Raw genomic sequence first — 144,179 nt, 5'->3', positions numbered from 1 at the left:
TACTCACCCGTGAGAGTCTCAAGGCACTAGTGGAAGGGCCTCATCTGAAGAGCCACATCTTTAGGTTCTTTCTGAAGATGGTGAGCAACGGTCTTTGTCTGAGGTGCAGAGGGAAGTTGTTACAGCTCTTCGCTGCAGTGAAGTTAAAAGATCGCCCTTCGGATGTAGTTTTGCGGATGTGTGGGACGGTGGCCAGGGCCATGTGGGCGGAGCAGGGGATTTGGCGGGTGTAGAAGGAGATGCGGTGGTTCAGGTAGGCTTGTCCTGCGTTGTGTGTGGCACACGTTGTGTTGTGTATGGTACACAAGTCACACATGTTAGGACAGGCAAAGCCAATGTGTGTGCCTTTGAATGGTGCAAAGCTCCAAAGTAATGCAACTCTGTGCAAAATGCAGTGTTGCATAACTGCTTTCAAAGGAGGGGCACCATGGCTGTTGTGTGTGTGTCCTCATGCAACTCCCATGGTCCATGAGGATTGCCATGTATCCGACACCAGGTAAACTGTGAAATGTGTCAAATTAATTGTTCTTCCCAGGTCATGTGTACCAATGAAAAATAACTTAAGACACTCAAGACACTCTTACAACCTACATGGGCTGAATTCCATGTCACACATACATAGACTATCAGGCCTCTGTGGGTTCATCCTGTGCAGGAAGGTGGCCCTCCTGCACAAAGTTAATCCCACATGAAATGCAGGCACACAAGCACCATTGTTGCAAGAGTACGCAGTCCATTATGTGCCTGTGCATGTTGAAAAGTCATGAATGTGCTATGTGGCCTAAAATTTGTCCAATACTGCTCTTTCCTAGTGATGCAGGGCAGTGCTGTTCAGTGACTTGCTGCACTGTACAGTGTCACATTTCCAAATATCTGAGCCCTTGTGTCATATGCACATAGTGGGCCAAACGCACTACAATGTGTACATAATGATGCCCCACTTTGGCATGCACTCACTAATCTGTCAGTGGCAGTGTCTACCGAATATCAGTGTCTAGTAATGTGTCTTCTCGCACTGTAAGAATGAATGGAACCACATCATCTGCACCAGGTAACAAATAGTAATTCAACCATGTGGTAGGCCAGAAAAACCAATATGAGGACCAAGCTAACACAATAGAGACATGTGAGATAAGTGTCTCGTCAATGGCATACCTACTCTCCGTATAAGTCAAGGCTCATCAGTTTCAGGGGGGTGAGATCAAGTATTTTGTAAATGAGTAAGTGTGTCACACATGCCAGTATACTTGTATGTTGATGAAAGTGTCAGGAGCAACTCAGGAAGAAGACGTTTGAAAGTATATATGCCATGCAATGTCAGTGTAGTCCCCCGACCTGGGTAAATGTCAATTCTGGATACTGGGTAACAATGTGACATCAACATAACAAAACACACATATGTCTCTGCCATACTGACAGTCCATGCACAGACATACATTTGGGTTTACAGCCATAATGACAGATGCAGCCAATTTGATGGCTCACCTCTTTTGTGGGGTACGTTTACCAAATGCAAAGCATTTGAATTCAGCAAAGTGAAAATCACAAAGTCTAACACAATGCTGGAAAACTTGGCATACATCAGTCACCAACATAGACTTTAATGAAACCTGGACAAGGCACCACAGTGTAATCAGGATACTAATTTCACCATTTATTTGGCACTGCAATGATGATAGAATCATCACATACAGGTATACAATCTCCAACAAGTTACAGTAAATCACATTTGTGTGAAGACCAATGTACTGTTTCCAGGTCTGTGGCAGACAGATATTTGTTACCACATCAGTGTGTCCTTCATAGAGATGACCACGTTACAATACCTATGTGTCAGTCCCAGTGCACCACAACTAATTGTCTGATAGAAAGCAGCAGCTGAAGACTGACAGCAAATCGTACAATTATTCAGGGAGCTTGTTTGGAATGCACCACAGATCCTCCCCAAAATAAAAGCTAAATTAAGTGAACAAATCAAAGGCTCTGTCATTGTCAGATAGTGCAGCAACAACATCAGTGGTTCCACAGGGACATATGTTTTTTTGAGTGTGGCACTGGCATAGCCTCCCTATAGATGACCAAAAGTGCAAAATTAAGATCCACTTTGCACATGCAAAAAGTGCACACCATCTACAGTGGCAATGGACCTCTCAAATGACCTATCACAGCAAGCTACTACCAAATATTATTGTCTGCATGAGGAAGTGTCAAAAGTATGAGGGCAAGCACATTTTTTGATATGACACAAACAACTGGAAGATAAATGCAGATAAGATCTGTAACAAATATTGTCAAATACTGGTAGAAATGTGTATGAGTCATTCAGTACACAAAAAAGATATGTACAGAAAGGTGGGTGTATCAGACACCATAATATTTTTTTTCCCATTTTAAGCTGGCCGAGGATATGACATGCATCCATGGGTTATGACCCATTTGGACATCCCCAGACAGAGGCTGAATGCCAGTACAACCAGTCACTGGGCAAGACCAAGGGTATTGTTGAGAGAATGTTTGGTGTACTGAAGCCTCACTTTACCTGCTTGGACATGTTAGGGGGAGATTGCTGTACTTACCCCCAAGATATGCAAAATAATACTGGTATGTTGCATCCTACATAGCATATGTGTAAGGACAAATGTCCAATGGGATGTGCCCCATGAGGAACAGGAAGCAATCAAGGAGTATGAGGATGAGGCCAAAGGAGAAATCAAACAAAAAATTGTGGATAGGCAGCGATACATCTACATTGTACAGAAACTTTTTTCATAAATGTTCTGTGTCAGGATGGACTAAATCTGAAATATGGACTGATTTCTGCAAAATGTAAACACATTAATATACACTATCCTTGTGTTTGCAAATTTATGTCACAGTCACTGTAAACATCACAACACTCACATCTTCTCATCTTGATTCATGCCCATACCACAGCCCTGGAGTACAATATCATGTAGAACAAAATATGGTTGCATATCAACATCATGTGCCAAATGCGTGTGCCTAGGCAAGACATACACAACTTAAATCTAGCAATGTGGAGCAGTGTGCATATTCTAAGAAGTGTGTGTGCTGCTACACCGTGTTCAGCTTAAGACCTGCTGCCATAGTCCAACGTGAATGTAGTATCAAACAGTGTGCGATGGCTGAGTGTGTGTCTTGCACTTCATGACTGTCATGCACTCACCTGGTCCAACCAGGGAGACAATACTGGAGCCAATGCTAGACCTCCTCTCCCTCTCTGCTCAGCACAGTATCAAGGAACACAAACTCCTTAGATCTCACAATGCCCCTGGAGGGAAGGGTTTTGGGACAAAATATGGAAAAGATAGAATTGTATAATTTGATCTGCTCTGTGGCTGTGCAACATGGTGTAAAAAGGCTTGTTGCTCCTGAGGCCTTCTGTGTTTGCAAGGTAGATGTGCACGAGACAAGAACCTCTGGAAGGCACAATACACTCGAAATGACAAGAGGAGGCAGCTACCTTTAGTACACTAACAACCGTCTACATACATTTGCAATGCATTAACGTCCCTGACACACAATTACATGCTTCTTCTGAAACACAGCATTTGAGCAGAATAACCAAGACCACAGATTGAAATATCTGAGACTCCCAAGGAAAAATCTGAAATACTGATTGGAGGTTCTGAACCTCCCAGGAATCTCTTGAAATACATATTTGACTTAATGGCACTCCCAAGGTTAAACTCATAACACAGATTTTGAAATGAGGCTTATAACATATTAAGAGCTCTGAAGTGCTTTCTCTTGGCACTACTGTTCATCAGAGACACACTGAGCCAAAGTCTTGGGTGCTTGCACAATTCTCAGTTCAAACACCAATGTAGCAAGAAGTCTCTAGAGCAGGAGCTGACAAGGTGCGTTGGGGGAAATCACATAGAGGGATGGGAGATGAGTCTATATTCTTGAGGTAACTGGTTATCAGTCCTGCTTACTACAACAGAAGACCTAATGTGCAATAATCTGATATCAAGTACTTAGCCATCTTTTTCCTCTTGTCAGAAGTTCTAAGAATATCTTGAGGCCTTGACTCAGAGAGTCACCGGGAAACTCTCAGTTCAAGCACCAGTGTAGCAAGAATTGTTTAGAGCAGGAACTGACAGGGTATGTGTGTGCAGGAGGAAATCACAGAGAGGGGTGGGAGATAAGTCTATAGGCTTGAGGAAGCTGATACTCAATCCTGCTTACTAATATAGAAAGATTAGTTGATATCAAGTACTTAGCCAAGTTCTTCCACTTGTCAGTAGTTCTAAGAAGATCTAGAGGCCTTTACACAGGGAATCGTAGCAGGAACTGGAGCAGCTTTACGGGAGGCAGAGACGAAGGAAGCATTGAGGGAGCTGAACCCAGGAGAATCACCATTCATCTTGGACTGCAGAAGACAACAGCCTTGCTCCGACCTGGCAGATTCTTCAGGTGAGTGGGATGGGTGAAACTTGTTCTGCAGGGAGCGTAGGCTAAACAAGAGACTCAGGTTTGGGGCCTGTATGTATACTAAGTTCGGGGTCCAACAGATGTAGCAGTTCACTTGGGTCACGTGGAGCACATGGCAGCCTGGAAGGTTCTCCTAAACTCCTGAAGAAAAAATATGTTAGTATACTTGCTTTGACCTATAAGGCTTATAGGAAGGGCAGGTTCAAACTGACGGTTGGAACCAATCAACCAGGAAATTAATGTATCTTTTAGGCTCAAACATGCACTAAGGAAAACAACTCCAAGACCCTATTAGTAGTTGGTGCAATGTACTCATATGTTCACGGTTCCTGGGGGACGCTTGCTGTGATTCAAGCTCAATGAAACCACAGGTTTTGGGGAACAATGATCATGAAACCATACGCACCATAGGGCACCAAAGGGGTAATACACCAGACTCAAGTGTAAAGGTATATGAAGTTTTGGGGAACATCAGGCATGGTACAGTGGCGCCCCATAACAAGGGTAACATGAGCCTTGTGTGCTAGGCCCACTACACAGAGGACACATGAGGGCATTATGATAATGACATTGATTTCTGTCTTACATATGTGGATCAGAGCATAGTCTACATGATGTCCTGTGAGTGGAAACAGAGTGGCATACAACAGCCATGGCCATATAGTGCAACACAGATGGACTCCCTATGCCACAGTTATGTTTTCAAGCACACAGCAAGAATTGTATGGTATCTAACATAACACTTTAAAATGCAGCCTCTTGACCAGTGTGGGTGCTGGTTTGGCTATCTAGGGTCAATGCAGGCACACTTGTCCCTTGAATCAAGGATGCAATTTATATATGCAGGAATGGATATGACCGTGATGGTGCATCTGAATGAAAACCTAAATATGCTGTTAGCCCTAGTGTTACATCTATTTGTTTTACTGTACACAAGACACAAATACATTTTAGTTAAAGATCAGATGTTAAGGTCTAACTACATGTAATATAACTCTGGTGAAGGTAAAGGTCACTGACGCATTGGAGGTTTGCCTGGTGTCATCTGTCAATAAATACACATTACCTTCAGATTTGAATGGCTACCCACATGCAAAGATCAAGGAACCCCTCTCTCGTGCAGAGTGATGCCTTGAAGGGATTTGCTATGTATAGTGGCACTCAGGATCCATCAGACTTGACTGGCCTACTCAAGTTGGTCTCAAGATGCTCAAACTATAGGCAAACTGATTTTGCAAAGACATTTTCTAAGGTGCATTGTGCTTGTGCCATACATATTGTTTCAGACACAATGCTCTGACCACAGTTATGTCTGTACCACAACTTTCCATGGTAGAAGTTGGCTAGTTTAGTGTGCTAATCGATGTCTGCCGAACAACCACAGATGTCTCATTGGCCTGACACCACACCTATCATAGCTATACAGCTACTCAGTAAGCAGGATGCCACATACATTGTAGAATGACTGAACCAAGCAGCCTCTGTGCTTCCCTGAGTGTGTATTGTTTTTTGTAATTTTGGGTAAGATTGGGAATGTGTCTGGAAGGGGATGCAATTTTTCGGAGCCCAAGTTGTGAGGGTTAAGATGGCTTATTGCTCACTACCTCCCTAGAATGCATGCAGGTAGTGGCAGGGTGAGCCATGGCTGCCCTGCATGTGACAAGAAAGACTGATTGGAGCAGATGTGCTGGTACCAGGAGCAAAAACGTCCAGGTTGCATGGACAACCCACCAGTTGAAGCACGGATGGGCAGACATCATCTCAAAGGAGGCTAATGGGAATGACTTCCTGAGCATGTACCTTCAGTCTGCATATTGTGATGTTCCTTTATCAGAATGCAAAACAGAAACATGGATTCTACTTTATTTGTATTTTTCTACAATAAACAACATGCAACTCATATAGCAGTATAAATATATATGAGGAGATGATGTAAAGTAAAGGAACATAGGGTCTCATTGATGTGGATTTGGTGAAGACCAGCACAGAAAAGAGCCTTGTTACGCCACCCGTTGCCTAAATGCAAGGGCAGGATACACCATATCCATCCAAAATGGTTTATTCCTATCCCTTCCCCCTGCACTGATGGCATTTCAGCAGACTAGCACTGTTAGAAATGGAGTTTGTGGTTGGCTAGGGTATGCACCTAAGCCAGGCAGATCCCATCATTCTAGTCAGGGCAAGTAAGTTACACGCGAAAGAAAACCCGTGCTTACCCCCAGTAGCTTGGCTCAGAGCAGTCAGTGTTCTCTCCAGAGGTCATGCATAAAGCATTGTGCAACACAATCACATCAGTGACACAATTACCACACCACAAAGGAGACTCTACAGAGGGTTAAATAAAAATATATATTGTATATTCCTATAAAACAGACCAAAAGGACAATACTCATCATTGCTGTCAGGGTACACACTGTTGTAATTCGAATGGTATTTATATAGCCCTTAATACCTCTGATGAGGCTTTGAAGTGCTTTTTGGCAAGTAGCACGCTACTGCGGAACTGAAAAGAATTAGTGATGAATTAGTATAGTGAAATATGAGTACAGTATTAGTTTTAGTGTAGGGAGATATGAGTTAATTTGAGGAGAGGACATGTGAGTCTGTTAGTTGTGTTGAATAGAGTAATGGAGGGATAGAGGAGGGAAGAATCCAAAAGTTTTAATTGGGAGATCATGGTAGTAAAATGGGGGTTGGGATGAGTCAAAGGAGAGATAAGGGAGGCTTTAGTCGGGTTGTTTGGGAGATCATAGTAGTAAACTGATGTTTGGGGTGAGCCAGGAGGAGTAGAGGAAGGAAGAGTCTAGAAAGGGTTATGCTGAAGATCATAGTTGTAGAATCGTTTTGGAATGAGTCAGAGAGTGGAAATAGAGGATAGATTAATAGAGGTATAGGGTGATGGTGAGACACAGTAAAGCTTTCGAGAGAGTAATATTTTTTCTCTTGTACAGTAGGATTAAAGTAGTAAATATATACATGTCTTATTACATAGTAAGTAAATATATGCGTAATATAATATATTGAAATTTAAAGTTGTGTCATGTAACCACAGACTTTCAAGAGTTGCAGTATTATTTATTTGTGTACTTTTATAACATTATTTTATCTTTCTTCAATATTTCAACAGTGAAGTGCTTGTAGATAGTATTTGCCTATTTTGAAAGGTAAAATCAAAACAGAGACTCATAAGCACCTACACCAACAACTTATATAGAAACTATTCAATGACCTATGAACATGTTAAGCGTAGAATAATATAAACATATATATAAACACCCACACATATATATATATATATATGTATATATATATATATATATATACACACACATATATGTATAATTATATATACATGTATATAACTATATATATATATATATATATATATATACACACACACACACATATATATATATACATTCAACCATAAGTAAATTATACATTTTGTTATTATTACTATTTGTAAAAAGAAATACACATATTTAGATATATACATATAATCAAATTATAAATGTTTACATACATAGGGATATGCAGTCTATTGCTGTTTGAGTATGGTGGTTATATAGAAAAAAGCCAACTCTTGAGTAGTCTTCTAAATATAAGATAGTTATCCGTGAATCTTATATTTGGGAATAATGAATCCCATAGTTTGCACCTTTGAACAAAGGATGTAGCACTTATTGTCTTTCTCTTGAATGGAGGTGTTTTGGGGGGGGGGGGCAGCCCATCTTGAGCAGAGGTTTCTTTGTTGAATGTATTTGGTGATTTTATTCCTGATGAAAAGTGTTCCTGTGCCACGTGCTGCTTTGTGGGTGATACAAAGCAGGTTGAATGTGGATGTTCTGGCAATCCATAACCAATGTAGGGCCCTCAAGGCAGGAGAGATGGGCTTGGGGCTTTAAATGTAGGAGTAGTTGGGAAGCCAAGTTCTGACTGCATTGTAGTTTTTTCATAATAGATAGAGATGATCAATGGTAGGGGCCATTCGGATAATCCAGTTTAGATACTACAAGAGAGGTAATAGCCTTTACCTTGTGTGGAAATCCTAGGTGGTGGATGTTGCGCTGCAGAGTTTTCATGGGTATGATCTTGATCTTGCTAATTAGTCCACTTGAGCATTTATTGTTAGCTTACAGTCCATGGTCATTCCAAGGTTCCTAACTTGGATTCTTTAGGCGGTGGTCCCTGATCGTCAGGCCAGGTGCATAGTTGGTCATAATTTTCCCAATTGCCACATGTGAATATTTCCGTTTTGGAAGAATTGAGTTTGAGATGGGTCCATGTCATCCACTGATCAACAGCTCTGAAACAACTAAAGATTTGTGAGTTTTCAATGTCTTTTAGGGCATTCCAGTTTCAGGAGTATTTGTGTCATCTCCACAGTTGTAGCATGTGAGTTAAAATTCATTGATGACTGCCAGTAATGACATCATGTAGATATTAAAAGGCATGGGTGAGATGATTGAGCCTTGAGGGACCACTGCTTTTGTGAACTAGGGTTTGGACAAGAAAAGGGGAGTAAGGATTACATTTGTTCTGTTTTGAAGGTAGGATGTGATCTAGTCGAGAGCAGTCTCCTCCATGCCTGTTTCGTAGAGTCTTTGTATTAGGGTGTCATGGTTAGATGTGGCAAAGGCAGCTGAGAAGTCAAAGAGAAGTAGTGCAGTAACTCCATTGTGGTCTATTGTGTTTTAAGATCATCTCAGATGTCAATGAGGGCAGATTCAGTGCCTCTTTCTGGGCGGAATCCAGTTTGGTAGTCTGAAAGTATGGAGTTATCTTCAATTAATTGTGACATCTGGGCCATGTGGTCCAGGTTTGTTTGCTTCAATGTTTTTGTGGGTCCAGGTTTGTTTTCTTTGTATGCATGCCATTTAAAAGTCTTCAGGAAAGATTCCTGTAGTTAAATAATTATTGATGATTCTTCTTATTGGTGTAGCAGCAGAGGTAGATAAAAGAAAGTTCTTGAAGATGTGTGGTGGACAAGGGTTGGAAGGGAAGCCCAAAGGCCTGCATGCTTTGACCATATCCATAAATTCACTTTGTGATATTTGTTTGAAGGAGTCTAGAGGCTGGGTTGGCTTACACTTGGAGAAGAGTTTTGGAAACGTGTTTCTCCTGGATGCATTCCTTTGTTTTACATAGGAGTCCAGTGTGTCTGCCTTGATTGTATAATGATTTGCCAGTTTGTCTGTGAATTCTTGAGTAATGGGATGAGTTCTTTCCATGCATTTAGGTTTTTGAAATTCATTAAGATTTTTTTGAAATTCTTTATTTGCAGATATAACATTTTTAATTCTGTCAGAGTAGTGCTTTTTTAGCATTTTTGATCAATAATTTGTATATTTTGTTTAGTTTGCATAGGCGATCTTTGTCTTGAATGTTGTTTATTTTGAGCCAGGTTAGTTGAAACCTTCTGACTTGTTGTTTTATCTTTTAAAGTTCTGTATTTCTCCAAGGTGTTTGCTTTCTTTGGTCCTGTTTTGATTTTCTGAGTGGGATTAGAATATCAAAGGCTTCCTATAGGCACTCATAATGTGTTTGAACAGAATTTATTTTGTCTAGACATTTCTTGGCTTTTATGTGTGTTTCTAAGTATACAAAACTGAATTTGTTCCATGGCCGATCGCTGGTTACAGTATATGTAAAGTGGTCTTGAATGTGTTGATTTGTGGTATTTATGTTGGAAAGTTACCAAATGGTGGTCTGACCATGTGACTGTTGTGATGCTTTAAACAGCAGTTAGGATGTATACAACGATGTGTATGCAAATGTGTACAATTTGATGTAGATTCAATCTGACTAGGCCAGTGATGATAGCTTTTGGATGGGACATATTGGGTGCATCAAACCAAATGTTTAAGTCCCCAGGAATGCATAGATTGGAATATAGTGTTATAAGGTTTGAAACTGTGACAAGAAATGTAGGAATGTTGCATTGGTAGGTGGCGGTCTGTAAAGGAGGAGGAAGTTACAGGGGGAAGTTGGTGTAGGGTTGCAACTCATGGTCTCACAGCCTTGGACAGAGTTGTCTGTTTTGCAAAGATTTATTGCTTGTTTGAATATAACAGCTGGTTCTCCTCGTATTTTGCTGATCTGGGTTTGTGTGATGGCTTGTAGGAACATCTTCATGCAACACTGGGGACATGTCATCTCCCAACCATGATTCACTTATAAAGAGTAAGTCAAGTTGCGTCTCAGTGAGTAGTTCGTAGATGTGGTGTTTGTTTTTAGAGTGTGATAAACCATTTATGAGTAAGCAGTTTAGAGATTGTGTTTTAGTGGTGGTGTGATTTTGTTTTGGAGAAGAGTGAGCAGTATATTTTGAACATGTAGCAGGTGTGTCATTTGTCTGGATATTAACTGTATAAGGGTAAAAATAGTATTGTTTTTCTATATTGTGTTCCTCGTCCAGCAGGCTTAGAAGGCATTTTGTTTGGTCTGTGTGTGCCTGTGGTGGAGATGGTGGTTGTGAGTGACATGGCGAGTTTTGCTCTTTTTGTAGAGTAGCCTTTTGTGTAATAGACATAGGGGGTCTTTACAACCCTGGCGGACGGTGTTAAAGGTGCGGTAATACCGCAAACAGGCCGGCAGAAAAAAAAAGGGAATTATGACCCTGGCGGAAACCGCCAACAAAGACAGCCACTTTAACACACCGCCCGCCACGGCGTTACAGACAAGCAGCGCGGCGGTCACCGCCAACAGACAGGCGGAAGACAATGTACCGCCCACACTATTACAACCCCCCAATACGCCACCTTTTCCGGGGCGGATTCACCGCAGATAAAAACACTGCGGAAACAGCTTTTGCTATGGGAAAACGCTCACCTGAACACATCCCACGAGGAACGAGGACACCATGGAGCCCGAACTCCAAATACTCCCTGCGCTTGTTTTTCTGCTCCTTTACGAACAACAGCTACGTAGGTACAGAAGATACCGGTGAGTAATGCACCTATGACACGGGGGAGGGAGGAGGCAAAAGTTAGGGGGACACCCACCAAACAACCCCACCCTCGCATATCACAACATACACACCAATGCATTATCAAAAATCACACTAACAACCCACAATCCCCCCGGAAGAATGAAAACACAAAGCCAAATTTGGGCAAACGTTGTAATGTACCAATATACATGTCATAAAAAAATATACAGATAAATATATCTCAAAATTACTCTTATTTACACATACAATCCGAGAAGTAGTGCAGATATGTACACAACAATGTCCGTGCACCAACAGTCCAAAAAGGCATGGGCGAGGCCCACAAGAAATACCTGACCAAAATCGGAGAGAACACTGCCGGGGCATCAGATGGAAATAAAACAGGCACCTCAGGGGGAATGGAAGGGGGGGCACCTCAGCCAGATGAATGCAAAGCCATATCCACGACGGGGCTCTATGCCCATTGATGTATCCTGGGGAGTGCAAAGCCACAGTCTCTCAAGTCTCTACAGTGGGTGGTTTGCCCACTGTGCCATCCTGGGGAGTGCAAAGCCACAGTCTCTCAAGTCTCTACAGTGGGTGGTTTGCCCACTGTGCCATCCTGGGGAGTGCAAAGCCACAGTCTCTCAAGTCTATACAGTGGGTGGGTTGCCCACTGTTCCATCCTGGGGAGTGCAAAGCTGGAGTCTCTCAAGTACATGCAGGTCTCCACTGGTTCTGGAGGGGGACCGGTGCCCAAACTGGATAAGTCTCCACGTGAAAGTACCTGTCCTGTCCCTGTCCCAGCTGCACATCTAATAAGGATGCCTGATGTGGCGGACTTTTCATTCCTACACGGTGTTTGCCCTGTTCAGCGGTGCTTTGCCATGGCGGTCTTTGCCCTGTTCAGCGGTGCTTTGCCATGGCGGTCTTTGCCCTGTTCAGCGGTGCTTTGCCATGGCGGTCTTTGCCCTGTTCAGCGGTGCTTTGCCATGGCGGTCTTTGCCCTGTTCAGCGGTGCTTTGCCATGGCGGTCTTTGCCCTGTTCAGCGGTCCTTTGCCATGGCGGTTCTGGACAGTTCAGCAGTGCTTTGCCATGGCGGTCTTTGCCCTGTTCAGCGGTGCTTTGCCATGGCGGTTCTGGACAGTTCAGCGGTGCTTTGCCATGGTGGTCTTTGCCCTGTTCAGCGGTGCTTCACTTTGCTGTCTTTGCCCTGTTCAGCGGTGCTTTGCCATGGCGGTCTTTGCCCTGTTCAGCGGTGCTTTGCCATGGCAGTCTTTGCCCTGTTCAGCGGTGCTTCACTTTGCTGTCTTTGCCCTGTTCAGCAGTGCTTTGACATGGCGGTTCTGATACGGACATTGGTGTGTGGCATGACGATCTCCACACTGGACATTGGTGTGTGGCATGACGATCTCCACACTGGACATTGGTGTGTGGCATGACGATCTCCACACTGGACATTGGTGTGTGGCATGACGAACTCCACACTGGACATTGGTGTGTGGCATGACGTTCCATCATTGCCCAGCGGGGCTGTGGCAACCTGGCCCCTCCTGGGCTGTGACTCTGGCGGTGGTCTCCTGACCAGTGACGATACTTGGGCCCTCCTGGGCTGTGACTCTGGCGGTGGTCTCTGGACCAGTGACGATACTTGGGCCCTCCTGGGCTGTGACTGTGGCGGTGGTTTCTGGACCAGTGACAATACTTTGGCCCTCCTGGGCTGTGACTCTGGGGGTGGTCTCTGGACCAGTGACGATACTTGGGCCCTCCTGGGCTGTGACTCTGGCGGTGGTCTCTGGACCAGTGACGATACTTGGGCCCTCCTGGGCTGTAACTCCTGCGGTGGTCTCCTGACCAGTGACGAAACTTGGGCCCTCCTGGGCTGTGACTCCGGCGGTGGTCTCTGGACCAGTGACGACGGTGCTGGCGGTTGTGTCTCGACCGCCGGACATGATGGCGCACTTCTCCGCCGTGACACTCACAACAGGCTGGGCAGACTTCCTCTGGACCTTCCCCACCTTTGTTGGAGTTACAGATGACTCACCAATCCCCTTCGATCCCATGTCACTTGTTGTCCCACCAGGGGTCTTAAGACGGTCCCGTCGTCCACTCTCCATTTTAAGAGTCTTTACAGGGGGTGGACTGCCAGTGCCTTGACTCCGGGTCCTACTGCCTGCCCTGGTGGACGGTGCACTCCAAAAGCATGGAACACGCACCACTGGTACTGGAGGCTTTTTGGCTGAGGCGCTACGACGGGACTGATGAATTGGAGGGGGGTGGGGGCAAAAAGGTCAATTTGACAGAGGGACAGTTTCTGACGAACACTGGGATGGGTAGCTGGAGGGGGTCTGGGAGTGGAGGAAGAGGAGGTGGTTGTAGGAGGTTTCACTTTAGCTGTTTTGGGTGCAGGTGCAGGTACTGGAGGCTGTTGTGAGGTGGATGGATGTTGGGTGAGTGATTGGCGGCGTTTGTGTACTTTGGGAGGGAGCGTCACAGACACACTGGGAGAGGACACAGGGGACGTGTTAATGGTAGTGGAGGTGGTGAGTGCAGGTGAGCGGCTTGTGGTGCTGGGTGTCGTGGTGCGAGTCCTAGTGCCTGTAGATGTGGTGCATGCAGGTGTGTGTGTAGACGACACTGGGAGGGAGGAGGGAGAAGAGGAGGAGGGGGACACAGTGGAGGCAGTGGATGTTGCTGTGTCTGTATGTGGGTGAGGCTTGCGTGAGTGCCTGTGGTGTGTGTGGTGCCTATGTTTGCCTGAGCTACTTGTGTGTGTTGACTTGTGTGCATGCTCATCTGTAGGTGTGCTTGGGATGGGCTGGGGTACAGGAGATTGGGTCTGGGTGGAGGAAGTTGGAGGGGGGAGGCTAGACACAGGGACAATGGCTGCCATCAGTGCTGAGGCCAGAGATTGCAGGGTTCGCTGAAGGACAGCCTGACCAGAATGAATGCCCTCCAGGAATGCATTACCGTGTTGCAACTCTTGTTCTACACCCTGGATGGCATTCACAATGGTAGACTACCCAACAGTGGGTGACCTGAGGAGGTCAATGGCCTCCTCACTGAGGGCAGGAGGGGTGACTGGGGCAGGGCCTGAGGTGCCTGGGGCGAAGGTGATGCCCACCCTCCTGGGTGAGTGGACACGGGGCGAAGGCTGAGGGGCTGCTGGCAGGGCGGTGCTGGTAGGGGGGGTGGCGGCTGTACCTGTAGAAGTGGGGCGCACAGATGGTGCCGCCACCACCACAGGGGAGCTCCCATCGGCGGACGAGTCTGTGTCGCTGGTTGTTGATCCGGTGGCCGACGTGAAGCGCCCCTCGCCCTCCGTCCCACTGGTGCATTCAGAGTCTGTGGTGTGGCCCTCCATGGCCATGTGGGATGCAGCTCCCTCGTGCTCCGGTGCCACTGTACCTCCGCCTGATGATGCTGATGTACAAAAGGACAGGGAGAGCAGGAAAAGGGGGGGAGACAGAAGAAAGAGAGTTTTAATGCATGGCATTCCGCTACCGTTGGCGGACAAGACAGACGCAGCAGCCCCCTGCATTACGCCTTGCTCCTGACCTCTGCACATGCAATTTCTGGGACATGGCCTACATGGCAATGGTGGAAATCTGCGCACATGGATGCCACACGGGCAACTATACCTCAATTTGGCACTCTGCTGAGGTGGGGTTGAGTGCCACATGGCCTACATTACGCAGGGGCCTTGCCTACCTAACTCGCCCTGGCCTAGGTACACCCACAGGCCTCCTCCACCACCCAGACCCCTCTAATGCACGCAAAGTCCGCAGAATGAGGTTGTACTCACCCCCTTGTGTCTGTTGTGATGTCCTCAAGCACCCATCCAACTCCGGGTAGGCCACTGCCAGGATCCGGAACATCAGCGGGGTCATGGTGTGACGGGCACCTCTCCCACGTTAGGAGGCCATCCCCAGCTGAGCCTCCGCTGTCTTCTTGCTGCAGCGGCGAATGTCCTCCCATCTCTTACGGCAGTGGGTGCCCCATCTCTGGTGGGCCCCCAGGGTCCGGACTTCCTTGGCGATGGCATGTCATTTGCCCCTCTTCTGGTGTGCGCTGACCTACATGACATGCACAAGGAAAGAGGAACAGTCATTACCAACTGCACTGTCAATGTGAGTGGCCCCCTCCCTACTCTGGCCATGTGGCCCATTCATTCCCGTGCATTAATGTTCTATGAACTCTGGCCCCTTCCTTCTTCCACCCAGCCCTCTCCACCCAGGCCTAGCCCATACAACGTGCTCCCTGTGTACTAACCTGTTGGTTTGGAGGACCGTAGAGTAGCGTGTACTGGGGGAGGACCCCATCCACAAGTTTCTCCAACTCCTGTGCAGTGAAGGCAGGGGCCCTTTCCCCAGACGCAGCAGCCATTGTCGCTTCCAGACCGAGGTCACAGCAGCACTAGCAGTGTAGGTCCTCTCCTGTCGAAGGTCAGGTATCTAGTGATTGAACAGATAGAAAATGGCGGTGAAGTCCGCGGCGGTGACGTCCACGGCGGGGCGCATCATCACCGCTAGCGCACCTGTTCATTGGCTCCTGGGACTCATAGGGTCCAATGTTAACCAATGCAGCATTGCGCCGCGGTCTACGACCGCCTACCGCGACGGTGTGCAACGCCAGCGCAGTTACCCCACAATCCCATTGTCCCAGTTTAGAGGTCAGGCAGCCGCCATTTCAGGGGCCCACATGGCTTCATTTACTACTGCGTCACACATACCTAGGCCTATACTCAACACACATATAGGAAGGGGTTTTGTCTGGTGTAGTCTTGTGTGTAACTGTGGGTACATACCTGGAGGAATAGTGACAGGTTCTTCGCTGTTGTCCTTCTTAGGCACCGTCAGCTGGGACATATGAGAAGATGGCAGAATCCTCCGGTGTACCCACCGTTGGTGGACCTGTTGACAATGGAAGAGAGACATGTTATCGTCACCTACCGGTTTGACCGTGCCACAATCCAGGAACTATGTACCCAGTTAAAGCCAGACCTGATGTCACCGATCCGCCATCCGACTGGAATCCCCCCTGACGTGCAGGTGCTGTCAGTGCTCCATTTCCTTGCAAGTGGGTCTTTTCAGACAACAGTGGCCATGGCATCAGGGATGTCCCAGCCTATGTTTTCCAACGTGTTGTCCAGAGTGTGGTCTGCCCTGCTGAAACACGTAAGGAGATACATCATTTTCCCTGAGGTGGAGGATTTGTCAACAGTGAAAGGTGACTTCTATGCCCTTGGACATATCCCGAACGTCATAGGTGCTATTGATGGGACCCATGTAGCTCTGGTCCCCACCCACAGGAGTGGACAGGTGTACAGGAACCGGAAGAATTATCATTCGATGAATGTCCAGATGGTCTGTTTGGCAGACCAGTACATCTCGCAGGTAAATGCAATGTTCCCTGGCTCAGTGCATGTCGCCTACATCCTGCGGAATAGCAGCATCCCTGATATGATGGGTCAACTCCAGAGGCACCGTGTATGGCTATTGAGGGACTCTGGTTACCCCAACCTTTCCTGTCTATTGACCCCAGTGAGGAATCCCAGGACCAGGGCAGAGGAACGGTACAATGAGGCCCATGGGTGGACTAGGAGGGTTATCGAATGCACCTTCGGCCTTCTTAAGGCCAGGTTCAGATGCCTCCATATGACAGGTGGATCCCTATTCTACTCACCGAAGAAGGTGTGCGACATCATCATCGCCTGCTCCATGCTCCATAATTTAGCATTGCGACGCCAGGTGCCTTTTCTGCAGGAGGATAATACAGATGACGGTGTTGTGGAAGCTGTGGAGCCTGTGGAGCGAGTGGACAGTGATGAGGATGAAGCTGAGGATGAAGAAAACGACAACAGGGAGTCAGTCATACAGCAATATTTCCAGTGACACACAGGTGAGAACATTTTCTGGTTTAACATTACATTAACTTTCACACGTCTACCTCTATCCTGTACCTCCATTTCACTCACTATTTGTTATTTGAGTTGTACCCTTCCATTTCAGTTTCACAGGTGTGGTTACCTACGTGTCAACTGCTTGTATCCTTGAAGGGCTTGTGATGTGTGACATTGGTATGTTAGCCTTACAATGGGTAACCCATTATGACACTGTAATTGATAATACAAAGTTCCAAATCATAGACTGACTCCAGATTTCTTTGGCTTTCAAGGGTGTTTATTTAAGTGATAAAAAAATCAAAGAAGGTTGTAAACTGGGGATGGGTGATGGTGGAGGAATGTCCATGGCAGACTCCAGTCTATTAGTCTCACAGGTGCACTGCCCATCTGGGCATTGGAAGTGGAGCTGGGGCAGTTCAAATCTGGACAGGGTGACAAAGTGGGACAGTGGGGGGACAATCAGGGTGGTCTTATTTCCTGGTGGGGGTCTTGCCATCTTGCTCTGTCCTGTTCCTGGATCTCAGGGCCTGCTTGCGTGGCGGTTGTCCGTCTGCAGGGGATGGGGTGCTGGTGGGTTGGTCCTGTGGCGGGGCGTCCTGTCCACTAGCGCCGGCAGAGGTGGTGGGCAGTTTGTCATCCTGGCTAGTGTCAGGGGCCCCTTGGAGTGCCACGGTGTCCCTCAAGGTCTTTTGAATGTCCGTCAGCACCCCTACGATGGTGCCCAGGGCGGAGCTGATGGTCCTGAGCTCCTCCCTGAACCCCAAATACAGTTCGTCCTGCAGACGCAGGGTCTCCTGCAACTTGTCCAGGGCCGTGGCCATCGTCTCCTGGGAGTGGTGGTATGCTCCCATGATGGAGGAGAGGGCCTCGTGGAGAGTTGGTTCCCTTGGCCTGTCCTTCCTCTGTCGCACAGCAGCCCTCCCAGTTCCCCGGTGTTCGTGTGCCTCCGTCCCCTGGACCGTGTGCCCACTACCACTGCCCCCAGGTCCCTGTTGTTGTTGGGGTGGTGGGTTAGCCTGGGTGCCCTGTAGTGGTGGACACACCGCTGATTGACCTGTCCTGGGTAGGGAGGTTTGGGCCTGCTGGGTGGGTGCCGTGCTGGTGTTACCAGAGGGTGGCAGCTCGGTGTTGGGCTGTGGCTGGGCAAGGGGAACCGTATTGTGTGCGCGTCTGAATTTCAGCAGATTCTGTGATGTGTGTCATAATAGCTGTGGCAGTCTACCGCGGCCGCGACGGTGTATTGGCGGTCTTCTGCACAGCGGTAAGCGCCTTATACCACCAATGTTGTAATGACCCCCATAGTATGCAGAATTGTGAAGAGTGGCATGTTGTTTCCTTTGTATCTGTTTAAGGTAGAAGGAGTATGGGTTAGGGGTGGTGGTGGAGCATGTGGATCATATTCTAAGACTCTGAATTGTGCAATGGATGAGAGGCGGGAAAATGAATGCTGCTATGTTCGAGTGTTTGTGGTAGATTTTAATGAAGACTGAAAATTTTGGAGTAAAGTTGGTTCAAGATTTGTATTTGTATAGTCATGAGTGTGGGACTGGGTGTTACAAAAAGCATTATCAAAGTGGTTTTGCAATGCTGGTTTGTGTGCCTTGTTTTGTTTCTGTGGAGTCTGTGAAGGATTTGTTTGTGAGTAACTGCTATTGAGTGGTATCTGAATAATATAGGAAGTGGTGATGTGTTTTGGAAAAGAGGCATGTAAGAGGGGATGGACAAGAGCTATGAGTGTTTGTGTTAGATTTGATACTTGGAAGAGATAATGTGTGTGGTGGATAAGAGTGTAAAGACTGTAGGGTTGCATGTAATCGGCAAAAAGACGAGGAGTGTTTTGGTGGATAGTGTGATGGAAGGCTGAGTATAGGCTTTGTGATGATAAAAAGGGTCTGTCAGGAGCAAGTGGAGGATAGAGGTGGTGTTTTGTATGAACAGGGAGTGTGTGTCATGGGTTTTGTAGTGATTGTTAAGACATTGAAATCTGTATGAGGTTTGTTTGTGGTGCATGAGTAGAATGCCTCTGCTGATATTCTGTGTCGATGTCAGAGGATGTAGAGGGGTTAAAGTGGTTGTTTGTAAATGGAAAATTGTGTGGCATCTCTGGCCCTAGGCCTGAATAGGCCTAAACAGACAACTACCCTTATACTCTCCTTCCTTAGTCTCAACGCCTAGGCTGAGATGCCCTGACACCAAGGCTTAAATAGCCCTATTGACCAATGGACCTCAGCCCTAACCCTAATCAATGAGAACCCTCGCCCTAAAACCTAGATCCAATGGGAGACCTGGCTGTTTTAACCAATCATAGCCCTAGCCCTAACAGCCAATCAAAACCAAAGCCCTAAGTCCAATAAGAACCAAAGCCCTACTAACCAATCAGAACCCTAGCCCTGATAGCTAATCAGAACTGTATACCCAAACCCTTAGTCAGTGGAAACCCTAGCCCTAGTTGCCAAGCAGAACCCTAGCCCTGATGACCAGTCACAACTCAAACCCCAAACCCTTAATACAATACTAGCCCTATCAACCAATCATAGCAGCAGATGCAACAACCAATGGAAGGGGCAAGTGACCAGGCTGTTGTGCCAGGGTGCAGGGAGGTGCTCCTCTTTTCAGAATCTCCTTGGACACAGACAGACCCAATCTACACTTCCTAGCTACCAGATTCTACTTTTTAGGAGAGGAACAATTTTGAAAGCATTGAAATACTGCTTTTCACACATTTAAACTAATCATTTTTTCAAGCCAAAAACGAGTGCTACATACACTTTCAAAGCACAGTTTAAACCACAGAGAAGATTAAGCAGTCTCCTAAACACCTAAACAAACTATGGTTAGCAACTGAGGTGTATTTTGCCTTTTTTAAACAGTGTATATTTACATTTTTTCAAACCTTTGCTGAACCTGAGTTCTTACTTGTTATCCGGAATGCTACAAGAATCAAAATGATATGCATCAAAGTATCAGGATGTAAAAATGCAGCCTTTGATTGGGGGAAGAAACATACATGCCTACATATCGCTGGCATTATCTAGTCCCCTTAGAGCATAGGGGACAGCTTACCTGCCCTCCTATTATATACTATAGGGTCTTTAAAATTTGGCTACCAACATGAACCAGAACTGCTGTCCATCTCATTCCAACACCGACATAGTTTCCATACCATCAGTAATTCCAAACTCACTTCTGCTCCAAGGCACATGACCATGACCTCCACTTGGCACTTCTCTCAATGGGAAATTTGATCTGCTCCCCTTTCTTTCTATAGGAGGAGGAGGGTCCCCAGTCTGTTTTCTTCAGTTCTTTCTTTCTCGCCTATTAACTTTCACATGTATTTAACTCATTCCATTTCAGAATGATTTCAATTAGCTCTTTAATTTTTAGGTTCATCCCTGAAGTTCTTATACAGGCTATCTCTTCCTCATTAATGCATACATGGTAACTTCTCTGTAAGGTTTGGTGTTGCTCAAGCCTATCTCATATTTTTGACCCAACTCAGATTGTTTGTAATAAACTTGTCTTGCACATGGGGTATAATCCTTACAGATGAATACAAGCTAATTTTCTCGCTAAGAGTCTAAACAAGCCATTTTAAGATTTCCGATAATCTTCTTGTCAAAATCTAATTTCAATTTAGCCATATCCATCAAGTTCTCTCTCACAAGTGACTGAATCATTCCCTCACTCAATTCATAAATCCCACTATCGTGTAAAGGAGAATTAAAAGCTTTCACTGTTACCCACTCATCTATTTCCATAGCACTGAAACTCCATGACAACTCAGGGATATTAGACATTTTCCTATCTCTATGGCTACCAATACTGGAATTTAAAGTGGCTCCCATACGGCTGTACCAGAAGTTAACATTCCCTGAAGTGTACCTACTGAACTGCATCCTGTATGATTCAAAGTCAAATCAGCACTTGCCACACATGGAGAGATGGTGTTTATTGGGACTAGAGGAAACAAATATCCTCATATCAGAGTTACAGCAATATTACCCGCAGTGCCTGCTGCACCGGGCACAGCCAAATTATACGTTGTCTTTACTGGGAAATCAGGTTTATACATGTGGACCACAGCATCAATGGTAACTGGCCCAGTAAGAGCATTGGTAGTGTTTGAGATAATAGAGTTAGCAGGAACACAAATTCCCAAATCTTGTCCCATCAGTTTGCAGTGGACATTCACCAGAGTAATCCCCACTGAGTCAGAATTCACATTTATTGAGGCAGTAGCTAATCCAAGTTTACAACCAGCATTAGTGTTATCTCCTCCCTCCGCTCGGGTCTCATTTTATGGAGTTGGACGTTCTAACAATAATGCATCTAAAAGGTTATCACCAGAATCACTCTCACTGATCTCACTCATATCATCTGCCTCTTTTTCACTTTCGTTCTTTTGCTTTCTTGTCCTTTATCTTTTCCTTCTCTCTATTTAATGCTTGACTTGTTAAGGCTGAATACAAGCCAAATAAATTTGTGGAGCCCTATACTTATCACCGTAAAATACCTGGGTTATCTTCAGGTGGTGCCTCTTCTCCCTCTCTGATAGGTACAGCTACCTCTTCTCTAAACAAATCCCTTCTGACCATAAGACAATAAGGGCCATATTTATACTTTTTGACGCAAAACTGCGCTAACGCAGTTTTGCGTCAAAACAATTAGCGGCGGCAAACGCCATTCTGAAGCGCCATGCGGGCGCCGTATTTAATCAATGACGTTAGCCGGCGTTAGCCGCCGGCGCTGCCTGGTGTGCGTGGAAAAAAACGACGTACAACAGGCAGCGCCGGCGTAGGGGGATATGGGGCTTGGGCGTAAAGAAATGGGGCAAGTCAGGTTGAGGCAAATTTTTCGCCTCAACCCGATTTGCAACATTTTTTTCGACTCCCAACCCCCATAGAAATGACTCCTGTCTTAGCAAAGACAGGAGTCATGCCCCCTTGCCCAATGGCCATGCCCAGGGGACTTCTGTCCCCTGGGCATGGTCAATGGGCATAGTGGCATGTAGGGGGGCACAAATCAGGCATAAGTGACATATGCCACAAAAAAAAAAAAAAAATTACTTACCTGAACTTACCTTACTGTCCCTGGGATGGGTCCCTCCAGCCTTGGGTGTCCTCCTGGGGTGGGCATGGGTGACAGGGGGTGTCCCTGGGGGCATGGGAGGGCACCTCTGGGCTCCTTCAGAGCCCACAGGTCCCTTAACGCCTGCCTTTTGCAGGCGCTAAAAAACGGCGCAAAAGTGGCCGTACGTCATTTTTTTTGACCCGCCCACTCCCGGGCGTGAATTTTGCCCGGGAGTGTAAATACGGCGCACATGACTCGGAGTCAATTTTTTAGACGTGAACGCCTACCTTGCATATCATTAACGCAAAGTAGGTGTCCACGCTAAAAAATGACGCAAACTCCATGGACTTTGGCGCTAGACGCGTCTAACGCCAGAGTATAAATATGGAGTTAGTTTTGCGTCGGAATTGCGTAAAAAAAAACAACGCAATTCCGGCGCAAACGGAGTATAAATATGCCCCTAAATTTTTCAATCAAACATCAATAATCACAGACAGAATTGTGTTCAGAACCAGAAAATAGCTCTTTGTCCACACTTCCCATTCAACAGTAACAATCAATCGCAGCTCGACCCTTTGTGTCATAAACAACCAATACCAATGCAGCATTACACCAACCAACCAATACCAGCATTGCACGCTGTGATGTCAACCTGGCTGCTTGCACCGACTCACCCTCCTTTACAATCTGCACACACATACTCTTCTCACATAACAAAATGCATTACAAATAACTTTTTTCTTCTCCACTGAAGAACTGACAGTATTCAGTCACAAAAGAGTCAAAGTAATCAAGTACTTTGAAAGAAACCTTGGCCTGTGGGGTATCATTCAGATTGGTACAGATTCACCCTGCATATCTGGGTACACTATACCAACCACACCTCATATTCATGCAAAGATAAATGTCCCAATCTCAATTGTGCTGTTGACAACATCTCATGACAAGCACCACCAAACTTAGCAGACCGCTACAATATAATATCTTCTTTAATACTATCCCAGGATCTAAGGTCACGTTGGACCTGGTAACAAATTCAACTTCTTTTACTAAACACCACATTCCTACAAAATTCAAATGTCTCCACAAAACATCATCCAAACTCCATAGGCGAAATATAAAGCATTGCAACCCTATTGATACTCACTCCTCTGCTGACATGACTTTCTGCTGAATCCCCGGAACTCCACTGAACTTCCAAAATCTTGACATGGGCACTAGGGTCTGGGCTCTAGGGAATAGCTAATTTAGAATAAGGGTTCTAGCTCACCTTACTTCAAGACCCAAACCATCCTCACTCTGCTATCATCTGATGACTCTCTGGGCCAATTACCTTACTTTTCTTCTTCCAACAGACCTTTTTGGTGCTTGAGTGGTAAAGGGGAGTTAAAGTCAGCCTTTTAAATCAAATAACAGTGTAAGCTATTTGGTCACACATTAAATCTTGAAGAAAGAGAATAAATCCAAAGGTTTATTACAAATTAAGGGCCAAATTGATGTAAATAAATCTCAAAAACATGCTATATAAGTACAGAATCACCAAAGGTGAAGTAAACCGATGAATAAAGTTAAATTGTGTACCCATAAGGCATACAATAATTTCAGTTGAGGCAATATAAAAGATGAGAAACAAAATCTAATGATCAGATAATACGTTGTGCTCTTCAGGCCCAATCATTGGAGAATCTAAGTTAATCTAAAATCCTAAACTAAACTAAAGGGAACTCCTAATTAAGTCTCAGGAAATAGAGGAAAGTGTCAGCATAACTAAAACCTCAGTAGAAGTTCTGATAGAGAGGTGCTGCATTTCATAATGCCATACAAAATAGTAAAGAGATGTCTGTACCCCTCAAGGGGATCCGACCTCATCTACCTAGATGAATACTAATTAAACCTAGAGAACCTTCAAGAGATCCATGTCATCAGAACCAGAATTTTACCATCTTCCTCGCACAGTTGAAATTGACAACTTACCTCAGGTTTCTCATCCCACAAATCAAACATCAGGACAACCTTGAATGTTTCTCGGTGTCTGTACACAAACAGGAGTGTTTTTTCCTCAGTTCATTAGTGCTTCTTGTCCTTGCCAAAGTTTCCTCCTGTACCCCTCTATCTTCAACACTTAATATGCCCTTTATTAACTTTAGACTTGCATGGACACATCTGCAAAGAAAGAATATTGCAACATGGGCAAAACTCCATGTTGAAGGATAAACACAAAAAATAATATTTTAGACCTTTGGTTATGCTAACTTAATAAGACATTCAATGCACATTTGAAAACAAGAATTATAAATGAAGTATGATTATATTCGCGGTTACATCATGATGCCTTATTAAGAACATATTGATATAAATGTACATAAGTACTTCAATTCGACATGTTAAAATTAAAATTCAACATTAGAACACATATATATAAACTATTAGTCTTCAGCTGTCAATATACCATACATAATATGACTTATTAGGTTTATACTGGTTCTGGTGAACCATACCACTATGTACCCAAAGGCATACCCTCTGAGGACCATGACTGCACATGCAGTGACAAAGGCCCTGTTGGGGATTTTTACCAGAGTGCGTTTCTCCAAAGAAATGGTGTCTCCCAGGGGCACCAACATTGTGTCTGCTTAAATGCAGTCAATGTGGAAGGAGTGGGGAATAACCTACAAGTTCTCCTCTCCTTACCATTCATCCCCCAATGGGCTTGTTGAGAGATTCAACAAGACTCTGAAGTGAAGGTCATGATTAGAGGCCTGCTTGAGGCCCTCAGGAAAAAGTGGGACATTCTCTTGCCATACCTTCCGTTTGCCTACAGGGAGGTACCACAGCAGGAAGTGGGCTTCACCCCCTTGGCCTTCTGTATGGACATTCTGTCAGAGGACCTCTACATTTTGTCCAAGAAGGGCGAGAGCAAGCTCCCAGGAAAGTTCCCCAGAATGTAGTGAGCTACAAGCTGGCCTTCAGAAGCCAAATTGCTAAATTGTGGAAGCAAACTTCAGATAACTTAGAAGCCAGCTAGGCTGTGATAAAATAGTGGCATGACCAAAATTCTACCACTGTGGAAATGCAGCATGGGGAGAAAGTGTGTGTTATGGAACCTGTGGAACCTAGGCCCGTATTTATACTTTTTGACGCTAAACTGCGCTAACGCAGTTTAGCGTCGAAAAATTTTGCGCCGGCTAACGTCATTCTGAAGCGCCATGCGGGCGCCGTATTTATTGAATGGCGTTAGCCGGCGCAGGCAGACCGGCGCTGCCTGGTGTGCGTGGAAAAAAAACACGTACACCAGGCAGCGCCGGCGTTGGGAAAAGTGGCGCTAGGGCGTCTTAAAAATGGTGCAAGTCAGGTTGACGCAAAAAATCGCCTCCACCCGATTTGCGCCATTTTTAACGACGCCCAGACGCCATTTACATGACTCCTGTCTTAGTAAAGACAGGAGTCATGCCCCCTTGCCCAATGGCCATGCCCAGGGGACTTATGTCCCCTGGGCATGGTCATTGGGCATAGTGGCATGTAGGGGGGCACAAATAAGGCCCCCCTATGCCACCCAAAAAGAAAAAAAAAAAAAAAATTATACTTACCTGAACTTACCTGAATGTCCCTGGGATGGGTCCCTCCATCCTTGGGTGTCCTCCTGGGGTGGGCAAGGGTGGCAGGGGGGGTCCCTGGGGGCAGGGGAGGGCACCTGTGGGCTCATTTTGAGCCCACAGGCCCCTTAACGCCTACCCTGACCCAGGCGTTAAAAAGTGGCGCAAATGCGGGGTTTTTTGACCCGACCACTCCCGGGCGTGATTTTTGCCCGGGAGTATAAATACGACGCATTTGCGTCGCCGTCATTTTTTTAGACGGGAACGCCTTCCTTGCATCTCATTAACGCAAGGAAGGCGTTCACGCAAAAAAATGACGCTATTTGCCCATACTTTGGCGCTAGATACGTCTTACGCCAAAGTATAAATATGGCGTTAGTTTTGCGCCGAATTTGCGTCGAAAAAAACGACGCTAATTCGGCGCAAACGGAGTATAAATATGCCCCCTAGTGTTGCCCAGGACCATTGGACTGGGCTCTATGAGGTGATTGAGTGGAAAGGGTGGCGCCACCTATCTGGATGGAGATCAAGGCCCCTAGGCAACACCACAGGCTGATGCATGCCATTTGCCTTATACCCCACCTTGAGAGATCTGAGCTCACCATGCTGTTGATGACAAGTGGAGAAGAGGATATGCAGAGTGAACCTCTTCCTGATCTCTTGGATTCCAAGGAGAAAGATGGGTCTTCGGAGAAAGTAATCATTTTCCCCAGTGTATCTCCTAAAAAGCAAAGAGACTGCTACCAAGTGTTAGGACAGTATTCTTCTCTGTTCTCCCTTATTTATTGGACTACCCACCGGTGTACCCATGATGTGGACAGCGGGGACAACCTCATTGTCAAGAATAAATCTTACAGGTTGTTGGATAAGGTGAGGGCCAGCATTAAGAGTGAAGTCTCCACAATGATGGAATTTGGGGTGATAGAATCCGCCAGTAGCCTCTGGTCTAGTCCTATTGTCCTGGTACCAAAAGCTGCCCCACCAGGCCCAACACATGAACTGAGGGTCTGTGCCTATTCTACTAAACTCAGTGACAAAGACAGATGTGAATTCCATCCTCAGGATTGATTGATAGTCTAGGGGCTGCCTAGTACTTAAGTAACTTTGATCTTTCATCCGGGCATTGGCAGATCCCCAGAACAGAAGAAGCTAAGGAGAGGTCAGCATTCTCCAATCCAGAGGGATACTATCAGTTCAGAATGATGCCCTTTGGTCTCAAGAACATCCCTGACACTTTACAGAGTTTGGTGAACTAGGTCCTTGCTGGTATGGAGACCTTCTCAGCTGCCTATCTGGATGTCATAGCTGTCTTCAGTAACAGATGAAAGGATCACCTTTTTCACCTCCAGGAAGTGCTTCCGACTCTGCAATAGGCGGCCTGACTATCAAGACCAGTAAGTGTCAGATACAAATGGGATCTGTGTTATGTTTGGGACACCTGGGGTCGTATAATGCAAATTACCCTGAGGGAACAACGAGTATTTGTGCCCACTTTGCGTGCCCCCGGGGCACTTCAGTTTTACAGACGAGGCCGCAGACCCTTGTGCGGCCCTTTCCGCGATACAGATAGTGCTGGCACACATATAGCTCCAGTACTTTCATTAGACGTTCCCTCATTTGCTTTGGGAGTGCCCCCATGCAAATGAGGGAATCTCTTTGCCTCTGTGCCCGTGCCATAATATAGATGAATGCACAAAGGCAAAGAAGCCATCAGGAGGTGCACTGACAGTGTGCCATTAAAAGGTGGCGCACTGTCAGTGTGCCCCCTGATGGCAGTCCTATGGACCCCCAGACATCCCCTTGCAGGTAGGTGCAGTCACTTACTGCTCCTACCTGCAAGGGAATCTCGCTCTCCTCTTCAAATACAGGCAGGTTGCCACCTACACAGTGAAAGATGGGGGCAGCTGCTTCAAAGCTGCTTTCTATTTCACTTGAATGAGCTGGCCCAGAGCAGCATAAGTTTGCAGCTACCCTGGGGCAGCACATTCAAACTAATATAGCAAATTCTCCTTGCTTGCATGGGTGCACTTTTTGAAAAGTGCACCCAGGTAAAACCAAGGAGAATGCACTGCATTGAATGCTACAGCTCCTGGTGGGCAGGGTAAAAATGCAGCCATTCCAGGTCAAGGTAGAAACTGTCATGGCCTGGGAGTCCCTCAAAACCCAGACTGAGGTCAGAGGATTCTTGGTCCTCCCTGGGTACTGCAGAACATTTGACAAGAGATATGCCGCCATTGTTGCCCCCTTGAGAGAGCTGATATGAGAAATAATTCAGAAATGTGATTTGGATAGATGCATGCCAAAAGAGATTTGACTCCCTTAAGCGGCCATGTGCAGAGCCTCGTGCCCAAGGCCCTGACTTCTCCAAGGAGTTTATCGTTCAAACAGACAGCTCAGAGCATGGCATACAGCCAGTTCTTTCATAACCTAATGAAGAGGGCCGGGACCAACCTGTAGCCTTCATCTCCAGGTGATTACTCCTCAGGAAACCAAGGTAGAGTGCTTCAGAAAGAAGGTCTGCGCACTGAAGAAACTGAGACATACCTGTTTGATATTCACTTTTTGATTTAGACTGTCCACAGACCCTCAGGTCGCTCATGAAAATAAGAGTGGGAGTCCAAAATTGTTAAGGTGGTCCATTTCCCTTCAGGATATGGACTTCAGGGTGGAATACAGACCAGGGGTAGACCACCCTAATGCTGATGGACTATGCAGGATTTTTCGCCTTGGTGATGATAACTCCCTAGATGTTGGGTGGCTTTCAGCTGGGGGGGCACGTTTTAGACTGTTAGCCTTAGGGTGACCTTCTTCCAAACCTTTTGCCTGCTTGCCTCACATTTTTGCTGATTCATTTTGCTGGCCTTAGGACTCTGAGCACTTTACCACTGCTAACCAGTGGTAGAGTACATGCGCCTCCCCTCTAAACATGGTAAAGTTGGTATATACACATTTGGCATATTTGATGTACTTATAAGTCTCTTATAAAGTGGTTTACCACATACCAGGGCCTGTAAATTAAATGCTACATGTGGGTCTGCAGCACTGATTGTGCCACTCACTTGGGTAGCCCTTCAAACATGTCTCAGGTCATTGCAGAGCCAGTGCGTGTAGTGTGACTGCCACTATGACTTGCCATTTAAAACATCTAGCCAAGCCTGAAACACCCCTTTTATTTCCTATAAGTCACCCATAAGGTATGCCCCAGGAAGCCAGTAGGGCGTGGTGCTAGGTACCTAAAAGGTACGACATGCACTTTTAAGTTTTGTATGTTCTGGTAATGAATAACTCCCATAGTAGTTTTTCACTACCGTAAGGCCTACTCCTTTCACACCTTAACATTGGGAATTCCTTAATACACTTTTATGTTGTAATTCCTGATTAGAAAGTAGTAACTGTGTCTTGTTTCATATCTTTGGAATGGTAGTTATAAATCCTCTTCACTGGTAAAGTCGGATTTAACATTACTATATATGAAATACCACTTTTAGAAAGTGGACATTTTTCTACTCTTGCAGCTCTGTATGCCTGCAACCTGCCTCTAACATGCGTCAGGGAAGGGTCACAGGTAGACTTTGTGCATTCCCTCTAGACAACCACAAACACAGGAAGGTTAGGTATGTCTGAATACTCATCTGCATTCTGATGGCTCTTCCAGGGCAGGAAGGGTGGGAGGGGGATGACACTTACACCTGAATAGACAGTGACTGTCCCCACATAAAACCCTGAATACCCCATACTGATAGTCTGGAGCCAGAGCTGAGGAAGAAAGGATCCTTGTGTACTTCAAAGACCCTTCAATGAAGTCACCTCTACTTCAAAGTTACTTTCAGAAATAAGTACTGGGTTTACAAGCCCACCAAATCAGTCACGTATGGACCCACAACTGTACTCTGTCAGAAAAATTGCATTGCTGCTTAAAGAACTCATCTGCTAGACTGTTGGACCTGGAAGGCCTGATTTTCTCTTGTGTTGCCCTGCTGGATTCTTAGTCTGCTGTAAGAGAGCTGTACTCTGCCCTGACATGTGATTCAAGGGCTTGCTGACTGGCCTCCAGTTGCTTGAGAGTCAAGAGTATCACATTCTCTACCCCTACTCCTGCGCCTGATGCACTGGAAGTGGACCCAGATACTTGCATCATGAAAATCAAGGCATCTCCTGTCTGTGTGTAGAAGAACTACTGCATCAGCCCAGGTGCTGGGGCAGAATCAGCACATTGCTCTCTGAACCACCACATCGCCCTGAGAGCCTGACACATCAGAACTGCTCATCACCACTATCGCAAGTCCAGGGCAATCAACGCATCCCTGAATTGAATGGAGAAACCTGGCACATCGCACATCAGAACCAATGCATCTTGGCTCCAGTGTTTGTCTTCGGAACCCATGCATCTCCTTCACTGCGTGGGACAGATCGACACATTGCCATACCTGCAAGGGCCCAATCTACGCATCTCACCACGCATCTCGCTGTTGCGACCAGGAAAGCTACTTTGTTCACTGGGCCTCTGTGGGTCCAGTAGCTGGCCTGCGCTCCATCATGGTCAGCCTGACCTATGTCTTTGCTCCAGTCAAGCTCAACCTAAAGTTACCCCTCAGTGCTATTTGTTTAAGCTCTAGTTTTACACTTAGGGCCTGATTACAACTTTGGAGGAGGTGTTAATCCATCCCAAAGGTGACTGTAAAGTGACGGATATACCACCAGCCGTATTACGAGTTCCATAGGATATAATGGACTCGTAATACGGCTGGCGGTATATCCGTCACTTTACCGACACTTTTGGGACGGATTAACACCTCCTCCAAAGTTGTAATCAGGCCCATAATCTTCTAAACTTCATATCTCAACTTATACTTTTGGGATTTTGTTGTTTTGGTATTGTTTTGTTCAGAATATAATAGTCTACTGTTCTAAGCCTGTCTTGAGTCTCTTGTGGTGTTTTCATTATGTTTCTGTGTGTGTGTGTGTGTTATGCAAATATTTTATATGTTTCCTCATTAGATGTTCTGTGCCAAGATACCAGAGGGTGATCACAGGTCATTTCTAGTGTGTATCTGATTTACCCTAGCTAGGATTGTGGTTTCTGCTTGTACTGGGTACATACTCTGACAACCAGAAACCCAATTTCTATTAGAACAGTACACCTAACCATTCGAAAGTCCAACACTTTCTCTAATGTGCTCAGGTTTGGATTGGAAACAGTAAATTATATCCCTACAAAAGTCCAACTCATTCCCCAATGTGGCTATCATTATACTGCAAATAATAAATATATTCCCCTTTAAAGTCCAATCGTTTCTACAATGTGGTTAAGTTTCAATTAGGAATAGATCATTTATCCACACCCAAGTCTAACACTTCTCCACTGTGGGGATGTTTGGAGTGGGAAAAGTAAATTTACCCCTTCCCCAAAGTACAACACTTTCCCCAATAAGGTTATTGTATATGTGCAGTGGGAATAGTATATCAAACCAATCTCTCAAAGTCCAACACTTTTCCTAATGTCTTTAATTGAGGGAGAATATTAAATATACCACCTTGCACCCCAAATGTGACACTTCCCCAAAGAGGTTACTTTAGAGTGAGTATAGTAAATATAACTCCCCCAAAGTCCAACACCTTCCCAATGAGATTATGTTTAGAGAAGTAATGGTAAAGTTAACCCCCAAGGTTTAAAACTTTCCTCAATGTAGGTAAGTTTGGAGTGGGGATTTTTAAGTATTCCCATGAAAATGCAACACTTTCCAAAATGTGGTTTGGTTTGGAGTGATAACATTAAATATAACCCCCGACTCAAGTCCAAAGCATACCCTAATGTAGATGAGTTTGGAGTGAAATAGTAAATCTAACCCTCACCATAGTCCAACACTTTCCCCAACTTAATTAAGTTTGGAGTAAGAATAGTAAATGCTTTCACCAATGTGGTTACATTTGAAGTGGAAGTAGTAAATCTACTCCCCAAAGTCTAATACTTTCCGTAATGTAATTAAATTTGGAGTGGGAACTGGCAATGTATCCTTGTGAAAATCTAATGCTTTTCCCAATGAAGTTAAGGTGGGAGTGGTAATAGTACATTTACTGCATACATTGTCCAACTCTTTCCCACTGTGGAAATGTTTGGGTGGGAATAGTAAATAAATCCCCAACAAAGGCAAACATGTTCCCCAATGTGTCACAGTTTTGAGTGGCAATAACCCCGCCGAAGTATACCACTTTCACCCTTGTGGTCCAATTGGGAGTTGGAAATAGTAACTGAATGCCCCTCCCATTCAAAATACAACACTTATTCTAATGTTATTCTGTTTGGAGTGGTAAAGGTAAATTACAGCCCGAGAGTCCAATTTTATCCACAGTGTGGCTAAGATTGGAGTGGGAATAGCAACTAGATTGGAGTGGGTATGGTAAATATTGCTCTTCCAAAGTTCAACATTTTCCTCAATGTGGTTACGTTTGAAGTGGGAATAGTCAATGTAACCTCCTGAAAGTCCAACCATTTCCACTAATATGGTTATTTTTGAAGCTGGAATAGTAAATGTAGCCTACACAAAGTCTAACTTTTTCCCTAATATGAGAAAGTGTACAGAATAGTAAACATTTGGAGTAAAATAGTTATGTTTCATTTAGAAATAACATTAACCTCAATTTTCAAATGTTTTACTTTTTTCAGTTTTAGGCATTTTGAAACATAAAGATTTATATTTCATCACATGTTCTGGGAGCTCTTTGTATTTCTCCAGAGATTCTCCTTGTTTTTAAGAGATTTCTGTAATTATATTTTTAGGTATACTTACTAGATGCCATGTGGGAACTTATGCACGATTCTCTTATGTCCTGGTAGATATTCCTATCTTGTGTTTCAGTGATGTTTGGAGGGGGGGTTGTGTTCCCTTAAAATGTCAACAATATTTTCTTTGGTGGTGGCTGTGCCATAGCAAGAACTGAAATAATATTCAGTGAATTCCCATGTGTCCTTTCACAAGTAGTGCTTTCTTTGCTATAGGAATATCCTTTTTGATTTGACTGCAGTTTTCCCTTTTGTGAATTGATGTATTATAGTTGTGAACTGCAGTTATTATGATGTATGTTACTTATATATCTAGTATCTGTTATTACGAATAATACCGCTATATTTTTACAACATGGTTTAAATTATGTACTTATTTCTTATTTTTTCTTGTATTTTGTGGTTTGTTGGTTCTGTGTTATTTGGAATGCTGTTCTTTTTTTTATTTTCCTTTTTTAGTTTTACTATTGAGAAAGAGAAATTTAATTATTGATATCAATATAATTATTAGTTATGTACATTTTTTATAGCTGTTATTAAGCTTAAAAAGATTTGTCAACTTAGTAGTTAGGTTTATTTTTTATTGTTTTATTATTTTACTTACATTTTGTTTTTTTCTTGTAATGCAAATTTGCAGAAGTTGTATGGCTTGTTTTTTTGGGAACTTTGGTCATATTTTTTGGAAGCCTTAGTACCTCTGTATTGGAGATACAGTATTAGATACTTTTTATTTATTGTTTGACTTCTGAAATAGTTTGGGTTTATATTAATTAATTGTAAGTTATCTTACAATATGGTGCAAACTTTGTAAATGTGTGTGCTTTATTTCTGGAGATTGTTACAGCCTTTCAAGTAGTAACCTCAGTTAGGCAGAGTGAGGTTTTCCAGTGGTACAGTGCACACTCCCTGAAACATAGTAAAATTGGTATAGACATAATTGGCAATTTTTATTTACTTATACGCCCATAATCTATTATACTGCCTGTACCAAGGGCCTGTAAATGAAGTGCTGTCAATGGGCGTCAGCACTCATTGTGACACAAACTAATGTAGTACTGCAAAGGATGTCTCAGGATTGCTACTACGGCCTGACTGCAGTTTTAAACTACCAATTCAACCTGCAAATTAAATATTTGGAAGGCCTAAGCCTTCTTTTTTAAATAGTTATAGGTAACCACTAAGGTGGCCCAAAGGCCCATGGTACAGGGTGTATGATATTGAAAAAGTAGGATGTTTACTTAAGTTATACATGTTCTGACAGTGAAAAGCTTCTAAAGTTGTTTTTCACTGTGTTAAGGCTATCTCTCATATAAACTAATACTGGGTTATCTCATTACATCTAATAAGAGATAGCTTCAGTTTGGAACACATATTGAAATGATTCTTCCACTCATTTGAATTGTAATTTAGAATCCTCTTTAATGGTAAAGTGACATTTTAGATTACTATTCTGCAAATACACTTTTAGAAAGTTGACATTTTTCTGCCTAAGCCAAATGTGCCTTTCTGCCACTGTCCAGTGTCACATAGCTGTGAATGTCTCTCCTCTATTCAGTGGTATATTTCTTCCAAACATCACGACAAAAGTACCTGGGTGTCCAGGGAGTTATACTCAGACTTCCTGAGCTTCAAAGGGTAGCCTGAGGTCTATGCTCACTACCTCCTGACTTCTGATGCTGCCTGCCACTGATAAATACAACTCACATCTAGGACTGCATGCCCTTTTGTAACTGAGGGCCTCATTATGAGTTTGGCTGTCGGACCTCTAGACCGTCATGTTGGTGGTCTCAAAAAGACCGGCATGTTGCCGGTTTTACAGACTGCCGTACTATGGGGATTACTGGCAGAACCACCAACTGCCAGCCAAAAAAGGCAGACTGACAGCTGCACGAGGGCCCCAAATAGGTGGTTCAAACTCCAGCCCTGACAGCACAGCCACCAACCACTGACTGTATTACAAGTCCAAAGTCACAGTGGCAAGCACCCATGGCACTCTGAACCACAGCGGTCTGCGGTCACCAAAGTAATACAAAAGTGCGCATTGGATGCATTTAAAAACAATACAGATGACATGCTTTGCCACACTGGACACACCTGCCAAATACACTATAATACACATCCCTCCACACACCACAAATCCTTTGCATTTACAAAGCAAAAAACTGAAGCCAGAGATAATAATTCAATACAGCAGCACAGATACTAGGCACCACCTTTTCCTCACCACCTATCACAACCAGCACACATTTGTGTGCAGTCACACTATTTTGTACTACCAGCCTTTAGTAAGTCACTGTCACCCTTATTTTTTTCCCCCATGGCACATAAATAAAAAATCCCTGTTTAATTGATGAAGGATGAAGAGTCATGGTGGATGAAATCATAAGAGTAGAGCTACAATTGTGAGGATCACAAGCCAGCACACTCCTCTTAGGAAAATGGAAATGTGTGACAGGATATTTGAAGGAGTGAATGCTGTAGGCACCACCCTGCACACAAAGGAGGACATTAGGAAGAGGCAGAACGACCTCAGGGGCAAGGTCTGTTCCCTAGCCTACAGGTGCCAGCTGCAAGCCAAGAAAACTAGCGCTGGCACTCCCACTCCTCTCTTATAACTTTATCTCTGTGAGGAGAAGGTCTTGGCCATCCTGCATCTTGAGGCCTTGACAGGAATACCTGGGGGAGTGGAGTCAGGTAAGTCACAACAATAAAAATGTCGCCAAATTGCCATGACATGCATGCTCACCTTTTGGCACTTTTACTGTCACTCCACTCACCAGCTCAGTGTCCACCTGTTCAAAGCCCGCTGTCTGGCATTTCACAATTGAAGAAGACTCACCTGGTAGGATAACACCTGTGTATAGTGTGGGTTACATGGACGAACATGACTACAACTCACAACAGGCACTATTCTACAACCTCAAATACCAAACCAGTGGTCACTTCTTCAAATACACTTTTTTCAAGTGTGTAGTACAGGGACAGACATGACTGCCAAGGCCAGGAGGCACTGTTACAGTTACTCCACTCAGCTAGCCCACTGTTCTCGCCCCCAAGGACCCTTCTTTGGTAACTCCCAATTGTAGTGTAGCCACCTGGGAGGATAACATTTGTCAAGTATATTTAGTACAGGGACTGATGACCCGATTGCCAAGGCTTGGAGACACTTTTACTGTTACTCCTCTCTGCCAACCAACTGTCCTCTTCTCCAAAGACCCTTGCTTGGTAACTCTCATTCGTAGAGTACCCACCCGGGAGGATAACATTTGTCAAGTGTGTGCAGTACAGGGACTGACATGACTGCCAAGGCTAGGAGGAACTTTTACTGTCACTCCACTCAGCCAGCCCACTGTCCAAAGTCCCTCATTTGGTAACTCCCAAATGTAGTGTACCCACTTAGGAGGATAACATTTGTCAAGTGTGTGTAGTGTATGGACTGACATGACTGCCAAGGCCAGGAGGCACTGTTACTGTTACTTCACTCAGCCAGACCACTGTCCAAAGTCCCTTGTTGGGTAACTCACACATGAAGTGTACTCATCTGGTAGGATAACATATGCATAGTATGTGTACTAGAGAAAGTGACATGACTGCAACTCCCGGCAGGCGCTGTTTCTGTAACTCCAAACACCAGGACAGTGATCCTTCCCTTCTCCAACTACCCAAGTTTATAAACTCTAAAAGGAAGTTTACCCACCTTGGAGGATACCAATTTTCAAGTGTTGGGAAGAAGAGAGAGTGCCATGACTGCAAAGCCCAATCAGCCCTCTTTCTATAACTCCAACCACCATCACAGTGTTTGCTTGCCCAAATACATCTGCCAGTGAACTCTCAATTGAAGTGTACTCACCAGGGGAGAGAACATGTTCAAGTGTGTGTACTAGAGAGAGGTACCTGACTGAAACTCTCAGCAGGCCCTGTATCTGTAACTCCAAACACCAGCACAGTGTTCTCTTGTCCAAAGACCACTGTTTGTCAATTTCAAAATTAAGTTTACTCACCTGGGGGATAACGTTTGGCAAGCACTGGAGAGTAGTGAGAGTGACAGGACTGCAACTCCCAGCAGGCCCTTTATCTGTAACTCCAAACACCAGCCCAGTGTTATCTTCTCTAAAGACCACTGTTTGTCAATTCACAAATGAAATTTACTCACTTGGGGGGGATAACATTTGTCAAGTATGGGGGGGTAGTGAGAGTGACATGACTGCAACTCGCAGGAGGCACTGTTCCTCAAAATCCAAACTCCAAATCAGTGTTCTCTCCTCACAAGACCCCTGTGTCTTAACTCTCTATTGAAGTGTGCTCACCTGATTGGAAACTATTTGTATAGTCTATGTAGTACAGGGAACTACAAGACTGCAATTCTGAGTAGGCTTTCTTACTGTCACTCCAACCACCAGTCCAATGTCCTCTTCTCCAAAGACTCATGGTTGGGAAATCACACATGAAGTGTACTCACCTGGGGGGATGACACTTAGCAAGCGTATGAATTAGAGGAAGTCAATATCACAAAATAAAACAATGGACAGTATGTTTAAACTTTCCAAACTCTCACCCCCAGTCACAGATCTGGGTTTAATCCATCATTAGTTTGCTTGCCACGTCACCTCAGTTTCGACCCATCTATATGCAAATCAGTCTTGACCCTGCTCTCTTTAGGAAGCAGTCAGCCCAAACTGCCAAGCCAGGTCCTCCCTGGACCGGAAACAAGCATCCTTGGACCGATTTCAGGGTATAATCATTCATCAGCCAGACTAGCTTTAATCCAGTGGCGCAGCAACCAAGGGATCCACATCTGGGCATACCCCAGCCACTTAGGGCGCACATGGCAATATCACAAATTAAAATGATGGACTGAGTGTTGAAACTTTTCAAACACTCACCCCCAGTCACAGATCTGGGTTTAATCCATTGTTATTTTGCTTGAGACGTCACCTCAGTTTGGACTGAACTATATCTAAATCAATCTTGACCGTGCTCCCTATGGGAGCAGTCCAGCCCGAACTGCCAAGCACGGGACCCAAATCTGGGCATACCTTAGCCCCACGTCTATGCCAAGGCATCAGTCCCTTCCCACTGTGCCACTGGATTCAAGCTAGCTTGGCTGATAAAGGATGATACCCTGAAACTGGTCCCAGGATGCTTGTTTCCGGTCCTGGGAGGACCTGGCCTGGCAGTTCGGGCTGGACTGTTTCCATGGCGAACAGGGTCAAGACTGATTTGCACATGGCTGGGTCCAAACTGGGATGGCATGGTGAGCAAATGAATGATGGATTAAACCCAAATCTATGACTGGGGGTGAGTGGTTGAAAAGTTTCACCACTCCATTCATTATCCTTTTGTGTTGCTAAAGTTTCTTCAAGTAGGAAGGGTATGCCCAGATGTGGGTCCCTTGCTCACTGTGCCACTGGATTCAAGCAAGCTTAGCTGATGAAGGGTGGTACCCTGAAACTAATCCCAGGATGCTTGTTTCCGGTCCAGGGAGGATTCGGCCTGGCAGTTCTGGCTGGACTGTTCCCATGGGGAACAGGGTCAAGACGGATTTGCACATGGCTGGGTCCAGGTTGGGGTGGCATGATGAGCAAAAGTACAATGGACTAAACCCAGATCTATGACCAGGAGTGAGTGGTTGAAAAGAGTTAGCACTCCATCCATCATTCTTTTCTGTTGCTAAAATTTCCCTAAGTGGGTAGGCTACTGGATTCAAGCTAGCTTGGCTGATGAAGTGTGATACCCTGAAACCAGTCCCAGGATGCTTGTTGCCGGTCCAGGGAGGACCTGGCCTGGCAGTTCGGGCTGGACTGTTCCCATGGGGAACAGGGTCAAGAATGATTTGCAGATGGCTGGGCCCAAACTGGGGTTGCATGGTGAGCAAAAGAACGATGGATTAAACCCAGATTTATGACTGTGGGAGAGTGGTTGAAATCCTTTTGTGTTGCTGAGTTAGAGGGTGTGACATTGCTGCCAAAGCCAGGAGGCTCTGTCTGACCAACTCCAAACTCAAGCCCAGTGTTCACTTGTCCATATACCCTTGTCTGTTAACTCACAATGAGAGTGTACTCCCTTGGGAGGATACAATTTGAACACTGTGTGTAGTACAGGAATTAGCATGACTGCAGCACCGAGGAGGGCCTGTCACTGTGACTCCAATCACCAACACAGTGTGCACTTGCTCCAATACAATCTGTTATTGATCTCTCAAATGAAGAGTGCTCACCCCGGAGGATAACATTTGTCTAATGTTGGGAAGTAGAGGGTGTGACCTGAATGCAAAGCCCAATAAGTGCTGTGTCACTAACTCCAATCACAAAAACAATTTTCAATTTCCCAAAGCCGTCTATTTATGAACTCTCAATTGTAGTCTACTCACCTGGGAGGATAACATTTGTCAAGTTTCGGTAAGTAGAGCGAGTGAGCTGAATGCAACTCCCAGGAGGCACTGTTCAAGTGACTCCAGATAGCAGAACAGTGGTCACTTGTTAACAAACCCTTGCCTGCTCACTCTCAAATGATGTTTACTCACCTGGGAGGGAACAAGATACAGATCAGGCCCAACTCAGAGATGTGTCTGGCCACCTGGTGCCATCTTGACCAGCTAACCCAAGATGAAACCATTGAGGACAGGAAGGACAGCTCACCCAGGATGCAACAAAAACGATCACCAAGGCCTCAAGATGCATCACCAGAATGGTATTGGCTGCAGACTCAATCACAACGCACTGGCCCCATGTACAACAAACTCCTGGGCCTGACTAAATCACAATCAACTAGGCCTCAAAATGGTCAAAGATGCACCCTGCCTAGTCATTTTTGCCTGTACTGGTGGAAAGATATAAATCTATGCCCCTTCTCCCAAGCGCTAATGAATTGCTAAATTGAGCAGCTGCTTGCCTTACATGGAATTGGCATGATTCACAAATGTCAGGTCAACAATAGCATGGGTACCTGTCACAATATGATGACATGCACATCAACTATGTACACGGGCTTTGCAAAATGTCACTGTAACCTTTTGGAGGTACATGGTACAATACAATCTGTAACAGTTTACCTTTCACATCAACAGTTCAAGCTGCCAATGGCCACATAGAGGCCACAGCTGAGACTGCCACTCCCCCCATGGATGAAGCCCTCAATAAAGAAGACACACCTGGATGTAGATGGTTCAGGCCCATCTGAACAACATGGTCAAACCCCGGCAATGAGTCTCACTGTGGCTACATCAACACCTCCCAGCCTGGTTGCCTCAACATCACAGACAGCCATTTGCCCCCGAACCTGTGTCCCCAGGACAGTGGCAACCATGTTGTATCCCCACCCAGTACAGGATCCTGAGTCACAACACAACACCTTGGACAATGATGTTCCTGGAACCAGTAGTAGGGATCACCAGAAGGCAAGGTCACAGGCCCGTAAGGGCAGGGTGCGTGGAAGGCATGTTGTGGGCCAGCGGGGTTAGGCCACTGGGAATGCTCCTGGCCAGGACACCATCGGCCTCGTCTTGGGGGGTCTATCAGGAGTCCCAAGGTGTGATGGGCCATGGACTTTCTAAACTATGGGAGTTCAAGCAGCTGCAGAGGGACATCCAGAGGGATATGCTTAAACAGTGGGAAGCCACCAATACCAACCTGGACTCTCTAACAGGGGTGTTGTGGGACATCAACAGTACCCTGAATGGGGATTGTCATCAACAATCTATCCCTTCCTTTGGCACAGCAACACCAGGCCCTTCATCTGTGCCAGCCACTGGAAGGGAGGCCATGTCAGGGGAAGAACCTGCCTTAGATACCCATGCCTCTGTAGAAGCAGATCACCCCCATGCAAATGGAGACATCTAGCAAAGAATCCAGGAGGTACAAATGGCAAGACACCCACCTGTACCAGCAAGTGACCTCTTGCTAAATGAACTCCTTTGTGTACCACATATTCACTCTGTTGGCTGTTCTTCAACAACCTTCCATATCCTATTGGTGAAGCACATTGGACTTTGGACTGACAATTGTGTGACATCCACTTCAATGATATCATCCACCATGACTGAACCCTTCATTGTTTTTTCAACCATACCCAAAATCACTTTTAAAGCACAATTTGGCAATAAATCTACCTTTGACAAAGTCATTGTCTGCTTGCTCTTATTCCACACTAAGCTATGTAAAGATGTAAACTATGTGAAGTAAATGAGCAAGACACAACATACTAATACAAAGAGGGGTATGTAACAAGTACAGTGTCCTGCTAAGGATTACTAGCAACACACACCAACAAATTGCTACAAGAGTCCGGACACACCAAACATTTTATTTCACTGTACAGCACATAGGCTGTCCATACGTCTGAACTGTCTGAGCCAAGAATGGCTGACTCATATTATGTCAAGGTAGATATCCCAAGGTACAGCGCCTTAGACCACAGAAGGAAGGGCCCTGTCAGACATTATCTTATAGAATAGGCAAGCAGAGATGTGATTGGTGTCATCAGCTTGAGCCTTACCACATTCCATTCCAAAGGAATCCATCACCACATAAACCAAGGGACAGACAGAGAGCAGTACAACAGTACCAGATCATAGGCCCACCATAGCCCAAAGACTATGCTTCTGGTGTTATTACACAAACATATGTCAGTGTTCTCGCACAGAAACTGTGGCATGCAATGATGAAACACATCCTTAGCTACATACAGGCCAAATAAGAACAGTGTTTAGCCTATGTGAAGGGTGAATGACTGGCTTGCACTTGATGACAACATATTTCATGCCCACATGATCACAGACATGATGCAATCGGCCGAGCACAGCGCAAAAAAACAAGTATTATGTGCACTTTAGACATTCCACCCAAACACTGTTCAAGCTGCCTTGACACTGGTCTCATACACCTAAAATCGGTGAGGTGCATTACATGGAACAATCCATGTCCAATTTGTATGTCAGAACAGCATCAGATACCTGCCAATGTAACAAGTCTGAAATGCCCTCCCACATGAGGATGTCATGGTGAAGGTACCTGGACAAAGACAATACAAGGAGTATAGGCTTGAAAACATACCTATTACACAAATCACACAGGAAGCATCTGGAAAGGAAATTACATTACAATGAGACTGACGCAAACAGAGTACCTACATCAAGGCTGGGGATATGTCAAAGGCTAACACTTCAAGCACCCTTTGGATTAATATTGCAGAGCATTAGCTCCCCAGTGTTTTGTTAAAAAGCTCTATCCCACACATTCTGAACATTCTGAACTAACAGTTCTTCGTACAGTCACAGACATTACATCACACGACATACACTCAAGGAAAGTAGATATTGGTGAGATCTTCTCGCAAGTTAGCTCCTTCCTCTTCACCACTGTCATCCTCATTTTACATTTCAGGAGGCTCACCCGGTGGCATTGCAGGTTCCCCCTTCTCTGGGATGTATGGGATGTTCCTCTGCAGGGCAATGTTGTGGAGCATGCAGCATGTCCAGTGATCTGATATACTTTTCCGGGTGAGTAGAGGACGGTTCCACAATTACTGTCCAGACACCTAAATCTTGCATTCAGGAGCCCAAAAACCAGCTCCACTGCCGGCCTCTTTCTTCCATGGGCTTCACTGAAGCAGACTTCCCCCAGCATAGTTGGAATCCTTAGTGGCGTCAACAACTAAAAATGGTTTGGATATGCAGAGTATCCTGTTAATTGATGGGACATATGTGCAACAATGAGTCCCTCTCATCAGAATTGTGGCACCAGACAATCTGCACACACAAACAGGACAGATGTGCCTTACCAACCAGCCAGACCTTCTTTGGGTACAGTCATGACATCAGCCGGGCGATAGTGCTATTCCACATAATGTGTGAATTATGGACTGAACCCAGATAACGGACACAGACCTGTGATATGTAGAAATCCGTCAAACAGACAACGTGGACATTTATGGAATGGAAGTTCTTTCTGCTGAGGTATAGTTGTACATTGACATGTGGTGTGGCCAAGCCAACATGTGTGCTATCAATGGCCCTCACCACATGTGGAAGGCATGCAAAACCATAAAAGTCAGTGTTCACATGGGCTAAATCCTCACGTCGGTGAAACTGTATTTAGCTGTCAGGGTGTTTCAACATTGCTGACAGGACATCCTTTAACACCAGACTGAACATAGGTTAGGCCACATCAGCTGACTGGGCCACTGTATGTTGGAAGGACCCTGTGGCTAGCAAGTGCAAAACTGACATGACTTGTACCATGGGTGGAATGCTGGTTGGAGTACTAGCTGGCACCCGATCTGGCTCCAACTATCAACATAAGTCCACTATTGTTCACCGATTCAGACAGTAAAGTAGGGTAATGTGGTGTTCTACCATGGTCTGTAGGTCTGGCAGTGGACGGTACACAGGTGGTTGTTGCATCCTCTCGCTCCCTGGGCACCTATAATTGACAAGAAACATGTTCTGACATTAGTCATTGTGTCCCCAGCTACATACATGATGTATGTCAATGATAACATGTGACAAGACAATTAAGAAGGGATGGACATGGAAAACAATACCCATCACAGCTGCTAATAACACAAGAGCCACATGTGACCCCCTTGGTTTGTCACACATATGTAGACATCATATATCTGGACCTAAATCAAAAATGTTCATCACAAATGCCCCTTGGAATGTGACTGGATGTCCTATCCGCAAAAATGACCTTTTACAGGGGCGGACTTTGCCCCACTATATATTGCCATCAGTGCCTTGCAATATACTACAATGGTGTTTGAATGTAAGACGTCCATGACAAGACAGGATAGGCATAATTTTGTGCTCAAAACAACATTTTCTAGGATTCCTCTCCTGATGAAGAGCATGCTCCCTGGAATACAGGTGGTGGACCAACACGACTCAGACTGTCCAAAGGTCCAGCTGTCCAACTTTGGTGGAGGTAAGAGCTTGCCTTCCCAGTTTGCGACAGTACCCCTGTGCACCATGTCATCTCCAGCTCCTTGGGCTTCTGTGCACTTCTTTCAAGAATCCTTCTGTGCACAGTGTAGCACAGGCCCCCAGCACTCTATCCTGTGATGCACAACTCGCTGAGTTGTTCTCCGGCGGCCTGGGACCTTCTTTTGTTGTGCTGCACCAACTAGAATTTGCATCTACTTTGTCCCCGTGTCCTGGGACTCCCGTGGATGCTACCTGGTCATCTGTGGGCTCTCTCCAGTGTTGGGAGTCCCTTTGCCTCCTCAGTCCATATTGAGGCCCCCAGGTCCCTCATGGGTCCTAGCAAAGCCATTTTGACGCAAACTGTGACCTTGCTTGAACCCAAGCTTTGTTGGACAAATCCAGCGACGAAAACAGCCTGCATCCAACATCTTGATGTGGGACATCTCCTGCACCATGCAGGACCCCGCAGCCATCTTCTTTGGTGCTCTTCTGCAGACTTCTTCTAATCGGAGAATCCTCTTTTGCACCTTCTTCTAGGTTGGCAGGGGCTCCTGTCCTTCCTGGAATCTTCTGCGACTTCTTGACTTGGTCTCCTCTCTTCATAGGTCTTCAGGTCCAGGAATACACCATTTGTTGCTTGTAGTCTTGTTTGGTTCTTGCAATAACTCTTAGCATGACTTGTAGTGTGTCCTGAGGAAACTTTCAGTACTTTACTCCTACTTTCCTGGACTCTGGGGTGTTTTTTTTTACTTACCTCTGGTGTTTCCTTACACTCCTCCCAGCACCCCTCTACACAATACACTTGCCTAGTGGGAAATTCATGATTCACATTCCACTTTCCTAGTATATGGTTTGTGTTGCCCCGAGGCCTTTTGCATTCTATTGTATTTTCTACTGTTTGCACTATTCTATGACAATTTACTTACCTGATTTTGGTCTCTAATGTATGTATTGTGTATATTACTTACCTCCAGAAGGAGTATTGTCTCTAAGATATTTTTGGCCTTCTGTCACTAAAATAAAGTACCTTTATTTTTGGTAACAGAGTATTGTCTTTTATTGTGTATAAGTACTGTGTAACTATAGTGGTATTGCAGGAGCTTTGAAAGTCTCCTAGTTCATCCTAAGTTTGTCTGTCACAGCTACCTCTAGACAGCCATAGCTGCTAGAACCCTGCCTACATTTCACTTATAAGGGATAACTGGACCTGGTATAAGGTGTAAGTACCTTAGGTACCCACTACAAACCAGGCCAGCCTCCTACAACAGCAGGAAGAAGTCATCATGGCGGTAGGCGGTTGCAAGCATGGTGGACAGAGCCATAGGTTGACATTGTTGCCAGTGGTGGTTTGCGGGCAAATAGCTGTGTCTGCCGGTGGTGATAACCTTGTTTGTGGCAGACGTGACTGCCATGTTCTGCAGATTCCCTCACTTGACTCCTGACAGTGTTGCCAGCAAGACCTCCAATATCGAGCTGCTGTGTACCATCTCTGGGAGCAATCTTGCCACATCCTGCAGGTGATAGGGCCCCAGCCTTCTCACCAGAGGAACTGGAGAGGCTGGTGACTGAAGTCCTACCCCTGTATCGACAGTTTTATGGTGAACCAAAGAAGCAGGTAGGTTCCTCATGTGCACATTTTTCTCTGTACTTCATCATCCTTTCCCTCCTGTAGAGTGTGCTAGAATGTGCCCATGTGTGCCAGATTGACATTTCATGTGCCTGTTATTGCAGTCTGTGTGGCATCAATGGGAGGGTCAATGTGCAGGTAATGGTGGCCAGTGTCATATGTTGAGTTAATTCACAATGTGGTGCCTGTGTTTTTTGTGTAACTAGATCCACCTTGTGTTGAATGCACATAACTAGGTGAGGTGACATTACTGACATCTCTTTCCTCATGAGTGCTGTATATGTGAGACAACATGTATGTGCATGGCAGCATGAGCTGAGTATGCATGTTGTATGTGTCAGTTGTGAGTAATGTGAGCTATGTGTATGTTGCCACAAAGATTTATAAACACATCTGCCCTTGCTACACTGTTGTATGTAAGACATGCCATCAAGCTCTCTGCCCTTCAGGTTGCCACACACACCACATGCCAATTAGCTGTTAGCGACATGATTTACTGTTTTGCATGGAAGTGATGGAAATGTAGTGCCATGCAAGTTCTGTCTGTTGAGTCTGCAGAGACCAGGGCCTGTCACATGTATCCCCCATGATGGATCCTAGTCAAGGCTGTGGTGATGTCACTGTGGCTATGCAACTGTGACACTGTGCCCACTCCCTGTACCCCAGAAGACCCTGTCATGTAACCAATATGAGGCTCTGGTGTGCTATGCTACCCAGAATTCTTCATTTCTTTGATCAGATTAGGATTGGGTACAGGGGTGAGTTCCTGATGTATTACACATGTGCACTTAGCATCATTGTCAATGTGTGTCTCTGACTCATGGCAGGACCCTTACTCCCACAGCCCTGTTGTCACACAGGTAATTTTTGTCCTGTGCAGGCTTATTGCGTAACTGACATTTCCACAGTACAAACACTGTGCTGATTCCTTGGAGACCATAAGTGACTCTGTAGCTTGGTCACATAACATAAAATGTACAATGAAGGCCTTTGTTTTTTTAATACCATCTCTGTAGGATGGACACATTCATCCAAAAGTGTGTTCTGTGGTACAGATACATAACCCAGAACCTCACACCCTGAAGTGGCATGAGTCTGCATTTGTCATTGTAAATGTCCACACATGAACAGGCTAGACACTTTCTGCATCCACCATACCAGTCTCTTCATTGTTAACTATGTGTCATTTTGAAGCTTGTACTCTGGCAGTAGCTTGTAGGGACTGTATGCAGAGGGTCATTCTCACAGAGTGTGAATGTGTCGGTTTATTCATGCCTTTGGAGATTAGCTTTCAGAAGCCAGAGAGGTGTGATGTGTCTCATAGTGGCTCACAGATCAGTCAAGTTGCTAGAGCTTGTCCAACATGATGTCAGTAAGCGTACTTAGTCATTGGAGGGCCTGAGGAGGGTGATGGGTTGTGCAACAGATTGGAAAATGTATGCCTGTAGTTATGTGCCTGCACTGATTGGCTTTTATGTGTCACACTTAGAGTGTATTGACAAATAAGAAAGTTTTAGCTTGATGTTACTGACATGTATATGACTCAATCATTTTGTGCTGAAACTTGTGAACATGATTTCTGGATTTGTCTTTTGCATCCATGTAGGTCAACGTCGATCAAAAGAAGTGGATATGCAGAGCTATCGCCAAGAAGGTGCGGACCCTACGGGTCAACAGCGGACAGAGCACCCACTGCAGAAAAAGGTGGGAGGACGTAAGATCATGGAGGCTCAGCTTGGGCTATCCTCCTCACATGAACCCTCTAATGGCCCGCATTCTGGCGGTGGCCTATCCGGACCATGATGGGCATTTGAGGGCAGAACAGCAGCCACAAGGGGGTGAGTACAGGGCATATTCCTGCCTGTCCCATTGCCAAGTGTTTGAATGAGGTTCTGACAGCTCCCCCTGACAATTAGAGATGAGCCATGTAGCACACAGTAGATGAGAGATTGTTTGTGTTAACATGGCATGTGTTGTATACTGTTGTGACTTGCCTATTGGACCTGGGACAAAACAGGGTAGAATTCTCAAACCTATTGCTCTGCAGGGACAACATATGGCTAGGAACATTGATCAATCATGTACTGTATGTTTTTGTAGTGTGTGGAATTTCTTTGCAACAAACCACTACTCCTCAGTGTTCCAGGTGATGAATCACTGTCCTCTTCCTTGTGTCTAGGTGAATGTGTATGTAGGCATCTGCCACCCAGAGGCCACTTTTCTTCAGAGTATGATGGGTGCTGATGCCTCACTGCAGTCTATAATGTGAGGGTGTCAAACATACATATGGCAGGGCTATCATTGTCCTTTGGATGCAGCTATAGATCACTACTTTCCCTTGGTAAGTGGGGAGTGTCCATTTATATGATTTGTGTGCCATCACTGTTGCCAACATTCCTTGTCCCTACATGTCAGCATATGTCCTTTTCTCTTTAGAAAATATTTGTAAGCTGCTGTTTCGTGCATGGCCAACTGTCTGTGGAATAGTACATTTGCAATGGAGATACATTTGATGTTATATCATATGCAGGAGTGTGTCACCATTGTTTATTGTCCGACGTTCTCTTATGAATTATAGCATGTAATTTAGCATTTACAACTGCAGTAGCAATAAGGGACATGAGAGGCAGGCCTGGAGTTAAGAGTCACAGTGTGAATATGTATGCCCTTGATGTGGCATCATGAGGAAAAGTGTACTGCACATGTGTAATGGGTAAGGTTTGAGCCATGACTGTTGGTATGCATCATGGAGTGACTTACAGCTATGTTTAAAACACATGTGTTTAGGTACAGGCATTCATCTGCCGACAGACATCTAGGTTTGCTTGAGCAAAATGGGGATAGTGGTGTAGCTTCCCATTGGGCAACCTGTTGAGGGCCTTCCACAAGTCCTTGCAGTTTCTGTGTCTCTCCTACATGCAAAGGACTAATGGCTTTTACTGAGGCATTCTGAGTATGTCATAGTAAAGGGTGCCAGACATTAGTGGTGATAACCCTGAGGCTTGCTGATTCATTGTGTTATGTATTTTGGGGACATCTCTCCCTGACATCTTGCATATAATGGCTATAGTGTTCATTTCCATGCCATTTGTGTGGCTTATCTGATCAACATCAATACTACCTTCTTGACTCTATTGGAACAAATGTCACCTTTGTGAAATGTACATTGTTCATATGTTTCCAGTGTGACATGAGTATTTCCATGTCACCTTATGCAGGAAATTATACTTTTGTCATCAACATAGCAGGATTTTGGACCATCATTTCTTATGGTAAGGTCATTATGTATGTGACAAATAGATGTGTGCATAACCTTATGTGGGATCTGTGGGAATACAGTTGGCATGGGCCTATTGTACAGCAATGGGTAACTGAGGTCTGCTCCATGGGGCAATGCTTTGTGGGTGATGAGGTCTCCTACTTGTTGACTGGTGATTGTGATTGCACAACTTCAGCCATGCAATTGTAGTTGTCTGAGATCCTATATTTCCTGTGGCCAACTGTTGACATTTTAGATGGCATGCATGTATATGGTACGGCACATGTATGGGCAACTTAGGAGAGTTTGTTTCGGGGGCCTACTTGATTTCATGGTAATGTTTGCTAACTAGAGCTAGTCAGCTGTTATCATTGATGTGTGATGACCCTATCCCTCTTTGTCTTTGCAGCATCTGCACTGGCAAGTGAAGGAGATGGGGCACAGATGAGTGGGGAAGCATCTGGCACCTGGTCTTGGTACCTTAGGTCAAGAAAAAACTGACACAGAGGGACCCAGTGGCCCGGTGGGCAAGGGGAGAGCTACGGGGGAGACGGGAACATCATTCTCAACATCATCAGATGCCACCTCCATTGGACACTCCCTTGTGATAGTGGACCCATTGGGGCATCCCCAGTACCATCCTTGTCTGCCACTTCCCCTTCTGTCATCGCCCTCCCTGTTCCTTCCCACCTAGTTGGCCGTACCCGCTCACCCAAGAGGGTGGGTGCCTCCTTCGCTACAGGCACCTCCGCTCCAGCCCCTGTTTCCCTTGCTGCCCTCAGTGAGGAGGTTATTGACCTCCTGAGAGGTATCTCTGTGGGTCAGTCAGCCATTGCGAATGCCGTCCAAGAATTGGCGACCCAACTCCAACAAACCAATGCATTCCTGGAAGGCATTCATAGCACAATGACTGGCCTACAGAGATCTTTTCAGGATCCGGCTGCCACACTGATGGTAGCCAGTCACCCCCCCCCACCTTCTGTTCACCCTCCAACTCCCTCTTCCCAATCCAAATCCCCCTTCCCCTATCTGCCCAGTGCACACAGACAGATCCTCATGCATCCATCTCAACACCAAATAAAAGCACACACAAACACAAGCACAACAAAACACACCGGCACGACCACATACAACATCCACCCACATACACAACCATGGTCACTACTTCCCTGGGCACCCCCAGAACCTCCAGCATTACACATACCACATCCACATACCCACAGGCACCACACCAAGAGTCATTGACATACTCATCACACCCACTATACTCAGAGTCACCATTCCAGCAGACCCGCAGACATCCACCACAAGCACCACACCTGCAGATACCACAACTTTAGACACACAGACATCCACCACATCCAGCCAACCCACAGTCACCACACGAACAGAAACACACATCCACTACTCCATCCTCCAGCACCTCCTCCTCCCATACCCCCAGGACACACAGATGTACTCACTCATCCCCCCAACAGACATACCTTCCATAAGCAAGCACCCATGACATCCACACTGACACAGCATACAACCACTCCCTCAAAATTCTGAGCCCCTCCTGTGTCACGAAAAACCTTTTTTTGTTAGACCTTGACCTTACCCCTGTTTCCTCCACCCAACCTAAGAGGCTCCAACCAAGCTCCCATCTTGTCCCTTCTACCTCCAAGGCCTACCCTGCCTCCATTGCAAGCAACCATACCTTTCCCCCCAAGAAGAAGCCCATACCTCCCAAGCATAAGACCACCCCTCAGAAGCCAAAGCCTAAACACCCCTACCAAATCAGACGCCTCAGATAATCCCTGAGGTGCCTACCTGCCCCCTTGATGTCTCTTCCTGTGGAGATTCCATGGCAGTTGGGAGTCAAGTTTAGGTACCCCACTGTGCTACCTTTGGACAATATTTATGGACTGGCCAATGGCCTTTTGACTTTACACTATTTATAGGGTAATAAACTCAACAGTATTTTGGGGGGTACTCATTTGTCCTGCAATTCCTTTTCTAGCTTAATGTTGTTCCTGAGTAACTTGTGTTGTACGTCTACAGTTGTGTGTTTAAGCCTGCTTGCTGATCCATTTGCTGCTGTTTGCAGTATCTGTCTTTGTGGGCAGTGCTAGTGTCCCCCAAGACAGGGGTATGTGTTGACTGTATGGATATATAGATGTAAATGCAATGGTGGTGTCATGGCATTGTGTGTTGTTTGTTATGGTGAGTATTTCATCTTGTGTTGTCCCGTGTTAGTATGTACGGTGTTTGACCTGTCCCCATGAAATGTCTTATGTATTCATCTGATGTGTGTCAGCTTGAAATTTGTTTGTGCAGACATGGAGTGTGTTCAGTTGTGCTAGCTTTTTTTGTATTAGACTGTGCATGTGTCCCTTGCAGCTACTTCATGTCGAGGTATGTCTGATGCAGTTGGAGATATATATGCTTTGATGGGTTGCACTTCGACATTGTGCAGATGGGTCATTTGGGTCTAGTAATGTTTGTCCCTGAGACACATGTAGGACCCTTTCCTGTGCACATGTTGTTTGAGGTGTGTGCAAAGTGATATGTGTCCCAGTGCAGCCTCCTTCCCAGAGTGTTACTGATACCCCATCCCAATTGTGCAGGTACTGTTAGTATAGTGCTCTTTATTTGTCTCCCTTTCTATTTTGCATGCCATTGTACTTTCATTGTGCTGTGATGCATGTGTCCATTGCAGGGTTGTTTACTGGGAGCGTTGTTTGTGTTCTATGACACAATGATACAAATGTGTATTGTATGTGATGACAGTCCCTGCCCTGTGTGGTATGTTAGTGAGTGAGTTGTATTTGTATATGTGATATTTGTGTGTTGTTGGTGATGTGTGAGAACGTTTTGTGTGTCCTTCACTGTGCCTGTGATGTGTTGCTGTGTGTTATTGTGTAGTATTGGTGTGCAGTGTGAGTGAGCTGCTCAAAGGGGGCATATTGTGACAGTGAATGTGTCCATCATCATGTACGATTTGGACTGTGTACAGGATGAGGCATGTACTTGATGCTGGGAGCATGACCCCCATTTGATGTGGATGACTGCGCTACAATCTGTTTTTAAGGTCGGTGATACAGGTAGGTGTGTATACTCCGATATCTGGAGGAACACCGCCGATGGTCATGGCGGTGGACGGCAGTAAGGCGCTGTTGCTGACAACAGCACGGCCACGCCAGCAAAACACTGCCGACCGTATCATGAGCAATGAGTGCCGTGGACTGCCACCTGCTGGAGGACCTCCTGCAAGCAGGTAAGTCGGGTTCTCCGACTGGAGAGGGGGTGGGGGGCTGTTGTGTGTATGTGAGGGAGGTGTGTGTGTATGTTTTGGGATGTGTGCATGCGTGTGTGAGTCGTGTTGGATGCATGTGTGAATGAGTGATGTGAGTGTTGTGTGTTGTGGATGCATGTGTGTGACGAGGTATGTTGTTGTGTGTTGTGGTGTGTGGGTATGTATGTGTGCATGCGTGGGTGGAGGTGGGTATGCTTGTGTGCATGTGTGTATATGGGTGCGCGTGTTGGTGTATATATGTGCGGGGGCAGGAGTGGGTGGGGGAGGATTCTGGGGAGGGGGTGGGGAGTGGGAGAGACCCCTATCAGTGCCAGGGAAGGGATTCCCTGGCACTGATAGTGCCTACCGCCATGGTTTTCGTGGCGGGACAGAAACCACGAAAACCATGGCGGTAGTCCGGGTTGTAATGCCGAGGGTGGGAATGTGAAGGCCGCCGGGCTGGAGACCAAAGTCTCCAGCCAAGCGGCTTTTACCACCCTGGGTCCAAATCCCATTTTTTTACCACTGGCCTGTTGGCGGTATTACCGCCGCTTTAACACCGACTGCCAGGGTTGTAGTGAGGGCCTTTGTGCCAAGAAGTGACTATTTGGGATGCTCATCAACACAAAACTCCAGCTAGAACCGTCCACATCGGCAATGACCCAGGTGTCTACTGCCAACATGAAGCTTCAGCAATGACCTGCTTTTCACGGCAACAACATCTTGTGGACGCCACCAATACAAAGCTCCAGCTGAGACTCCCCACATGGACATGAACTGTGAGAAGGTAAACTCTTCAATGGGACAAACCTAGACTCTCCATCTGACCCATGCTCCATTGTAGTCGGCCTGCTCTTGTGCCTTTGACCTGATACACCTCAACCAGATGCCCGAGAGTTTTCGTTTTTTTGGTGCTTATTTTTACCCAAATCTTTGGAAACCTATACATTCGGTTTTATTTATTGCATTTTTTCATTTTGGTGTCATTTTCTTTATTAAATTCTACTCTATTTTTCTAAATTGGTCAGGATATTTCTTTTGTTGTGTTTTCACTTTATCACTGTTTGAGTGCTGCATGACTACTTTATATATTGCGTCTATGTTCATTTAAGCCTGACTGCTTTTGTTCCAACCTACCAGAGGGATACGCATAGATTTATTTATTTTTGTGGTTCACCCAGACAAGAATTGTAGTTATTACTTGAGGGGCTCTCAACTCCCTTAACTAGTAACCCAATTTCTTAAAATATAAATATATATTTTTAATTATTTAGCAATATTTTGGTTGCCATTTATTTTGTTGACAATATTTTTGATTGTATGGTTTTGGTCATGTTTCTTTTGTTTTATTGTAATGATGATACTTAGCATTTCTCTGTTTTTGTTTTGGATATTTTAGTATTTTAGATATATTTTACAGCAAAAATGTTTGTAGTCAATACTTGCGTTTTTGTGTTCTATGTATAGGGGGGTGATATCTGTGTTCTCAAAGCTTTTCATTAATATTTTAGTATTTCAATATTATTTATGCTGAGTTTATGTCATAGAAGCACCAGATTTCTATAGCCTGTCCTCTACTAGTGACAATTAAGTAACTGCTATTCTGCAATCCATAAAGGCTGTTAATGTTCTAATGGTATTTCTCCGACCGGGCCTACTACAACATGTAGCAGCCTTACTTTACCTTTTACTTTTGTGGCTCTTTCTTGTTTCAGGGGGAGCTAGATAAAATGCAATTTAACCACTAATAAAAAGTAGTTACCTTCTTAAAGATTTATGAATTTGGTAATGGTATTACAACTTGCAATATCCAACAGTTATGCAATATCATACATTGGAAATGTAAAGGTAATCCCTGTCAGAACTTTCTAGTTCAGAATTGTGTCAACCTGGTCTTCATTTCGGCCTACCTGTCCTGCGTGATTTAACATCAATATGCCTATGAGTGTGGGACAACAATTGCTGGGTAGCTAATCAAACTTAATTTTAAAACGTTCTTGCTTGACTTGTTGGTGGCCTCTTGATATGGTAGACTAAGAAACTAGAACCATTTAAGAAGAGGCAAAGTTGTTTTTGTTATTTTCTCTGTAGTCAGGAATTTTGAATTTTCTGATGAAATTTAATGTAAGAATGGTCTATTCCTTTTTTGTAATTTTTCATGCATATATTGTCAAATATGTTTGAAATCATCCCCAATCCATATCCAACATCAATCATTCACGTTTGAATCTCTACAAATTAATACATTATGGTGACGCATTGCAGATTTCGCCGTTCATTAGGAATAGGGGTGAGAGAAGCTGTCAAATAGTTTTTTGTGAACTTCTCACAATTCTTGTCAATAATACAATTTGTGAAATTGTCTGCATAATAGTTTCACATTAAAGCAAAAATTCTCAAACTGCGTTCCAGTTTTTTTCAGGAATAAAATGTGTTAACGTTAATTCAGTTTCAAAGTTGACAGAAAACAGTCTTAAAGTTAACTCCGTAGTAAACGAAACATTCATTTCAGGTGACAATAGTACCCACAAATAAATGTGGATTGTTGAGGCATGCAAGTAGCCCAGTGATTAAGCATAAAATAACAACTCCACTAACCCGGTGGAGATAATAATCGGAATATCTGTGAGATTTTGCTCCCATAATGTAAACTTTGCAGACTGCTAATTAAGACATGAGGAGAAGTCGGTGACTAGATACTATTCCAAGCTGGCCTTAGGTCTTGGAATTAAACGTTGGAGCCATGTTTTGACTCATACATTTTGTCTTACTGCAGGGCCACAAACAATTGTGTAAAACAGCTGTGCCTAGATTAAAATCCAAAACCTGGGGTTTCCATTAGATTCTGAGCTGAAACTGATTCCATTCCCCAGATTAATTCCGGTAATTGTTCACATTTGTTCACATTCATCTCGAGGACCTGAAATGAACTGCACAATCCATCTTTTCTTAACATTGGGAAACGTAAGCAGTATTTTGATCACTCACGAACTCCCTACCCTTTCTATTAAAAAAATATGAAATATTTCTGAGCTTTCTTTAAGACCATTCTATCCATCAGTCTAAAATCATGACACTAAGGCCCATATTTATACTTTTTTAGCGCCGCATTTTCGTAATTTTTTTTTTTAACGCAAAACTGGCGCAAACTCACAAGATACGATTGGGCCATATTTATACTTTTTGACGCAAAACTGCACTAACGCAGTTTTGCGTCAAAAAAATTAGCGCCGGCTAACGCCATTCTGAAGCGCCATACGGGCGCCGTATTTAATCAATGACGTTAGCCGGCGTTAGCCGCCGGCGCTGCCTGGTGTGCGTGGAAAAAAACGACGTACACCAGGCAGCGCCGGCGTAGGGGGATATGGAGCTTGGGCGCCAAAAAATGGGGCAAGTCAGGCTGAGGCAAATTTTTCGCCTCAACCCGATTTGCGCCATTTTTTTTTACTCCCAACCCCCATAGAAATGACTCCTGTCTTAGCAAAGACAGGAGTCATGCCCCCTTGCCCAATGGCCATGCCCAGGGGACTTCTGTCCCCTGGGCATGGTCATTGGGCATAGTGGCATGTAGGGGGGCACAAATCAGGCCCCCCTATGCCACAAATTTTTTTTTTTTAAATACTTACCTGAACTTACCTTAATGTCCCTGGGATGGGTCCCTCCAGCCTTGGGTGTCCTCCTGGGGTGGGCAAGGGTGACAGGGGGGGTCCCTGGGGGCATGGGAGGGCACCTCTGGGCCCCTTCTGAGCCCACAGGTCCCTTAACGCCTGCCTTGTCCAGGCGCTAAAAAACGGTGCAAAAGCGGCCGTACGTCATTTTTTTTGACCCGCCCCCTCCCGGGCGTGAATTTTGGCCAGGAGTGTAAATACGGCGCACATGCCTCAGAGTCAATTTTTTAGACGGGAACGCCTACCTTGCATCTCATTAACGCAAAGTAGGTGTCCACGCTAAAAAATGACGCAAACTCCATGGACTTTGGCGCTAGACGAGTCTAACGCCAAAGTATAAATATGGAGTTAGTTTTGCGTCGGAATTGCGTAAAAAAAACCGACGTAATTCCGGCGCAAACAGAGTATAAATATGCCCTGATTGTATTTTGTGTTTGCATCGCATTTGCGTAAAAAAAATTACGCAAATGCGACGCTAAAAAAAGTATAAACATGGCCCTTAATTTTAAAGAAATTCTTCTGCTAAACCCCCTTTCATTCGTGTACTTTTTTGTTTCAAAATGGAAATGGGAATCATTTATTCTTTAATTTCTTAAGGTCGGCAATGTCTATATTTTGAGTCACTGATTTTAGGGCTTGTAATTTTAAGCAGCAACACATCTTCCAATACTTTCTACTTCATAAAAGCTTTTATTTTAACTTACGCCAGCCTTGTCGGCTCCTGACAATTCTGTATATTACTGCCTCTTGGAAAAGAATGATCACTGTACTTGAACTCTCATGTAATTTTTTCCTTTGCTTCCAGAAGAGCAAACCAATAATAAAACTAGGTATACGAACTATAAATTTAACCGGTTTATGTCTGATACAGTTCATATGAAATGGACATTGATGTCAGCGTAATTGGTAACTATTTTAGAATCCCCTGTTGGTAGCATTGCAGGCACACAATTGCAATTGCAGGCATTAAATCTAAACATTTATGGAGTTTGCAGCAAGCTTTGTGCTTCAGGATGTGATTCAACAGACAAGTTTCCAAGGCAAAGCAATACAAAAAACACAATACCAACGAAGACTAACTCTTTTTATTCCCCAATTGCCTGCTTGATTTATTTCCTGTCCCATTCTCATTATCTAGGTGACACAGGCGAGAACAATCACAGAAAAAAAGAGCTGATGACCTGCTGCACAATGTTATCAGTGTCCTGGTGAGCCTAACCAGAAAAGGTATTGAAAGAGAAAAGCATTAGGGACTTCGCACTTGTCCATTTTTGGGCTCATAGCCAGCATCTAGCAATGGGCTAGTTCACTTTGATTTAAATTAAAGTTTTAAATATGAGAACAGATAAAAACTTTGTGGAAAAAGAATTTAAAATAAGATAAGCGAAATTAGATGGTTCAGTGTTTGATCACAGCAGAACTCGTGTACTATTATCTTTCTTAATTTTCCAGTTCATTAACACCCCAGACATCAATATGCCGCTGCTGCGTTTACAGAATTATAATTCCTTTGTCGGTAAATGTTTTTGCAAGCCATTACTTCCTTTATAAATGCTGAAGTTCCAAGCCCTGTTTTGAATTTTCATGATGCCAAAGGGTAATACAATTGTTAAAGAAGGTTGGAAATAGGTGCTGTTACAATCTAACTATGCATTCTTTTATGCAATTAGCAGGTTACAGACTAGAAAACATGTTTGAAAATTGAGTTACTCTCAACAAAACACAAAAACGTTTGCCACTTACAAAGACGCATTTAATGCACACGGGCCAATTTTATCACTTAAAATAAGGTAGTTTTGCACGGTTGTCGCTTGCACAAGAGGCCAGTTTCACCTAGGCGTAGTAGACTTCCGGCCTGAAATCCATGCAGTTTGGGGTTCATTAAACTTGGTGGGAAAAATGGTCATGGGAGCAAAACTGTGGAGGTCCAGCAACTTCTTTGCATCCTGAGTAAAATTTGCAGATGGTTGTATAACCAAGAAAATATGGAAGAGTCCAAGAAAGCAGTGAGGTACCTTGTGGTGAGAACAGAATCTTTATTTAACATAATATTTTTCAGCCTCATTTAGGGGAATGAACTAATGAGCACAATCCAAAAGAGATGACTGTACCATCTGCCCTACAATGCTTTACCCCATTACATATTACCAATGTGAATTTTGTCAGTGAGTGGTGGTGGCAGTGTACCTTGTTTTGGTGATCGGTAGCGGAACAGACCTTTTTTACCTGATCAGAGATATAAGTCATGTCTACAGGGCTGCGCGAGTAATGGTTCAGTAAAGCGTCATGAAGAGACCCGCAGTGAACGTCGAGTACATGTCAGTGTATGTGTATGATATTAAGGCTCCATATTGTTTTTGAAACTGTACCTATGCTGTTACCAGTGGGATTGATATTGGTTTTGGCCTGACATGGCACAAGATGGAGTTTGTGAAACAGCCCACAGACAGTGGAAGTGTATTACCTCTATTTCTGGGGGGAGAAGGGTGTAACTCTAGAGGAGTATGGATGAAAGGATGGAGACACGCCTGCCTTTAGATATTCTCCATAAAATATTTAACTAGGGTTTGCCAATTACAACTTCCTAAGCATAGCCTTTTGGTTAATATTAAAGAATGGAGATGAAATAACAGGGACAGCTGTTAGCAAAGGAGAAGTTTCTGGATTGTATCTGGATAATTGGCTTTAAGTGGCCTTTCTTGGATGGCCAGTAACAACCAGATGCAAAAATTTACAAATATTGTGCCTATTGTAAGAAATTGGGTTGTTATTTAAGAGGGGGATTACCCACCTTAAGCAGTGAACATAAGGCTTGTCTGGGTGAATCACTAATGTAACTAAATTACCCTTACCTCACCCCCTGGTAGCTATGGTACAGACACAAATCCAATGAAATGACCACAAAAGTTGAATTAATTTTTAATATTTTAAATAAAAGTAGCATCAAAAAGTGCTACGTGCCCACAACAGTCAAAGGATGGCAGTAGACTGGGACCTAGAGGCAATTTGAGGCTGACAGCAACAGAGTGGGGTTTGTTACAGGGACCAGATTTGAATCAGTTGGAAGTTTTACTTTTGGATTTAGTGTAAAAAATGCAGGTCTAAAATCTTCAGTGGGACAAGGCATCAGGCTTTAGCAGAGGAGGGGTCCATGGGGTTGTATAATCACTGGCCGAAGTCTTGTGAAGCTTTTGGTTTTTGGCTCCTTGACCTTCTTTTTTCAAACTTAGTCACATTTTTGGAGCTCAGATTCTTCCAGTGGGGGAAAGGCTGCAGGCTGTAGTTGAAGAGGGCTCCATGAGCCTGGATAATGTCTCTGCACGGTTCAGCTGAATTGGCTTTTCTGCTGCGAAAAAGCTCAGAGTGGGAGAAACCTTAATCATCAACCCAGCAGTAATGCATCTTGGGGAGATTGACTTGGCAGGCTTCTCCCGGTCCTCTTTAGGTCTTTGGAGACAAAAGACTTTTGAAGTCCAAGTTTTCAGGGGTGGCAGGAGAACTACAGCCTGACGGACAGGCTTCTTTGACTTCAGGAACAGTGCCTGAGGTTCAGGGCTCACTCCATCATAGGCGAACAGCAAGGTCAAGAACAGGTCCAGATTGAACAGGTCAGCTGGGCAATTGCAGGAAAGATCTCTGGCTGCTTGTTGTGTCCCTGTAGCTTGAACAGGAGGCCAGCCTTATGACCCATCAAGTCCACTGGAGTCCTCTTCTTTTTCCTTGGTACAAGAGCGAGATGGTCTAGTTCGGTCCAGTCCTTCAGGCCGTTTCTCAGGTCTCAGACGGCAGGCAAAGGAGGGTACTGGCAATGGCACATTTATGCTGTCGCCAGCTTGGGGATTGTGGTGACTTCTGGCTCCTCCCTTACCAATGGGGTAAGTTCCCAAGGGTTACCTTACCACTTTTGCAGCATTTACTGTGTACCCAACTGCGCCTCTCTGTGTGCCTGTGCCTCTTTCTGTCTAAATCCACAATAGTGAAACGCTTCTCCCCTTGTGTGAGCCTGTATGCACATCCAAAAAGTGTGGGCAAGGTATTGAGCAACCCCTTCTCTGTGGTTACTTCAAACCTATTCTAGGGACAACTCTCTACCCACTGAGATTCAAACTTTGCTGGCCAAGGGAACAAAGATAAGGACTTTCCATGTGCCATCTGGCATCTGACTGTGACAGGGAAGGCCCCTTCAAAGTAAATTAAATTCCTGGGCACTGTGCAAATGGTCATCCTGCCAAAGAAACAGAAACACATTCCCACACTGATACCTCATTCAGGAGCACTCGAGGATTGCATGCTGGAGGCTAATGTAATTTAGCCCCTGAAGTTTTAGGCATAGAAAAGGTAACTTTCTATCAGCATATTTACCTTAATATTTATTATAAATCTGATTTAATTGGTGACATAGGCTTTTGATAAACATTACAGAGTCCAAGAATTACATTTCAGTTGTTATTATTGCATTCCACTGTTTCTCTGTTGAACAACCCACCTTGCAACTGTTAACATAAGTTTTAGGTGCTAGTCACTGTAAGGACAGGTTTAACATTAACTTTTTACATGCCCTACTTTTAAATACTATGCACCCTGCATTATGAGCTAAATGGTATACTTAGGGGTGATTTAGTATTAAAAATTAATGTTTAAACCTGTCAAATGGGTGTATGACTTATGCCCTTAAGTAACTCTAACTCGCTTCCCAGCCATGGACAGTATTTAATCAATGTTGTCATTTCAGACGTTGCAGTGATTTTATCACTGATGTTATAGAACAAGTTATGACATTTGTAATATGTGAGGTAGTTAGCATTGTATGGCAAGTGTAAGAGTTATATTTAATTTAAGACAAAGGTAATGGCTACTTGTGATAGCTATAAAAGGTGATTTTCAGTAGTTTTGTTAATTTAAAATGGTATGTTTTAAATAACAATGCCACCCAACTCAAATGTCCTTGTAGCCTTTGTTTTTTTCAGTGAATTTCTAAGTTTTTTTTTTAAATAACGCATTATTACAATTCCTTACTGTAACACCACTTCAATCTTTTTTTTTTAATGAATTTTAATGGCTCTTTTAAAATAAAGATGTTTATTGCAATGTGTGGTATCGGGTTGGGCACAGGGCCTGGTGCATGCTGGGTGTACAGAGCACAGCAGAGCCTAGTCTGTGGATAGGCCCTGCACCCAACCCCCTTCTGGTGCCCAATGCTTTACTGTACACCGCCTTTGCTCCAAGCTCTCATGGGCACCCACAGCTGATTAGGTGATGTTACAATACAAAAGGTGTCATTTTCGGTAAGGCTGGGGGCGTGGATGGGCAATATGGCTGACTGCATATCTTAGGCACAGCTCCTGAAGCCCCTCTTTAAATCTTATATCCTGATACAGATGGACTCCTCAAAACCTGGCTATCTGTCGTACTCTTGCTGTGGGGCACTGGAATGGGGCACAACATCTGAAACTTGCCTGGCTGCCCACATATATCCTTTGATGATGGCCCATGCCTGACTTGGCAGTAGTGCAGCCATTGTTAGTTGTGGAAGGCCCCTGGCCTGGAAAGACACTTCGGGGCAGAAGAGTGGAGCTGGGAGGTGAGTGGGGGTGGCAGATCAATGCTGCTGAGGCCCAGTGCCTCACCTGCCAGAGCATGAGGGGACATTTGACTGAAGCAGTGCCGGACTGAAAGCTCTGCAGCAAAGGAAAGGGAAAGAGCAGCTCAGCCGCGGGGCCTACACCTCTGGTTCTGGGCCTACCTGTACTCCCTTGCATTCCCTGCCCACGGTAGCAGTGCTGGAAATGCCTTCGCCCTCATATGGTGGTCTTCCTGCTCATCCCACCCTCTCTGGGAGACAAAAAAATGTGCTGCCGGGGAGTTTGGAGAGTGGTGCAAGGCAGCAGCAGCAGGAGCTGGAGTCTGGGTGAGAAGCACTGCTGCATGGGGTGGTACACCCACCTGATGCTCATGTGATGGACTGCGCTTAGAGCCACCAGACCGCATAAAAAGCTGGAGCGAGTGGGGCACTGAATAACAGCCAATTAGACTTCCAGAGAGCAATTCTGTTGATTAGAGGTACTGTCACTGTGCACCTACGGCTGATTCACACTTGTTATGCATGATAACTTCTCCCTTCCTCTCCCTCATGGTGATACTGGGATACTGGGACCAGTGAACTGGCTTGGAGGCCTAACATCCCTAGCACTTGAAGAAAATCATGAAGGCAGAGAACCTGCCTGGTGCCTCCATCTTTTGCCCCCCCCCCTTGCACAGAGGGATCGGTGCCCATGCAGGAGCATATTATGGGGGATGCTAAGGTCAGAATGGCATGATTACGGTCTGGGACCCGGATGCCGCGGCGGCCAGAGGACTGTACATCTGGAAGACAGCATCCGGGTCCCCTGTCCTAGCACAATGCTAGAGTGCATGAGGAACGTAATATTGGATGTAACAAGCTTTGCCATCAGTTACCAGTTCTAATTGTACTTGGCTTATTGAGGGACCCACTGTATGTCCTGCTGGCTGAACATGGCACACGTGTAGCGAGCGGGGCCTTCTGTTGTGGGGACCATGGTGTAGCAGGGTCCCTTCGCATATGTCATAGGTGCTGTGCTGCAGTGCTTATCCCCCTTCTTAACACCTAGGTAAGTGCTTAGGTGCTTGATGACTCTGCCTCAGAGGAGACACTCTAGGCTCTTTTTGGCCCACGATGCCTGGGGAGTGAGGTCCCTCAACATAATATGTCAATGGTGATTTTAACTGTGCTTTAGATGGTAACGTAGACCAACCCTCATTCAGAGACTATACTAAGCCTAGAATGACATAAGCGATACATAAGGTTCTGAAGCGGCTTGCCTACACCCTGCGGGCATGTCCTACACCCTGCGGACAAACAATACTCTTGCCACTCAAGCACACATAATACCTCTAAATGGCTGCACCATATTCTAGTAACTAGGGAGTTTAGCCCCAGAATGCATGAGGCCAACTACTTAAATTGATTTTTTTCAACCATTCCCCACTGGCCGATGAATATGAGGGACTTGGATCCTGGGTGAGAAACCTGGTTTGGCAGCTGCGCCCAGAGGCCCTCACAGATGAGGTCTTCAAAGTAGTGATTCAGGCTGCTGTAGAAGGGTACCTGGATGACAACTGGGGGTCAGCGGAGAATGTATGCACTTTAATGGGAAAAGCTGAAGGCGGCCCTTCGTGAAGAGTGATACGTCCACAGTGTATGGTATGCAGCATGCACTGGAGCAGCAGGAGACCCAAATTGCGGGCCTGCAAGCACCGACAGACAACTGGCACAGACACATGGAGGAAAGATTAGCTATTTGTCAGGAAATAGCTGACACATGGGACACACTGGGCAAACATGCCCTGAGAGATTATAGGCAGACCTTACGTAGGGTAGGGGACACATTGGGGATGCTACTATCATGGTTAATGAAGCAGGAAGCCCCAACTCACTGATTGTGGCTTTGACTTGGCCAGACAGGACTGCAGGAGTAACCCAGTCTGCTATCTTGCCTCCCTATATGTGAGACCCATACCCCCATCTTGTCATGGATCAGGGCATTTTTGAAGCTCCTCTGGCTACCATGGAATCCACCCTGCAGACAAGCTCCAGGATGTCACTGTGAAGGCAAAAGACAACAAACGTCTACCAGACCCCATGAAGAGGGCCACTATTGTCATTGTGCCAAAGTCTGTCAAGATCCAAAGGACATGGGTGCTTACTACATCTTGTCCCTTTTAAACATAGACACAAAAATCCTCACCATAATGCTTTCCAGACAACTTTTGCTCAGACTAGGAGCCTTAATACATGAGGACCAATACAGCTTCATACTGGGCCGTAAAACGCTCACGAACATACAGTATCTTGTCCATGTCATGCCCCTGGTCAAACAGACCCGAGAGGAGTGAGCCCTTGTGTTGCTCAATATAGGAAAGGTGTTGGATTACCTGGTGTGGGACTATGTGTTTGAGGTTCTCAAAGTCATGGGCTTTGGGGTGAATCTTCTCTGCTGGATCACACTATCAAATAGAGTCCCAACAGTAGGAGTTAGGTATGGTGGTAGGACTTCCCACAGCAGGATAGTGGATGGAGACACCAGAAAGGGATGCCTAATATTACCCTTTCTCTTTGCAATTATGATGGAACAATTGGCGATTTGGTTTTGGGGCGAGATGGACTTGTGAGGCATCCACATGGACAGCGGGGTGCATGTGGTATCTCTATACACAGATGACACTCTGATATGTGTCACATTGCCTAGAGAGTCGGTACATCTACTGTGAGGACTGGGAACCTTTGCTGAGGCGTCAGGCTTATGCATCAATAAGCACAAAACCTAGCTATACCCTGTGAGGGGACTGGTGATTTGTGGCACCTTTGCAGCTACCTAAGCTGTGTGGCAAATAGGAGCACTCAATTTTTTGATACCTAGGGATCTGGATTTCTCATACAAGGGCTATACACTATGCATGTAACGTAGGTGGGTTGAACATAGGCTTTGGGCCTCCATACAGTTTTTGATATCCCTCCAGCTCTTAGTGATGGGTAGAGTGGTGTTGGCAAAAATGGTCCTGTTGCTGTGATGCCTCTACATGCTGCAAAACTCAATGGGGCATATTTATATAGAATAGAATTGTCAGGAGCCGACAAGGCTGGCGTAAGTTAAAATAAAAGCTTTTATGAAGTAGAAAGTATTGGAAGATGTGTTGCTGCTTAAAATTACAAGCCCTAAAATCAGTGACTCAAAATATAGACATTGCCGACCTTAAGAAATTAAAGAATAAATGATTCCCATTTCCATTTTGAAACAAAAAAGTACACGAATGAAAGGGGGTTTAGCAGAAGAATTTCTTTAAAATTAAGGGCCATGTTTATACTTTTTTTTAGCGTCGCATTTGCGTAATTTTTTTGACGCAAATGTGATGCAAACACAAAATACAATCAGGGCATATTTATACTCTGTTTGCGCCGGAATTGCGTCGTTTTTTTTTACGCAATTCCGACGCAAAACTAACTCCATATTTATACTTTGGCGTTAGACGCGTCTAGCGCCAAAGTCCATGGAGTTAGCGTCATTTTTTAGCGTGGACACCTACTTTGCGTTAATTATATGCAAGGTAGGCGTTCCCGTCTAAAAAATAGACTCCGAGGCGTGTGCATCGGATTTATACTCCCGGGAGTGGGCGGGTCAAAAAAAATGACGTACGGCCCCTCGTTCCCTAGAATGCACTCTATGGGCAGGCGTTAAGGGACCTGTGGGCTCTGAAGGAGCCCAGAGGTGCCCTCCCATGCCCCCAGGGACACCCCCTGTCACCCTTGCCCACCCCAGGAGGACACCCAAGGCTGGAGGGACCCATCCCAGGGACATTAAGGTAAGTTCAGGTAAGTTTAAAAAAAAAAAAATGTTGTGGCATAGGGGGGCCTGATTTGTGCCCCCCTACATGCCACTATGCCCAATGACCATGCCCAGGGGACAAAAGTCCCCTGGGCATGGCCATTGGGCAAGGGGGCATGACTCCTGTCTTTGCTAAGACAGGAGTCATTTCTATGGGGGTTGGGAGTGGAAATAAAATGGCGCAAATCGGGTTGAGGCGAAAAAATTGCCTCAACCTGACTTGCCCCATTTCTTGACGCCCAAGCCCCATATCACCCTACGCCGGCGCTGCCTGGTGTACGTCGTTTTTTTTAACGCACACCAGACGGCGACGGCGGCTAACGCCGGCTAACGTCATTCAATAAATACGGCGCCCGCATGGTGCTTCAGAATGGCGTTAGCCGGCGCTAATTTTTTTGACGCAAAACTGCGTTAGCGCAGTTTTGCGTCAAAAAGTATAAATATGGGCCAATGTATCTAATTTTCCAATCTGTCTTTCAGGACAAGAAAAGACAAGAGTCATGCCCATTACCCCAGTGGCCAGCACAGGGGACCAGTGTCCCCTGGGCATGGCCATTGCACCCTGTGCCATGCAGGGAGCCCCAAGTTGGGCCCCTGATGACACTTTAAGTTAAATAAAATACTTACCTATACTTACCCTATTTACCTGGGATGGGGTCCCCCATCCTCCGGTGTCCCTCTGGTGTGGGTGGAGGTGTTCCTGGGGCTTGAGGAGGGCACCTGTGGACCCATTCCATGGTGATTAACCATGGAAATGGTCTACAGGCCCTTTAACACCTGGTTTGACCCAGGCGGTAAATAAGCTTTGCACCATTATTTAGCCCCTCCTTCCACCCATGCATCATTTTAGCACAGGGGGATAAATAGGGCGCTATGGAGTCAGCACCTTTTTTTAGATGGGAACACCTACTTGGCATCTCATTGGTGCAAACTCCAATATTTTGACATTGGACTGGTCTAACGTCAAGATATAAATATGGAGTTAATTTTGCGCCAAATTTGTGTAAAAAAATAAGTGATGCAAATTTGTCGCAAATGGAGTATAAATATGCCCTTTTTAAATCTCCACTGCACATATTTGATGGGTGCTAGACTACAGAGGATTTACTGTAGTAGAACATTCTCGCTGTGATGCATTGGTAGCCAATTTTCTGCATAACATGGACGTGTAATAAGCTACCGCAGTACTGAAAAGCTTGAGAGAGTAACCCATGTGGGACTCAAGATATCCATATGACAATGCCTGTTAGGAATTTTTCCTAAACCCAAGGACCGCCAAATGCAACACTGATTCATAGCTTTAGGCCTACTACTGGCCAAGCACAGGATACCAAACTTCCTGTACATAGATTTTCTAGCTTATTGACTTTCTTTGTTTTTATTAATCTCATTTCAGAATTTGATGTTTTATTCTAACAAACAATATCCACTGTCCATAACCCTTTAAAGGGGATATTTTTTGCTAACCAACTTACTGATCATATGCCTTGAAAAATCTCACTTTTTTGCACGTAAGGATCACAGTGCTTCTTCAAAATATGTCTGTAGAAAAATCCATATAGCTCTGTAAGTCCAGTCACTTCTGGCAACAATGCAGCCTAAGTGATTATAGAGCTATAAATTACTCAATAACCAACTATTAGAAATTGGGTTTCTGGTTGGCAGAGGCATGTACCCTGTCCATGCAGGAACCACAGTCCTAGTCAGGGTAAGTTACAAACACACTCTAAATTAACTTGTACTCAATCCTGGGAGCTTAGCGCAGAGCAGTTACGACCAAGACCAAAATGACGAAAGTCAAATAAGTAGATGTCTTAATATGATTTTTTTTTTAAATAAACTTAATTGTAGTGCTTAGAAGCATTAGGCGCCAATGTGGGCTCTCTGGTTGCACTGGGAGGGTCAAATCTGAAAAGCCAGGCCAGCCACGATGTAGCACCAATTAGATACAGGACTGAGCCTGGGCCCACTAAAACAATACCTTGTTTTAATTTGCGTTGACATCAAGCAAAAGATGCGAGAAGCAAAGAAGGGGATGTGTCATTGTCGATCCTTGTGATACAGTTGATGCGTCGGTTCCGAGCCATAAAAAGTTGAAGATGCATTGGATCTGGAGGTACTGCACCTCAGCGATGGAGATACGATGCCCCGATCCTCGTGGCAGCTGCAATGCATCAGCATAGATGAGATGCGCCTGTTCTCAGCGGCACAACTGCATTGATCCATAAATTCTGGACTGAGCAGCACTTTATAGGCAGTTCCAAGAGCCCAGGACTGGATTGGCACCACTTAGCAGAGCAAGACTAACGGATGGCAGAGTCCATGTGCTGTCGGTGATGAATTGGAAGTATTTTGTGTCTCTGAGATTTCATAAGAACAGGAGGCAAGCCAGCAAGTCCTTGAAGTCACTCTGGTTCTAGTGTCCAGTGTTGTGGGTCCATTACTTCTCACAGAGGCTGGGAGGGTGACAGGCAGCAGCTCAGCACAGCAAGAAAGCAGTTCTTCCAGAGCAGCAGTCCAGCGGTCCTTATAGCAGCATAGCAGTCCTTCTTCCTGATGTAGAATCCACAGGTCCAGAAGTGTACTGAGTTGGCAGGGCCAGATGTCCAGTTTTTAAACCCAGTGCTGCCTTTGAAGTGGGGAGACTTCAAAGAAGGGATTTGAAGTGTTTAGAGGTCCTCCCTTCCTGCCCTGGCTCCAGAGTCACTACAGGGGGGTAAGCAGTTCTTTGGGTGGGGTTAGGACACACCCTTTTCAGGTGTAAGTGAGAGGCTGTGGCCAACTCCTCCCTCTCATCCTGTCAAGAAAGGGCCATCAGGATGCTTATGGCCCATCAATCACACTCAAGCGCCCTTTTCATGTGGCTGTCTAGAGGGAATGCACAAGCCCAGCTGTCACCCTACCCCAGATAGGTATTGAAAACAGGTTAAAAGCACACAGGGCTCAGAAAAGGGAAATGCCAACTTTCTAAAATTGGCATTTTCAAAATTGAAACAGTAAATACAACTTTACCATTAAATAGGATTTATAATTGCAGTTCAATAAGTGCTAAACATGACAGGTCTCCCCTTACCAATCCAGAATTACAACTTATTAAATGTAATAAGGAATCCCCAGTATTATCTTATCAGAAGGATAGGCCCCACAGTACTGAAAAACAATGTGCAATTCTTTCACTACCAGGACATGTAAGATATGTAAAAGTATATGTCCAGCCTTTTAATTATCTAACACCCTGCCATATGGGCTTTCTAGGCCTTCCCTTACGGTGACTTACATGTGATAAAAGGGTAGTTTAAGGCTTTGCAAGAGGTTTTAGATGCCAAGTTTACATAGCAGTGTAACCCTGTATTCAAGCTGCAAGGACAGGCCTGGAACATGTTTTCAAGTGCTACTTAAGTGGGTGGCACAAGCAGTGCTGCAGGCCCACTAGCAAGATTTAATTTATGGTTCCTGGGCACATGTAGTGCACTTTGCTAGGGACTACAAAGTACATTAAATATGCCTTTCAGGTATATACCAATCAACCCATGTTTTAGGGAGAGAGTACAAGCACTTTAGTACTGGTTAGCAGTGGTAAAGTGCAGAGAGTCCCAAGGTCAACCAAAATGAATTCAGCAAAAAATGGAAGAAAAAAAGGCAAAATGTTTGGGAGTGACCCTGCAGAGATGGCCATTTCCAACATGATCTCCATCCAGACTAACCAACATCTTGATGGACTTTACTGCTTATACAATAGAATGTGGACAAAGGCCAACTACTGCAGGGAAACCTGTCAGTTCTGCACCTCTCTGAACTCAGCTGAATCCCTCTGTCTATACTCTCCTGAGCCACTGGACTGGCCTTCTCATCTTCTGTAGATCTTATCTGTGCAGCACCTAAACCTAATTTGTTCACATATGCATCCCAGTGGCAGAGAGTACCACCATCACCAGCAAAGTGGTGGGGCCCATTCCGCCTCTTGGATCAGACTACTGTTTCCAACCCAAGGGAAACTCTGTCCACAAAGACAGCAACCAACAGAGGTAACTGACAGCAGTCAGTTTCAATAACCAGGCCCCAGGACATCAAGGGGTCTCTGACCTCTGTGGTTACTCAGAGTGGGAGACAGAAGCCCCAGGTGTCTTTCACCCTATCTTCACTCTATCTCTCACCAGTTCAGGATTGGTAGCCTGAAACTGGTTCTTCTACCCACTAGGCTGAACAGGGGATGGGGTGAGTCTTCCCTCATGCTTCCCCTACATCTAGGCCCCCACACTTTCCTCTGAGGGGTGTTACTTTCAGACAACTGAACAGTCAGGGTGCCATAGGCATCAGGTCCTCAGAGTTCTCCTGCCACCATGGGTAACTCGTTCCCTAGAATGCAGTCTATGGGCATCTGGGGACTAACTATGACCCTCCTCTGGGTCACCTCATCACCCCACTCCAGGGATACTAGGTCCATAAAGCAGAAAAGGTCCTGCCCATGGGTTACGGTCACCCTACACACTTGCCCGTGTACTGCTCTTGGGAATCTAGCCTTTCCACTATCATGGTGTGGGTAGCCCCAGTGTCCCTCAGAGAAGTGATTAGAACCCCATTCATATCTACCTGGTGGAACTGACTCCCACCCTCAGGGATCACCAGCTCACGCTCTGAGCCTATCGCCCAACAAAGGGAGATCATGGCATGGTCTATCATCTATCCGATGAGACTACTTGCCCCTATGGCTACATTGGCAACCCCTGTAGAAGTCTCACCAGTGGGTAGTTTCTTTGGCCAGGTGGCGTCCCTCTGCTTTTTTCCTAGCTGGGTACAATCAAAAAAGAGGGGTTAGAAATTGGGTCCCTGGGACCACTACACACCAAAACCTCCCTCCTTCCTATCAGAAGGGCTATGGGAACCCTTTCCTTCCCCCTTAAACTGAGACTTCTCTGGGTCTCCCGTGAGCTTCTCCTCATTCAGTTGGGGGGAACCTGAACCACCCTTTTGGGATCCCTCCCAGATACTCATTTGCACAGTCTGGTGCTGACCCAGAGGTTCACCTTCTCAGCAAGCTTCCTGGGGTCAGTCAGCTTGCTATCAAAAAAGTGTTGCAGAAGCTCTGGAAAACTGATATGAAACATGTGCTTCCTCAGAATGAGGTTGTACAGCCCAGTTAAACCTTCTACCTTGCTTCTCCTCACCCAGCCCTTCAATGCCTTGCTGGAATAATCTAGGCAGTCCAGCCAGGTCTGTGTGGGACGTTTGCAGCTGTTCCTAAATCTCTGCCTATACCTCTTGTGGGTTAATTCAAACCTATTGTTAAGTATGGCCTTTCTGGAGGTGTAATGTGTCTGTTCTTCTACCTCTAATGCCAAGAGTGTGTCCGTCACCAGTGTAAACATATCCCCCCCAGTACTCCTTAAGACTTTTGCGCTCCCTTAAAACTACCTCTTAGGCTGAGAACCACTTATCAATGCCATCCCTACCACATAACTGGGTGCCAGAATCATTTAGGATGCACACCTTCTCTTCCTCAGTGGAAATTGCAGGTATGCTGCCATCATTGCTGCTGGACTACACTTGTATGACTTTGAGGTCCAGCTGCCTGAGGCTCAGCTCATGAGCCTTTCTCTTTTTCTCCACAGCTTGCTCTTTCTCCAACTTCATTTTGGCAAACTATAACTTAAACCTTCTCTACTCCCTCCTGTCCTCCAGCTCCTCTGAGGACAGGCCTCTGGATGACACACTGCTCCCTACTCTAGGTAAAATCGCCAGTCTTGGAAGGATGTTGCTAATCCTTCTCTGCAGGTAGCAGTCAAAGATCATTCTGTGAGTCTTGCTCAAATTCCTCCTCATTATCCTGCTCCTCCTCCTCCCCATTGTCTGTGGAGGCCTAATGGGCCTCTGTCCATGTCCTTAAAGCTTTTTGGAGCTCTGCCGTCTTGATGCTGCTCTTGGCAGGCAACCCCTCACCCTGGCAGAACTCCCGGAGCTGGGTAACTTGGCAGCCCTCTAAGTTGTCCAGCTCAAACTCCATTTTTGCAGGTACAATCATGGACCCAACAGGCAGGGAGAGGAAAAATTTGAAATAATCGAAAATGTTAATCAGGAAGAATTTACTTAAATTGGTCTTAGGTATGTAATGGTACTGTACACCAAGTTACTGTATGGCGCAGCACAAACACATGTCCTATCCTTAGCGCTGATCCCAATGTAAGAAATTGGGTTCCTGGTTGGCAGAGGAATTCACCATGTCCAAGCAGGAACTACAATCCAAGTCAGGATAAGTCATAAACACAACCTAAATTAACCTGTGCTCACTCACCGGTTGCTTGGCACAGAGCAGTCATGCTTAATTTAAGAAGCAATGTGCTGAATATTTGTGCAAAACTTCCAACAATAGTGAAAACAACACACAAAAAGGTACCACACCTGCTTAGGAGAATAGAGCTTAACGTAAGGAACAAAACAAGACCAAAACAACAAAAATCCAATACGTAGAATTAGAGATATGGATTTCTAAAGAATAAACTTCAGTGCTTATGTTGGTCAAATGTGAATTTACCTTAAAAAAGAATTAAAGAAAAGAGGCATTTGGCAAAACAAGAACTGTTTGTTTAGTTAAGCATTATGGCCAAGAGAAGAGGTACAGAACCGGGGTCTGATGACTGTCTGAAAGAAGATGGCTTCTGTGTGGTGTTTTATATATTTCTTGAAGTACAATAAAACACTTGCAACATTCCTCTTGAGGTGAAGAATGTGAACAGTTGTCATGGAGTCATAAATAAAGTCCTAATAATCAAAAACAGGTTTGTTGCAACGTTGTGTGGACACAATGTGAGCCATCCGGTAATGTGTCCGGTTATCTGGCCTGAGGGGCGCGTGACCACTTTGTTTTACTGTGCATGCTGTGTTATGATTGGCCGTGTGTTTCTAACTTTAAGTGGCATCTGACTTTATGGTGTTTTGGAATGTGTGCACCCCTCTAGCCATGTGTGTTTTATGGGGCCAATCTCCTGGAACCATTGTGGTGTTCGCTGCCTATATGTGATCTGAGTTTCCTGTTCATGCTTTTTGTCTGTCAGCTATGTGCTGCGCCACTGTGACCTGTCAGTCAGTTCTCTTGGGCCTAGGTCTCAGAGCCTGCCTGACAAGTATCTTGGGGTTGAAGGAGAGTTCATGTCGGGTGATTTAGCTAATAGTGATGTTATTTCATTGGTATATGTAATCGTGTCATGTGCACATCATCGTTGACTTTCTTAATATTAACACTTAGAAGCATAATGAGCAAACTTGGATGGAGTATTGGTCAGATAGAGGGCCAAGCCTTGGTCCGCTGAAACAGTAACTTGGTTTGTGGTTGTGTCGTCATCGAGAACAAGGTGCGAAGAGCAAAAGAGGCGATGCATCATCGTCGATCCTTGGAAGGCAGATGATGCGTCAGTTCTGAGCCACGCAAAGTTGAAGATGTGTTGGATCTGGAAGTGATGCACCACACTTCCAACGATGCAATGTCCCTGATCCGCGCAGCAGCAGTTATGTGTAGGCTTTGATGGAGATGTGCCTGTTCTGAGTGGCACAAAGGCATTGATGTATGAATTCTGGACTTGAATAACACTTCATACCTAATTCCAAGGGACCCGGACTGGATTGGCACCACTTGGCAGGCAGGACTCACCAATGGCAGAGTCCAGGTGCTGTGGGTGATGAGTTGAAAGTCTTTTGTGTCCCCAGGACTTCAGAAAAACAGGAGGCAAGCCCTTGGAGTCACTCTGGTTCTGTGTTCAAGTGTTGTACTACTTAAGTGGGTGGTACAAGCAGTGCTGTAGGCCCACTAGCAGGATTTACTTCATAGGCCATTGGCACATGTAGTGCACTTTACTAAGGAGTTATAAGTAAATTAAATATGCCAATTAGGTATATACCGATCAAATCATGTTTAGGGAGCGAGCACACACACTTTAGCACTGGCTAGCAGTCATAAAGTGCGCAGAGTCCTAAGGCCAACAAAAATTAATTCAGCAAAACGTGGAGGGAAAAGGCAAAAGGTATGGGGCTGAGCCTGCAGAAAAGGCCATTTCCAACACCATCTTTCCCAATACCTATTTTTCCTATTTCTCTCTTGTTCTTGACCTAATTATGCTGTCGTTAGAGAGGCTCTCAACGTGTTCCTCACATGATTTGCAGAGATTCTCATCAGCTTGAAAGCATAATTCTGATTAGCCAATATAGCAAATAATGGGCAATACCCTACTTATTTTGGATTGCATGTTTTACAAAAGTAGTGAGGTGCTTACTCATCAATCCCTTTTCATTGATTTTTTCTAAAAAACAACATCCATTGTCTAATATCCTTTAAAGAGGATTTTTTAGCAAACAGAATACAGATCTCCTCCCTTGGAATGTCTCCATCCTTTAACGGAGTATTGTGAAGCATATTCAAAATTTGTCTCTAGAAATATACCTGCCATTCCTACTCTGTATGTCTAGTGATATCTGGCAGCATTGTAGTCCATGTGGGTTATAGTACCATATGAATTAACTTGTAAAATTGCTATAAATGTACAATAGCATTCTAATTTTGGATTGCACAGTTTAGATAAGATGTGAGGTTCTTGGAAATCAATCACTTTTTATTCTCTAATTGATGAAAAAGACAAAAAGTATAGTCATGAGCACTTCCACAAAAATGTTTGTACAATAGCTTATTTGTTGCCAATGAGAAACCGTTAAGACCCAGTAATTCAAGACCTCATGTTTTGAAAGGTGTGGCCATCTTGGACTATTTATTTGTTTCTCCATATAAAACTGGCAAATAGGGATTCAACTTGCTTAAAACATGTTTGTATAAAATACATAGTAAGGTTATAAATCTTACCTTCCATCTATCTAAAATTGTCTTCACTTTCTTCAGTAAGGGATTACTTCATAAGCGTTGGTATATATCCTTGTCCCTTTCACCAACAATTTTCTAGTGTGATTTTCAGTAAATCCATCTCTTAATATCAATGGGAGGGCTTTGACTGCAATGTTAAAGAGCATATCTTCAGTCACGGTACCATTCATTACATATACACCTAGTAATGTGTATTGACTAATTAATGAGTTTGTCTGTTATATGTTGGCCTGTTTGGCATAAAGAAATGAGATCATCTGCATACAGTTTACATTTTGAAACACATTGTCTTCGTGGTCTTGTCTGGGATGCAATTCTCATTTATGTATGAAAAGGCTCTAATAAAAATTTGAATAATACAGATGACAAGGAGCACAAATGTGGGATGTCCTGCGTAGCTAAACTTTTTTTAACCAACTTTATTGGATTTTGAACAGTTAGAACATAAATATTACAAATTGTTCTGTTAGCCTCATATCCCCTGGTAAATCATATAGTTGTATCATCAGTTAGATACATAATATTACCTGAAGTATTTATCAATGTGAGCTCAAATTCATAGTGTTCCCATCATTTGTCCCATGTTTTGGAATGTTTTTGTTTGCATCCCTTGGCTTCATAGATTAGTTATTCCTGTTGTGCACACTAGTCTATCCCCCATCACCAAACAGGGAGGGCAGGGGGTTGAGGGCAATTCCATGTACACACTGTGTCCCTCTTGGCCACCAACCTGCCCATCCCATGGAGGTAATGGAGTTGGAACAACCTATCGTGGGGCTATTTTAATGCTTTGCATGGGCACATTCATTTTAGCTCTGGACCCGAGACCTGTGTCCTCTCACCTAGTTGCATTTCATTTTGTGCTCAGCCGAAGGCTGAATGAAGTTATACAGGATATTTTCCAGGGCATTTCCTGCCTAAGAGTACATTGTCTAACCTACACAGAAAAAGATGCATTATCACATCAGGGCACTTCTCAGAACAACAACACGTTTTATTATAGAACAAGAATCGTCACTTCAACCACCTGGGAGGATTGCCAGCAGACCAACATGCAACCCTCTACTTATTAGCCAGGTATTGGGATGGATCTCCTATGCAGAGACTAAGGCCCAGGCGCAAATGCAGTTATGCAGAAAAAAGTATAGCGCCAGCTTGCGCCATTCCACAACACCAACCGCGTGCCATAATAAAGGAATGGCACAAGCCGGCACTAAACTTGGGCTAGTGTCTTAAAAAAAGACGCTAGCCGGGGGTAGCATGGTGGCAGGGAAGAAAGGGGTTGTGCCTGAAAAAATTATGCTAGCCTGTTTAGAGGCAAAAAATGCCTCTAACCAGACTAGTGCCATTTCCTGGCACACAACCACCAAAAACATGATTCCTGTATTAGGAAAGACAGGAGTCATGCCCACCACCACAATGGCCAGCACAGGAGACAAGTGTCCCCTGGGCATGGCCTTTGCACCGTGTGCCATGCAGGGGGCTCCAAGATAGGGCCCCCAATGTCACTTTAAAAAATAAAAAATATATACTTACCCTTACTTACCCTACTTACCTGGGATGTTGTCTCCCATCCTCCAGTGTCCCTCTGGTGGGGGTGTGGGTGTTCCTGGGGCTTGGGGAGGGCACCTGTGGACCCATTCCATGGTGTTTCACCATGGAAATGGGTCCACAGGTCCCCTAACACCTGGTCTGACCCAGGCGTCAAATAATGGTGCAAAGCAAGCTTTGCACCATTATTTGTCCCCCCTCCAACCTGTGCATTATTTTAGCATGGGGGGATAAATATGGGGCTACGGGGTTAGCACAATTTTTTGGATGGGAACGCCTACCTTGCATCTCATTGACACAAGGTAGGTTCATGAATCCCAAAAATGGTGCAAACTCCAATATTTGACGCTAGGCGTGTCTAATGTCAAAATATAAATGTGGAGTCAAGTTTGTGCTGAATTTGCATATAAATAGTATGGGAAGATTAGGGCTAACACTGCTATTGCTCTCATGTTGATTTTGGTAGTGTAGGTAAGAATTTTAGATTCACTAGTGTGCCATAACGTTGGGACTTTTTATCTGTTTCTCGTTTTTTGTCACAATGATGATAGTGTTGTGTTTTAGTGTCACAAAAATCGCAATTCATGCCTCATTACATAGAATGCAGTTGCTTCAATAAAATATATTGAACCAAATTCTGATTCCCTTTGTCTACAGCATTTATAAGACTTATATAACTGAGAAAAAGGGGCCAGATCTGTACCACCATGACTTCCCTGAGAAGTCACTGAGTGTCATGCATCAGGCTACCACAAATCACCTTTGCTTCTAGGTTTTAGTGAGGTGCTGCAAGCTAGTTGAAAGAGTTAGGCTGACAGCTGCTAGACAGTGTGGGATAAGACTCAGTCCCCCATGTGCTGTGATGCTGCCACCCGAATCCCGCAGGCTTATCCCCATGACACAAGTCCTACGACAAACCGAAGGCAGGAGGACATAGTCAGCTCCCTCGGAGTCCTTTATGCCTCCCTCTAGTTGGCGTCACCCAGTGGGCCCACCCACTTTATTTCTGCTTATGGGGATCCCAGGGTTTCTGGTGCATTAAGTACCAGTGTGCAGTAAATATGGATTTGCCTCCCTTGCATTAGTCTCCATGAGGAGTCCAGCTTCAAGAGGGTTGTGCTCTGGAATATTCACCAGAACAGTTTTGTATTCTACTAATGCATGTCGGAGCAGAAGGTAATGGGGAAACTGGGCTTTGGACAGCTGTAAATGAGCCTGCATTTCTTGGAAGGAATGCATGTGGTTACCTTCCCCGACATCCGAGATAGTAGAGATCCCTTTACTATCCCAGTTGGTAAACACTTCTAATTGAGAAGTGTGTCGGAGATAGTGACCTTCCCATAGGGAATTGTTTGGTTCAGCCTGCCCTCCCACCCCATGGCAGGCAGGGACGCCCTCCATGTCAAGAAGAGCATCATTTCAGTTACTTTGAGGAGATTTCTTTGGATCAGGGTTCACTGAGCTCCATCAGCCTGTCCAACCCTATGAGGGAGAGTTCAGCTGGGTATGCTGTGACTTGCCACCCTCTGCAAAGCCATTAATTTACCACTAGTACTTGGTTTGTTATGAAATATAGTTGTACCATTGCCAACCCCTTGTTGTAGGTTGAAAGGAGGTATTTGGTCATGATGATGTGGATTGGACATTTCTAAACATCTCAGCTATATACGCAAGATAAAAAAACAGTTTCAAGTTTACAAGCTAGGATTCAAACCTATTCTACCCAAAATTTGAAAAAGATGATGCAAGTTCAATAGGCCAAAATTTGTTTGCCATCCAAAACAAAAATGTGCAGGTGTATTTGGTATAAAAGAAACATCTGTAGCACTTACAACAAAATGTGTGTTTGTAAATAGTTGTCTTGAAGGTATAAACATGTTTTGATCTTGGAATATTAGATGTACAACATTGGTTGCAATGGCTTTGCCAGTATCTTATAGCCAGAGTTTAATGGGCCCAAGGATCTTTGCAATGTTTCAGAAATGTGACCAAAATGCCCTTGTGAAAATATAACCCCCAAACCCACAATTGGCTAAAATGCAATAAAAAAAATTTTAGATGAATTTTCAGTTCTAACAGGAAATCAATCTCCCAAGCAGTTTTACTTAGACTATTCTTGTAAGTCACATTGGCTCGTCATTTAAGGTTCCTCTGCAAGTCTTTCCATTCTTTTCAATAATGGTGAAATTTATAACTGTTTGTTTATTGTAGTTTTGCTTTGACCTTCACAATTCAGCTCAATTGCCCCCTCATAAGTAGTCTGATTAATTGATTACTTCTGCTACTTCTGACATAATGGGATTTATATTTTTACAGAATAGCTACAAAAATTCTGCATTGTTGCTAATAACATTTGTCCCGTATTTTATGAAGGTTCAATGCAGGTTTACAGGTAGCTGTTGTTATAATTATTCTCTAGTACGATAGTGGTAGTCATTTCCATCTGTAGTTATCACCTGATAGACTACATGGGCAAGTGAACGAGGTGCGTAGGCTTGAGAACTAGTATTGTTTTGTATCTCAGTGGTTGCACCTAGAGTCCTTTGATTTGCCACACTGATTAGATGGTTTCTCCTTCTCCCTTGCACTTTTTTTACTAGGCAGAGATCCCATCTCTTTGTTGGTGTTACACATTTATCCCTCTAAGTTAAAAAGGGTGGTCATTGAGAACTGAGATAGTAAGACTGCATTTACTCTTCCATCTCTGTTAAATACATCATTCAGCCTTCCAACAATAATGCGGCAGGCAGGAACTGAGGAAGGGTTGTGACAATAATGTATTAATTCAGCAGAACTCTGACTGCCGTGGACATGGTTATGGCAACAATGCATTGCTTTAGAAGCTCTTTGTCTGTGGTACATAGTTAAATTGGCATGCATGGAGAGTCCTGCTTCTAACACATACTACCTCAGCTAACCTTACTTCAACTGCCATGCGCTAGCACTTCTGCTCATTTGCCCAACCAGTTTATTGCATTCATCGAGAAAGTTGTTGGTTAATTAGTGAGCAGAGCAGGTAGGTTCATTGAGCACAATTGCATCAGGAATGACCAACAGGGTATCCCAGAATTTAAATTCCGAAGGTTCAATGTCTCAATATAAACATTGGTGCAAGCAAATCTTAGCTCAGATGATGCTCTTTCCAAACAGAATACAACTTCAGGATGGCATGGCATTTTTGGTTTCTGTTTCCATATTACTCAGAGGGTGTTGAAGAAGGGTAACTGGTGTGGAGTGGTGTGGAAGCGGAGCATTATGTGGATCTGCTTGTTATCAACTGCAAAACCTTAACATGAGTTACAAGTGAATCGGAGGTAGTAATTACCTTGCACGGTTGAATGACAGAACCACGTATACCGGAACAACGCATGCCTTAAAAACCGGTTGGAACCACACCGGCATCTTTTTCATGCATGCCTTTACCACGCATTCCTTTACAATGAATTTCATTGTAAAAGCATGCTTAGTAAAGGCATATGTGGAAAGAGCATATTTGGTTCTGTCATACAACTCCCCTCTTAACCTTAAAAAATACGCCATCCTCCCCACCCACCATGAGGGTCAAAACTACCCCTACCATAATAAATAAACTACCCCACCACCCCCACCCTTGCCCTGAGCCCTAAAACATTCCCCATCCCTAATAACTAAACTACTCTCACCCACCCAAAACCCTAATAAAACTACCTCAACCCCCCCACCCTGCCCCAAAAAACTACAGCCCCACCCGCCCTGAGCCCTAAAACCTTCGCCCACCCCTAATAAGTAAACTACCTGACCCCCACCCACCCTAAGCCCTAAAAAAAAACCCTACACTGATACCTTCACTCCCGCCCCAAAAAACTAAACTACCCTGACATCCCCCACCCGCCGTGAGCCCTAAAAACTTCCCCACCCCAAAAAAGTAAACTACCCTACCTACCCTATTCCCTATAAAATAAACTACCCTGACCCCCTCCACTCTTGCCCCTAACAAATAAACCCCAACCCCCCACCCACCCTAAGGACTAACTCCACCCCACCGTTAAAAACGACCCCCAAACCCTGCCCTAACACCACTTACCTCACCATGGCCTCTCCCGATCCTTCCTCCTCTTCTCTCCTCCTTCCTCCCTCCCTTCAACCTTCACCACCCCTGAAAAATAAACTACCCCACCTCCCCACCCCTCTCAAAAATAAACTACCATGACCTCCACCCACCCTAAGCCCTAAAAAAACGACCCCAACCCCTCCACCCATCCTAAGCACTAAACCCAACCCCACTTACCTCACAGCATCCTCTACCGATCTTTCCTCCTCTCCTCCCACCCTTCCTTAAACCTTCTTCCATCCCTAAAAAATAAACTACCCTGCCCCCAACCTAAGCCGTGAAAAGAAAGGACAAAACCAATGTCTAATTCGCTCCACAAAAGATGTCCATATTTTGAAAATTCTGGACTTGTTTCACAAATATTGAAGTGTGACTTACTCTTACACAGACTTCTGATATGTACAGCTGAACATGTAGAACAATATCTACTTCAACTTGTTCAAGAACATGTTGTACACTGTAATTCATGAACTCCGACACATGTTGACAACTGGTACAGGAGCTGTACTGAGTTCATCTGAACAGACTCTGAGAAGTGACAGTTCCTACTCTACCAGTGCAAACTGGCACACCCTTACCTGACTAAGGAGAGCGACAACAGTACAAACATTGTACAAGATGATGTTGGCATTACTTAAATGTACCCTCATAGTAGATCCCAGAGTAAATAAGCCTTTGTGGTTGCCTCACAAATGAGCAGCACGCTCCACCTACACCAGACAGCAATGCTTACTCAAGCTAGTTGTGGACAAGGAGTTGCACCATCATCACCAGGTACTGGTTGGTAAATGCCTTTTACATTTTGGTATGTGCTGAATCAGTGAGTGTGAGCTGCTGTATTCACATTTTGAACCAAAAAGCTTACACTGCTGTTTAGAGTTGGAGAGCCCATGTCATTCTACATGTTCTCTCCCAAGATCACCTAGGGGCACATGAGAGATATGCACCACTTCCCGGGTAGCACACATTTAGTGCTATCCCCAACATCTTACACTCCTTTCACCTTCCTGTCTATTCACATGTTTCAATGATACTCTTGGGCAATGTTTATTCCCTTACTAGCAACTCACTGGAAATGAGAATCTCTTACCATTAATCCAGCCAACTACATATGTGAAACAGTTTTTGCTTTGAAGCTGGATAAGAAACATAATCAGGAATCAAAAGTGCATTTAGAGTAAATCTAATGTTTTAAAAACGCATTCAGGATTTTTACTTTACTAAATAAAAGAAGCTTGAGCTTGTAATTACCAAATTCCAGTTATTTATTAAAAACATTGGCACTTTCAGCCATTTCTGAGTTTTTACACTTTAGTATGTAGAAAAAATGTATGTGACTTATAAAAAATAACATCTAAAAATGGTATTTCACATTTCCTTGTGATTACATATTGTTTTTGTAAAGCAGGCTCCAGACCATTTAATGAGGATTAATAAAATGCATGAAATAACTTCTTGTGACATTACTTCCTATGACATCATTTTGAATCACATTTCAAAATTATCTCCCCACAATTTTCCTCAGGACCGGTTCCCCAGTGTGAACCCTCATTTGTACATGCCCCCCCTCTGTGAAAACGAGGGCTCATTTTAACTTACAGATGAGCCTTGTAGCGCTCTCTTTTGTAGTGGAAAACTTCGGTCCATGCAGAACAGGGGAACAATTTGATGGCGAGATAGCATAACTTGGCAGTGCCATTATGGGTTCCAGAAGTGACATGCAAATGTAATTAATAACATATATAACATGTGTTTAATGTATTGATGTTAATGTGGTGCATCGAAAAGTCATATTTCTGAGGTGCACTTATAATTAGAAAAGTAGAAACGTATGTGCATGTTCTACAATGACATTTACTGACTAGAAACCAACACATGTATGCCTTTATATTCAATGTAATAGGATTATGATATCATAATCAGATGTTAAGTAATTTCAGTTATTCATCATTTATTAACTTATGAAGAGAATTGCACGTGTAGCTATGTATCCAATGTAATTAAATTCTATGTTAAATTGACTTAAGAAGGCCTGAAATGTTTTTCTCTGTTTAACCTTCCACATGGAGTTTTGCTCAAATTGCATTTTCTTTATTTGCTGCTGTATCTACACAGGTCTACAGTTAATGAAAGGCGTGTTGTTAGTTTGAGATAAAGGGGTATGGGAGTGATTGTTGGCAAAGACGAGAAGTGCTAACTAGAGGATATGAAGATGAACTCGTCTCTGAGCTCTTGGAACGGGAGGCATCCAAGGTCATCCTGATGTTTGGTTTGTAAGATGATAGCTGCAAATTCCCAAATGTGTACGAATGGTGGAAAACTACCGGTAATGATGACGTGGAGTCTCAGAAGTTCTGCAAGGTCTAAAGTGGTGTTTAGCTAGTTCACCGAGACAGACATGTATTAACCTTTAAATAGAGTGGATCCTTAGAGACCTAGAGGGGTACAGCTCTCTCTGAACTGTCGTTATGCTACACAACTCTCTCTTGCAGAACTTCTACTGAGGTTTATGTTATGCTGACACTTTTGATTATAATTCTACTCCCTATTTTTCCATAACATTCCTTAGGTTTCCCTTAGGCTTAGCTTAATTAGCATTTTTAGATCAAATTAGCTTCAAATGTTAGGCAGGAAGATAGAAATCTGGATTCTGAATATCTAGTGCTATTTCTTATGTTTTGTACTGCTGCACCTTAAATATTGGTATGCTTTATGCTTGTACAATGTAGCTGATTGGACTCTTTAATTCACCTTTGGTGGTTCTGTACTTACACTGTATGTTTTGAGACTCATTTACACAAGCCTGGCTTTGAATTTATAATAAAATGTTGCCTCTGAAATTCAATGTGTGACCAAACGGGGTACACTGTTTATTGACTGAATAGTGTTGACGTGTTCGTCCTTACCTCTTGGAACTCCTCAAAGGTTAAACAGAATCATAGAAATTAGAAAATGGCCCAGAAGCGTTCTCATTAGTATGGCCCTGACCCTCTAATGCATGGCTATGTCTCTCATTTTATGCTACTAAACCACTGTTGACACATTTCTTCCTTCACAGGAATCAATGCCTGACAAGGTCAATGAACGTTTTGACCCAGCATAGGGTGTGAAAAACAAGTAATTACATTTCAGTACAAACCAATTCAATCAGTCATATCTTTCTTTTGGCTCAACAGCCATAAAAGAACATGGTTAAAATACAATTTAAAGAAATATTTTGAAACAATAAATACAACGGTACAACATTTCAGAAAGGTTCCCTACAAGTAAGGCTGAAAAAGATCATAGATACAAATATTAAAAACAATATGATTTATAAAAACCGAATGACTAAAGAGAAAAAAAAAGAAAAAGAGAAGGGCAATTCAAAAATCCCAGTCCCTCAGCAGGACAACAGTTTCTGTCTAATCCTCCACATATACAACAGAAACCAGGAAACAGCTAAGACAATAAACTGCCTACTATCACTCTGTAAAACTCTAAAAGCCGTCCTTAAATTCCAAAAATCCAAATTACGACAGACTGGAAAAATCCACCTCCTTCTGAAACCTTGGTAGATGGAATAAAATAACAAAACGTGCTCAGGTGATTCGACCACGTGTGGACATAATAGACAAAACTGATCCCAATCACTAGGGTAGCATTTCCACTTGGCTGTAAAAGAACCAAAGGGCAAGATTCCCAAACAAAATTTGAAGTATAGGGTCTTCACATGGGGGGGGGGTGCAATCTCATCCAAGAACTCCTCAAAATGATAATCCACTTTGAAATCCAAAACATTTTCAGTAAAGGAACCAGTCCTAGATGTATGCAGTTGTAAATTATCTATGTAATGCCAGTAAGCACCTTTCAATTCAGACTTGGTTACTTAGATGACATAAGGGGGAGAGGTGTATCAATTCTCATATCCAATGTGGCCGAGATGTGTTTTAATGGACCCAAGCCAGGCAATCTTACAGGCACCAGGATGCCCCAACACATCTTCTAAAGCCTCACGAATAGGCGTAAGCTCAGGAACTGTCCAGAGTCTCCACCAATATAGGAGTGATCTTAGCCCAGCTATGTCATTGGTCCATCTCAGTCCATAATTGCGCCACAAGGGAAGAAGCGGGCTACTGACAGGGAGACTAGTTAAACATCTCAAAAAATTATTTTCTGTCAGCTCTAGGGATCTAATATCTTGAAAATTCAAAAGGTCCCCACCATATAAAGTGGAAACTAAAGTCTAGATTTTATACATTTCAATGGTCGGCGACACTGGGCAAGATGAGGAGGAGCTATGGGCCCTCAAAATTCCCCCACAATGTTGCTCTAGCTTGAGCCTGCGCATCTGGACATGGGGCGACAAGTCAAAGCATTCTGTGTGCATGACCCCTAAATAATCAAACATGGAAAACCCCTTCTAATGGCATGCCATTAAGGGTTGGATTTGGGCGAGAAGTTGTCCAAGGGTTAAAGAGCATAAATTTAGTCTTTCTGGGGTTGATCTCCAGTCCTCTCTACCTACAGAATGACCCAAAGTAGTCCTGAAGCTTCTACACCCCTATCAGGGATTCAGATAGCAAGAGGGTATTATCTGCAAACAGGAGAGTCAGAGTCCTACCCCTGCAAGACTAGGGGTGTCACCCTCACATTTCTCAAGCTGGGATACCAGATTATTAACATACCGGAGAAATAGGGTCGGGGCAACACACAACTCTGTCTCATTCCCCTATTTACCAGAATGGGGTCTATCGATTTGCCCTGTGGCCCATATTTGTCTTAAGCATAATTGTTAAATCTGACAATAATGCTTAAAAGATAGTCAGGAACTCCCAATTCCGCCAGCACTGCCCACAGGGTATTTCTGAGGACAAGATCAAAAGCGGATCTGAGGTTCACAAAGATAACATAAAGTCTGCCACCCCTCAATTTTACAAATTTCCAGTGCAGCAGTTCCAAGTGGATGACCTGGTCAATCATTCCAGCACTGTCTCTAAACCCAGCCTGTAGTGGGATTTGAACATTTGAGTCAGACATCCACTCGCTCATCCTGTTCAAAACAATTCAGCTAAACAGCTTTTGCAAAATGTCAAGGATTTCAGATTCGCACCGACCCAAGGACCACCCTCAGAGGATCCCTCGTCTACCGTCCTCCCGGACCTCGCGCCTCTTTCAGCGACGCCATCGCCGACTTCATCTCCCCGCACGCCCTCGCCTCACCGGACTACATCCTCCTAGGCGACCTCAACTTCCATCTGGAACAAAACAACGACCCCAACACCACCACCCTGCTCGACAACCTCGCCAACCTCGGCCTCAAACAACTGGTGAACACCGCCACCCACATCGCCGGACACACGCTCGACCCTATCTTCTCCGCCAGCAAACACATCTTCTTCAGCCACACCTCTGCCCTACACTGGACCGACCACAGCTGCGTCCACTTCACATTCCGACGCGAGACCTCCCACCTCCGCACTCAACCCACCCCTCGTCGACAGTGGAACAAGATCCCTGAAGAGCAACTCTTCTCCGCTCTCGCCGCCAACCAACCCACCCTCACCACCGACCCCAACGACGCAGCTCTCAACCTCACAAACTGGATCTCCAACTGCGCTGACAACCTTGCTCCCCTCAAACGCACGCATCGACAGACCAACACCAAAAAACCTCTCTGGTTCTCTGACACCCTCAAAGAATCAAAGAAAACTTGTCGTGCCCTTGAGAAGGCCTGGCGCAAGGACCACACCGCGGACAACATGACCGCCCTCAAGAACGCTACACGCGAACACCACCACCTGATCCGCACTGCCAAAAGGAACTTTTTCACCGACAGACTAGACAAAAACAGCCACAACAGCAGAGAACTCTTCAGCATCGTCAAAGAGTTCTCCAACCCCAGCGCCAGCGCCAACGCCGTCACGCCCTCACAGGATTTGTGCGAATCCCTCGCCACTTTCTTCCATCGCAAGATCAGCGACCTCCACGACAGCTTCGGACACCAGACCCAACCATACACCACTGAACCCGCTTCCCCGGACATCACCCTCAACAACTGGACCCACATCAACACGGAAGAAACCAAATCCATCATGAACTCTATCCACTCCGGCGCCCCTTCGGACCCCTGCCCGCACTTCATCTTTAACAAAGCCGACGACATCATCGCCCCGCACCTCCAGACCGTCATCAACTCTTCTTTTTCTTCTGCTACCTTCCCCGAATGCTGGAAGCACGCTGAAGTCAACGCCCTACTAAAGAAACCTACGGCTGACCCAAGCGACCTGAAAAACTTCCGCCCCATCTCTCTTCTACCTTTCCCAGCCAAGGTAATAGAAAAGACCGTCAACAAACAGCTGACCACCTTCCTGGAAGACAACAACCTGCTCGACCCTTCACAAACCGGATTCCGAACCAACCACAGCACGGAAACCGCCCTCATCTCAGTCACAGACGACATTAGAACCCTGATGGACAACGGTGAAACAGTCGCCCTCATTCTCCTCGACCTCTCGGCTGCCTTTGACACCGTCTGTCACCGCACCCTAATCACCCGCCTACGCTCCACCGGGATCCAAGGCCAGGCCCTGGACTGGATCGCCTCCTTCCTCGCTAACCGCTCCCAAAGAGTTTACCTCCCTCCGTTTCGCTCAGAACCCACCAAGATCATCTGCGGCGTACCTCAAGGCTCATCGCTCAGCCCGACACTCTTCAATGTCTACATGAGCCCCCTCGCCGACATCGTACGCAAGCACGACATCATCATCACCTCCTACGCCGACGACACCCAACTTGTACTCTCCCTCACCAAGGACCCCGCCAGCGCCAAGACCAACCTACAAGAGGGTATGAAGGACGTCGCAGATTGGATGAGGCTCAGCCGCCTAAAGCTGAACTCTGAAAAAACAGAAGTCCTCATCCTCGGCAACACCCCGTCCGCCTGGGACGACTCCTGGTGGCCCACGGCCCTCGGCACCGCACCGACCCCCGCAGACCACGCCCGCAACCTCGGCTTCATCTTGGACCCTCTTCTCACCATGACCAAGCAAGTCAACGCCGTGTCCTCCGCCTGCTTCCTCACTCTCCGCATGCTCCGCAAGATCTTCCGCTGGATCCCCGCCGACACCAGAAAAACCGTGACCCACGCCCTTGTCACGAGTCGCCAGGACTACGGCAACACCCTCTACGCCGGGACCACCGCCAAACTCCAAAACCGCCTGCAACGCATCCAAAACGCCTCGGCCCGCCTCATCCTCGACGTACCCCGCAACAGCCACATCTCCGCACACCTGAGACACCTGCATTGGCTCCCAGTCAGCAAAAGGATCACCTTGCGTCTTCTCACCCACGCACACAAAGCCCTCCACAACAAGGGACCGGAATACCTCAACAGACGCCTCAGCTTCTACGTCCCCACCCGCCCCCTCCGCTCCGCTGGCCTCGCACTTGCTGCCGTCCCTCGCACCCGCCGCTCCACGGCGGGTGGGAGATCTTTCTCCTTCCTGGCGGCCAAGACCTGGAACTCCCTCCCCACCAGCCTCAGGACCACCCAGGACCACTCCGCTTTCCGGAGACTCCTAAAGACTTGGCTGTTCGAGCAGCGATAACCCCCCCTTTCCCCCCTAGCGCCTTGAGACCCGCACGGGTGAGTAGCGCGCTTTATAAATGTTAATGATTTGATTTGAAGGAGGCAGATTGGTCTGTAATTGGATGGTAAAGACCTGGAGCTCTTTTTAAAAATTGGGACAATTTCTGCCTCTGGCGAAGAGGGAGGTGTGGGCTCACCATTCAATATAGCACTGAATAACAGGGAACGATAAGGGCACCAAACATCTCTATAGGACTTAGACAAATTACCTGGCACCATATCCAGCCCAGGGACTTTGTTTGGTGTAATCCATTTTAATGCTTTGGGGATCTCAGAGTTAGAAATCTGGTGCATCCAGGGGAACACTGGCTCAATATGATATCTAATCAGGAGTGCCCTGGGAGATTTATTACATAATACCTGTGGAGCCTGTCTACGAAGCATCATTTGAGTGACATTCTGATCATCAATGCCTAAATATACCTAAGAAAAGTGCTCAACCCAGGCAGTGTCAGAAATATTACTGATTGGGGCCTGATTGCTAGAGTTGCCACCGGCAACAATCCTCCAAAAAGAATGGTAATCCTTGTTTTTGATGGTACTTCACAATGAACTCCATTTATAAAATTCCCTGGTTCTCTTTGCACTAGAAATGATAGCCTTGTAGTGCAATCTAGGATCTCAAATGGCATCTCTTGAGCCAAATTAAATAGATTGAGAAAATGCACTTCTAGCCACTCAACACTCTTTAGAAAACCAGGAAGCCTCTTTCTTCCTCCTAAGGAAAAACTTAGAACCTACCAAAAATAACTTTCTTAAAGTGATAAACATGGTGCTGTGAATACCGATCAGCCTCACCGTAGCATCTGGAGCACCAAGGGGCAAAATATCACCTATTACTACGGATAAATGCCATGTAGGTACTAATTTGATCAATGATGTACTGCTTGGCACCATTGCCCGTGGAGCTACATTACAAATTATAAATATAAAATACCCTACCAGAGAGAAAGGAAAGAGACACACATTGTACATCAGAGATAGACTTACAGCATAAAGTAGTCTTAACCTAAATTAGCAGTCCGCTGGAGGGTCTACCCCTCCCAGAAGTTGAGGCAGGTAAAGAAAAATGAACACACCCTGCACAATATTGCATAGCTACCAACCAGGTCTTTTGGAATAGGCAAATAGTAAATGAATCAATAAATAAACCTCAGCTAGTACAGACAGATTTGTAAACGAGACCAGCAACATTCCATGAAACAAGTTTAGTATGATGGGGGAGGTACAACAGCATTGCCCAAAGCCACCTGCTCCACAGCTGGAGTAGGGATAAAATCAGCAGTCACTGGCCTGGTAGTCAGGATATGACCAGTTCAATTACACAGTATAATAAAGTGGCTGCACAAGGAAAACTCCGGTTGGGAATAAAGATAAGGGATTTTAGTACAAACTTAAAGCTTAAACTCTAAGTCATATAGATAATTCCAAAACAAAGTTATAAAGGAACAGTATCGCCAAAGGTTGCCTAAGGCAACAAACTAATTCAGGCGAACTAACATTAAAAGAAAGAAATACTCAACAAATAGAATGCAGAACATCAGGAGAGTAACCTGATAAACAGAAAGCAAGCGTTGCTCAATTTTAATATGCATTCAAGCAATTCAGTACAGTAAATTCAGCTATCTTGGGCTAGGGAAACCCCTACTGATTAGTCAATCAGGGATTAACACGCGCTGGGCTGAACACATGGAGGCAAAAGACAAAAAGGACAAAAAGGGTAAAAAGAACTCAGAGAAGCAAACTTGGGGCAACAGACCTCTAACTAAAGTGGGCAAAAAGTATGTAAAAAGGGACGGCGGCAGCATCTCAGAAGCTGGGTCATGAGTCTTTTTCTTTGGAACAGGGGAAAAAATCTCAAAGACTCAGCAAGGCATTTCAAAGGGGCAAGGGTATAGAGTACAATACCTCTCAGAATCCAAGGGGTTTTGCAAGCAGAATGGAATGGGTCAGACAGCTGCAATGGGGCCTGGAGAGGGGCAGCTCATCTTCTGCTCAAAATTCAGCTGGGAAACATTTTATTAAAGTTCATGGGGGAAAATGATCCATCCATCCATCATACCACGTGATGTTGTAGGAGAAAACAACCATGTGATTCATACTGCAACAATGTCAACGTTGGTTAGGTTTGTCATGAGAACGGTGTCCATCTGCAAGATTGTGACATTTGTATATGTTGCCAGTCCACATTCCTAGATGTTCCATACTCAAGGACAGCATCCCAGGCTAATTATGTGTAAAATAATAGACATCTATTACCAAGCTAGCATTCTTAGGAGAACGAAATCTGGAAGAATAGTTTACATTAGCATGATGACTACACATTTTCTGCACAGTCACAAATACAGGGCCTAACAGGTCTCACTTAGGTGAACACAAATCAATTGAAACAGTACATTAAATCATACAAATAAAACACATTTCAATACCAAATTATACATTTAACGTGAACAAACTTCTATTAGCATTCATGTTACAGTAACTTTTAGTGAAAATAACTCTGATAATACATTTCTATTAATATGGGCAGAACCACATTCCCCTGCTTTTGCGTATGAATTTAAAACATTTCCCATTAAAGATCTAAGATCATTTTAATGCAGTCTGTTAGATTTCACTGTAAAATATAACATGATGATGAATTAATTCTTCAAACATGAAACTTAGTAGCTATACCACATGGGTTTCTTGAGTGAGATTACAGTGCATGCACATTAATTTGCCTGCTCAGTGGATCACGTTACAATCAAAGTATTATTACTTTGGTAAACATAATGCATACAATGTTACACATAGATGATCATTGTGACATGAGGGAAAGTAGTGAAATTTCTGCTACATCAGTCCCCCTTCTGATGGTGAATCAAGCCATTACAAAGCACACAATTCTCATTTTACTGATACAGCTCAAAATTTCAGAGGTCGTTACAGGCAAGGTCTTCTGGACTCCTTTAACTGCTTGATGTTACTATAGTATATGCTCCCACTCATCTCTATCTCAATCTCTTCCTGTCTCCTTTTTCTCCTTGCTATCATTTATTTCAACTTCTCGTACAATTTGTAAAGACCAACTGCAACTAGGGCACACAGGGATATTAGCAATAGTGGTATCAAAATGGTTCCAGCAATTCCTCTGCCTAGATTTCCAAACCATTTTCCAACTGCTGAAGAAGCATTACCTATTGCTTCCCAGGCACCTGTCCCTGTTAACTTCAGGTCCTGCCTCAAGCTTGTCACATTCGCATGGTACTTCCTTATGTCCTTACTGTTGTCAGGGATATAAGTGCAGCGCTATTGGGCTTGCAACATTTTGCAAACTCTGTCCTTCTTCGCAAGAAAAATGTTTAGTGCAAGGAGATTTTCTAAAACCATTTACTTTACAGCAACCATGTCTGTGTCCATTAACAAGATGGCACCTGCAGAGTCTGTACATAACTTATCTTCTATTATTGACAACTTCCTTGTCTTGAGATCATTCAAGATAATACCACTGTTGGAATTATGGCACCAAAGATATCTCCCACAATCTCTGAAGCATTAGCACCTCTCTTGATTCGAGTGTTTGATTTCTCATCCCATACTGGATCATTAAAATGTGCTAATTATAAATCTTTGGAAAAACGACTCCCAGGTAAAACGTACCATACCAGCCTTTCGGCAACTTGTAATAGGTGTTTTTTCACAAATTAAATAAATGCCTGGCATAGTGGGGTCTTTTCCATTCAACAGAAAGGTCCAAACATTCTAAACAAAAATGCATGTCTACATTCACTAGTCCCTACAAAATGTGGGTCAGTCTTTGAGCTGGGCCTATATATATATGTATCTCGACTCAATGCTGCCAATCTAAAGTAAGAGATCCTTGATTTCCAGCTAATGAATGTGTTTTTCCTTTCCCCAACTTTGTAAAACTACACTATTTTCTACTCTAACCTTCATAGCCCGTCTCCTTTCTTCTACGTGTTCATTAAATTCTTTCTCTACTGGGGTAAGAATACAGGTCAGATTATTTTAATGGGCATAAACTGTCCCACATGTCAGTGGAGGCTCAAAGAAACCTCCCACTTTGTCAATGTTTTTCGCTTTTGCAATGTTGCTCAAATGTTTAATGATTTGGACAAGTGAAAATGCAAGATCATAGTTTAAGTAATAATATTGATAAGATTCCTGCTGATACAAAAGTATTAACATCAGGTTACAGAAAATTCCATAGGTTAAGGGAAGTGTGAGAAACTGGGGCTGATTGCAGAGGCCCCATAACTTTTTGCCCCCATTTTCCACTTTATGCTGGTGTTTTCCTGACTCTGATGGTGCCCTGGGTACTGCTAACCAGTCCCAGGGCCTGTGCTCTGTGTAAAATGGATATGCAAATTAGGCTAATTATAATTGGCTAAGTAAACCTACCTATAAGTCCCTAGTATATGGTAGGGCATGTAGGTTTAGGGACCACAGCATAGGTGGTGCACACCTAGGTGCATTGCTGAGGTGCCCAGTGTCATTTTAAAAGCAAGCCTGCCTTGCTGGCTGCTTTTAAATTAAAGTTATATGCAAATTCGACTTTGGAATTAAAGGTACTTCCAAAGTCTTAAACTACCTTATTTTTACATATAAGTCACCCCTAAGGTGTGCCCTATGTGCCCCTAGGGCTGGGTGCCATGTAACTATAAGCAGGGACTTTATAAAAATAGATTTATAAGCCCTGGTGAGGTAAAAACAGCCAAATTCGTTTTTCCCTCATTGAAGTAAATGGCCTTCATAGGCTAGAATGGGCAGACTTTATTTAAAATTTTAAAGTCTCCTTAAGTGTTACATACCAAGAATTTGGTATCAAATTGATTGTTATAATAAATCCCACAACTTCCAGTTGTTGGATTTAATATAACTAGTGCAGGTAAAAAGTTTAGACTTTACCTAAAAAGTTGCCAATTTCAGCTCTGCATTGTTTTTGCTGCTGTGCTCTGATTGGCCAGCCTGCAGCAGCTTCTGCCAGGCTACTTTAATGAGGTGTGAAGTGGCCTGACTTCACACAAAGGAATGTGCTTGGGGGAGAGAATCTCCCCTCAGCAGATGGGGAAGCAGGAAGGGGGAGGGCTGCCAAACTGGTCTTCAAAGGCAGAGAAGGACATCTGGAGCACTCAGCAACACCCCCACATCCTGCAACCCCAGACAGCTAGGTGCCCCCTTGATTAGATTAGGAGAGGGCAGGAGAGGGGTGTGTTTATGATTTTTAGCCACACCAGTGGGTGGGCTCAGCCAGATCTCTCCTCTAAAAATCAGATTCATCCATTTTGGATTTTTAGAGACTGTTGCCTTCTGGGATGGATTTTTGCCACACTTCCCAGGAAGTGGTCATCACAGGGGGACGACCCTGTCCCTGATTGGAGGACCAGGGCCCCCCTGCTTTTCACCCAGGAGCAAGGATAAAACTGGCATACCTGCACCCACGCCTCAGATCCCCACCAAATTTCAAGAAGAAAGAACTACAAGGAGAAGAAGGACTGCCCTGCTGGACCCCTGGCCTGCACCTGGACCCTGCACTCAGAAAGACTGCACCAGCTGCACACTTGGGCTTCACCACAAGAAGGACTTTGCCTGGCTTCCACTAGTTCAAGGAGGGACTCCCTGTTTGCTACAGGTGAAAAATTGCTAACCAGAGTCCCCTGCACCAACTCCTGAAAAAGTGACCAGCTGACCACTGCCCAGTGGCCAAAAAGGAGTTTGCGCCAGGTGCACTCTGGGAGTTGAAGTCCGCACTTCCCAAGGACCATCACAGAACTTCTGGACCCTTGGGGTGAGCTGTGGACCCCAAAAGAACCTTAAAAGAACATCTGGGTGAAGCCCCAGAAGTTTGGAAAAGATTGGAGAAATTTTAGAAAAAAGCTCCATAAAGTGACCGACTCGACGCGGAAATTCTAGCCGGCTTGCCTCAACCGCGACCCGGCCTGACTTCGTGGTTCGTCCCGGTCAAGAAAAACATCCGAAAAAAAGACTAAGTCCGAACGTAAAAAGTTGACCGGGACCTTCCAGCCATCGTATCCGAGAAGGGCTCCACGGACGTCGGATCAAGATCCAGGTTTACCCCGGTCGAAGGATTTTCATCTCGAAAAAACGACTAAGTCCGAAGGTAGAAATCACCACCGAGGAAACCGACTTCGCGTATCCGGACAAGGGCTCCAGGAGGTCGGATCCAATTGGCAGGTTCGTCCCGGTGAAGAAAAACATCAAAAAAGAGACTAAGTCAGAAGGTAACTTTTTAACCGAGGCCTCCCGCGACTTGTAGCCGAGCAGGGCTCCATCGCGGTCGGCCTGAAATTTGACTTTGCCCCGGTCCTGGTGCAACCAGATGACCCGATTGGCGCTTTTCGTTTCTGAGCGCTAGAAAATAATAATACTTTAAAAATTCATATCTCCGGTTCCCCTGAACCGATTTTAATCGTTTTTGTGTCATTTTAAAGATAAAAATATAAGCTATTTTTATAAATTGGTTTTGGATTTTTAAACTGTTTCCTGTGTTTTATTTAATTACTGTTTTGTGATATTTGAATGCTTTACACTTTGTCTCCTAAGTTAAGCCTTGACGCTCGATGCTAAGCTACCAAGGGTAGAGCTGGGATTAATTTACTGAGACCTAACTGTACTTTTGTGGAGGTTTGTGGCTTGTTGCTAGGTGTAGGTACCTACCTGCCCTATCAATAACCCATTTTCCAACAGGAAGACTATGATTGGTGATTCCCTCAATCACTGATGAAGGCAACTATGTGCAGACGTAACAATCTCTAGCCTCCATGGTATTTATATACTCATATAACAACGTTAAAGGATAGATCATCTCTAGAACCATCAATGTATAAATATTTCTCATCATTGTATAATGAACTTTGACCTGCTGTGGGATTTGCTATCTTGGGGCACTTGTAGATTTGACCTTCTTGGAATCATTTGTTGTTGGTAGGCTCAATCCAATGAGCAATAATATAATCAGAATACCTGTCACAACCACTAAACCTATACATATGTGTTTACACTTACTACCTCTACTTCTGTTCGACACCATGAGTTCTCAAATTTCAGACCAAAAGTAAAATTCGAAAACAAAAGTCAAAAATCAAAAACTGCAAAGTGGCTTCAATGTGTCTCTTTCAGTCCTTTTTTATTTTGTGCAAAGCAAATATCAAAAATAGTCCTTTAAAAAAATTCAATTATCCACAAAAAATGTCCTTGATCTTCTAGAAAGTTCATAAAGAGTTGTCTCTACTTAAATGTTTAAAAAGCTTCTACTAAAAGTTCAAATGTCTCTAATAAAAACACAGCTCATAATCACTAATAATCACTTCCAAAATGTAATGTCTTTGTTCATCAAGCGGTAGTGAGATTTCAAAGTTCAGTTCCACCGCAAACTCAAACTCAAGAATATTGAACTGGATTCTGTTAGAAATTGGGTATTTGGTTGACAGTCAGGTTACCCCCTGTTCAAGCAAGGACCCTCACTCTAGTCAGGGTAAAAGAGAGTCACCCTCAGCTAACCCCTGCTTACCCCCTTGGTAGCTTGGCAGAACAGTGGGCTTAACTTCAGAGTGCTAGGTGTAAAGTATTTGTACCAACACACACAGTAACTTAATGAAAACACTACAAAATGACACAACACCAGTCTAGAAAAATAGGAAATATTTATCTAAACAAAACAAGACCAAAACGACAAACATCTGAATTACACAAGTCACGTTATGAATTTTTAAAGATTAAACTAAAAAATAGCGATTCGAAACACAAAATGCTTCGATGAGGTGTTAACAGGCCGTAGTGACGGAGTCGTTCCCAACACCGGACACGGAGTCGCATAGACTCCCAAGTACAGTACCTTTGGTGAAGAGTGAAAACAAGTCGATGCGCGAAGTTGCGGATCGTAGCGTCCGTGCAAAATGTTGAATCCGCGCACTTCGAGTGGCGTCGGTCACAATGTGGTGCGGCGACTTCCATGGAGTCGCGGACTTCAGCGGGGCTGCAGCGGGGTCGGGCCTGAGAAGGACGTTGCGTTCCAGCGAAGATCACGGAGTCGGTTGCAGGCAGCGTCACCAGATTCAGCAGCGGCGTCGGTCCGAAGTCGATTTCCTTGGATTTCCACCAGCTTTCCTTTCAAGGGCCCAGGGACTGGATAGGGCACCACTTTTCAGAGCAGGAGTCTCTCCAGAGACTCCAGTTGCTGGCAGAGAGAAGTTTTTGCTGTCCCTGAGACTTCAAACAACAGGAGGCAAGCTCTAAATCAAGTCCTTGTAGAATTCTTCACAAAATGGAAGGCACACACAGTCCAGTCTTTGCCCTCTTACTCTGGCAGAAGCAGCAACTGCAGGATAGCTCCACAAAGCACAGTCACAGGCAGGGCAGCACTTCTCCTCAGCTCTTCAGCTCTTCTCCAGCCAGAGGTTCCTCTTGATGTCCAGATGTGATCTAAAGTCTGTGGTTTTCGGTGCCCTTCTTATACCCAATTTCTCAGTTGAAGTAGGCCTACTTCAAAGTAAACTCTCTTTTGAATGTGAAATCCTGCCTTGCCCAGGCCAGGCCCCAGACATCCACCAGGGGGTCGTAGACTGCATTGTGTGAGGACGGGCACAGCCCTTTCAGGTGCAAGTGACCACTCCTCCCCTCCCTCCTAGCACAGATGCCTCATCAGGAAATGCAGACTATACCCCAGCTCCCTTTGTGTCACTGTCTAGTGTGAGGTGCAACCAGCCTAACTGTCAAACTGACCCAGACAGGGAATCCACAAACAGGCAGAGTCACAGAAATGGTATAAGCAAGAAAATGCTCACGTTCCAAAAGTGGCATTTTCAAACACACAGTCTTAAAATCATCGTTACATAAAGATGTATTTTTAAATTGTGAGCTCAGAGACCCCAAACTCCATATGTCCATCCGCTCCCAAAGGGAATCTACACTTTAATAAGATTTAAAGGTAGCCCCCATGTTAACCTAAGAGTGGGACAGGCCTTGCAACAGTGAAAAACGAATTTAGCAATATTTCACTGTCAGGACATATAAAACACATTACTATATGTCCTACCTTAACCATACACTGCACCCTGCCCTTGGGGGTACCTAGGGCCTAACTTAGGGGTGTCTGACATGTAAGAAAAGGGAAGGTTTAGACCTGGCAAGTGGGTACACTAGCCAAGTCGAATTTACAGTAAAAACTGCATACACAGACACTGCAGTGGCAGGTCTGAGACATGATTACAGAGCTACTTATGTGGGTGGCACAACCAGTGCTGCAGGCCCACTAGTAGCATCTGATTTACAGGCCCTGGCACCTCTAGTGCACTTTACTAAGGACTCACTAGTAAATCCAATATGCCAATCATGGATAAACCAATTACATACACTTTACACAGAGAGCATATGCACTTTAGCACTCTTAACAGTGGTAAAGTGCTCAGAGTTCAAAAGCTAACAGCAACAGGTCGGAAAAAATAGGAGGCAGGAGGCAAAAAGATTGAGGATGACCCTGCATAAGCAAAAAAGTCCAACAGATTCCAATTGTTAAAGTAAAAGGTTGCAAACTCCTTCTCCCAGTCATTGGCAGGAAAATATATCCACTCATGTGCTGAATATTTTAAGGTTGGTAATCTTTTTCTCTTTGATCTTCTATTTATTCAACCCTCAGCATCACTGTCACTTTGACTTAACTCTTCAGTTCCATTAGCAATTTTTGAAGGCACTTGTACACCTGGCACTGTTTGTTCACATGGCCAATTGTCTCCTGGTACAGCTCTTTTATCTATAGTGACTGGGCCTTCATCAGTATCAAAGCTAACGAGCCAACTGATTCCATCTTGACCCCTCTGTTCCAACCATTGATGTTGACTCGCTCAGACCATACTTGCGCTATAGCAGCCATTTGTCCATCCCTAACAACTTGACTAACCTGATCCCTCTTGCTCACTGTAACCAACCCTTCAGGAACAGGTGCTGTATCATCTAAGGGACCTGGAACATTGCGAGTGTGGCTAGCATGCACCCAGATAGGGAGACCAGCACACTTCACAGCTGTAGTACTGAGCAAGACTACCTGATGGGGACCTTTCCAATGCAGTTCCAAGCAATATTTCCTTACATGCTTTTTCACCATGACTCAGTCGTCTGTACATAGATTATGGCAAAGCTCCAGCTGCAGTTGTACTATACCTTCTCCAACCTGATGAGCCAAAGAACAAACCACGTCAGCCAGTCCTGTGCAACAATCCAGCTCCAAGTCAACTGTAATATTCACAAGCGCATGCTTTATCACTATGACACAGACATAGGTTATGGCAAAGCTCCTTCTGCAGCTGTTCTGCAGTTTTTCCAACCTGCACGAACCACGGCAGCCAGTCCCTTGCATAAATCAAGCACCAAGTCATCTGCAATATTCTCAAGTCCACTTGCAGGTATAGCTACAGATCTCGCTGGATTAAATTCAGATCTGTGACTCTGGGTGAGTGCTTGAAAAGTTTCAACAATCCGTCCATCATTTCATTTTGTAATGTTGCTAAGTGTGCCCTAAGTGGCTATGGGTATGCCCAGACGTGGGTCCCTTGCTTGCAGCACCACTGGTTTCAAGTGAGCCTGGCTAATGAGGGGTGATACCTCGAAACTAGTCCTAGGATGCTTGTTTCTGGGCCAGGGAGAACCTAGCTTGGCAGTTCAGACTGGACTGTTCCAGTGGGGAGCAGGGTCAAAATTGATTTGCATATGGCTGGGTCCAAAGTAGGGGAGCAATGTAACAATGGCTTATACCCAGATCTGTGACTGGGGAGGTGTGTTTGAAAAGCTTCATCACTCCGTTCATCATTTTATTTTGTGATGTTGCTAATCTCTTGGACTTCCTCATGAAGATTTCATGTGGCTATAAACCAGTCTTTCTGTCGGGGCATACTGCGCATACTGATCAAGACATGAGATAACGTGTCTGGCAATTTCAAAGTGTCTATTGCACGTACTTTTACCAATTTAGACTACAGAATGCCATTGACTTCCTCCACCATTCTAAAGGACTCTGGTCTGTAACTGCAATGTAATCTTTGCTTAACTTGCAATGCAGCACATAATATTTTCAAGGCCTCATTATTGAAGTATGTCCATCGTCTGACTCTAGAGAATTTGGGAAGCTGAACCCTCGAAATCAATGCCCTAAGTTACAGCTTTGCTACTGCAAGGCTGTCAATTCTCCTTGTTGGGTGAGCTTCAACCCAACGAGAGAAAATGCATATACTGTAATGACCAAAACATATCTCAGTCCCTTGCACACAGGCAACTCTATAAAATCAAATTGCATCCTGTGGAATGGTCCTCCTGATTTCCCTATATGACTCAGTCTAACTACTGTGCTTTTTCTTACATTCATCTGCTGGCATGTGACACCCCTGTGACACACGGCTTAACCTGTCACTCTGAATTTGGGGTTAAACAATGTCTGGCTAAAGGTCCTGATCATTCCGTCTCAACCTACATGTGCCTGTCCATGATGGTGCTAGCCATGGGTAACAGCAAACTATTTGGCAACACTGCTCCTCCATACTTGAAATCCAAATATCATCCTCTTTTCCTTTGACACATCCTGCTCTAACCCAACTATGCTGTTCCTCTTCTATTGCTTCTTCCTGCAATCTTTTAATTTCTTCCCATGTATCAACAGCTGTTAACAGGAAAATGTGATGTGTCTCATCATTCAACTCATTGTTCCATGCTCCATTATAGGATGTGCATCTTAGGGCACAATAATTTGCTACCTCATTTGCATATGTATTTCCCAACATCACATAGTCAGTAGACTTATAAGCAGAGCATTTAAGAACAACAATTTTTACAGGCAACTGTAATGCATTCAGAAGTTATAAACTTGCCACAACTGCGGATGGGGAATCCAGAGGAGTTCAGACACCCTCTCTGGGACCACAACTGTTCAAAGTCATGACCAACACCAAAACCATACTGTCAGCGAAAAATGTCACCTTCAGCTGTTCAGAAGCTCAGCATGCTCTAGTAAGAGCTACTTGGGCAGAAAAGACTCCGCAAAGCCAGGAAGTTTCAATCACACCTGAGACTGTGCATACTGCATAAACAGTCCTCTTTATCTCTTAAATAGGAGCAATCAATAAACATGACATTTTCAGTTAAGGGGATATCTTGAATGCCAGGCCTCCATTTGGTGCACCATTCAGTAACATTGAGACAGTCATGCCCAACCTCATCCATGCATTCATTGGCATTTTCAACAGGGGGAGGTAACAATGTAGCAGGATTCTGTGTAGAACATCTCTTCAAATTAACATGGGGCGGCGTGGATGATCTGTTAATAAAGGGTCAAATACGCACTGGTGAGATACTGAGTCTTGGTTTGAGTTAACAATATTTCCACGGAGTGGGGTACAAAAACATTCTGAAGGTGACCCATAACAATGCCTTTGAACTGTTCAATGCTGACAGTGAGGGCTGCAGCCAGCTCTAAATATTCATGCAGTTCAGAGGCCCTAGGATCTAGTGTGACTGAAAAGTAAGACACAAGCTTGTTTGTATTTCCATGCAACCGAGTTAAAACTGAGAGAGCATATCCATCCCTCTCACAGCAATATAAAGAAAAGCACTTGAAATCAGGTGTTCCCTGAGCTGGGACACAACATAGGCTTTCTCTCAGTTCTGTGAAGACAAATATGCAGTTGTCATCCAAATACCGAATCAGTCACATCTTTGTGTGTTAGCCTCTCTAAAGGCTTGGCCTAAAGGGAAAGGTTTGGAATCCACTGTCAACAGTAGCCAACCATTCCCATGAATATTCAGACTTCTTTCTGTGTGACAGGGGCATTAATTCTCATAATTGCTGAGATTTTTCTTTGCAACACCTTCCACACACCTTTTTCAATGTGGTGACATAAATACAGGACTTCCTTCTAGCAATACTGTAATTTTGCTGGGGAAACTTTATGTCTATTTTCAATTGTGTTTCTCCTGGATGCTTCTTGACTGTTGGGGAACAGTCACTTATTGTTGAGTTGTTGGGCTTGTGGTATTTGTATCTGCTGTCTATGGGACACATTTACATTCTGTACTCAAGTTCTTTGAACTCTCTGAATTTGAACCTGATTATTACCTTGTACTTGAGCAACTCCATTATTGTGTACCTGATTAATTCACATTATTAGGGAGACACTCCCTTCTCCAGTGCCCCAAATGTCTGCAGGTATGACACAGATTAGTTCTCTTCAAATTCTGGATGTCAACAACACCTGTCTGATCTACCTGAAAACCAATTCCTCTACCTCTAGGTTGGACAGCATTAGTTCCCTGCTGTTGCACTACTTGTATACCACCATTGGCCATTATCATCTTCAGGCTTTGAATAGCTTTCTGTGCAGCTTTCAATTGCATGACCATAACCTCCTCTTTTAACTTTTTCTGCATCAATTCCAGTTAGTCACTACAATATTTTGGTTAACACAGGATTTCATCAATCAATTTGTTCTACCAACAAATCAGATGATGCTGGATCATCTCACTTATGTCTGGTTTCAAGTTTTGCACAAATCTAAACACAAAATGACCCACATCTTTAGCGTCTATTGTCTCTGCACCACTGAAATACTTAAACGCCTGCAACAGTCTCTCGTTATAGACATGAATCAACTCCTTCGATTCCTGTGTCATCGTGTCAATCCGCTGCCAGATTATGTTCTTTGGAGACACCTAGGGCCTCATTCTGACCCTGGCGGACGGCGGAGGCCGTCCGCCAGGGTACCGCCGCTGAATGACCGCACCGCGGTCAAAAGACGCGGCGGCCATTCAGACATTTCCTCTGGGCCGGCGGGCGCTCTCCAAAAGAGCGCCCGCCGGCCCAGAGGAAATGCCCCTGCAACGAGGACGCCGGCTCAGAAATGAGCCGGCGTAGTTGCAGGGGTGCGACGGGTGCAGTTGCACCCGTCGCGTATTTCAGTGTCTGCTTAGCAGACACAAATACTTTTCGGGGCCCTCTTACGGGGGCCCCTGCCGTGCCCATGCCATTGGCATGGGCACGGCATGGGCACGGCAGGGGCCCCGCGGCACCCCCTACCGCCATCCTGTTCCTGGCCGGCGAACCGCCAGGAACAGGATGGCGGTAGGGGGTGTCAGAATCCCCCATGGTGGCGCAGCAAGCTGCGCCGCCATGGGGGATTCTAAGGGCAGCGGTAAACCGGCGGGAGACCGCCGGTTTGCCTCTTCTGACCGCGGCCGAACCGCCGCGGTCAGAATGCCCTGCGGGTCACCGCCGGCCTGTCGGCGGTGCTCCCGCCGACCCTGGCCCCGGCGGTCTTAGACCGCCGGGGTCAGAATGACCCCCCTAGTTTCCAAGTACTCGATTACCTTAGAATACCTTTTCCTTCCTTCTTCAGATGTGTCATCCATTACTGGATCTCGGGGGGTCTCACTGTCTGGCCAATCAACATTTACTTTACATTCAGTATACAAATCACTTGGAACCACAATGTCAAACAGGGTGTTCAAATCTTCCCACAGGCACTTTGAAATTTTCACAAACCACTCTGCCTGCTTGTACCATTCCACTGGTTTCTCTCTCAATCTCAAGAAATCATTAGTGAATGACAAAATGTCACTAATACTCCATGGTACATGAACATACCATCCACCTAGTATCTCTCTCATGGGCAGCAGTTTTACATTGGCCTCAGATTGATTTGCTCCTGTCGGAGGCACATCTGGCATTGCTTTCTTCTGATTTTCTTCACCCATCTACCTTCCCACTTATCTATAGCTTCCCATTTCTTAATGTACGTGATCAATTCTTTAATGTGCAATTTCATTCTAGGGGATCTCATATTAGCTATGTCTTTTATGCTGAACTTCTATCTGTAACTTCTCTTTAAAGGCTTTGATTTCTCCAAATCCAGATCATATTTCTCAACTACCTTGGCTAATCGTCCAAAAGCCTTTCCTGCATATTGAGTAGTATCTTTGCACACAAACAGCAGTTTGTCTTCTGTGTAGGTTTCCTATTGAGCTGTGTCAAACGTTCCCTATATAATTTCATTTAATTCTAATTTTAGTCTGGAGACCTTCAAGGATCTATTTCTCTCTGGGGTATCCGCTGTTCTCATATTGCTGTTTGTCATACCAGTCGCCCCTTTGGGACTCAAATTATTTAACCAATTATTTTATTGCTATGCAGTGAAACTGCTCAGACTTATGGAATTATTCTCTAAAAATTCTGTTCAAGGAGGACCGGAAACCAGTTGATTTGGGTAAGTGCAATAGACAAGTTCTCTGGGTTTTCATCCATGTGGGGTACTGCAATTTACATTCGGCATTTCCTCTGGTCTGGGGACAACTTAAGGTGAGGATCTCTGAGAAAACCTCACACCAGGGGGGTGAATCCTGTCTGATTTGTCATTGAGGTTGGATATGCAAACTGTGTAGGGGTTAATGGTCTCAGAAGAGAACCTGTTCACTCCATATCTGAGTTATTGGAATATACTGGTCTCTGCACACCATGCGGGACATCTCATGAGATGTAAATGGTGTATCAGGAACTGTCTGGACATTCCATGAATGAACATTACTTCCACACATACCTGGAGCATACAATGGAACAATGGGACCTATAGTCACAGGAACTGTTAATGCATCTAGACCCATTTGATTTGTCTGATTCTGAGGAATTGTCATCCAAACACTATGTCCGAACAAGATAGTACTCAAACTGGTGCTCTTTAAATCAGCAAAACATTGGATATTGACTGACCTGGAATGATCATTTGCACAGGTTGGTTCAGGATAAAATTCAGCACAATCTGATTCACATTAGGACTCTGGATAGGCTGAGTTGTCCTAAAGCTCTGAACCTGTTGATTCACCTGAAGAATTTGGGTCACTGAATTAGCAGGCGTACCTGGGGGAATATTTATACTTTTTGACGGTAAACAACGCTAATGCAGTTTAGTGTCAAAAAGTATACTGAGTACTAGCACCCTCCCGAGACGCCTGCGGGGCGTCCTATTTATGGTATGAGGGTAGATGGCGGTAAGACCCGACTAGCGTCACAAAAAAGGGCACTAGCCGGGTGGGGAAGACATAGGGGGAACAGGGGGCTTAGTGTCAAAGGATATCTCTAGTACGGGCAAGGCATAAAAAATGCCTCTAACCAGACTAGCATCATTTTCCAACGTTAAAACCACATGGACATGACTCTTGTCTTAGTAAAGACAGGAGTCATGACCACCACCCCAAAGGCCATGCCCAAGTTAGGCCCCCCTATGACACTTAAAAAATGTATATATATATATATACTCACCTCTACTTACCTCTAATTACCTGGGATGGGGTTACCCCATCCTTAGGTATCTTCCTAGTACGGGTGGTGGTGGGTGTGTCCCTGGGGCCAGGGAAGGGCATGTGTAGGCTCGTTCCATGCTCTCTGACCATGGAAACAGGCCCACAAGGTCCCGTAATGCCTCCCCATACCCAGGCGTTAAATAATGGTGCTAAGCAAGCAAGGCCCCGTACCCCCATGCATGATTTTAGCACAGGGATAATTAGGGCTCAAGAACCATACCATTGTTTTCCTGCACAGGAACGCCTACCTTGCATCTCGCGGATGCAAGGTAAGTTTCCACATCCAGAAAATGATGTTAACTCCATAACTTTGGCGCTAGATGTGTCTAGCGCCAAAGTATAAATATGGAGTTAGGTTTGTGCTGAGTTAGCGTAAAAAAAATGATGTTATTTTGGCGCAAACTGAGTATAAATATGCCCCCTGGTACTATCTTACTTGGGGTTTGCGCAACTGGCGCAGTAGGTACATTTGGGATTACATTTTGTGCAGCTTCACTTCTTGCTCCTGTCTCAACAGAATGGTACCGAGCTGGCTACAATCTAGTTCCTTTGATCATATCTGCTCTCAACGTTTTGTGCTCCTCATCACATCTTGCCTTGCGCATTTGTCTTTAATGCTTTATGCATTCTATTCTCATACATGTTTTTCATTTCCTGTTGTTCTATATATTCCTGAATATTAAGCGCTTCGATTTGTACAGGTCTCAGAGGCAGTTTGATCTCATAAAGTACTTGCCTCAGATTCTCTAGAATCCTTATATTAAAAGTTCCATAAGAGGGAAATGCTAATGCACCTTCTTTTTCTGATATCTTGCACTATTGCTTAAGCCACACACATGCATGAAAACCTTTATCGGACTCTACATAATGACCTTGAGTACTTTCCGATGGAGTTTCCACTCCCTCTCTAAATGGAATGAACAAATCTCCTTTTAAAGCTTTTTGTAACACTTTAAAGAACTTTATTTTCAATCACTTTTTAGCACTTTAACAAACTTTATTTTCAATCATATTCAATGTCACAATAACTTTTCGTTCAAATCAGGAAGTAACTTCAATTGCACAATCCTTTCTCTCAATATTCTCAACCAATAACAACACAGCACTGTCCACCAATACCAGTGTGGCTTCACACCACCCAAGCTATACCAGCACAGCACAGCACACAATGACGTCCAACTCCCTCCTTTCAGCAGCACATTCACCTTGCAATTTTCTCTCACACAATTGCTCATACACACCTAATGCAATATTGCGAGCAAAAAGAAACCAACAACTTATCTGCTAACTATAGGATAGGGTAACCAAACACTTCAAAGCAGTCCTGAGTTATACTTTCCGACTACAGCTTTCACAATTTCACAATGAATGAGTGACGAATGAATGAGTGAGCAGATCCTCCATGTGCACTCGGGATTTACTTTATGCCAACCAAACTCACACTCATTCAAGGAAAACTATTCGCATTGTCAACAACGTTTCATGACAAGCACCTCATTGCAGACAATAAATTATGTGTTCTCTACATATGTGCATCATCCCGGGATCTTAGGCTCAGATAGACCTATCAACAACAATAATAACAACCACAGATATTTTTTAGCAACAAGCGCCACAATCACAAGAGTATGATGACTTTACAAAACACTTCAAAACATTATACTTTACTACAATCCTAAGGCCAAAAAGCAATGTAAGATCAAAACCATATTAATACTCACAAATCCATCTCTTGCAGGAATGAGTCTGGAACTTCATCAATCTTCAGAACAAACAATGGGACAGAATTCAGGCTGGGCAAGATTTGGAGAGGGCAATCACCTGGGACGAAACCTATCTTCCTAATACTATGCCTAATTTGTTCTCCCCCCTTGTGGGACAAACTAGACTTCTGCTACCAGATTTGTTGATGCATTTCTCCCTTTGAAGGAATCAATGCCAGACAAAGTCAATGAATCTCTTGACCCAGCATAACAGTTTGGAGAACAAGGGGGTCATTCCGACCCCGGCGGGCGGCGGGCGGAAACTTCCAAAAGACCGCACCGCGGGGGTCATTCCAACTAACAAAAGATCGCCCGCCGGCCCAGCGGGAAAGCCCCTGCAAAGAGGAAGCCGGCTCCGAATGGAGCCGGCGGCTTTGCAGGGGTGCGACGGGTGCAGTGGCACCCGTCGCGATGTTCAGTGTCTGCAAAGCAGACACTGAAAATCTTTGTGGGGCCCTGTTAGGGGGCCCCTGCACTGCCCATGCCAGTGGCATGGGCAGTGCAGGGGCCCCCAGGGGCCCCACGACACCCATTCCCGCCAGCCTCTTCCTGGCGGTGTAAACCGCCAGGAACAGGCTGGCGGGTAAGGGGGTCAGAATCCCTGGGCCAGGGGAAAACCGGCGGTCAGAATGGCCCGGGAAGCACCGCCAGCCTGTTGGCGGTGCTTCCTCTGCCCTCCACCCTGGCGGTTTGAAACCGCCAGGGTCGGAATGAGGGCCCAAGTCATTAAACTTCAATACAAACTAATTCAATCACCAAGTATGACCAATGTGGCCACACTAGGAAAAGTCCAGTAAGGAATTAACTTAAGGGGTTTTATTACAAGCTTGAACTCAAAGTGATATAGGCAACTCTGAAAAAAGTAATAGAGATACAGTATCATCATAAGTTGCCAAATAAATTCAGGGGCACTTACATTAAAAGATCTAAAAACCTACAATAGAGTACATCAGAAAACAAGTGTTGCTCAGTTTTAATGAGCATTAAGGCAATTTAAATTGTTAAATTCAGCTAGTTTAGGCAAGTGAAACCCCTACAGATTTGCCAATCAGGGATTAATATGTACTGGGCTGAACACATGTGGGCAAAAGACAAAAAGGAAAAAAGGGGTAAAAAGAATTTGGAAAAGGAAATCTGGGGAAACATATCACTAACTAAAGTGAGAAAAAAGTAGGTAAAAAGGGAAGGCGTCAGCATCTCAGTAGCTTGGTCAAGAAACTTCTTCTTTGGGTCAGGGGAAAACATCTCTAAGTTCCAGCAAGGCATTTCAAAGGAGCAAGGGTATAGGGGACAATACCTTTCAAAGTCCAAGGGGTTCCGCCAGCAGAATGGGATGGGACAGACAGCTGCAATAGGGTCTGGAGAGTGGAGGCTAATTTCCTGAACAAAATCCAGCTGCAGAACAGTATATTAAAGATCATAGGGCAAAATGATTCATCAATCCTCATTCCACATGGTGTTGAAGGGGTGACATCCGAAAAAAATGATCATGGGACACGCAGACACTGGCAGAGGGACTCCAAGTCCCAGGTGAAGTGGAGGCAGGGAGCAGAGTCAACCTCGACGAGCGCTATTAAGCATCACTGTCGCGAGGGACGCACACGAGCCCCACCTGGGCGAAGCCCGGGCCAAGGGCGGGCCTGTCCTTCGTCCGTCATCGACTGATGGAGGCCGAGCCACCCCTCTAAATTCCTGCACGGAGGGTGAGCGTGAGAATATTGTTTTGGTATTTAAAGGCAGTTGTGCCATTATTTAGTGCCTTTTGGCTCCCTCCCTAGTTTGAATCTTTCATCAAAACTTCTACTTGTGACTGTAGTTCACCTGTAGCTGACCTTCTGTCCCTCAAAAAGTTATTCCCTGTATATAAGGGGCAGGCTAAGGGGCATAGAATCTGGGGTCCAAAGTTGTGAAGGAGGAGAGGGAAACTCAAATACAACCCGGGACTTCTTTCTCTGCAGAGCCGTTGGGGTAGTGACTAAGAAATCGACCTGGCAGGGAGGAGGCTCTCTCTGGAAATGGGTAACTGGCGGCAAGCTTCTATAGCAAGCGAGGCCTTGGTGGTTTTGGAAGATGAGGTCGCTTCTTCTGGGAGAGAGCAAGGTGCTGTGTCTGAAATCCCTCCCCCTGCTGAAATGTGGGCCTTTGGTGGGTCTGTGCCCCCGAGCAAAAACAAGAGGCTCTTGATGGTCACTCCCCCGGTTTTCCCCTGGACAGCTGTAGCCCCCCTCTGAAAAAGAAAGAGTCATTGAAGAAGGCTGGGATTAAACCAAAACCTCCTCTGTCTGTAAATTCTGTGGGCCTGATGGATGGCACTGACTTCAGCCAGCCCCTGGGCTGTGCTGGAAATAACTTACTGATGAAGTACAAAGACATGATTGAGGCCAGTTTGGCCCTGGTTTTGGCAAAGCTGTTGGCACTTGAAAAAGCAGTCTCCCGGCTGCGCGAGTAGGTGTGGCTCAGCCCCGTCACAGATGAGGGTGGCCCTCGGGCCCTAGTGGTCGAAACCAACCGTGCAAAAGGGCACTCTCACATGAAGGCACTCCCAGGGCATTGGAGAGAACCACACGGAAGCCTGCTAACTTTGCAAACCCAGGTACTCAGGATTTTTGTGTGGAGACTGTTCCGGCTGCACTAGCCGACTCATTGATATGGGTGTTAGAGAGGAAAATAGGCAAAGAGGTGGTAGACAATCTGACAGTGGGCCCGTGGAGAATGGGAGAGAGCCTCAACATAGAGGCAGATCACAAGCCCTGCTTTCGATGAAGAAAAGTTCCCCACTTGTTCATTTGGAGCTCCCTCCGGCTTGTGCCCCCTTATGTGGTGGTGTTGACAGAGGTTCCTGCTCTTGCATAAGGTTCCAGTGAATCTACGGACCAGCTAAAAAATAAGACTGCCCACTGGCTGAGTAAAAACTGTGATTTTGCTTATAAGGACCTTAGGGATATCTTGTTTGTTAGAAGAATTGATTGGGTTGGGCCCCAATGAAAAGTGGGAAAGGGGGACTGTATTATTATTAAGTATAGATATCCCGGCCTGGCGCAACGGCTCCTTTCTACACTAAGTATGGTTTCTCAGAGAGGGGGAAAGATTGGCATGGTCCCTTTGGGCTACTTTTATAATCATACTCAGCAGTGTGTTGAGACTCCACCTGGGAATCACAGGTATCCCCATCAAGCCCAGAGTGTTGCACAGCTAACTAGTTGGAGGAATGTTATTTTTAACACTTCTGGCTTGGAGGGGTGGATTGACGTTACACAAGAAGACATACAGAGAGCCAGGCGGTACCCCCCAATGCTGCTATGATTAAGGAGGTCCAGGGTGGGAAAGCCACAAAGTGCAGTCTCATTTCATGGAATGTTGCAGGGTATGACACAAAGTTATCATACCAGGAATGGATTAGGTATTTGGCTCAGTATGATTTTATTTTTTGTTTCAAGAAACTTGGTCGGATGGGCGTGCAGCCTGGGATGGATACCATAGATTTGCAGTCCTGGCCGCTCCGTCCCACGGAGGCCGCCCCAAAGGTGGTTTGGTTATCTTAATTTGATTCTCTAAAACAGCAAGAGTGTATCAAATTAAATGTAACCACCAGGGTATACTAATTGTTTGGGTAGTTTTTCAAAATAAATGTAATGTCCTCTTGGTAAATGCCTATAATGCAGTTTAGGACCTGGGGTGCCAAATTAGGGTCCTTAACTCAGTCCTACAGACACTGAAGTACAGAATGGAGGGGGTGGGGATGGAATTCTGTGCTGTTCTGTCAGTAGATTTTAAGGACAAGAAAGGATGCCATAGCACAGTGGTAAATCCTTTTGAGTTTTATCGCAAGGCTTTCTCAGCTGAGGGTGCCCAGGATTCTAGGGGCAAGGACTACAGAACATGGGTCTTTTGAATATTTGTGATATTGAAGTGGTGGGTACCCATCAGTTCCCAACCTTTGTAGGCAGAGGGGCTGGTACAACAATTGATATATTTGTGTGTCCCCACCCTTAAAAGATTTGGTTATAGGTGGAGAGGTAGTGGAGAAGCACCTTAGTGATCATAACCCCTTCACTGTCCTCTTTAATTTTCCTGAGGCTCTATATAACCAGGATGGGGTGGGCCAGTTTTGGTGAGGATAAAAGACCAGGGCAGGAGAGTTGGATGGAGACAGGTTGATATCCAGCAAATAGTAGTAAGGGTGGTGGGTGACAATTTTAATTTGATTACAGGTACACTGCTGGCAGAGACTTCCAGTCCAGGGGAAGTTATGCATTCAATGTTCAGAGTGAATGAAGCTTTCAAAGATTGTTTGATTTTAGCTGCTCAGTCCCCCCGCGGGTATATGGGGGGGATGGTTCAGTAACTCATGCTATGAGGCTAAGAAAACTCTGAGTAAGGCCTTAAATGAGCACCCTAGAGATAAGGACTGTTAGAGAAGTGAGGGCTCAGTATAAAAGTGTCCTGAGGGCAAGAAAGCTGAAGCTCAAGGAGTTAGCCTAGGAGAAATTGAAACAAGCAGAAGCGCACAAGAATCCTGGCCTGTTTTGGAAGGTTGTAAACAGAGGTATCCTCAAATCAGAAACATCTGAGGGCCTGGTCTGTAACATTCCCTCTGAGATTTGGGTGAATCATTTTTGTTGAATCTTTCACGGAAGTCCTCTAGGAAACAATTGGGATATACAGCTTGTTGATTTCCCCAATATGGCTATTAGGTTCACACTGCACGAGGTAAAGGAGGCACTTCATGATAGTGCTTGCAACAAAACTCCAGGCCTGGACTCTTTATAAATCTTGCCCCCAGTTATGGGCGCCCATTCCGTTAAATGTCCTTAATGCAACAGTGAGTGTGGGAATCCCTGCTACCTGGAGATCGGCTTGTATTATTCCTGTGTTCAAAAAGGGAGATCAACATGATCCCAAGTCATATCTCCCCCTCCTTGATTCTTCTGCCAATATTTTTGGCCGGATTATTTTAAGGCGTATTGAGGCTTGGTTGGCTGAAAATGAAATTTTGAGCCAGGTACAGTACCCTATATCTTGCATTCATGGATCTTAGTTGTGCCTTTGATAAGATAAATCAGACGAAGCTGTGGGAGAGGTTAATCGGGTTGGGTATGGATGCCCAAATTGTGGAGTTGCTTCGGTACCTACCCTTAGGAACTAATGCAACTGTGAGAGTTGGGACAAATGGGGAATGCTCAGACACTTTTGAGCTTAATAGGGGTGTAGGCCAGGGTTGTGTCCTGGCTCCTACTCTCTTTCTTTTGTATACTAACGGACTGTTTGATTTTTTAGTGGAACGATGTAAGAATGCTCCCAAAATTAATGGTAACAATGTCCCGGTATTCATCTATGCGGATGATGCGGTGCTCATGGCCCGTACTATGAATGGCCTTCAAGTGGCCGTTAGAGCCTATGAATCTTTCATGTCAGCCTCAGATCTAGAGATAAACTGCAAGAAATCACATTTTTTGGTCTTTGGGAAACCACTCAGTAGGGTGAGGTAGTTGAAGATAAATGAGCAAGTAATTAGCAAGGTTCAAGAATTCCCCTATTTAGGGGTTAATTTTGATGACAAAGGCACCTGGAAACTCTGTATTTCTAGGAGAGGGGTGCTTTTCAATGCTACAGTTGGTGCCACATTTGACTTTGCTGCCAGGGTGGCAAATAAACCTATTAAGCCCTTGCTTGAAGTTTGCAGCCATAAATGTCTCCCAGTCCTGCTGTATGGGACCCCACTTTTGGGGTATACGGATAATAGGGCCCCTGCAATAGAGGAAAATCGCTTTTGCAGAAGGCTGTTAGGAGTTGGTCAAAATACCTCTGGTTTTTGTCTGCATATTGAGTTAGATCTTCAGTTTGTACAAGATACCATCCAGCTTGCCCCCTTCTTGTTATGGATCTCTATTTGGACCAATGAGTGTGCCTCTTTTAATAGAGAGACCCTGCAGGACTGCTTGGCCTGTGATCATGCGAAGGATATCCCCTGGCTGATGTACATAAGAAAGGTTACCTATGTATTGGGGCGGCCGGATATGTTCCAGGCACCAAAGGGGCTGACCAGTTGTGATAAACATTGGGCAAAGGAGAATTTCCTGAAGATCTTGGGGGCTAAAAGGTAGGAGGAGGATCTAAAGAAAAAATCTGTAAGGGGCTTCACAATGCTAAAGATGGGGGTAGGTCCTGAGCCCTCTCTTTTGGAGGTAAGAAATGTGTGGGAAAGGACCCTCATCTCGCGATTCCGTTTAGGGGTTACTAGAAGTAACTTATGCTTTCCGTTAGGTCAGTATGATGAAAAATTCATAAAATTGTGCCTCCGCGATGGAGTGTCTTTGCAGACTTTAATTCATTTTACTCTGTTTTGTGATTTTTACGCGCCCTTTAGGTGTAGTTTTTTATTCCCCCTTTTGAAACCTAGGGGTTTTGTGCAATATCGTCAAGCTTTTTTGTGGCTGAGTATGGCTTCTGGTGCGATGGTGTGGAAGGGGTAGGGTCTTTTCTTAGGGGAGCTATAACCTGGTAGAATAATTAAGAGTATTTTTAAATGTTCTTAAACTTTTAACTTGATTGATTATTATTCTTTGAATTAATTTTGGATTGTAATCTTTTATATGTGTAAATTTGTTTAGTAGGACATGAGAGGATATATACACTGTCCTAATGAATTTTGTTTGTATGAGATGTGTTGTATATTTATTTATATGGTTGATAATTTTCATACCAAATAAAGTATCTTGATGATGATGATCATCATGTGATTCAAACTTCAATATTTGCAAAGTTTCTCATGTTTGTCATCAGAACGGTGTCCAACTGTACTCTTCCGTGCGAGACCGTAACATTTGTAGATGTTGCCAGTCCACAGTCTTAGTTGTTCCATACTCAAGGACAACTACTCCCAGGCTAAGTATGCGTAAAACAATAGACATATATTACCAAACTAGCATTCTCATCCGAAGGAAATCTGGACGAAAGGTTCATGTTAGCAAGATGACTAGACATTTTCCGCACATTCATGAATACAGGGCCTAACAAGCCTCCCTTAAGGTAGCACAAATGAATTAAACAGCACATTAAATCACACAAATACAACACATTTCAACATGCAAATTATAAATTCAACATTAATAAACTTCCATTAGCATCCATGCTACAGTAACTTCTCAGTTAATACATTTCTATTAATATGGGGCAGAACCAAATTTCTCTACTTTTGCATACAAATTTAAAACATTTCCCATCAAAGATCTAATATTGTTTTAATGCAGACTGTTAACTTTCACTCTAAAATATAACAAGACGACCAATTCATTCTCAAACATGAAATTTAATAGCTATATCAGGTAGGTTTTATCAGTTAGACCAGAATGTATGCACACCAACATGGCTTCTCAGTGCATAACTTTACAACAAAACTATCAGTACTTTGATTAATATAATGCATGAAATGTCACGCATAGACAGATGATCATTGTAACATGAGGGACAGTACTAACAATTGTGCTTCATCACCATAAAAGCGGCAAATGTGTCAAATTATATGTCTATATAAATATATGGTGGATCGATAAATTACATTGTATCTTAAACTGCTAAAAGTAAATGTGGGGCTTTTAATTCTGATTAGCAGGTTATGATGTAAGAATTCATTAGTCAAAATAGCTACTGGCATTTTGATTCATTCTGTCATTAGCGTGTCATTTTTTTACTGAGACCGTGTTAACATTCACATCAGACTCAGGGCCAGATTTATACCTTTTGGTACAAAACTGCCCTAACGCAGTTTTGAGTCAAAAATTTTAGCGCTGGCTAGCGCCATTTCTTACCACCACCTGTGCATCAAATTTATACTTTGATGCTGGGTGGCGCTAAGAAGAGGTTAGAGTCATTTTTCCTAACACTAACCATTGCACCTTGTAATAAGGCAAAACTACGTAAACGCAGGAAAAATCCAGTTTATGACATGGAAAAACATAGCAATACGGATATGCACCATTTTTCCCCGCAATAGCATCAAAAAGCGACACAAACAGAGCAAACAGTGCTAAGGAGTCCCAAAATGGATCCCAGAAGCCAGGAGAGACCCCCGGGAGACTCCACACAACCAGTAACCAGCCAGGAGACACAGACAAGACCCAGGGGAGAGACACAAAGAAGAAGAAGTGTCGCTTCAGCGCAGAGGAGCATGAAATACTGGTGAGAGAGGTGACTGAGCACCAGCATCTACTCTTCGTCACCTCCAAATTACCAATTGGGAGGAGGGAGGCAATTTGGCAACAGATTGTAGACAAGATTAACTGTGGCAGAGGTCCGGAGAACTGTCCCTGAGTGCAAGAGACGCTGGCATGACCTCAAGTGCAGGACAAAGGAAAAAATGGCAAGGAATAGGAAGGCAGCATTGCAGACCGGAGGTGGGAGTCCAGCACCACAAGAGGACCTGGAAAAGATGGAGGAGATGGTTGCAGCCGTAATCCCAGAGGAAATTGTCATTGGTATCGCAGGACAGGACAGCGCAGACTACCAGGAAACCACACATATGCAGGGTAAGTTGCATGGGGGACAAAAATTCCAAAATGTGAAGTGCAAGAAGGGGAAGGCACATAGCTACTACACAATGCATGTTAGTCCTGCAAATCAGGCAGTGGAAAGGGCAAAGAGCCAGGGCATGGAACCCCCTGCACTACCCATGCCAGGTGCATGGGCTGTGCAGGGGCATCCAGGGGCACAGGGGCATATCCAGGGGCACAGCACAACACAACACCAACAACCTTTGCATGGGGGTACACCGCAATGCCAAGGCTGGTGGAAATGCTGAAGCCGACCAGAAGGGTAGGGTAGAACGTAAAACTGGTCTTGTGTCATAGGACAGCTGGTATTGTCAGAATGTAAACTATAGGAAAATGCCCAGTGTCAGGCCATTGGCTCAAGCGTTATTCCCCATTGACAATAGTTGCCAGAACTACTTGTGCTGTTTGCGCTGGTCAACTAGGAAATGGCAGTTAGGTGCCCATAGAACAAACACACTCGAAATGAGGGTACAGTAGGACTATGTGATCAATCCCTATCTGATTGCAACTCCTGTCAACTGGTCATGTCCATAGACTCAATAACCATCAGGCACTGTCACATACATAATGGTGTACACACCAGTAATCTCAAACCCATGCTGGCCATCGCTGGGTTTAGCCCTGTGCCTGTGTTACATTAGCTGCAATGCCACCATGCCACATCTCAGGCATCACAGTGCAAAGAAAACTGCTTTGAGGGGGAGGACATATGTGTGTAGGAAGGCAAACACACCCGCACAGTCACAAGAGGAAATGGAACTCTGCCGGGCCCATCATTGCAATGCAATGTAGCACACATACGCAAACATCAACATGAGAAACTACCATTGGTAACAAGTGTATTGTCTCAAGAACCAAGATAACAATGTACCACCAATAGGAAGTCAGTGACGTCACTTTACAACTGGCACAACACAGACACACTAATTGTACAATATCTCGGTGCAGAGGATGATGGCTCTCCTGTGGATCTGCCTTTCCTGGACTACCCTGATGACCTGGATGACCAGCTGACAACTATCAGCCAGGAAACCCTCCAAGATGTCCTGGGAACCCTCAAGGCACCACCTCCAGTCGAAAGGAGGAGCACTCATGTAGCAGCCATCCCAGAGGACCCACCCACCACCCCAATAGTATGACCTTCCAGCTTAAACACAGCTAAGGACTCTGATGACACAGGGACCACCTTTAATCGGACAGTAGTGGGAGTTCAGCGGGAGCTGGCCAAGGAAGTGCGGGTGGGGATGCAAACTATGGCAGCCAGCCTTGAGGGTATGTGCATGTGCATGATAACGTCCACTGGACAGACAACAGCCAAACAATCCCCACTGCATGGAGTCCAACTTTGTGTGAGGGACCTAATCACTGCCGTGAGGTAGTTGCCACAACACCTGACCTCCCAATCTTGCTCCTGCCTGCATGACAACAAGCAGGACTTCATGCACTAGGAACTGGCCTCCCTCAGGGCAGACATGGCTGCCTACCACAGGGATGTTGCTGCCATGCTCAATAATCAGCAGCTCCTCCTTGCTACAGTGATGCCATATGTAGTTCCACAGATGGCAGCTGCTGGGAATTTGGTGTCCACTTCTCCAACCACTGAAGTGTGTGTGGCCCCCTCGACCCCACCACCACCACCATCAAGGGCAGAGGAGAGAACACACACATCAGAGGATGAAGATGTGGAACAGATCATCTTCACCCGTAGGAGTATCCTGTAGCACCAGCCCATGCCACATGGGCTGTGATTTCCCTTTGTCCTGTGCTTGACAACATGCCAGTGTTGCTACAGTTGGTGACATGCACTCTTCACCAACACACTGTTAACATTTCCACTACGGACTGCACTTGTCTCTCACTACTCAATTGGCAATTCATGTTCCTCTGCACTTCACGACACTTCACCTCAGCATGTCCAATGACATGTTCCTCAACCCTGCACTTGTGTTGTGTCACAATAGAATGGTTTACACTAATGGGGTCACAGACCTGGACAATGTAAATATAGCACTACAGCACCTACACAACCACTTTGTCTCCGTGTAATGTGACACATCTGCTTTGCTGGAGATTTGTGATGCGTGTAACATGTCTATAGTCACAGAGTGTCAGTACAAGAGTGCAGAAATATTGCGGGCAGATATCTACGCAGAAGGTATATACATGATGAATGTCAATGCTGGTCACTGTGTATGTGACTTTTGTTTTAAAACATATATGCCTCACCCACTACATACAGCAGGAATGGCTGTGTAAGAGTGCTCGGCCAATAACATCAGCTGGGAGAACAAGTGAAAGACATTGGTGTGAAATTGTTAGTCTTGACCTCATATGAATTTGGCACTGCTCAGTTTACCGGTGCTGACATGAACTTCAGGCTGCAGGCAGACGTCCCACAGTGCCCAACATCGTGACACAGGATCTAAACAATTTCAGCTTAAAAAGCACACCTACCTGTCCAATACATGGGAACCATAGTCACTTTGAGTGGTGGGTACATTGGATGGCAGAGGCATTGAGAAGTAGATTTTGTGTAGCTGCCAATGTGGCAGCTCAGTTGAAAGTGGGAATTAACATGTCAAGAGAGGGATCTGGATGCAGGACGGAATCCCCAGGCCAACAGACAATTGGCAGTGTACACTCATGCAAAGACCCGAAGCCCCAAGCATATGACACATGCAGTAAGGGAGTACCCAAAGTTTTATTATATATGTATGGAACTGAACTTAAAACTATCTAAAACATCTATACTAACCTAATCTATCCTACCTATACATTACCCACAACTGGCCCTAACTACCCTATGCTAAGCTTACTTAACACATTTAACAACACACTCTAAACATTGCCCCCCCCCTTGTATGACGAGATACATGCAGGACAACATATACTAAGCTAAACATATACTACCTAATCCTAAACAAATATATATATATATTTTCTTTTTCTTTTTTGTAAACACAAAAGTCCTAACATTTACCCCCACCCACCCACAAACTAACATGTGATAATATGAAAAACCACCCCCCAGAACAACTTGTCCTATCTAAACAACTACCCTACTCTAACTTATCACTAACTCCCTTAAACCCACTACAAAGCATGATGAGGAATGAGGAGGGAGGGGACTGAATTAGGGAGGGAACAGTTCAAAGGTTGGCCCTGCTGAGTGTCCTCTTGATGGCCTTCAGTCTCTTTGCATTGCGTTCCTCATCCTTCTGTAGGCTGTCCAGCTTTTTGAGGACCTGTTTCATGTTCCTCTGGAGCTCCTTTACTGCTGACATGTCCATAGCAGCAGGTGTGGTGGGCTGAGGTGTTGATGTTGATGGTGCTGTGGGTGGGGCAGATTGTGACAGTGGCAGCTGTGGTTCCCTGTGTAGGTGTAGTGCTCGGTCCACTCTTTGTGGCGAATGTTGGTCCCATTTGGCTGAATGCCCGCCAATCCCCTGTGGCTCGCTATTTTCGATAGCATTGTGCCATCTTACGGGACCGAGACTTCACATCCAATATGTGGTGATATCGCACTGCCTCTTTTTGAACACCCTGCGTTCCGCAACATCCATGATGTATGTACAGATGATACTCTAAAACTCTGCCTCGATTTGCACATGCTGTCTGAATCACAGTCCAGACAATACAATGTCCTTGATGAATGCAATGGCAACGCTGCCTACCCATCATGTTATTTACACCAAAGCAAAGCACACAAGAGTTGGACAAAATAAAGTAATCTGTGCATTGATTTAGTGCAATGTGTCACAATGCAAAGGCAACAACTACTTCACATGGGCCAGGCCCACTAATCTTGATCATCTGAGTCAACTTCAAAGCACACAACACCAGTGACTAATAGATGTAATTGGCAGTATGGGATGCAGTTGGCAATCATAAGGGGTCAGTGTTGTTTGGGACACATGCAAGCCTGAATGAGATGACTGTCATCTACACTGTGACAATCACATCTACCTATAGATATGTTGTTCCCCTACCCCTGTGTCTCAGGGGGATGGGCATGCAATACATCATCACAACTATCGAGGTCGACCACGAAGGCATGTCCACTTATACATGTACTTAGTGAGTGGAACACATCAGGAGGGCTGACACCTAGGAATAAGGTATCCATAGGTCATTCACATATACATTCATGTGTCCAGGTGTGGACACCCATCAACACCTGATCTGCCAACACAATTCCCAAAACACCCACATTGATGCCAGCACACGTCTGGCCTTGACCTACATGCACGCCTATTACATACCACATAAGTGCACGTAAATGGAGTACAACTTATGGGGCTACACGCTGGAGGACAGTTACACATACAGTCCTACATGTACATTACATTACAGGGATCCACCAATTTGTGTGGATAACTGGTGCATCACTGTGTTGTGAGAATTACGGTATGACCCAGTGCCAATATACTGACACTGGTGCACTTCCAAGTCACATGTGGGGCTACACGTGGCTAGTAATCACCATGTTCACACGCTGCTGCCTATTGTCCAGCACAAGACTCCCAAGATATGATTCTCTGCCTGTGAATGGGCAAACTTTGCACAGGACACTGTTTCACCAGACATCTGATCATGTGCCAGCTCATCATATCTTGCAATGAGTGCAACACACAAGAGTCACTCACATAACAGCCGCAATCACTACACAAGACAGACATTATCACACTTACTGGATACGTCTGGGTCCTGAGGCCTTGCCACTTCTCCAATGGTGTAGGGGGCAGGTCCACCTGTAAGACATGGATGGAAATATATGCTCAATGTGATATCAGTGTACATACGAGTGGACAACATATCACAATGTGTAAAATTTTACATGAATGAGCTATTGATTCTGCATGAAGACAGTACAACAGACATACCAGTACAAACTCACATTGACACTGATACTCCGGTGAGTGAGAGACACACATTTGCACACATGCACTGGACCTAAAATCATGTGGTGCTAAACCCTACAAAATCCATATGTGCCTAATCCGTTTAAGATAGTACTACATGGCATGATTTGTATTTAAGTGAAGATTTCCAAGGCACTTCCCCGGTGCACTACAATACAAGTGACTCAGGTATTGTGGCTTGTGCATCAAGGGATACTGAGTTAGTGTGTGATGGACATGTGGCTCAATTTTCAGTCTGCAATTATCATGCATTCAGTGGTTCATGACAGATGTGGCACAGTTATATGTTGGTACCAAATGGCCCATTGACAGTGTCCCCTAAGCCGCGTATGCTCTCTTTGCCAACATAATGGCATGGATCATGTGTGTGTAAGGATGACAATGTAGTGCTAAACATGGATTGCCCATTTTGATGTCAGGATCTAGTGAAATATGGTATACTGAAAATGTATTACCTGATCATCATTGACTGAATGCATGGGCACAGGTGTTGCCATGGCACCTGAAATGTGTGACTAAGGGCCACATGTACGAAGATCAGGTTTTTTGAGTCGCAAATTGCGAGACTTAGCGACTAGTCGGAAAATCTGATGTACAACACTGCCAATGACATTGTTTGCAATTCACAATGGGGTAGCAAATGACCTACTCGTGAACATTAATGAGGTAGGTCTAAATTTGCAAACCCATTAGGAATGGTGTCACTTACAGGGTTGGTGGCCTGCTGGGGTCAGCAGACCACCATGTCAGTGACTGCTTTTAAATAAAGCAGTATTTTTTTTTTTTAATGCAGCCTGTTTCCATTAAGGTTAAACAGAATTCATGCCAAAAACAAAAATTATAACTTTTATTTTTGCATACATTCACAAAGGGGAAGTGGTCCTATGGGGCTCCTTCTGATTTTGCGAATGGGTTAGCACCAGCTTGAAACTGGTGGTAACTGCAATTGTTTTGTGACGGCTTTCGCGGTCACAAAACAATCATACATCGGACTGCGACTCGCAAATATGAAGGGGACTCCCCTTCCTAAATGCGACTCGCAAACCCTGTTTTGTGATTTGGTAATGTGATTGCGGAATGGCAAAATTGGGTTTGTGCTTTGGAAAAAGCATTTTTTCTCATAGAAAACGGCCCAATTCTGCAAAATGGGCAGTTTGCAACAGTAAGAAAGAGCTTCATACATGTGGCCCTAAGTGATAGTCGTACATGACTCAACAAACCTCTGACCTGCATTGTTAACATGTATAGACATGTGGACTCCATCTCAGTACTGGGACACTAATACTTTGTTCTGGTTGCATTCAACCTGGCCACAAACATTGCATGCAGCACGCCAACACATCTTCTACTGTCACTCAGGAGCATTCTACTGTACACATTTGTCAATGTGATACTCACCAACAGGGCCACCGATCACCAAACCCAGGTGGTCCAGCAAAGCCTGCTCTCTGGCCACCAGGGCAGCCCAGCGATGCTTTAGCTGGTGCTCATTCTGGCTGGGATGGTACACCCTCTTCAGGTGGTGGAGCACCTTGCCCCACCGCAGCCGCCTCACCTCTGTGTGATACCCCTGTATCACCCATCCACCCATCTCGAGCATCATGGGTAGGAAGTGGCACACCAGCCACACAAAGTCCCCAAGCTCTTCCTCCCCCATCCGTGTCAGCCTTGCCCTTCCTGACATGTCCCTCAACCACCAATTCAAGCAGTGAATATAAAAAAAAAAAAAAAGAAACGAGAATAAAGGAAACTTACTGCCCACGTTTAAGAACCCCAACTAACTCAACTAATCTAACACCAAAACAGACACCCGACAGTACAAATACAATATGAAAGACAATAAACTGCACAAAATCACATACACTGGTACAAGTAACAAGCAGATTTCACAACAGACACTTGTGGCAGAGAGATACCACAAGATACAATATTCGCAATCAACACACCAGCAACACTGAGACACTGCCACACAGTCATCAAATGCACAGACTGTAAAGTGAAAGTGAAAGTACACCCACTCTACCATACCTATAAACAGGAGTTCCTATTACATCACTTCCTGTCCCCTTGAGGCACGTTTTAGGTCATGGGTGTATTTTTTTGACGCATATGATGTTTGTGTGAATATTTTTGACGCGTCACCTACATGTGTGGCAGTATACAACTCATTACCTGTATACTTCAATTTCAATGGATATCCTCATGAGTGGGGTGTGCAGGTGGAATTCAAGCTGAGGGCCCATGTATGGTTAGTTTGCATTTGTGGGTGTTTTTAACACATGTGCATCAACATTTTTGACTCTATCTGTGATTGCATGATTTTCTAATATTTAACATGGATGCACCCTGTATCAACATGAAGATAGGAGGGTATGGTCTGCAGTGCGTAATATAGTGTATGGCCACATGCAGTAGAGCATGCTACTTTGTCATTTGGGTGTGAATGGTCTATAACAACAATGTGTGTTTTCCTGAAGGAATGGCATGCAATACTTTGGACGTCATGCCAATGTATGAATGTGTGCCAAATGTGTATCTACATTTAATGGCAATCAGAGATCTACAACAGTCATTGTATGTGTTTTTAACATGTGTTGACTCGTGATGTGTGTAGTTGTTTGACTTAGAGGACATTACATTTCAGACGACAAACAAATCTCAGGTATCATTGAGGATGGTTGATGAGTGCTATGTAGGATATGTTACCCCTAATATGTCATTAATTGTTGGTTATGAACTCATGGTGACTTGTATGTGGAATACACAAATGTCTGACATGTGTACATGTTTGGTACGTACTGTGTTTGGGACACTGTGCCTAAATTCCTCCCATAAAATGTTTGGTACACGTCACTTTGACTCATTACAATTAGCTATGTTACTTGTGTTGCTGTGGTGGACCTGCTGCCCTGGGTGCTTGTGTTCCCATATTTTCAGATGTGCATTCCACAGAAGTGTCCAGTCCAAGTGTGTGGCCATGTGTACCCTGTGTCAGGATTGGGCTCCATGGCAGTGGCAGGACTGATTTCCAGGGATGGACTGCACAGGTCATGTGTTATGATCATTGCTTATCATACCTGGGACAATCATGCTATCCATTGTCACAAATGATGCCCCCCCTTGTCACACAAGCTCCTTGCAGACATTGCAAGTGTCACACTCAGTAATGTCTGGGGTCTGTTCATACATTCCTGTACTGCTGAGATTTCACATCCACTGCCTCACATATGGGGCCCTTGTTTAGCTTATGATTGAAGATGTCATAGTTGTGTGTCATGTGCGACAGTTCACCATGTTGGCAACATGGATGTGACTCATATCTTGTAGTCCATTGATTGTGTCCTTCATATGTGACATTCAAGAGATGAGTATTTTTTATATGGGTGTGATGTTTGCTGTACAATCATACACATCACATGTGATGTTGCATCAGCAGTAGTCAGATTTGTCTTTGTAACATGCTCCCTGAGGTACATGTGATGGAGAATGAAGACACCAGAGCAGGATTGTGTGCTCAAGTAAGGTGTTTATTTACATATATTAACAAGGTGTGTAAGTGAAAAAGTTGTATACAAGGTGCTGTCTGCGGCGATTTCCTGTAGCTGTGTTCTGCTGTTCCTCCTCATTTTCCCTGCCACCATCCTCCTCCTCCTTCTCCTCAGGCAGTTCTTGGTCCGGTTCATATAATGGGATATTTATCCCCACACAAATGTTGTGCAGGATAGCACAGGTCAGTATTATTTTACACACAATGTGTGGGGCATATAGGAGGCTGCCTCCTGTGATGTCCAGGCACCTGAATCTGGACTTCAGCATGCCAAAAGTCCTTTCCACAATGGTGCGTGTCCTCCGGTGTGCCTCATTACAGGCATGCTCTGCTGCTGTGCTTGGATTGGGGAATGGGGTCATGATCCATGGCTGGATCCCATAACCCTGATCCGCTTTAAAAGATAGTAGGAGTAAGTATTTTGTTAGTGCTTGCACAGGAATGTCATGTAGCATGGCAGTTGATATCTTGAATTGTCTCTGACTCATATGTGTTTGTGGTATCATGTGAGTTCCTGGGCTTCTGTGAGGTCTTCTCTGCACTGGGTTGTTTGACATGACAACTTGTGTTTGGCTCATTGACCAGGGATCTATGATTTGGTTTCCGAATTATTGGTCAGTATGTATGAGTTGTGTAGTGCCCCACATGTTTCAGTGTGCTTTCACTGGAGGGGACATGATACATCCACACACACAATGGATTCAGATGTGGTGGTAACTTGGTTGCAATACATGGCCTGAACATCCCATCCATTTAGATATATGTCATTGCAGAAGAAATGCGACACTGAGGCTCTTTGACTTGGGTAGGTGACAATGCACAACACATCTCCATAAGTTGGCACCACTGAGCTGTTCAGTATTGACAATGCACAATTGTCCCATGTGTGACTTGTTTCTAGGCACGTCTTCGTTGTTCCCTCTGCCAGTAGCTCATGTGCAACCATGCACCTACGCTAACAAATTCGCTCCAGGGTAACCTGGCTAACAGCCCTGGGCAGGTGGATGTATCTGTGCAGGGAGGGTCCTCTCCCTGTACATATGCTATTTTGATGGACAATTCAATCGGCTCTTTCAGTGTGTGCAGCAGTGTGCAGTTTGCATTGGTGGCACATCAATAGGTTTTCATAACACAGTCCACTTCCTTATTGCTACCTGGAAACGGCACCCCAGGAGTGGGGTATGATGTTGGGACTGCCCCATTATTTCTGTGTCCCCTACACATGAGTCTGCATCATCATGTGATGTGTCTCATGGTGTTAGACCTGCTGGAACACACATTGCACACCCCTTACATGCTACATGCTGCTTGGGAGGGTGGCCGATTGACCATGTGGCCTAATGTAATTGTAAATGGTTCAACTTCTAAGTTGTCCTTACAGTACAGGCCATGTCATTGTCACTGTGGGCTTTGACATTGGTCCCTTGGTGCTCTAGAGTGGCAGCTAATGTTTGTGGCTGCCTTCATTTGTCCAGAGGTGTGTATCCTATTTTGTCAGGGTGTACAACATAACTGCCAGTGTCACGCCTCAATGTCACCCTGACCACGTGTCAATGTAGTGGTGTATGTCTTGTGTATCGTACAGGGTTGGTGTGCTGTGTGTATATTGCTAGGTTTATTGACTTACCGACAAGAAGGCCATTGCCATATTGTCCATCCTGGAAGTGCTGATTGATCCTGCTGTGCTGGAATATGAATGAGTCATGGACACTCCCAGGATACTTGGCCAAGGTGTTTGTGAACAATCCCTGGTGGTCAACTATGGCATGCACATTGAGAGAATGCGTGTGCTTTCTGTTCCTGAATAGGTGCTCTGTTGCTGCAGGTGGTATGATTCGGACATGGGTGCAGTCAATTGCACCGAGCACATGCAGGAAGCCATGGATTTGATAAAACCCCTGTTTTATCTCCTGCTGCTTCTGCTGGGTGTTGGGGAAGCAGATGTGGTGGGGTTTAAGGGGGATTATGTCATCTAACACCTTCAGCAGGAAAGCCAAGAATGAGGGCTGTGATGCCCCAGTGGCCAGGGCACCCGTTGTCTGGAAGGAGCCCCTTGCCAACATATGCAGGACAGCTAGCAGCTTGGTCACCGGTGGTATGTTGTGTGGTGTCTGCTGGCTAGCTGTTAGCTGTGGCTCAATATGGCACAGCAGCTGCTGTATGGCTTCCCAGTTGAGTCAATACCTCCGAATGATGTCCTGTTCCCTGAGGCCATAGAGGCTTGTCCTGTTTCTGAAAAGTCTCTCCTGCCTTCTGCGTTGCCTTTGTGGCCGCGTTGCGGTGGTGGTGGCTGCCGCCGTTGGTCCTGTGGTTGGCTTTGTCTTGCAAGCTGCACCACTAGCACCTCAATGTTGTCCTGTTGGTCTGTAATGTTGCTTGTGTGCAGTTTCCTTAAGTAGTTGTGTGTTTGCCTCATTTTAACGCCTACCCTGACCCAGATGTTAAAATTGGACGCAATTCGGGGTTAGCGTAATTTTTTGTGTCCGTCTTCCACCTGTGTGTCATTTTTCCCCTGTTGGATAAATATGGTGCTAGGGTGTTTGAGTAATTTTTTGGACGGGAAAGCCTTCCTTGCATCTCATTGACACAAGGTGGTTTCACGCATCCTTAAAATGACGTTAACTCCATATTTTTGACACTAGAAGTATCTAGCATCAAAATATAAATATGGAGTTAAGTTTGCACTGGATTTGAGTAAAAAAAATGATGCAAATCCGGCGCAAACAAAGTATAAATATGCCATTTAGGGGGTCATTCCGAACCCGGCGGGTGGCGGGCACCGCCCGCCGGGCGGAGACCGCCAGAAGACCGCACCGCGGTCAAATGACCGCGGCGGTCACTCTGACTTTCCCGCTGGGCGGGCGGGCGACTGCCAAAAGGCCGCCCGCCCAGCGGGAAAGCCCCAGCAACGATGAAGCCGGCTCCGAATGGAGCCGGCGGAGTTGCTGGTGTGCGACGGGTGCAGTGGCACCCGTCGCGATTTTCAGTGTCTGTTAGGCAGACACTGAAAATCCTTATGGGGCCGTGTTAGGGGGCCCCTGCACTGCCCATGCCACAGGGGCCCTCAGGGGCCCCATGACACCCGTTCCCGCCATCCTGTTCCTGGCGGTTTTTACCGCCAGGACCAGGATGGCGGGAAGGAGGTCGGAATCCCCATGCGGTGCTGCGAGCAGCGCCGCCATGGAGGATTCTTTGGGGCAGGGGTAAACCGGCGGGAAACCGCTGGTTGCCCTTTTCTGACCGCGGCTTTACCGCCGCGGTCAGAATTGCCCATGAAGCACCGCCAGCCTGTTGGCGGTGCTTCCGCGGCTCTCTGCCCTGGCGGTTTTCAACCGCCAGGGTCAGAATGACCGCCTTAATGTCTTGACTTTCTATACCCAATTTCTCTTTGCATATTGTTCTGTCTGCACTACCCTTTCATGAAAGCATATTCTGTGCTTTTACTCCTTTTAAATCCTTCCTGGAGCTGCAAATTATAATTGACTTCACAAAGTGTTATCAGACATGAAAAATATGGATATGTTGTGCCTCCACTATAAATATCTGCATTCTTTTTTAATTCTTTAATTTTTTTTTTACACATTTAACATCTCACATCACAGAAGACAACAAACTTAAACATGATCATGGGGAAATAATGTCTCAAAGAAGATGTCAGGAGACAATGAGCGATTCATTTGAGTATGGCCAGTTTACATCCACTAATCCCTCAGAGTACCTTAAAATTAAAACTTGGGGAGAGGGAAGCGACAAGTCATGCCAATCTTCTGCCCCAGTACATCAGAAATGATGTCAACCAGTCATGTGCACACCCAGTTCCAACTGACAGTCATACAATGTTCAATGTGGACGTTTGTCCAGTAGGAAATGCAATTTTTTAGTTAGTGACTGCAAAACCTCAAACTCTTCTTCCAGTCTGTCATCTTGTCAAACCATTTTCATTCAAATCTTCTCCATTGCACACCACTGCCAGATTCCTTTCCTCCAACTAGTGACCATGGGGGATTGAGTACTCAGCCAGTGGACACCTATCCATCTTTGTGCCAGCAGAAGCGGGAATTGTCTACTCTCCATCAATCCATTTTGTTTTGGATTTACTCACAACCACATCCATAAGCCAAACCTTCAGGTCTGTTATTTACCTCAATGCGGAACTCACCTGGTAGTAATCAGCATTATGCATTCAGTATGTATGCACTAGCGGGCAATCCCACGACAGGTGGAAATGTGTGGCTGAAAACGTATTACAATTAGAGCACTCCTGAGGTTTTGCAGGATACATTTAATGCAGTATTGATGGAGTGACATATGTTTGGTGAAAAAAAAATTAAACTGTGTTAATCGAAATCTAGTATAACTAGTGATTGTCCAATTGCTAGTCAGTGAACACTTGATCACAGTCTGCCTCCCATTTACCTTGTGAGTTAACCCCATTGGCCAATGGACGACACACGCATACCCTCCTTGGTGCAGGACACGGTCTGTGGATGACACCATGGAGGGGTATTAAAAATCCTCTGGCGCTTTGCACTGGAGGATTTAATTGTTTTTCCCCCCCTGATAGACACCGAAGAGCTTCCATGTCTCCCCCCCATTTGTGATGTGAGTGCCTGACATCACAGTTTCCCCACTGGAGCACCGGAGCGGATGAGGTGAGTGTAGTCTCCCTTCTCTGGTGGGGAAAAAAGGCCAATACAGCCTCCCCAGATGTTAAGGAGGAATCGGTGGAGAGTCTCCCCTTTCCATCAATGCCTTCCTGGCACCGTTTCCTGTCCATGGATCAAAGCCAGGAAATGGCCCTAGGCACCTGGGAGCTTGTTTGGGGGGTTGGCCCCTGTGTAAGTGGGCTGCCCCCTGTGGGGGCATTATGTAGTTAAAAAAAACTGTATTTTCCCTGGGATGGCATGGCCCCCCTCTCCGTGTGAATAAAAATAACTTTAAAAGAAAAATCTAAATGTCGGGGTCTGACACTGGCTGACACCCCATGGGGGGTCATTTTATTTTAAAAGAAGAATGGTTTCGCTTGGGGGGTGATCGGGCCCGCAGGGGATATTTAAAAGAATATAAAAAAATTAAAATGTTGGTGTTGGCCCTCCTGACATGGGCCAACCCCCTATGGGGGCATACATTTTTTTAATACATGTGTGCTTTGCCTTGTGGTCGTTATCGGTCCCAGGGAAAGCAAGGTGGTCCTCCGGCTACCCTGGAGGCCACCACCTCCCCGTGGCTCATATGTTTTTGAATGCGGGGGTTGTGGCTCCTATGCTGCCCTGAGGACCACCACCTCCCCAGGGCTTTATTGTAATATGCAGGAGTGGGCCTCCTCGTCCCCTCCCACTCCCCTGGGACCACCATGTCTAGGGTGATCTTGTTATTAATGCATGGGGGCCCTGTGCTCAGCCGCTGCCCCGGGGACTACCACCTCCCTGAGGCGATCTTGTAGTAAATGCAGGGGGCCCTGTGGGCCCCCCACTGCCCCGGGGACCACCACCCCCTGGGTCAAGACTGCAGTTGGAATGGGGCATGTGGCCTCCCAGGCCCCACGGACCACCAGCTACTGGGGCAATCTTTTCATTAATGCGTGGGACACTCTTCCTCCCCCCGCTGCTCTAGGAGCCCCCAGGGCAAATGTTTTAAAAAATGAAGGTGGTCCATTTCAGAACCCATGCCCTGGGGACCACATACCCAGGGCCCCACTTGAGGAGCCTCTGATGGCCCTGGGGACTGCCACCCCCCAGGGCCGGCTCTTGCCACCCCCGGGACATAGCTGTTTGCTGTAGCTTGGCTGCAGTTCTGCAGCTGCAGCCAAGCCACAGCAAACACTTTGGGTTTTGACAGCGGGACCTTTAAAGCAGGTCCCGCTATCAAAATCCAAAGTTTCATCTCTGTCCTCTGCACGCGTGCAGGGGACAGAGATGAAATGCTTCAGAAAGCAGGGAGCTGCGGGCAAAGTAGTTATAACTAGCTATAGGTAGCTATTACTACTGAATTTATACGGTTTTGTACCAGTAAATTCAGAACCTAACTATAACGTCCAAGTAACCTTTGTTTTTTTCAGTGAATATATATATATATATATATATATAAAACAAAGGAGAACTCTGGGAAGTTCCCAATTTAGGTGGAGAGCTGCTCTAGTAAGGAGCACTCTGCAACACCAGCGACACTCTAGATTTGCTCACCTCAAATGTCTGCTTATCTAGCAAAGTTTTTAAGCATAGGATCAGCACAGTGCTATCCTCACCGAGCTAGATAGTGACAAAGTCTTTTGCCATTTGTACAGCAAAATCTTTAAGCATAGGATTGACATAGTGTCTCAACTTGATTTTCGTATTTGTCAAGAAAGGTATTCATGTTTTTTTTTTAATTTTTCTTTGTCCTCCTCTTGGTCTGACAATGCTATTTGTTCTTCTAGTTCTTTGATGTTTAACCTTAATAGTTCAATGTCACGTTCAGCATATTTGATTAAAATTTCCATCATTCGTTTCAAGCATTCCATAGTGTTCAAGCCCCATTCTTCCAGCATCTCCGGACTTATGTCAGAGTGATTAGGTAAGATGAAAATCCTTAATCCTCTCTGGACTCTTCCTACTTGTATGTATTTTTTCAATGTCATTATTTCCCAACTTTTAGAAATTTATTTTTTCATAAGACGTTCCAATTGTAAAAACATGTGTTTTACATTATTTGTCGGAGTCATTCCCACGTTTGTCGCAGATTGCCCCTGATTTTGAGAATTGCTGGAGATGTCAAAAGTTAATTCAGCTCTTTGAATCCGTTTAGCTAATCTCTCTTCCATTGTGCTCATAAAATTAATGTTGCTTTATTTAGTCAGAATAGTAGTATTGGTTGTAACAGGTATGGAGTTGTAATTAAGATGGTGGGATTGTTTATCTGTTAACAGTTTATGTGGGTCGACAGATCCTGTGTGGTTTAGTAAGATTCTTCTTTCTTACCCTTAATTACCACTACTGGAGAGTGAGTCCATTTATTGTGCCATCAGGCTAGGTGGTCTTTTATGTCGATTTAGAAGCCAATATTACTGTCAGGAGTAACCGAGTGCTGTGATGAAAAATGCCGGGGAAAATATGCTGAATTTGGGATAAGCCACTATAATGCTCGTATAGTCCTTTGTAGTTTATATTTTGTGCTTTTCTTGTTATTGCCAGAATGCCTTCAAAAGCACTGATGCTTCTATGTGCTTCTCATTGCGATTATCAGTACTTATTATCGTTTTGGTTAAGTACGTGTTTCTTTTGCTTTGTTTAGCCACTACTAATGTCGGCGTTCTTGCTCTGTTAGGTGTACCAATCCAGAGGGTGTGCCACGTTTACAACAGCACACATTCGATATTTAATAAGGAGCCTACACTGTCAAGCTCTGTTTTTGGAAGAGGTTGGATATTTTAGTGAGCATGCGTTACTCATTTGGCGGTTATAATCAGCACAGTAATTTATTTTTATTAAATACTGGCGCGTGTGAGGTGTGACACGTATTTTCTGTTTGTTCAGAAACCAAGGTTTGAAGGGAAGACAGTGTTTGACTATATATTGCGGCTCTCACTTTGCCAAGCTATGCAAGCTTCAATTCCAAGGTTCAAAAGTTCAAGCCCTCAAACAGCAATCATTTTCATCCGCGTTTCGTGTTTCTCCAAAACCTCAGTTACGGCAGTAATCATCTTCCGAAAAGCAAAACAGAGTCACGGTGTTTGACACACACAGAAATGGTTAAGCAAACTTAAATTGTGCTGTTTGCACAAGATGTGGCATAAATTTAAATTACATTGTAATCATATACAGCTTCGTCGTGCTTATTGTGTGCATCCAGCAGCAATGTACTTATTTTCGCGCCCCCAATGAACGCGCTATTTTACTGAAATAATATTTGTCAAAGGGAGTAAGAGTGAAACAGCAGAAGCACCCCGAGTTTCCATAAATACCTCTTGTTTCATAGAATTCTCCACGCAACTCGGCTGGTCCTGGGCTCCAAATCTAAAAAGCTCGTCTCTCCGGCGCTGCCTCCATTAAAGTCAATTAAGCTCAAACAGATCCACAAAAGGAAGCTCGTCGGTGCCGGCATCCGGGAAGGACCGATTCCCGTAAATCATTATACCAGTTTAACACTTAGGTTAAAAATGCCGCACTAACAGGATTGTGATGAATCCACTTTTATTTTCAATAACGAAACATCCCACCACCTAACACCTACGCGTTTCGACCTTCACGGTCTTGGTCACGGTAATTTGTTACTCCAAAACATGTGCCATTTATACTGTTCCACTAAGTTATGCCTTTATGTGGCATTCTGGGATCTGTAGTTGTATATAACATATCTAGTGCCATAGCATATTACCGATAAAGTAAACTTATCATAAAAGTGTTACTAATACAACTAAAAGAAGACAAGTGAATAAATACATACCCAGAATATTCAAAACAAATATGTGATAATACAGTGTAATGAAATAAGCAATTCATTACTACTCCTCCATGCATGTTGCATTGTATTCAAGATATTTTTATCATGATTTCTGTAACTCATAATAGATAGACAACAGCCACACTATAACGTTCCAATCGCTACGGGGATGCTATTCCCCTTATTATTAAGTTCCTGGTCGTCTATCTATGACTTTCTGTGAGTACAATTGGCTGTAGTTACTATTACAATATCACAGGTGGCTGTATAACTCCTCATCGTAGTTAATTCCATGGGGCATCTTGGTTTTTAATTTAATGATATATTTAGACTCCAAGCGTCTTAGTTTTTGTACCCTGTCACCCCCTCGTTCATGTTTATATACAGCTTCTATACCATAATATTTCATGGTCATCCAATTCAGATCTGGATGAGTTTTGAGATGTTTCATTATGGCATAAGACATATCTTCATTTTGTACTGCCCTTATATGTTCTAAGATGCGCTTTTTTAAAGGGCTTGTGGTACTGCCCACATATTTAAGACCACAGCGACATTCTAAAACATACACCACAAAAGAAGTCTTGCATGTGATTTTTTCTTTGATCACCAGATTTTTTCCTCTTAAATCTGTTACAAACTTTTTGTCACAGCCAATTTTGCATGCTTTAAATTTTTTGCAACAGAAGAAACCCTTATTGCCCCCTGTTAGCCAACCAACAGTTGTAGGTGTCTCAAAATGACTTTTAACTAACATATTCTGTAAAGATGGTACTTTCCGATATGTGATAGAAGGACACGTTCCGACCCGGTGTCCTATGTCACTATCTTTTTGAATTAAGTGCCAATGTCTTCTCAATACTTTGACAATTTGATGATGTTCTTTGCTATAGTCTAGAATGAGTCTAATCTCATCTTCATTCTGTTCCGAGTGTGCTGGCACATTGCTTCTTTTGGCCAGCACCTGATTCCGGGTTTTTTCTTTTGCCTTTGATTCCCCTAATTTAACAGATTTGAATGTGTATCCCCTATTGATGAACCTCTGTCGGGTTTCACTAAATTTTTCGTTCATATCTTGTTCATCTGAACAGTTTCTTCTTATACGGATACATTCACCATAAGGGATACTTCTAATTAAAGATGTAGGGTGGAAACTAGTACCATGTAAGATACTATTGGTTGCAGTGGGTTTTCTATATAATGTGGTCTGTAATGTTCCTGCTACAATATGTACTTGTACATCTAGGAATTCGATCCGGGTGTCGCTAAGTATATATGTAAACTGTAACCCTACGTCATTGTGGTTCAATATATGAAAGAATTCCTCTAAATCTTTTGTCGTTCCCTGCCAGATCAAGAACAAATCATCTATGTAGCGAAGCCACATGATCACCTTGTCTAAGTATCTATCATTCTCTTGAGCCCAAGCTACACACTTCTCCCACCACCCCATTGTGAGATTTGCATAACTAGGGGAAAAGGTCATTCCCATCGCTGTCCCACAGATTTGTTTGTAAATTTGATGATTAAACAAGAAGATATTGTTGTTGAGACATATATCTATCATTTCTAATAGCATCTCAGAATGTTTGAGAAAGTGGATGCTTTTTTGCCACAAAAAGTATTTCACTGCATTTATCCCCACCTTATGTGAAATGGAGGTAAATAGTGACACAACGTCTATTGTTACCAACAAATAGTCAGATTGCCATCCCACGCCATCCAATGCTCTTAGAAAGTCTCCAGCATCTTGTATATATGAGTTCAGACCTTTTACCATTGGGGTCAAAAAGTGATCTATATAATTTGAGATACCTTCTTATAGTGACCCACAGCTTGATGAGAAAGCATACATGACAAATAACTATCCAACTATGCCAACAATCTATTTCCTACCCAAAATCCATAAAACCTTAGATAAACCTCCTGGCAGGCCTATTATATCAAGCTGTGGGTCACTATATGAAGGTATCTCAAATTATATAGATCACTTTTTGGCCCCAATGGTAAAAGGTCTGAACTCATATATACAAGATGCTGGAGACTTTCTAAGAGCATTGGATGGCGTAGGATGGCTAATCTGACTATTTGTTGGTAACAATAGACGTTGTGTCACTATATACCTCCATTTCACATAAGGTGGGGATAAATGCAGTGAAATACTTTTTGTGGCAAAAAAGCATCCACTTTCTCAAACATTCTGAGATGACGTAGGGTTACAGTTTACATATAAACTTAGCGACACCCGGATCGAATTCCTAGATGTACAAGTACATATTGTAGCAGGAACATTACAGACCACATTATATAGAAAACCCACCGCAACCAATAGTATCTTACATGGTACTAGTTTCCATCCTACATCTTTAATTAGAAGTATCCCTTATGGGGAATTTATCCGTATAAGAAGAAACTGTTCAGATGAGCAAGATATGAACGAAAAATTTAGTGAAACCCGACAGAGGTTTATCAATAGGGGATACACATTCAAATCTGTTAAATTAGGGGAATCAAAGGCAAAAGAAAAAACCTGGAATCAGGTGCTGGCCAAAAGAAGCAATGTGCCAGCACACTCGGAACAGAATGAAGATGAGATTAGACTCATTCTAGACTATAGCAAAGAACATCATCAAATTGTCAAAGTATTGAGAAGACATTGGCACTTAATTCAAAAAGATAGTGACATAGGACACTGGGTCGGAACGTGTCCTTCTATCGCATATCAGAAAGTACCATCTTTACAGAATATGTTAGTTAAAAGTCATTTTGAGACACCTACAACTGCTGGTTGGCTAACAGGGGGCAATAAGGGTTTCTTCTGTTGCAAAAAATGTAAAGCATGCACAATTGGCTGTGACAAAAAGTTTGTAACAGATTTAAGAGGAAAAAATCTAGTGATCAAAGAAAAAATCACATGCGAGACTTCTTTTGTGGTGTATGTTTTAGAATGTCGCTGTGGTCTTAAATATGTGGGCAGTACCACATGCCCTTTAAAAAAGCGCATCTTAGAACATATAAGGGCAGTACAAAATGAAGATATGTCTTATGCCATAACGAAACATCTCAAAACTCATCCAGATCTGAATTGGATGACCATGAAATATTATGGTATAGCAGCTGTATATAAACATGAACGAGGGGGTGACAGGGTACAAAAACTAAGACGCTTGGAGTCTAAATATATCATTAAATTAAAAACCAAGATGCCCCATGGAATTAACTACGATGAGGAGTTATACAGCCACCTGTGATATTGTAATAGTAACTACAGCCAATTGTACTCATAGAAAGTCATAGATAGACGACCAGGAACTTAATAATAAGGGGAATAGCATCCCCGTAGCGATTGGAACGTTATAGTGTGGCTGTTGTCTATCTATTATGAGTTACAGAAATCATGATAAAAATATCTTGAATACAATGTAACATGCATGGAGGAGTAGTAATTAATTGCTTATTTCATTTACACTGTATTATCACATATTTGTTTTGAATATTCTGGGTATGTATTTATTCACTTGTCTTCTTTTAGTTGTATTAGTAACACTTTTATGATAAGTTTACTTTATCAGTAATATGCTATGGCACTAGATATGTTATATACAACTACAGATCCCAGAATGCCACATAAAGGCATAGCTTAGTGGAACAGTATAAATGGCACATGTTTTAGAGTAACAAATTACCGTGACCAAGACCGTGAAGGTCGAAACGCGTAGGTGTTAGGTGGTGGGATGTTTCGTTATTGAAAATAAAAGTGGATTCATCACAATCCTGTGAGTGCGGCATTTTTAACCTAAGTGTTAAACTGGTATAATGATTTACAGGAATAGGTCCTTCCCGGATGCCGGCACCGACGAGTAGAGCGCGCTTCCTTTTGTGGATCTGTTTGAGCTTAATATATATATATATATATATATAGACAGAGAAATTGCTCTATATATAGAAAGATATGTGTATCACTTTTTTACATGTGTTGTTTTCCGGGTGCCACGATCGGCCCCCAGGAATGCCACAAATATACATATATGAATGTATGTATATATATATATATATATATACATATTCCCTCTCTCTATATATATAAAGGGATCACGCTTTTGCATAGTGGCAGTTTTGACATCATAAAGAAGCGCAGATGGTTTATATGCCTGCTCCAAAGGATAGATATGTATTTAGCTATGTGTATTAGTGAAGCCAGACGTTACCTGTGCTTTAAAAAAATTAAAATGTATGTGCGAGGGGGGCTATGGAGAGATGAGGGGCATTTTTGCTGGGTGGTAGTGAGGGAATTTGAAGAGGAGGTCATGTGAAGGGGAGCATCAAAAATTACTGTCGCAGTGGATGCCACCAGTGCTAAAGGGTTTGATGATGGGTATGTGGTAAGGTGAAGTAATAGTGTGTCTTTTTTTTTTCAATGTCTTCAGAGAATCTGCTGATTCAGAGAAGAAGCAAAGGTAACGTGACTGACATTTAATGTTGCACACATCACACCCACCCACAAGCAATTTTATGAGACTATCTACCTTCCATGTAGGCTAGTGCTTTAGAGGGACAGTTTAGCCAGCAGCAGAAATGGCATCTCTTTGGATGACTGCTGCTGAAGCCATAACTCAAGTTATGGCAGACAACTCTGAGTTAAGATCAGAGACTGAGACAGCAGATACTGAGACAGCATCTGAGGGAGAATGGGGCAGAATCTGAGAGTGATTTTTAAGTTGGCGGAGTCCCATTGACCATACCTCTTACAGTGACTCTGAGGGAGATGATGACAGTTGTGCTGTCCCTTCGCAAGCACAGTCTTTGCAGCAGGAAAACAGTGGGTTAGCCCAACCCAGAGAGCAGGTGCGTGCGGAGGTAAGCACAGAGAGAGTGCTCTCTTGGCAGCCCCCGATTTAGTTCAGCTCTAAATTCCACCTTTTACTGGTGACGCTGGATGTAAATTCCGCATGGGCAACTTTTTGCCTGTCGACTAAGTCCCTCACTTTTTGGATGTTGACTTCCTTCAGCGAATTGTGCAGCAAACAAATGTGTGTGCAGAACAATTTCTGAGGGACCATGGAGCCACTCTAGGTCCCTGCTGTAGGGCATGCAAGTGGTCTCCCACTTCGCTGGCAGAGTTGAAGATATTTTTGGGCCTTATGCTTAAAATGGGGTTAGTGCAGAAACTCACATTGCTGTCCTACTGGCGACTCACACAGGTTGGGTAACTCCCATCTTCGCACTATACATGAGCAGAGATAATTTTTTGCTATTGCAGCGCATGCTGCATTTCAATGACAATTCTGCGGCATTGCCCCGGGGCCATCCAGACCATGACAGGCTGTTCAAAAAACGGCCTATCGTGGTAAATTTGTCCGCCAGGTTTCCAGAGATCTATACTCCTGGAAAAAATATAGCAGTCGATGAGTCCTTGATCCTGTACAAGGGGCGGCTGCTGTTCACACAATACATTGCGAGCAAAAGAGCTTGCTATGGCATCAAGTTGTACATGCTGGGTGAGAGCTCTTCTGGCTATGTGTACAGCTTGAGAGTGTATACAGGGAAGGTCTCCATCCTAAACCATGTAAGTTGCCCTCCCATGTCAGTGGTCACAGAGAAGACTGTATGAGAGCTTGTCCAGCCACTCCTTGACAAAGGTTATAACCTTTAGATGGACAATTTCTATACAGGAGTAGAGCTGTTCAGTGAACTCTGCAAAGCTTGCACTGTGGCCTGCAATACAGTTCATTGTAACCACAAAGGATTCTTTCAGGAGCTTGTTTGCAAGAAGCTCCAGAAATCCCAGAGTACTGCGTTGCATTTCAATGAACTGCTCACAGTCAATTTCTCGGATAAGCATGATGTATATGTGCTAACCATAGTTCATGATGAGAGCACTTCCCCATCACACTCTGGGGCCAGATGGCCGAAGTCCACAAGCCCACCTGTATACTTGATTACAATAAGTACATGGGAGGAGGGACAAGAACAACCAGGTTCTACAACCACACAATGCTTGTCGTAAAACTTGCACGTGGCACAAGAAACTGCTTACTCACCTGACTCAGATGGCAACATACTATGCATATATTGGTCATCATCAGACAACCACAGCATGACTCATGACTTTCCTTGACTTCCAGTTGTCTACAATTGAAAGCCTCATAGCTGTTACAGAAGCAGCAGCCTCTGCTTCAAATGTTCTGGAGGATGTGACAAGGCTGCAAGAGTGACACTTTGCCGGTCGCATTCCTTTTACACCCAAAAAGGATCATCCATGTTGTTGCTGTAAAGTGTGCTCGCAGCATGGAAAGCGGCAAGAGAACTGGTTCAGCCAGGCCTCTGTCTCCGTACTTGCTTTACGTTGTATCATACTAAAGCAAAGTTCTGGGAAATCGACAGAGGGGGAGCTGTTGTGAGGTAAAACTTTCAGTGGCTGTGCATGGATACCGAATACCCATTGGCCACTGCTTCACTAGGCAAGCAGCCACAAAATGTGACTTCATCTACTTCAGGAAATCATGGACTTTCTTACGGCCTGCTTCACACCTTTACCCAGTGTCAGAATGTGATATGTGTTCTGTTCACTCAACATGCGTTATAGCCCCCACACTGCACAAGCTAGGGAACAGAACATATGCCACATTGTCACAGAGCACCCTGTGTGGCAAAATGTTAAAGGCATGACTGGATTTTAAATTGGTTGTTAGGGAATTTATGATGTGATATGACTAATTTACTCACTTTGGGACTCGTTTTAGGCCAATGAATCTTTTGACCCTGATTGAAGACACCTTAGGACGAGATAGCTAATCAACATGTAAATCAATATGTTAATAATGTCATCAATATTTATTATAACAATACACTTCACCTTAGTCAATGACATTAATAAGACTCAGAAACCACCATGACCTTGCAGTCATGAATAACCACACCAGTTTAGGATGAGTTTAGTGATATTTATTACCCATTTGTTACAATTATACCATCAAGTTTATTAATCTCAAAACCAAGAAACGTATTAGCATAGCCACAATATGGCAACTCTGATAAGATTTCATCAAAGCAAGAATCACGAATATTAGAACATAACACGGCATAAACATAGGTTATCCCCAGCAGAGTAACATTAGCGCATCATTCAACAAAGCATAGATTCAGTCATTTGTCTATTTGCGTCAGTTTAGTGAAACCATCACCTAACCTCGAATTAGCATTGGAATGTTGGGCTTCATGCAAAACAATTTAGTAACACCAATTTGGAAAACATCTAATTATGGTCTCTGTCAAAAGAGAAGAAGTTGGTACCTAGAAAGGAAAAGCAAACAGACAATCACAATTTCATTGACATATAGTTACCCTTCAAGTATGGTCAGCATTCAGGTTCTGTCTTCATCTTCAGGACATCAGTTGATTCCCCATCAAAAGAGATTCAGCTCCGGCAAAGGGCAAAGGGGCACTTCACTCATAAGGAGGAAAAGTGTAAACGGGCAATCTAAGGGCAAGGATGGTTCTAAGTAAAATAGCAAGTCACCAAGCAAAGTGACAAAGTCTCTGGATCATAGCGAATTGCATCAGCATCTCCCCGTCTCCTACTCTCTAGTTCTAATTTACTTCCTGGTGTCAAGGGATTTTATCCCATTTTCGTTGTACATTCCCCTAGAATCTGATTGGACAAAGGGTTGCACCCCATTATCTTTAACCAATTAACATAAAATTAGCTCATCGAATTTGTCACCCCATAACAGTTCTCACGTATTTTATTGGTCCTTATGATTGACGTCTTTAGCGGGTGGAATGTCCGGTATGATTTCATAGTCTTGTGGTCCTTTGCGTATCTTCGGTCAGTGGCTCCATTGTCTGTACCGGTTTAGGCGACCTTGTACCTAACATTAATCTACACTGTTGCATTCAGCTAAAATGTTTCTACAAGCAGGATGAATTTCATGAGAACGGATCTACTACAGTTAAATTCAGCTTCTAGCTTTTGGAAAAAAACAAGAGTTCATGTCCTTTAGCAAGTCAGCACACTGCACGTTAGAAAAATACATTTAATATGAGAGTCAGGCAGCTAGGCCTCGACTCATGCTAACTAAAGCCTAATGATTTATTAGCAGGAGTTTAACATTTAACCTTTCAATATTAGTGCAAAATCACATTTTAATAAAACATTTCACAATTATTAGTCAGTTTCATTAGTCCCTGTATACATTGACGGCCACTCCCCGTGAGCACATTTCGAACGCACGTTTTAGCAAATTACATTAATACAGTTTCTATGTGGCATTATTATACATTAGTTCATAAACATTTCATGTTAATATAGATTATATAAGCTATGCTCCCTCAGTCCCTCCTCTGATGACACCTGTCATCACATGAACCTTTCCCTTTCAACCTTTCACCTTGCGCATGATGCACATTTCAACATCTTGCCCTTTGTGTGAGCTTTCCCAAATTTCATTAAACATTTTCTCCCTTTCATTTTCTTCATTTCTTTTACTTCGTTTTGTCAAATTTTTCTTAATTCTTTCATTAATTTTGCATGCTCCCCATAAACCCAATAAACAAATCATGACAATCAATAGACCCCCTAATATTTTCGTAAGTACCCCATTCCAAATATAACTAAACCAATACCCTACTCTGGCAATTCCTTTCCCAACCTTTTTCCAAACTCCAGGTTGCTTCAGCTCCTTCAAATCTGCATTATCTCTTGTTAGGTTAGTAAGCATACTTCTAATCTTTTTACTATTGTCAGGTATGAACGCACAACAATGGCGCTCATTAAGCATCTTACAGACTCCGCCGCTCTTTGCTAAAAGAATGTCTAAAGCAAGCCGGTTTTGAAGAGTCATAGCTCTTTCCGTAGCAAGTTCAGTATCCATCAGGAGTATAGCCCCTGTGAAGTTGGTGAGCATGTTATCCACAATAGTAGACAACTTTTGAATGTTTATGGAGTTTAAGATAACCCCTACTGAAGGAATTATGGCTCCAAATATGTCACCAACGACAGCAGCCGCTGTCTCTCTCTTTTGTCTAGTATGTTGTAATTCAGACATTTTAGGTATTTACTTCAAGTCATCAATCTGGTAAATCTTTGGGAAAACTATTCCCAAATAACATGTCCCATACCATCCCTTTGGAAGACGGTAATAAGCATTAAGTTCACATATATAATAGATCCCAGGGATCGCTGGATCCTGTCCATTTAACATGAATGTCCACTTACTCTAAAACAAAAACACATGCCTGCATTCACTTGTTCCCACAAATAAAGTGTCATGCTCAGATTTTGGCCTATATATACAAAGCCTACCTACATGTAATGCGTCTACAGCTAACTTGCCCTGCGTCTTTATTGCGGTGTAAGCATAATCATTTGCATATGTGCTTTTTTCTAACCCCTTTTCTAGCCTTTCTTTCAGTGCATTGCGTCTATCATCAGTGTGATCTAAGAAGCTCTTTTCTACAGGTGTTAGTAAGCAGGTTAAATTATTGTGGTGCGCATAAGCTGTCCCAAATGTTAATGTCAGCTCAAAGAAACCCCTAACTAATTTTATGCTATGCTCTTTAGCTAATTTATTTAAAAACTCAATCACAGGCACAAAAGAAAACACTGCATCTAAATTAGAGTAAAAATATTGAACATGTTCCTGGTCATAGAATCTTGTTAGCAGCAAAATACAGCTTATCCCATATGTTAAAGGCAGACTATGATAGGTGACCCCTTCTTGTACTGATGAAGTAATCTTTGTATACACATAACAATTCTTTGCATCCATTGTGTCAACATACTCATTCAGCAAGTGATAGAAGACATTAGTAGAGAGTTCCCCTTTTTGAATTAGTTCCCTCATGCAAGTATTTTGCATCCTGCTCAAACTTTTCCCAGGGTGTTAGTGTAGCAGTCTCAGATTTTGAAGCATTGTTAGTCACTTTCTTATCCAGCCATGGGAATCCCACAATCACACCTACAATTATTATTGCACACACAATACCTATGATAGCACTTGACCAACCACACACCCTACCCTTTTTGCTACCACCTCTAGTGTAGGCCATGATCTGTAAAGAATCAGATAGCAGAATAACTCAAAACAAGCAACTTGAGAACGATATAAAAGATCTTTTTTTTTTCTAATGCAAATTCTCTCTTTCTCTCTGCAAGTATTTACAGCGTTTCACTCACCCCAGGACCCTTTTTGTCAAATCAGGTTAACAACTTGTCATAATCGGTTTTCAGAGTCAATTCAGGTTATCAGTGTCACCTCCGGTAATTTTTCAGTCTCTTTTCTCAGCTTTTCAACTTTTAATTTCTCAATTTCAATTTTATCACAGTCTCTCTCTCAGATTGAATTCAGGTGCTGTAGTAATGGCCTGGTACCTCTCGATCAAAACAGAACGCTAAGAATTCTTGTTGCCATTCAGCTGTTGTTGCATATGCCCATTCAGGACCTGCGTACCTTCTATTTGCGACTCTTTTTCTTTTCAGTCTGCGTTCACTTTGTAACTCTCCTTCACTGAGATCTTCTTTTCTAGTTGTGTCAACTTATTCCTCTATTGTATCACAAGGGACGACTTTCTCTCCTGCAGCTTGTTTCTTTGGCCAGTTATCACCTTTATGCGTTTTTTTTCTGCTTGGCCTTTCAGAATGTTGAACAGCACCCTCCTCTTGTGCTATGGTGTTTTTTCTTGACGGACCTGCAAGCGGCTCAGGAGGAGTCGATGCACTTTGACCTCCTTCTGCTTCTTCCCCCTCATCTTCAGGGTCTGTTACGGGCTCAAGTTCAAACCCGAATCTGTCTGCTTCTGGGAGAACCTCCTTCTGCGCCGGTTCCCCTGTTACCTCAGCTGAGATAGGCTCACTGTCACCCCTCTGGAACTCACTTTGAGTGACTAAGCCGTCCTCAGCAGGCTCTCCTTCAGTCTCAGTTCCCCTTTGAATACTCTCCGGCCCTGAGACTTCCTTCTCTGCAGTTGTTGTTTTGGACACTTCAAGTTCCTCATCAGTTGGACACGTCACCTTCTTTGTGTGACTGGCATGTATCCAGTTTGGAAAGCCTGCACATTTCACAGCAGTGGTTGTTGTCAGTATTACTTGATACGGCCCCTTCCAACGCGGCTCCAAACACAACTTCCTCATGTGCTTCTTAACAACAACCCAGTCACCGGCTTTCAGGGTGTGACCTGGATCACTGATCAGTGGCAATGTGTTAGCCTCCACCTGGTGATAAAAAGAGCGGACCACATCAGCCAGACCTTTGCAGTAGTCCAGCACCATATCATCCGTGATATTCACAAAAGCATTTGCAGGCACTGCGGGCAATCTCATAGCTCGGCCCATCAAAATTTCATAGGGGGATAGTCCTGTTTTCTTATCAGGTGTGTTTCTCATTGACATCAGCACTAAAGGCAATGCATCTGGCCACTTCATATTGGTAGCTGGCACATTTTTGCCATTCTCGACTTCAAGGTACCTTTCACCTCTTCCACTAGTCCTGATGCTTCAGGGTGGTAGCTATAATGCAGCTTCTGCTCAATGTTCAATGCAGCGCACAAGAGCTTAATCACCTCATTGTCAAAGTGTCTGCCCCTATCTGATTGGGAATCCGAAACGTGGTATTAACTTCCTAAGCAACAGCTTTGCTACTGTGAGACTGTCATTCCTACGTGTAGGGTAAGCTTCAATTCAGTGACTGAAAACAGACACAATCACCAACACGTACCTCAAGCCTCCACACACAGGCATCTCAATGAAATCCATCTGCATCATGCTAAACGGACCTCCAGCTCTCCCTATGTGGCTCAAAGTCACCACAGTCCCTTTTCCTGCATTCAACTGTTGACAAATGATGCACCTGTGACAGATGACCTCTGCGGCTTGTCTGAATTTCGTATTGAACCAATCAATTTTGAATAATCTGATCATTGCGTCTCTCCCAAGATGTGCCTGACCATGGTAAAACCTTGCAAACTGTGACAAAAGACTGTTTGGCAAAACCATTTTCCCTTCCTATGAGACCCATAAGTCGTCAGACCTTTGTACACATTGCATTCTCTGCCAGGAGCATTTTTCCTCTCTGCTAGCACGGCCCTGCAGTGATCTTAGCTCATCTAATGTATCAACCACTCTTAGTGCAAAGTTCAAACATGTTTCATTTTCAGTTTCAGGTAATAATTCCCACTGATCCTTGAACAATATACAGTTCAATGCGCAAAACCTTGCGACTTGATCTGCATAGCCGTTTCCCATTGACACAAAGTCTTGTGACTTAACATGAGCATTGCATTTCACAACGGCAATTTCAAGAGGTAACTGAATCGCATGCAACAAGTCCTTAATCTTTTCGCCATTTTTCACTGGTGAACCAGAAGAGGTCATGAAACCCCTCTGTGACCACAGTTGGCCGAAATCATGTACAATTCCAAATCTGTATCTGCTGTCAGTATAGATAGTGACTCTCAGGTTTTCAGCTGTGTGGCATGCTTTGATAAGAGCAATTAATTCAGCCACTTGTGCAGAGTACACTCTTTCGAGCCAGGAAGCTTCTAAAATACCGGTGATTGTACACACGGCATAACCAGCTCTCAGTATTCCGACTGAATCTCTCAAGCACGAACCATCAACAAACATAATGTAATCATTTTCTTCTAACTGTGTATCCTTAATGTCAGGTCTGGGATTGGTGCATAGTTCTGTTACCTCAAGACAATCATGTTCTACTTCCTCGGCATTATTAATCTCAGCATTTTCAACAGGAAGTAAAGTTGCCGGGTTCAATACAGTACATCTCTTGAGAGAAACATTCGGAGACCCTAGTATAATGGTCTCATATTTCGTCAGCCTAGCATTTGTCATGTGCTGAGTCTTAGTTCGGGTTAACAGAATTTCAACTGAATGTGGAACCATTACTGTTAAGGGATGTCCCATCACTATGCCTTCACACTGTGTGAGGCTCTGACCAACTGCTGCAACTGCGCACAAACAACCTGGTAAGGCTGCTGAGACTGGGTCCAAAGTAGCTGAGCAATATGCTACTGGGCGGTTTGCACCTCCATGGACCTGTGTTAAGACAGACAAAGAACAAGCATCACGTTCATGACAAAACAGTAGAAAAGGCTTTGTGTAATGAGGCATACCTAAAGCTGGTGCCCTGCACATGCTTTCCCTCAATTCCATAAATGCCTCTATCTCTTTCTCGGACATGATTATGGTACCCGGGTCATCCTGCACTTCCTTGCCTGTCAACTTCACCAATGGTTTAGAGATAATCGAAAAGTTGGGAATCCACTGGCGACAGTAGCCCACCATTCCCAAAAACATCCTGACATCTCTCTTTGTTGTCGGGGGATTCATCTGCAGTATGGCAGTCACCCTTTCTTTGGATGTGGTCCTGGAGCCCTTTTCAATCAAGTGGCCTAATACTTCACCTCTTTCTGACAGTATTGCAGCTTCCTTGGGGACACTTTATGTCCGTTCTTTCCCAAATGGTTCAGTAAGGCAATTGTGTCATACCTGCAGTCATCTTCTGTTCTGGACGCAATCAACAAATCATCAATGTACTGCACTAGAGTTGAACTGAAAGGCAGTTCTAATGACTCCAAATCCTTCTTCA

The 144,179-nt window shown here is 44.4% G+C and overlaps 1 long non-coding RNA gene across 1 annotated transcript; it reads right to left on the bottom strand.

The window, feature by feature from the left end:
• Window positions 1-24,344: 24,344 nt before the first annotated feature.
• Window positions 24,345-130,219, bottom strand: LOC138266636 (uncharacterized). The gene is made up of 3 exons (XR_011199590.1): window positions 130,097-130,219; window positions 73,735-73,879; window positions 24,345-24,528 (listed from the first exon to the last, which is right to left on the bottom strand). It is a non-coding gene; the product is annotated as an uncharacterized lncRNA (long non-coding RNA).
• Between the last annotated feature and the right edge of the window lie 13,960 nt (window positions 130,220-144,179).

Source organism: Pleurodeles waltl, chromosome 11 (assembly GCF_031143425.1).
Source record: "Pleurodeles waltl isolate 20211129_DDA chromosome 11, aPleWal1.hap1.20221129, whole genome shotgun sequence".
NCBI lineage: Eukaryota > Metazoa > Chordata > Amphibia > Caudata > Salamandridae > Pleurodeles > Pleurodeles waltl.
This window is presented reverse-complemented; position numbering and strand designations above follow the sequence as displayed.